At 48.2% G+C, this 143,200-nt stretch overlaps 2 protein-coding genes across 5 annotated transcripts; both read left to right on the top strand.

The window, feature by feature from the left end:
- Positions 1–53,372: 53,372 nt before the first annotated feature.
- Positions 53,373–136,274, top strand: Zfp64 (ZFP64 zinc finger protein). 4 transcript variants are annotated; one of them, XM_045156915.1, is made up of 9 exons: positions 53,373–53,538; positions 57,154–57,393; positions 69,889–70,050; positions 72,606–72,668; positions 75,455–75,706; positions 124,690–124,836; positions 127,354–127,416; positions 130,704–130,955; positions 135,084–136,274. In XM_045156915.1, the coding sequence occupies exons 1-9, from the start codon at positions 53,493–53,495 to the stop codon at positions 135,797–135,799; spliced, it is 1,941 nt and encodes a 646-aa protein (XP_045012850.1). In that variant the 5' UTR covers positions 53,373–53,492; the 3' UTR covers positions 135,800–136,274. The 4 variants fall into 4 exon arrangements, with proteins under 4 accessions (XP_045012850.1, XP_045012848.1, XP_045012849.1 ...); XM_045156913.1 differs by lacking the exons at positions 124,690–124,836; positions 127,354–127,416; positions 130,704–130,955; positions 135,084–136,274 and adding an exon at positions 87,407–88,724; XM_045156914.1 differs by lacking the exons at positions 124,690–124,836; positions 127,354–127,416; positions 130,704–130,955; positions 135,084–136,274 and adding an exon at positions 87,407–88,724 and having other exon boundaries at positions 53,478–53,538; positions 57,160–57,393.
- Positions 136,275–141,641: 5,367 nt separating this feature from the next.
- LOC101598106 (TP53-regulated inhibitor of apoptosis 1-like) lies at positions 141,642–142,000 on the top strand. Its single transcript, XM_045155859.1, has one exon. The coding sequence runs from the start codon at positions 141,642–141,644 to the stop codon at positions 141,870–141,872; it is 231 nt and encodes a 76-aa protein (XP_045011794.1). The 3' UTR covers positions 141,873–142,000.
- Positions 142,001–143,200: the final 1,200 nt, after the last annotated feature.

Here is a 143,200-nt window from a genome sequence, read left to right as displayed (position 1 = left end):
CCGTGTGGATAAAACTACACAAAGAAAGAAGTCGGCTAATTTTGCCAGAGAATGTGTTGCATAATAATCTTACCAGCATGGCCATAAGGTTTGCTAATTGCCACATCTGTTTAACAGCTGTCAGATGTTCCCCACACGCCGGCATCATATTACAACACAACACATTAGGGAGTTTTATTGTCTTCAACTCTTATTTATTTGTCATCGACATTACTACGGCTAATGACATCTATTTATGTTATACCACTAATTATTGGAGGCTTCTCTTTTTATTTTTTTTTCTAGAAGTCTCCATGCAATCCAGTTTATGCAGTTTGGGATTAAGCCTTTATTCCCTGTCCCTAACCCCTGGCTTCATGCCCCCGTCCTACCCAACAGTCTCCTCATAAAGAGGACACTGATTCTTCTCCATCCACAGTCATAAACGACCTAACGGGTTTGTAGAATCTTTTGGAAAGGAAGTTTTCAAAATGTCGTCATGCTTTTCAATGGCGCTGATGCTAAATTCTCTCCCTAAATCTCCAAGCTGAGCCCCTGGTGCTAATGATAAATGCAAGATTCATCCCTGGCTGAGTCGCTTTCATGCCAGCAGTGCCGTTCTTGCTGATTTTTTGTAATTACTGTCACATTTCACCTGAATCTTCACCACAATACATTTTTTTTTTTTAAGCACAGCAAACCACGACATCTATTAAGCCGAAAGCACAGGTTGACAAACCACAGACTGAGCAAAATACACGTGGGCTGACTTCAGATGAATTGATAGGTGTCACTGTTCTCCATTAGCCACGGAGCATGTGAATCCCATATGATGTATTATTTATCCATACTCAACGCCTTTTTGTCTCATTAATAAGCCTGTGCATGAGAGATATACGGTACTGAAGATTCGTTTGGGGCAGTACAAAATGATGCAATGTTTGCCTGCCATTACTCTGTTATTTCCCTCATTTTTCCCCCCTGCATCTTGGTATGAATTATTAAGACTGGGGCTGTTTATTTAAGAATCTAATTTTGGTGCGCGCGTCCAGCTGAACTCTGTTTTCTCCTTTGATAATGAAAGGAAAATAGTATGAGAATTTCCAACCAGGGCTCCAATTTCAGATCCGCAATGAACACTGCAATGTGTAAAGGTCACTCCGCTTTTGAACCACGCGGCGTGGACGTCTGATGAGTCTAAAATCCATTTTGGTTACGCTTCACATCATGCCAACAAATGAAAAGGGAGCTGCTTGGTTAAGTCAAACACAATTTGCATGTGCTTACAGAGCTAGATTAAAGAAGGATAGACCCAATGCAAGTCACTCTGCAGGAAATATCTTCTCCACAGTGAAGAGAAAGATCACTTCTGGGAGTGACAATGAGTGACCGTCATTAGCATCGTGATGTCCCACCCTGCCTGCCCCAGTTACCAGGCTTGGACGTCTCTGCTTTTCAAGTGTGCTAACACACATTGTTCATTTAGAATCACATGACGCCACGACCACGGGGCATAATTCGAAAGGCTTACTTAGGTAGTGCACAGAAATGAACATAAAGATAAAATTGACTTTTCTATTCTTTTTTTTTTTTTTTTGGTTTTTCAAGGTAGAGTCTCAATCTAGCCCAGTCCCTATGTAGTCCCTCAAACTCAGTGATCCTCTTACCTCTGCCTCCCGAGTGCTGTGATTAAAGGCATGCACCACCATGCCTGGCAGAGAGAGGGAAAGAGAATGGGGTTCACTAGGGCGCCTGGCCTCCACAAACAAACTCCAGACCCATGCACCACCTGGCGCATCTAGCTGTACGTGGATACTGGGGGATTGAATTCGGGTCACGTGGCTTTGCAGGCAAGCACCTTAACCGCTGAACCATCGCCAGCCCTTGTTTCGCTTTTCTAAAGATGGACTGAGGGCTAATCATTTGCTGTGAATTCAAAACAAGTAACCAACCACTGACTGGACTTGAGGCCCAGTCCAGGAGATGGATTTCATGCCTGGTACTGTAAACCTGGCCAAAGCCTATGGTCTGCACACAGGTCCTAGAGGGAAACCACAGCTGCAGTTACAATAAGCAAGACATCATGTCAAACTGCCTTCTAAATACCTGTTTGTTTCCCACAGCTTAGTACTGCTTGGTGCCTAGATCACAGAAGTTCTTTACTCCGGGGCAGTGCTTGATGCAGAGATTTTACATCGCTGGCAAAATTTCAGTGAAAGAGAAAGTTTTAGTGCTCAGCTTTAAACAGGACCTCTACGCCACCCCGTCCAAGGCTCAGGGAACCTTGAAGAAGTGGGGGCAGAAAGAATGGAAAAACAGCAGGGCGGGAAAGAGGGTTTAGAAACACCGTCTTCTGGATATGGCATGGTCCTTGCACTCACAAACTCGCAGCAGCTGAGGGGGAAGGATACAGTACACCCCAGACCTCCCAGACTACCTAATCACAGCCAACGGTCGCTGGGAGAAGGGGAGTCAGATTAATCAGTGGTATAACCACTGGTAAGCTGTCCAGTCCATGATAAATAGCCTTCCACTCACAATCACACAAGCAACCCTGAGTTAACTCAGTGGCTTTAAAAAAAAAAAAACATAAGGGGCTAGGGAGATTGCCCAGTGGTTAAGGTGCTTGCCTGCAAAGCCTAATGACCTAGATTCAATTCCTCAATACCCATGTAAAGCCAGGTGCACAAAGAGGCCCAGGCATCTGAAGTTCATTTGCAGTGGCTGGAGGTCCTGCATGTCTATTCTCTCTCTCTCTCTCTCTCTCTCTCTCTCTCTCTCTCTCTCTCTCTCTCTCCTTGCAAATAAATAAATAAATAAAAATATTTTAAAGGGGCTGGAGGGATGGCTTAGTGGTTAAGGTGCTTGCTTGCAAAGCCAAAGGACCCAGGTTCAATTCCCCAGAACCCACATTAGCCAGATGAAGAAGGGGGTGCACACCTCTGGAGTTCATTTGCAGTGGCTGGAGGCCCTGACGTGCCCACTTTCTCTCTCTCTCTTCCTCTCTCTCTCTCTCTCTCTCTCTCTCTCTCTCTCTCTCTCTCTTTCTATGTCATATAAATAAGTAAAAGTACTTTTAAATTTTTTTAATATTTTTTGTTCATTTTTATTTATTTATTTGAGAGCGACAGATAGAAAGGAAGAGAAAGAGACAGATAGAGAGAGAATGGGCAGGCCAGGGCCTCCAGCCACTGCAAACAAACTCCAGACTTGTTCACACACTTGTGCATCTGGCTAACATGGGTCCTGGGGAATCAAGCCTCGAACCAGGGTCCTTAGGCTTCACAGGCAAGCGCTTAACCGCTAAGCCATCTCTCCAGCCCTAAAAATATTTTTGAAGTATAAAAACAACATGGGGATTAATGGGGAAAAAAGGATGTCAATGGGAGGGAAGGGGAATAAGAAAAGATAATTGGGGGCAGCTGGGCATGGTGGCGCACGCCTTTAATCCCAGCACTCAGGAGGCAGAGGTAGGAGGATCGCCGAGAGTTTGAGTCCAACCCTGAAACTACATAGTGAATTCCAGGTCAGCCTGAGCCAGAGTGAGACCCTACCTCGAAAAACCAAAAAAAAAAAAAAAAAGAGAGAGAGAGAGAGAGAGAGAGAGAGAAGATAATTGGGGGATTGGGATGAAAATACATTCTATACATGTATGAAAATGTTAAAATGGGACTGGAGGGATGGCATAGCAGTTAAGGTGCTTGCCTGCAAAGCTAAAGGACCCAGGTTCAATTACCCAGGACCCATGTAAGTCAGATGCACAAGGTGGTATATTTGTCTGGAGTTCATATGCAGTGGCTGGAGGCCCTGGCATGCCCATTGTCTGTCTCTCTCTCTCTTTCTCTCTCTTTCTCAAATAAATAAATAATAAAATATTTTTAAATATTCAAATGGAAAAAACACACAACTTTTTAAAACTTAAAATAATTGTAATAAGGCCAAGCTTAGTGGGGAGCATCCTTAATCCCAGCAATCAGGAGGCCAAAGTAGGAGGATCACTGTGAGTTCAAGGCCAGCTTCAGACTACATAGTGAATTCCAGGTCAGCCTGAGCTAGAGCAAGACCTTACCTCAAAAAACAAAAGTAAAGTAACAAAACCAAAAACTCAAAGATAATTTGAAAGGTGAAAGTAAGAACTCTTTCAGATAATAGAAACAGGAAAAGGAAATGGATAATGGAACAGAAAATACTAAGAAGAAAATTAAAGATAAATAAAATGTCAAACAATAGAAGGTTTTAAAGCAACAATGATAAAAATAACAAGTAATTATTCAAGAAAATTTCTGAAAGCCAGCTTCAAGAACCTTCAGTCTTCCAAACCAATGTAACTAAAGTCCATTGTCAAGTTCTATTGTCATAATTTCAAGTCCTAAATACTTTCCAAAGAGATTCTTCTAAAGGTATAAGGAGGGCTGGGGTAGTGTCTCAGTGGTTAAAGGTACTTGCTTGCAAAACCTGTTGGCCCAGGTTCAATTCCCCAATGGTGAGTGCAACTGTCTGGAGTTTTTCTGCAAAGGCAAGAGAACCTGTGGTGCCCATGCACTCACTCTCCCTCCCCCCACTTACAAATAAACACATAAAATGTTTAAAGATATGAGCTGGAGAGATGGCTTACTGGTTAGGGCACTTGCTTGCTACGCCTAAGGGCTGGGGTTCAATTCCTCAGTACCCATCTAAGCCAGATGCACAAGTGGTGCATGCATCTGGAGTTCATTTGCAGTGACTAGAGGCCCTGACGCACCCACTCTCTTTCTTTCAATATGCTTCTCTTTCACTCTATCCCCTCTCTCTTTGAAATGAATAAATAAAATATTTTTTAAATGTTTAAAGATATAAGGATATCATTACATGTCACAGCCACCTGGAAACCAGAAGACAAGAAATACATTTATTCAAAATGTTAATGTAAAACTATTTCTTTCCAACCAAGAGTTCTATACCCAACTAGATTATGGCAACATCTCTAAATTCTAAACTCTCAGATTTCCTTTCTCTAGAAAGGGGAATTTCTTTCTCTGTCTTTCCTTCTTTCTGTTTTTCCTTTCCTTTTTTTCTCCAAAAGAAAAAAGAGAGAGTCTAGGGCTGGAGAGATGGCTCAGCAGTTAAGGTGCATACCTGGAAAGCCTAAAGACCTGGTTCGATTCCCCAGTACCCATGTAAAGCCAGTTGCACAAAGTAGCTCATGTATCTGGAGTTCATTTGCAGCAGCTGGAGGCCCTGGCATGCCCATTCTCTCTCCTCGCAAATAAAAAAAGAGAGAGTCTAGCTGGGCGTGGTGGTGCACGTCTTTAATCCCAGCATTTGGGAGGCAGAGGTAGGAGGATCACCATGAGTCCAAGACCACCCTGAGACTACATAGTGAATTCCAGGTCAGCCTGAGCTAGAGTAAGACCCTATCTTAAAAAGCCAAAAGAGAGAGATAGGAGAGAGAGAGTCTATACGAATGCAAGGAATTAAACCAGCACCAAGAGAAGGAGAGAGCCAGGCATGGTGGCGCACGCCTTTAATCCCAGCACTTGGGAGGCAGAGGTAGGAGGATCGCTGAGAGTTCAAGGCCACCCTGAGACTACATAGTGAATCCCAGGTCAGCCTGGGCTAGAGTGAGACCCTACCTCAAAAACAAATCAAACAAAAAAAAAAAAAATACTGACTATATTGGGGGCTATATAATCAAACTACCACACTAACAAATACAGTTTCTCATAGTTACAAAGGATTTCCATCTGCTTCTCCCATGAAGTTTTCTTAAATTATGCTAACCAATACTGATCTCCCTCCCAATACAGTTTTGGTCTTAAATGCCCCCAAAATCCATGTGTGGAAGGTGTGGTCCCCAGCTGATAGTTCTATAAGAAGCAGAACCTACTGAAAGGAAGTGAAGTCATTGGGGGGCATGCCCTTGAAGGGGTTACTGGGACCCAAGTCCAGCCTCATCATCCTGTCTCTCTCTTTGCTTCCCTGCCATCACGAAGTGACCAAGTTTCCTGCCACACATTTGTAGCCTTGCTACACTGCCTCAATATAGGGCAAAAGAACCAAGTGACCATAGACAGAAACTCCTGAAACCACCAAGCCAAAAAATAGGCATTTCCTAAGTTTCTTATGCCAGGTATTTTGTCACAGGGATGAGAAGCTGATCAATACACCTCCTTCCTATCCACCAATTGCTCTGTTCACGACAGGAAGACAGTGAGGCTCTTTTCATTTACCAAGTCCTACTCCTGTGTGGTGTGAATCTTAAGACATTATATGTGTATGTGTGTGTGTGTATGTGTCTGTCTGTCTGTCTGTCTGTCTGTCCGTCCTTCCCACTGGGTTGAATCTTGGCTCAGAGCAGTGAGCATTTTTTTCTGGATTCACCCATCTCTCCTGTCCAACTGGCCACTATGTAAACTCTCTTCTACCTCCTGGCTCCTCCCGCCTTCTCCACGTGCATTCCCACCCATCTCCTGGCTTTCTATCTCCCTCCTCCACAATCAGTTCTCCACTTGACCATCCCAGGGACCGTTCCAAAATGCCCAGGCAATAATGACCCTCTTCCTCCCTGGAAACATTTCAACGGTTCTCTCAATGCCAAGAGGATAAAATCCGACTTCCGGAGGGGGCTGATAAGATTGTAAAAGCCACAGAGGGAGTAGAAATACCCTGAGGCACGGTCTCCATGCCCCCCCACACCCCACTGGGACACACTGAGGCCTTTCATGACCCTACAGTGAATACCATATCCCCACTGAGGAGAGCCCCCATAACTTTTTTTTAAATCCAACTTCTGGAACGTAACAAGCAAAATTCAGCCCCGACTCCCGCATACGCCCATCTGAAACCACTTAGGGTAACTTCACACCCCCGTGGATTGGAAAATGTTGGATCCTCAGCCTGGCCTGTCCCACCCCATGTGCTCCTATCATCTGAAAAGTCCCCGCACACCCTTCTAGAGCCAGCCCAAGTGAACCCTACTTTTAGACCCTGCCACCCACCCAGCCCTGGCCTGAATCTGTGTACAACGCTTCCTGTACATCTTGCAAGCCAGAACAAGGTCATTTCTACATCCCAGCATTGAGACAGGGTCTGCCCTTGGTGGATAATAAAGACTGGGTGAAGCATTCACGACTTCTCTTCCAGAATTTTCTTCCTAGCGCTCTTGTGGGAATGATTCTCAACTGCTGCTTAGGGTACGTTGGAACATCTCCATGTTCTGCAGGAGGCTTCTATTGGTCTGGGCTACTCCACATCTCATCCCCAACATTTTGATGCTGGCACAAGAATAATGGGTACCTTTGGGAGAACCAACTCTCCTGAGATCTTAGCCAGTGGTGTGATAGAACCAGACTATACAAACTCACACCAAAGAGCCCATTGCTAAGTGATGGGGAACTTACGAATAGGCCTCTTGACATTGTGCATGTAGTTTGAAGTCATCCTTGGCGGGAATACTTACTCACGGAAACTGAAAAATGGACAATGTTATCTGCCCCACCCGAGTCCCATGTGGAGTGTTTTCCAGCTCCTCCATGATCTCAGCCCGTGTGTTTTGAAAAAGACCCATCTTCTCCACAGCACACCCAGAGTGGGCACTTAGCTCAAGCTTGTCTTGTCAATATAACACCAGCCTCCCGAGACAATAATGATTGGCTCATAAGCAGGACATTCTGTGCTGGAGAGATGGCTTAGCCATTAAGGCACTTGCCTGCAAAGCCAAAGGACCTCAGTTTGATTCCCCAGGATCCACGTAAGCCAAATGCAAAAGGCAACAAATGCATCTGGAGTTCATTTGCAGTGGCTGCAAACCCTGGTGCATCCACCCCCCCACCCCCGTCTCTCCCTCTTTATGCTAATAAATATATTAAAATAATTTTTTTTAAAAAAAAAGGACATTCTTTCTGTCTGACCATTGAGAATCTACCCTAGGACTACTTCAAAAATGTCTGAAAGGAAAGGCATCTTGGACTGAAATGGCTGTGTCTAAGAAAAATAAGTCATCCGGAGACTTCTGGAGAATCCCTTGTGAGGATGAAGAAAGACAGCAGGGAGATGGATGGGGAAAGCGAGGCAGCCTTCATTCTAGCCTGGGAGCCTGACCCTGCAATGAGTCTGCTGGTTCTCGGCTCTGGACATTCCAGTGTCCAGCGTTCTGGTGTGTGGATGTGTGGTATACGCACCCCATTGCGTGCATGTGGACACAAGGAGAATGCTGGGAGTCCTCCTCTATTGCTCCCCTACTTATTTCCCGGAAGCAGGGTCTCTCATTGAACCTGAACCTTGGCTGACCAGGAAGTCCCACGGCTCCTCCGTCTCCATTCCCCTCAGCACTAAGATCACAGCCATGTGTAACCACGCCTGGTTATTGTTGTTGTTGCTTTAACATTTTCATTTATTTATGTGAGAGATAGTAGAAGGGGCAGACAGAAAGAGAATGGGTGCCCCAGGGCCTCCAGCCGCTGCAAACAAACTCCAGATGCGTGCGCCACCATGTGCATCTGGCCTTACGTGGGACCTGGGGAATCAAACCAGGGTCCTTTGGCTTTGCAGGCAAGTGCCTTAATTGCTAAGCCATCTCTCCAGCCCCACACCTGGTTTCTTTTATATATGGGCTCTAGGGGGGTTGAACTCAGGTTCTCATGTTTGTTCAGCAAATGCTCTTACTGGCTGAGCCATCTCCTCAGTCCTGAGTGTTCTTGTTTGTTCGTTTGTTTTGTTTTTGTACTTTATGTAAGTCAACTTGGAGGTTTTGTCCCTTGTCCTGCCTGGTTTACAGCCTGCCCTCATTTTTATTTTTTTAATGTTTTCCTACAATGTGGAAGGCGCTTCCATGGGCGGTTGCCTCCCTAGAGTCAGCGACACATCCCTAGCCAGGCCCCCAACCTACACCAGGCCCTCCTACAGCTGTCCAGACTCAGCTTACCCCTCTAGGCCACAAACGGACTCTCCACCTCCCTCAACTCCAAAGGATCACCAGGAGTATAGGGGGGTAAATCAACTAAGAGGGACAGGCCACACCCCACTGAGCCGCAGCCTTTCAGCGGATGCCTGACCCAGTGACGCCTCCTGGTTTTAGGAGAAGCCCAACAAATTCCTTCTTTGGCTTAAGATACTCAGATCTGCTCTGCTTATTAGGTCACAAGAATCGCAAGGCCACCTCTCTCTGACAGTAGCAGCATGAGCCAATGGCCTGCAAGGCAGTTTGGGGTAATATAGAAATGACTTCCCTCTGGTGCTTGTGCCTATATCTATATTCTCTGTAATCAACACATCTAAAGCAATTCCATAAATATGATCCCTTAGGATGAAACTAAGGCAAATAGGGTGTTTTTTTTAATATTTTTTAATTTATTTATTTATTTATTTATTTATTTGAGAGACAGACAGAAAGAAAAAGACAGACAGAAAGTGAGTACAGACATGCCAGGGCCTCCTGCCACTGCAGACAAACTCCAGATGCATGCACGGCTTTGTGAACCTGGCTTTACATGGGTACTGGGGACTTGAACTGGGCCCCTCCGGTTTTGAAGCAAATGTCTTTAACTGCTGAACCATCCCTCCAGCAAGGCAGGTAATTTTTTTTTTATATATGTGGATTTCAATATTCAAAAACCTGCTCATCAGAGTGTATGTGTGTGTGTGTGTGTGTGCACATGTGATGTGTGTGCACGCACATGTGACGTGTGTGCTTGCATGGATACATGCTCATGCATGGGTAGAGATGCACATGTGTGCACAAGCGTGTGGAGGCCAGAGGTTGATATCAAGTGTCTTCCTCGATTGTTCTCAGTCTTAGTTGTTGAGTCAGGGTCTCGCCCTGAATCTACATTTGGCTAGACTAGCTCGCCAGTGAGCCCTGCGAATTCTCTTGTCTCCAGCTCCCCAGTGGGGGGCACTATAGGCGCACACTACCACACCCAGCATCTTGCACAGGTGCCAGGGATCAGAACTCAGGTCCTTGTGTCTGCATAGCAAACACTTTATCCACTGGGCCATCCCCCAGCCCTGCTCCTTTTTCCAGGGTTCCTGGCTGCAGCAACAGAACCTAGAATCCAATTCTGATTAGTTCAACATAAATGCAGCTTATTGGCAGGAAATTGGGAAGCCCCAAACTTGCAGAAATGCTCAAAGAGCCAGGCCAGAACAATGGGCAGAAGCCATTCGAGGAGGAGAGCAGGACGCTCCCGTTGGGACCCTGCCTCCCGCAGACACAGCCGTTGCGGTTGCCACCAGACCTCTCTGTCTCGCAGTACCGTCCACAATGCAGTGTGCTTGTATGTTTTACATTTTATGTATTTGCTTTCGTGTTTGCTTTGCACCCAGCTTTACATGAGTGCTGTGCACTCAAGCCCAGGGCAACAGGCTTTGCAATCAAGTGCCTATAACTGCCGGACCATCTCCCCAATCGTGTTGTTATTCTTTTAACTTTTAGTTCTTTATTTATTAGAGAGAGAAAAAGAGGGAGAGAGACAGAATGGATATGCCAGAGCCTCCAGCCACTGCGAACGAACACCAGATGCATGTGCCACCATGCGCATCTGGCTTATGGGAGTCCTAGGGAATTGAACCTGGGTCCTTTGGCTTTGCAGGCAAGCACCTTAACCACAAAGCCATCCCTCTGGCCCCATGTTGTTATTTTTGTTGGTTGGTTGGTTGGTTTTTTAAAAGAATATTTTTATATTTATTTGAGAGAAAGGAAGAGGCAGATAGAGAAAGAGAATGGGTGCACCAGGGCCTCCAGCCACTGAGCTCAAACTCCTGATGCATGGGCCACCTTGTGCATCTGGCTTATGTGGTACTGGGGAATCAAACCTGGGTCCTTACGCTTCACAGGCAAACACCTTACCTGCTAAGCCCTCTCTCTCTCCTCAACCCAGTTGACTGGTTTCAAGAGAAGGTCTCACATAGCCCAGGCTGGTCACAAACTCTCCATGGAGCCAAGATGACCTTAAACTTCTCATCCTCCTGCCTCTACCACCAGAATGCCGGCATTACAGGTGAAGCCCCACACCCCACACTCACCCAATTTCCTTCCCAGCTAGAGATCAAAACCCACGGCCTTGTACAAGCTAGCAAGCACTCTACCAACTGAGCTACCTCGACAACTTTCTAAATGAAGTACCGCCATGTCCTGGATGCGAAGGAGCAGAGATAAGAGAAGCCAGCTCAAGAGAGACCATGGACTCCCCAGGCGAGCTCTAAAACACGCCCCCTGGGGTCTCTGGTCCGGAACATAAACGGCTTGAGCCCCAGAGGTGCAAAAGCCCCCCGGGGGATTCTTTCATACAGTCCGGGGCCTGAGAACCGAGCTAGACCCTTCAGCTTGCATGCCAGACAACTTTCCTTGTTCAGGGAAGGTTATTGTTATCAGAAGTCCCTCCCCTGCAATCCCACATCGATCCCCTCGCTCCCTTCTTTGCACCTCTCGTGCTGGGCTGTTTTCAACCCCTTTCAATTTCGTGATTTCCTTATCTTTATACTCCCGAGACCACCTTACAAGGTTGCGTCAACAGCAACGAAATTTATCTGCCTGTCATTTTGTTTTCATTATCCATGATGGCAATCTCTCGCATAGCTGATGAGACCATATGAGTGATTGGTTTTAAAAAAAAACAAACTAAAATCCGCCCAGGCAACATTTGTCCCCAGGTATGATAGTGGGTTTGCCGGGGCGGATGCCCACGCAGGGGCTGCGGCTGATTCTGGCAGATTCACGCTGGCTCTCCAAGACCCTCCCCCTGAGACCCAGTAAGTGTGTTCTGATCTTCCACTTCTTATCACCTGTGACCCAGTGTTGTTTTCTGGAGGTTGAGGCTGGGGCCCGAGCTTTGCCTAACGAAAGCAATCATTCTAAAAGCTTGCGGAAGGACTAGACGTGCCCAGTCATTGTCAAAGTTCTTCATTGTGAACGCCAAGAGTCATTTGCTATTGTGGTTGACAGTTGGTGGCTTTTAGCTATAGCTTGTCAGGAAAAATACCAAAAAGTTTAACAGCCAACCTTCTATCTTGCTTTGGCATGAGTTCATCAACCAAGGAGGGCTGACCAGTGGAAGGCACAAGCATATTGAAATGTTTTGTCCTACAACTGCTTTGATAAGAAAGAGCACATTCCATGAGATCTACCCTCCTCGAGTGTTTTTAATTTATTTTATTTTTATTTATTTGAGAGAGGGAGAGAGCGGGAGGTAGAGAGAATGGGTGCACCAGGGCCTCTAGCCACTACAAACAAACTCCAGACATATGTGCCACCTTGTGCATCTGGTTTACATGGGATCTGGGGAATTAAACCTGAGTGCTTAGGCTTTTCAGGCAAGAGCCTTAACCTCTAAGCCATCTATCCAGTCCTTCTCCTCCTCATGTGTTTTTAAGAGTATTATACAGCCAGTGTGGTGACGCACGCCTTTCATTTCAGCACTTGGGAGGCAGAGGAAGGAGGATCACTGTGAGTTCAAGTCCACCCTGAGACTACATAGTGAATTCCAGGTCAGCCTGAGTTAGAGTGAGATTCTACCTTGAAAAACCAAAAAGAAAAAAAAAAAGGACTATAATACAGTATTACCTGCAAACATTCTGTTATACACATGGTCTCTAGAAGTCTTGGTCTTGCTTAACTGAAACTCCAGACCTGCTGAGCAGCAAACTTCCAACTCTAGCTGGCCCAGCCTCTGACAGCCAGTGTTCTACACTCATCTTCTCTGAATTTGGTTACATTATGAATTATTCAGATAGCCGGGCGTGGTGGCACACACCTTTAATCCCAGTGCTTGGGAGGCAAAGGTAGGAAGATCACTGTGAGTTCAAGGCCACCCTGAGACCACATAGTGAATTCCAGGTCAGCCTGGGCTAGAACAAGACCCTACCTCAGGAAGTGGGGGGGAAAGGCTGGGTGTGGTGGTGCATGCCTTTAATCCCAACACTCAGTGGTCAGAGGTAGGAGGACCGCTGAAAGTTCAAGGCCACCCTGATACCACATAGTGAATTCCAGGATAGCCTGGGCTAACGTGAGACCCTACTTCAAAAACCCGAAAATTTTTGAAAAATAGTACAGACCCCTTGAGGTTGTCCCCTGACCTCCACACCCAAACATGCCATGGCACACACACACACCCATGCACACACACACATATACATGCATAAATTTTAAAATAAATAAAGAAGTTGTATTGTTTTGAGTGAAATGTCCCCTGTAGGCTCATGTGCTTTGAAGACTTGGGCCCCAGCTGGTGGCAATTTGGGAAAGTTGTGGGGCCCTTGGGAAGTGGATCCTTGCAGGAGGAGGTGTGTCACTCGGTACAGGCTTTGGGGTGACATAGCCCAGCTCCAAGCTCTGTACTCAGACCATTGCCTTCCAGCTGATGGGGAGATGTGACCTGGGCTTCCGGCTCTGGCCTACTATGCTTTCCTGCCACAATGAGGCATTCCCTCAAGACTGTAAGCTGGGCTGGAGAGATGGGTTAGAAATTAAGGTGCATGCCTCTGGAGCCTAAGGACCCACGTTCGACTCTCCAGGACCCACATAAGCCAGATGCACATGGTGGCCCATGCGTCTGGAGTTCGTTTGCAGTGGCTAGAGGCCCTGGCGCACCCATTCTCACTCTGTCTCTCTCCTGCCCTCTTCTCTGACTCAAATAAATAAATAAACCTTTAAAAAAAAAAAGCCTGTCAGCTGAAATAAACCCTTCCCTCCATGGTCTGCTTCTGGTCGGGAGGACTGTCCCAGCAATGACAGAGTAACTGCTATAAGATGATTTTTATTTTGTTTTGTTTTTCAAGGAATTTACTATGTAGTCTCAGGGTGGCCTCGAACTCACGGCAATCCTCCTACCTCTGCATCTGGAGTGCTGGGATTAAAGGTATGCGCCACCATGCCAGGCTGGTAAATTGTTTCTTCAATCACACATGATTTATCTTTTTGTGATTCTGGCTTATTTCACACAGCACACTCTCCTCAAGGATCAACCATGTTGCCGGCTATGACAAGATTTCCTTCATTTTAAGGCTGAGTAATGTTCCACTGTGTGCATAGACCACATTTTGTCCATTTATATGACAATGGACATTTGGACTAGTTTCTACATCTTGGATGCGGTGAATGTTGTTATCATGAGCACAGGAGTACAACTGTTTCTTCAACGCTATGATTTCAGTTCGGTGGGATAAATCCCCAAAAATGAGATTGCCGCTTCAAACAGTATGTCGTTGGAAGCTATGTTTTACATAGTAATGACACCATGTGACCCTCGCGTTGACAGCACTCCGATTTCTCCATGTCCTCTCCAGCACCAACTATTTTTCTAGTTGTTATTGCTATGGTTATTTTTGGTTTTGTTTTTTTTAATATTTTATTTATTTACTTATTTGTTTATTTGAGAGAGAGAGAGAATGGGCACACCAGGTCCTCCAGCCACTGCAAACAAACCCCAGACACATGCGCCCCTTGTGCATCTGGCTTACGTGGGTCCTGGAGAATCGAACCGGGATCCTTCGGCTTGCAGGCAAGTGCCTTCACCACTAAACCATCTCTCCGGCCCTTGGTTTTGGTTTTAATAATCATTCTAACAGGCAGGGGACACCCTCTCCTTGGGGTTTTGATTTACATTTCTAACATAGTTATTCATGCCATTTTGATCCAGACCTCCGACACCCAACAATTCCTCAGCCACCCGAGCATGGCATTCGTGTCAATACTTTCAGTCACCACCTGCCTCACCACAGTCCAACAGTTCCCCTGCCCTCCTGCCCTCCTCGCTTCAGTTCCTCAAACCCGGAGCTTCCACGCGTCACCCTCTGCACACCAGCTGCCCAAAGCAAGCACGGCACCAGCTGTGACCATCAAAACCATCTGCAGTCAATCTCGTGTCCCAGCCATATAACAATCATCAAGTCCCAATGCCAAGGTCACACATCCTGCCTGTCCCACCCCAGCCAGTGGACCATCTCCTCTGGGTACGGAGCCCAGGCTGTGTATTGTGAATATTTCCTGGGGAGTCTAAGGGGCAGGCGGTGCTCCGACCTCGTACTGAAGCAGCCAGCTTCCTTCTCGCCACGGCTCCTCGCTGCTCTCGAATATTTGACACCCCGGCTCCTCCTAGCAACACGGACACCTGAGCAACGACTACCGGAAGCCATCCTGGCTGTTAGGTCATGCACTGTCTTGTGGAGTTTGAAATTTAATGAGGTCATGAGAATGTGAGGGAAATCAAGCATCTTTCATACACAAGTCCATAGAGAAAATGACAGAAAGGTGACCTAAGCAGAATAAGAGAAAATGAGTGCTCCTCTGTGAAGGAATGGGTAGGAGTCCATTGGACAGACTGGCCTCTGGGCCACCCATGGGCAGGAGGGTGGGGGTATGGCCAAGTCATCTGAGAGGCTCGAGAAAAGGCAGACTTCTTTGGCCCTTTGAAGTTTCTTTTACATTTTTTAGAATTTACGGTGTCAAAAAGTTGTATTGTCATTTTCACATTTACTTTTAAAAAAACAAAACTGATGGTCATCTGCATGTAATGAAATTCACCGTGTCAAAGTGTGTGTAACCCCCTAGGTGTCAGGATATCCACAGGTTGTGTAACTGTCACCACCGTCTGCTTTTAGGGTGTCTGCATCTCTCCAAAAAACCCAGGTATCCATCAGTAATCCCTTCTCCATCCTCAAACCCCGAGGCCACCGGCAACCACTGATCTACTGTGCATTGATAGATTCGCCTATGTGAGCAGCCTTTTGGGTCAAGCTCCTTAGAAAGTAAAACAAGTCCAAAACTACAGAGAAATCAAAGCCTTCTTCCCAGGAGACAATGAAACACAGTGCCTAGAAGGTAGACTTTAGGGGCTGGGGAGATGGCTCAGTCATGAGTGTCAGTATGTGGACCTACGTTTGTGTCCCAGGTACCTATGTGAAAGCTGAATGCGGTGACAGATGCCCTGGAATCCCAGCACCGGGAGGTGGAGTCAGGAGAATCCCCAGGTCCTGGAGACGCTGCTTAAACACTTAGAAAACTCACTGAAGAGGACCCGACATCTCACCACGCAAGGGAAAGGAGCATGGAATCATTCACGTGCAGAGCCCAAGGGCAGGATTAGGATTCCCTGCAGCCCGTAAGGCCCTGGAAGTCCTGAGTTCCTGTATAACATCCCCTAAGAGGTTTTAGGAGTTTGACCGGCTGCTTGAAGTTTCTAGTTTATTTATTTGAGAGACAGAGAATGGCTACGCAGCCACTGCAAACGAACTCCACAGCTGGCTTACATGGCTACTGGGGAATAGAACCTAGGTCCTTAGGCTTTCCTAGCAAGCGCCTTAACTGTTAAGTCATCTCTCCAGCACAATTTCTGGGTTTTTGTTTGTTTGTTTGTTTGTTTGTTTTTGAAAACTTGCTGGAGTGTGGAAACCTAGGAGACTTTTTAAATTAAATAGTGACAGTGGGAATTAAAATTCTCATACAAAGGCATTTTCAAGATTAAAACTAAAAAGCCAGGTGTGGTGGCACTAAGGAGGCAGAGGTAGGAACATTGTCGTGAACTCGAAGCCACCCTGAGACTACATAGTGAATTCCAGGTCAGTCTGGGCCAGAGTGAGACCCTACCTCAGAAAACCAAAACTAAAAATTTTTTAAAATATATATATATAGAGAGAGAGGTTGGGGGAGAATCCCTGGGTCTTGCTGACTACCTGGTCTAGCTGAACCAGTGAGCTACAGGATCAGTGCAAAACCCTGTCTCCAAGAATAAGGTAAAGAACAACTGATTACACAAAGTGACATGTGTGTCTGGAATTCATTTGCAGTGGCTAGAGGCCCTAGCATGTTCATTCTCTCTCTCTCTCCCTCTCTCTCTCTCTCTCTCTCTCTCTCTCTGTGTGTGTGTGTGTGTGTGTGTGTGTGTGTGTGTGTGTGTGTGTGTCTCCTCTGTCTCTCTCTGCTTATAAACAAAATGAAAAACAAAATTTTTAAGCCCTGGAGCACACCCAGTCTCTCTCTCTCTCTCTCTCTCTCTCTCATAAACAAATAAATATAATAGTTTTAGAAATGTATTTTTAATTTTTTTAAATAATTTTTTTAAAGTGTGATGGTACAAGCTCGTATTCCCAGCCCTGAGGAGGCAGAGATGGGAGAATTCCCGTGGTCTTACGGGCAAGCCAGCCTGTCTAGTCTAACCAGTGAGCTCTAGGCCAAGGAGACTGTCTCAGAAAAGGCAGATGGTACCTAAGGAACAACACAACACAAAAGGTTGTCCTTTGGCCTCTCCGCATGCACATGAACACACACGCAGCCACTGAGCCAGACATGTGCTCACCAAACTGCCCGCTGAGCACGTCTCTTAATGTTCATCCCCATGTATTAATGCTACTCTCGTTTTGGTTAGAGAAGCTTCTCTTTTCAGTTGGCAGTGACCTTGGGATGACTCAGAAGGCACCATGGTGCTGAGAAGTGACAGAGGCGTGCTCAGCACTGAAACATGTCTATCACACCTTCTAAGGGTCAGGGTCCATTGCAGAAGAGGTGACATTTAGAATGTAAGAACCAAAGAAAGGATAGGACTCCTTGTAACGTGCTCCTCCAGACACAAAATAGCCTGGATATCCATGACCTCACAGTGCCTATCACTAACTACACAAGACCATCATAATAGGAGGAAAAGATGACGACATCAAAATTAAAGAGAGACTAATTGAGAGGGGGAGGGGACATGATGGAGAGTGGAGGTGTGAAGGGAATGTGGGGGTGGAGGGAATTACCATAGTTTATTGTCTATAATTATGGAAGGTGTCAATAATAAAAAACAATTTTAAAAACTAAAATAGGGCTATAGAGGTGGCTTAGTAGTTAAGGCGCATGCCTGCAAAGCCTAAGGACCCAGGTTCAATTCTTCAGGTCCCATGTAAGCCAGATTCACATGGTGGCACATGCATCTAGAGTTTGTTTGCAGTGCCTAGGGGCCCTTAAGTGCCCATTCATTCTCTCTTTCCCTCTCTCTCTCATAAATAAATTTTTAAAAAACTAAAATAATTTTTTTTTTAAATCACAGAGCCAGCTGGGCATAGCGGCGCATGCCTTTAATAATCCCAGCACTCAGGAGGCAGAGGTAGGAGGATCATCAAGAGTTCAAGACCAGCCTGAGACTACAGAGTAAATTGCACATCATTCTGGTCTAGAGCAAGGCCCTGACACAGAAAACCAAATAATAATAATAATAATAAATAACAGAGCAAATCTCCACTCCTCTGTCCTCTAGCTGTCAGGCCTCAGGCAAGGGAAGACACAGTAGTGTTCCTTCCCCGTCCTTAGCTGCCCAGCTCGTCCACCCCCCAGTGGGCATCACGTAAGCCTCTATTTGCATCAAGGGAAAAAGGCAGGGAGTTTAGGTGACTCTCTGTGATTAGAGACAGACACACTTGAAATAAAATTACTCTTCCTCTTGTCCCCAGCCCCTTCTTCCCCTTGAAGATTGTGTGGAAACAGGAAGCTTGGATCCATGCCTGCCACCCCACGGCCAGGAGGAAGGAGCCAGGCGGAGCTCAGGCACACTAGCCGGGGAAGACAGCGGCTCTACTTCAGGTAGAAACCAGACTCCCTGGATTCGAACTGGGAACCACAGCGTCAGACTCCAGATGCACAGAGACGGGAGAACGGACCAGATATACTGAAGGAAGTGGGTATGATGGAAATAGAAGGTCAAGACATATTGACATGTTATCCCATGAGGCTGTGGCAATTGGTATCAGAGTGACAGGAACCAAGTTGGCAGCCATTCCTGGGAGCTGTGCTCTGAAGCATTCTGGGGCTGCCTTGCGGGACACTTGCTCCTCCAGTCTTCTCACTGATCCAGAATCCTCAACACCCCTCGAGTATGTTCTATCTGTCTTAAATTAACCACAGCTAGTTCCTGGGATTGCAATCAAAGCCCTCATAATTAATTGATACATATGGTTTAAATGAGCTCTCGTGTGTTAGCCACAGACCATATTAACTATGGGGACATACGTCCTCAGAGACAACCATGAACTTTTGGATGCCACCCATTTCTCTGGTGGGGGCTAACTATTCCCCACATGGCGTCTCCCCTCAGAGAGACAGCTTCTGCCAGAACCAGGTGGGGAAGTGTCAAATACTATTAAAACTTGACTGCTAATTCAAATGTTATTGTGCATGATAGGCTTGTCATGTAAAAGTGCACAATGTCGCTTAATAAAACGGATAGAACTCCCTTTGAAGATATTTTTGTCACAGAGGCACTTGATAAAACCAGTTCTCTGCCTCTTCCATGTTGTCTCAGCGACATATTTTCACAAACGAGTCCAGGGACCAACAGACATGTTGGGGAAGAAGAGGAGAATTCAGCCTTTGCCTGTCATTTGGCACAATTGGTCTGACCTCCTCCGATGGCCCAATGAAGCAATTCACGTGAGTCACTAATAAACTAATCAAAGCCAGCTTGCATCCGAGCCTTGCATGATCAAATATATAACGCACAGAAGTTACAAACCAACTAGAAACGAGCTCATTAAAAAAGACCATGTCCAAGTCTGGCATGGTGGCACACACCTTTAATCCCAGCATTCGGGAGGCAAAGGCAGGAAGATTGCCTTGAGTTCAAGGCCACCCTGAGACTACAGAGTGAATTCCAGGTCAACCTGAGCTAGAGTGAGACTCTACCTCAAAAAACAAAAACAAAATACACGTCCAAAACATCTGCTTAAGGAAGTGATTTTATCATTATTATTCTTGTCCAAATCTAGCCAGTTTGGGACCCAAGAACATTCCAGAGCCATACTCACTAACAAGATGGCGGAACTTGACTTGCCATCTTTGGATGCAACCAGCACGGAACAGAAGTGAGGAAGTGATTTCTTAGTGGAAACTCTGACCAGCCCTGGAGGGGCACTGGCCTGAGGTTAAAGCTAGGTGGTCTTGGGGTTGGGGAGAGGCTCTGTGGGTAAAGTACTTGCCGCACAGGCATGAGGACCCAAGCTTGAATCCCTAGTACCCACATAAAATGTCAGGCATGGTGGTACATACCTGAAAACCCAGCACTGGGGAGGCAGAGGTAGGAAGACCACCATGAGTTTGAGGCCACCCTGAGACTACATAGTGAATTCCAGGTTAGTCTGGACCAGAGAGAGACCCTACCTCAAAAAAAAAAGAAAGAGGGCTGGCGAGATGGCATAGCGGTTAAGCGCTTGCCTGTGAATCCTAAGGACCCCGGTTCGAGGCTCGGTTCCCCAGGTCCCACGTTAGCCAGATGCACAAGGGGGCGCACGCGTCTGGAGTTCGTTTGCAGAGGGTGGAAGCCCTGGCGCGCCCATTCTCTCTCTCCCTCTATCTGTCTTTCTCTCTGTGTCTGTCGCTCTCAAACAAATAAATAAAAAAAATTTTTAAAACATGATAAATAGCTAAGTTCTTCATACCAGGCAGCTTTACATACACACTTACACACACAAAAAAAAGAAAAAAATAAGGGGGAGAAGAGATAGAGGAAGGCTCCTGATGTTGACCTCTGGCCACTATACCCAGATGCCCACACATATACAAACATGCCCATGCACACAAACCATACACACACACACACACACACACACACACACACAAAGCCAGCTAGGTGGTCTTGGGCAAATTTCATATTCCTAGAGCTTAAGTTCTGCCTTGTAAACCAGAAGCAATGATACCAGGGTCTCTGAGTAGGAACATGCTCTTGATGGTAAGTGACAGAGAATGCAATCTGAAGTGACTACAGGAGAGACGGGGTGGGGGGGGCTAACCAACAGAAAGATTTGAAAATATTGCATCAAGTGCATCCAGATTCTGTAGTTCAGCACGATGAGAGACAAGGGGGTGCCAGGACCTCGTGTGCTGCAAATGAACTCTAGACACACGCACCGCTTTGTATGTCTACTTTTATATGGCAATGGGGAGTCAAACCCAGGCCAGAAAGTTCTGCAAACAAAGATCTTTAACTGCTGAGCCATATCCACAGCCCCTGCCATTAGGTATTTTTATAAGTCAATTTCTATTTTACTTTGAAAAATCACTCTTTTGTTTGTTTGTTTTTTGTTTTTGTTTTTCAAGGTAGGGTCTCACTCTAGCCCAGGCTGACCTGGAATTCACTATGTAGTCTCAGGGTGGCCTTGAACTCTCGGCGACACTCCTACCTCTGTCTCCCAAGTGCTGGAATTACAGGTGTGCGCTACCACACCCAGCCGAAAAATCACTCTTATAACCCCAATCCACAGAGAAAACTAATTCTTGAACTTCCATTTCAGGAGTGTGTGCACATGTGTGTATGTGTGTGTGTGTGTCTAAATATACACATTTTTAAAAACAAAAATAAAATCATGAGATAATTATGGGAGAAGGAACACTGTGCTCATGTATGTACATGACGTGGAACCCAGAGATCAATACTGGGTGTCTTCCCCAACCACTCTCCTTTTTTATCCAGACTAGCGAGACAAGGTCTCTCATGGAGCCCAGAGCTCACAGATTTGGCTAAATTAGCTGACCAGCAAGTTCTAGGGTTCCATCTGTCTCCATCTCTCTGGTGCTGGGATTTCAGACACATGCCATCATGTCTGGGTTTTTGTTTGTTTGTTTTTGTTTTTAACTTATTTGTGTGAGAGAGCGGCAGGTGAAAGAAAATGGGCGCACCAGGGCCTTTAGCCACTGCAAAGAAACTCCAGACTCATGCATCACCTTGTGCATCTGGCTTAGGTGGGTCCTGAGGAATCAAACCTGGGTCCATAGGCTTCATAGGCAAGCACCTTAACCGCTAAGCCACCTCTCCAGCCTCATGTCTACTTTTTACATGGGTCCTCATGCTTGCATTGAAAGTAGTTTACCATATGAGCCAGCTCCCCAGCCCCTAAAACAGCAGTCTTTTTTTGCTTTGTATAACCTTGGCCTTGGGTGAGCTAAGCCAAATCTGTGTGGATACACACATAAGCTTTATCCCAAGACAAAACCGTCATCACTAAGAAACACCTCCACCTGGCTGCCTTTGCAGCCATCATTCAGTTGACTCAGAACTTAGATAAGAAAAGTCAATATTACCTGATTGGGTCTTCACCCAACTCCAGCTTACACACACTGGTTGCCTATAGACATTTTCATGTAGCAATATTTTATGCACACATTTCTACATCAGTAACTAATGAATGAATACTAGTATTACCTTTGCACAATGTAAAGCATTTTACTTGTCCAAGCTTGCTGATGGGCGCATGTATGTGTTCAGTTTTTCACAAATTCAGGCAATAGTGCAATGAAGACCTGAGCCCAGACATCTCACTATCCATATCCAATTACCCCCCTAGATCAATCCCTACAAATGAAACTGCTGAACTGATGTACCCAGACGTCCAAGATTGCGGCTCTCACTGCTACACCTCCTTCCAGAAAACGTGTGCTGATGGAGCCTCGGTGCTTACCACCCCCTTGCCACCGCTCAGAAGTCCACGTGATGTAAGAATGGCATTTGGTTTTATTTGTAGCTTTGTTTCTGCTGAGGCTGCATAATTTTATATGCTTCTTACCTCCTATGAACTGCCTGAGACAATGAAATTTTAGTCCTATGGCAGGTGTCCATGGAGACATATTTTGAGTGTCAAATTCTATCACAAAAGTCTCATCCAGTCCCTATTCCCACCAGCCTGCTGATCTCCCCATCCTGATGTCAGGACACAGAGTTGGAAGCAACAGAAATCATCCCTGGAATTTAATGATATAACATGTGTACATATATACAATTGTGTGAATACATGTACATATACATACATGCATATCGACATGATATAGATATAGATTCGAGAATCTCCATAAAGGACAAAAGTCCAGGAGAGCATCCCGAAGCTCACCACAGAACAACCCATGTGAGGCGTCACTGCCCTGGAAGCTTGCACTTTTGCATTGGGGTGTGAGCTTTGAAACACCCCACAGGAGCCGCCTGTAACTTCCAAGAAACCAGAAGGGCTCCCGCGCCCCTCAGCAGTGTGGGTTCTTGCACGTGGTGCCTATGTCGTCACATGAGCACCAGTCATGAATCTGTGGGAAGAGGGTCCAGCCACGGCTGTGCGCGAGCTAGCAGGAAGGCTGGAAAGGTGACCCCCTGGCCCTCTGTGGTAGAGAATAAGGACTTACAAGAGGGAGTAACCCCCAGGCCTAGCAAAAGTATAAATGTGAAAAGGTGGAGGTTGTGCACCTTGTTAACATTGTATTTAAAATATATTGCAAACCAAAAAAAAGAAAAAGAAAAATGTTCATATTTCCAGGTGTGGTGCAGCCTTTAATCCCAGCACTTGGGAGGCAGAGGTAGGAGGATCACTGTGAGTTCAAAGCCACCCTGAGGCTACAGAGTGAGTTCCAGGTCAGCCTGGGCTATAGTGAGACCCTACCTCAAAAAAAAACAAAAATAATAATACTGACGTGGTGGCATACGCCTTTAATTCCAGCACTCGGGAGGCAGAGGTAGGAGGATCACCATGAGTTCAAGGCCACCCTGAGACTCCATAGTGAATTCCAGGTCAGCCTGGAATAGAGTGAAACTCTACCTTGAAAAACAAAATAATAATAATAATAATAACAATACATTCTAGCCTGGTGTTACCTACACAGGACCCTCATAATAGGAGAAAAAGATGATGAAATGAAAATAAAAGAGTGACTAATTGAGAAGGGGAGGGGACATGATGGAGAGAGGATTTGTGAAGGGGAAGGTGGAAGAGAGGAGGGAATTGTCATGGTTTATTGTCTATAATTTTGGAAGTAGTCAATAAAAAAGTTTTAAAAAAATAAAATAAGATACATTGTAGGGGCTGGACAGATGGCTTAGTGGTTAAAGGTGTTTGCTTGCAAAAGCTGATGGCCTGGGTTTGATTCCCCCATACCCACATACAGCCAGATGCACAAAGTGGCACATGCATCTGGAGTTGGTTTGCAGTGGCTGGAGGCCCTGCTGTACCCATTCACATCCTCTCTCTCTCTCTCTCTCTCTTTCTTCATAAATAAATAAATGATAAAGTACATTGTAGACTTGAAAGCCTCAAGTTTCCTGCAATTAGAGAAAGAAGTGTCCAAAACAGGGAACTAGGACCACCCTCCTCCATCACAATTTTTTTCACTGGGTGATCTCTGGTGTTGAGAAGTGAGAAGATTTGATCCTGAGGGTGGAGATGTTGACAGATGTGTGTGCTCATCCAGCAGTTGGAAGACCTCACTCCAGGTTCTACCGACACTCAGACATAGAGAGGTTTGACTCCTGCAGCACTGTGGGAAGTATTTAAAAAGCGAGTCCCACTTTAGTCTCTAAGTAAATAAATCACTATAGACTGTGGAAGATCCTGTGTCAGTTACAGAAAACGATACCGACTGACCTGCAGTACAATGGAGAGGTTGGCAGAAAGCACTCGATCCCAGGAGGATCAGGACAGTGGATCCACTCACAGGCTGACTGTGTGATAGGAAAGCAAGAGACCACAGGGTTTCTTTTTTCCAAAATTAACACACAGCAATTGTCTGAAGTGTCCATATTGAAGAGTGACCAGTGACTATCATAAGAATGGAAAAGGGATAAAGAGGGACTCACTTTTTAAATCTCTACTTTAAAAATCAGGGACTGAAGAGATGGCTCAGTGGCTAAAGGTCCTTGCTTGCAAAGCCTGCGGACCGATTCCCCAGGACCCATGTAAGGCTGTGCAAATGACAGGCGTAGCCAGGAGAATCCAAAGCTCATTGGCCAGACTTATTTGCAGTTTCAAGACCCTGTCTCAGGCTAGGGAGGTGGCTCCGCAGTTAAAAGCACTTGCTTGCAAACCCTGCCAATCTTGGTTTGATTCCCAAGCACCCATGTAAAGCCTGATGCACAAAGTGATGCATGTGTCTGGAGTTTGCTTGCATAGGCAGGAGGCCCTGGCATGCTCATACTTTCTCGCAAATAAATAAATAAAAATATTAAGAAAAAATTAATTGAAGTCCTATAAGCTGAGCTGGAAAGATAGCTTAGTGGTTAAGGAGTTTGCCTGCAAAGCCAAAGGACCTAGGTTCAATTCTCCAGGACCTACATACGCCAGATGCACAAGGTGGCACATGCATCTGGAGTTCAATTGCAGGGGCTGGAGGCCCTAGTGTGCCCATTCTGTCTGTCTGTCTGTCTATCTGTCTGTCTGTCTCTCTCTCTCTCTCTCTCTCTCTCACTCTCTCTGTGTGTCTCATTCTCTCTCTATCTGCCTCTTTCAAATAAATAAAAATATTTTTGTTTAAAAAAGACCTTGTCTGAAAGAAGATGAGCACAATCAACTCCTCTGTGCATCATGCATGTACATGCTCACACACACACACACACACACACACACACACACACGTACACAACAAATAAAAAAAAAAAAGAGGTCACAATCATATGATGAAGTGGGTTTTTTGTTTTGGTTTTGGTTTGGTTTGGTTTTTCAAGGTAGGGTCTCACTCTAGCCCAGGCTGATCTGGAACTCACTGTGTAGTCTCAGGGTGGCCTTGAATTCAAGGCAATCCTCCTACCTCTGCCTCCCGAGCGCTGAGATTAAAGGCCTGTACCACCAGACCTGGCCTGTTTGTATTTTCATGAGAGCATCTGTTCCTATATGTATTTATAAAAAATTTAACAGAACGATCATTTCAGGACGAAATAAGTGTTCCCAACCGCACTTAGATAAAGTCTTTCATACACGAACACCAAGATCCATTTATTAAGCCTTAAATGACTAAATTTCCCATGTCTATTATATCATTACCATATTAAACTTTAGCTTTAAACTGGAGCTGTTTAAGCAAAATGGACTACAATGAAATACAGTAGAAAAAAAAAAATCTTGATTCATGCATTTTTCTTCTCTGACAGCTGGGGGGTGCTTATCATTCAGTTTTGGGGGTGGCCTGCCTTTGGTGTGGTTTTAGAAACGACGGCATCTCATACGACACAGGCTGAAATAAGTCTGCAAAGGTGGATAAAAAGGCGAAAATGAGAACCAAAGGCAGGAAAAGTGGGTCACGGTTATCGTACAGACAATACAAGCTTAAGAATCTCGGAAAACAAGCTGAAAAGATCATTCTGGAAAGTATGTCAGATAACAAGTCACTCTGGAAAAGTGGACAGAATACCATCCTGGACCACACTGCCTCTCTTTGTCTCCACAAAAGATCTAAGGAGGTGGTGTTAATATGTACAGTGCATTTTCTTTGAGCAGTAATGTATATAGAGAAACAATAGTCGAAAGACCTATGGGATTACAATAATTTAAACTTATGTCTTGTGCTGCGTTGTGCCGTCATGCCGCGGGGACTTTATACATATTGAAAAATCCAGGGTCATGTTCTACTTCCTAAAGTGGAATTTCGCACATATAAGCTGAAAATAAAACAATGTCTGGGAGGAAATTTCATAACATGCTCGACAAGAATTGTATCAGAATTCATGGGGCGATAGTCATTTCTTTTATTATTTTTGTAAAAAGGAAAATGTTAAATACGCAACTAAATAGCGCCCTCTAGTGATCCATTGTATTTATACAAAACGCTCTAAATTTGACCCATTTCCCAAAAAATGCTCTTGAATTTACTGTGAGTAAAACAGACTATGCTTGGAATATATTCCTTTAAGTCATAGCTTCTTTGTTAAATCCATTACATTTTTCAATTTTATTCTTTTCAACTATTAAATTAAATGCAGTGGGTTAGTCTTTATAAGATCTTTTTATTCTCAAAACACGTCAAGACTTCAAACCATACTTTCCTTATTAAAATACATCCTTTGTTTAGAAATCCTTGAGTGCTAATATGACTCCGAATAAATGGGAGGTGGAGACACATTCAGTCTCCTTTAAGCACGCATCTTCCTCAGACTTCTGTGCTAAGCTGCTGATGACATATTACAGCCTCATAACCACAACAATAGTGATTGAAACTAAGTCTCTCCTCAGGTAAGTTGAAAAAAGCCAGAACTGCATATTTCAAATCATTTTTTATTTTTATTTATTTATTTTAGAGCGACAGACAGAGAGAAAAAGGGAGAGGGAGAGAGAGGATGGGAACGCCAGGACCTCCAGCCACTGCAAACGAACTCCAGATGCATGCGCCCCCTTGTGCATCTGGTTTACATGGGTCCTGGGGAATCGAGCCTTGAGCCAGTGTCCTTAGGCTTCACAGGCAAAGACTTAATCGCTAAGCCATCTCTCCAGCCCAAGAACTGCATATTTCAAGCAAGGGTGTGGCCATTTGAATGTGGAATCTCCCCGACAACCTCAGTATTTATTGTTGTTTTTTAATTTTTTTATTATGGATTTATTTGAGAGAAAGAGGCAGAGAGAGAGGCTGGGCGTGGTGGCACACGCCTTTAATCCCAGCACTCAGGAGGCAGAGGTAGGAGGATCGCCGTGAGTTCGAGGCCACCCTGAAACTCCAAAGTGAATTCCAAGTCAGCCTGAGCTAGAGTGAGACCCTACCTTGAAAAACCAATAAAAACCAGAGAGAAAGAGAGAGAATGGGCATGCCAGGGCCTCCAGTCACTGCAAATGAACTCCAGATGCATGTGCCCTCTTGTGCATTTGGCTTATGTGGGTCCTGGAGAATCAAACTGGGATCCTTTGGCTTTGTAGGCAAACACCTTAACCGCTAAGCCATCTCTCCAGCCCAGCCTCAGTGTTTGTGATAAACCCTTATACTTGATCCCTGGCTGGTAGAGCCTTTGTGGGGGGAGCCTTGCTGGAGGGGGTGTGTCCCTCCTGTTGGTCAGTGCAGGTCAACTGGTTACAGCCCAGCTCACGCAGAGGTGGGTGAAAGTGTGCTCAGCCTTCCTCCTCAAACCTGTCATACTTTCCCTGCCATGATGAAACGTCCCCTCAAAAATTCTATAAACTGAGGGACTGGAGAGGTGCTTAGCCAGTCAAGGCACTTGCCTGCTCCCAGGGTCCACATAAGCCACATGCACAAAGTGGCACATGCTGGAGTTCGTCTTCAGGGGTGAAGGCCCTGTTGCTCCAATTTTCTCTCTATCTGCCTCTCTCTCTCTCAAGTAATAAAATAAAATGTAAATTTTAAAAAATAGAAGAGAGGGCTGGAGAGATGGCTTAGCAGCTAAGGTACGAAGCCTAAGGACCCAGGTTCGATTCCCCAGTTCCTATATGTTGCAGATAGCTTCAGGTTCACTGTGATGAACGTCCAGACCAGGCACAGTTATGGAGGAAGGGATATTTATTGAAGCTTACAGATCCAGGGGAAGTTCCCTAATGGCAGAAGAAGCTGGCCTGCCTTCACAGGACCAAGCAGAGAGAGAGAGAAGCACAAGCCAAAAAGCCAAAAGCCACACAGCACAGCACACTTCAGGAACTCCAGCTAGGGACTCTTTGCCAATCTTTGGACTGAAATCTCAAACCCACCACCACACCTTAAGATCTGCCCAGTGACGCCACCTCCAGCCAGGTGGCTGCAGATGCAAACTACAAACTAATAAAATATTAAACATATTGGGGGCCATCCATTCAAATTACCACACCTCATAAGCCAGATACACAAAGTAGCACATGCTTCTGGAGTTCTCAGTGGCTGGAGGCCATGGCATGCCAATTTCTCTCTCTCTCTCTCTCTCTCTCTCTCTCTCCCTCTTTTTCCTCTTTTAACAGGATCCCCATCTCTTAAGAAATTATCTTTCCTTCAAGATCATGGTCAAGCCAAGTGGTCTGTCTTTCTCTATAGAAGCCAAAAGGAACCTCTCCCTCTATCTGTCTTTCTCTCTGTGTCTGTCGCTCTCAAATAAATAAATAAATAAATTTTTTAAAAAAAGTTTTAAAAAGAGAGGAAAAAGAGAGGGCTGGAGGGATGGCTCAACGGTTAAGGCACTTGCCTACAAAGCCTATAGACCAGGGTTTGATTCCTTGGGACCTACGTAAAGCCAGATGCACAAGGTAGCGCATGTGTGTGGAGTTCGTTTGTGTTTGCAGTGACTAGAGGCCCTGGTTCAATCTCTCTCTCTCTCTCACACACACACACACAAATAAATAAATAAAATATTTTGCAAAATGAGAGATGCTGGTGCAGGAAGGTAAATGTGACGGAAAGACCACGAGTCACACGAAGGTCAGGCACTGACATGCTCACAGCAAGCACAAAGGTGTCCTTTCCACCCTCAGCAGGGCTCAGTAGTCATGCGTGAATCACAGAGCCGGGGTGTTAAGGTAGCAATCTGGGCTCAAGATGCCTGGGCTGAACCACCAGTCAACTACTAACCAGCTAGTTACCATGACAACCCTGATCCTCAGCGACCACAAGCTCGGAAGACTGAGGGGAAGGGCTAGTAGCTCTGCACCTCCTCGGAGGACCTCAGGGACTGGTACTCGGGCAATGCACGGCCCTAGGTAGGACCCAGGTGCACCCCAGGGTGTGAGAGCTGTGTTCTGCACCTCATGTTTGAAGTACCTTCTCTGGGAGGTTGTTGCCCCCTCCCAACAAGTGTCTGAACTGTTAAGCCATCTCTCCAGCCTGTGAACTCATATATTTTTCGTTATTTTTACAAGTATATATTTATTTGCAAGCAGAGAAAAAGAGAGAGAATGGGCGCGCCAGGGCCTTGAATCACTGCAGATGAACTCCAGATGTACGCGCCACTTTGTGCACCTAGCTCTTAATTTTTTTTAATTTACATTTTGTTACTTGGGGGGGGGGTGAAAATAATTAAAACCTACCCTCAGCAACTTCTCTTTCCCTATGCTCCACTAGACAACACCTGTGGTCGTTTGAATGGACGTCCCCCAGTAGATTCCGGAGCTTGTTAAAGCATTAGTTCTCCAGCCAGCTGGCTGAGGAGGTGTCACTGTGGGTGGGTCCTGGGGTCCAGCCCTAAGGTGTATTGGGGGGGCCGATCGAGAATTCCTGCCCAAAGGTATGCAGAGTGCTTGGGCTCCGCCTGGGTTCCTGGAGTGTGCTTGCTTGTGGTGCTGGTGGTACAATTTTTCTCTGTGCATGGACCAGTGAAAGGGGCCAGCTTCTTCTGCCATGGAACGTCCCTAAATCTGTAAGCGTCAATAAATCCTGTTCTTCCCATAAACTGTAATAAAATCATTCCAGCAACCTGAAGCTGACTGTTATACCAACCATTCCCAAGAATAGCTGATTCCCAGATGTATCAGGAGAGCATTTTCTGTTAGGTTTTGTATCTCCCCCCACACACACCCCAAGACCTGCAGAGCCACTATAAGAATAAGAACTCTGAGCTTGTCCCTGGAACCCATGCTGTCTATGGAGAGCCGGGCTAGAGCTGGGACAGCAGTGACTCACACGCTTTGGAGAGGAACAAAAAGATCTTCCCTGTGGTGCTTCTCACACTGCTTTCAGGGGAGAGAGGTGTGTGTGTGTGTCCACACAGGCGTGCACAGCACAAGTGTGGTGGTCAGAGGACAACCTTCAGGGTTGGTCCTGGCCTCCCATCTCATTTCATGCCAGGTCTTCCAGTGATGCCCACTGGGCTGTGTTGGCGAGGCTGGCTGGTCCACCAGCTTCCGGGAGATGCATCTTGGGCATGCTGGGACTATAGAAGCCCATCGTGACTTCCGGCTTTTACATGAGGTCTCAGGTTCTGAACTCAGGGACTCAGGCTTGCATGGCAAGAGCTGTAGCCATTCAGCCATGTCCCCAGCCCTACTTTTCATAATTTTGTTGCTGTTGTTTTCTAGCATTATAGCAGAAAAATAGATTTAGTTGTAAAACTAGGTTTTAAGTTTCAATGTATACTAGGTGGTTCACAACTTTAACTATAGCACTTGGGAGTCTGAGGTAGGAAATCGTCATGAGTTCAAGGCCAGCCTGGGCCAGAGTGAGACCCTGACTCAAAATAAGAGAAAAAAGTTGGGTATGATGGCACATGCCTTTAATCCCAGTACTAGGGAGGCAGAGGCAGATGAATTGCCATGAGTTCGAGGCCACCCTGAGACTACATAGTGAATTCCAGGTCAGCCTTGGCTAGAGTGAAACCCTACCTTGAAAATATATGTGTGTGTGTGTGTGTGTGTGTGTGTGTGTGTGTGTGTCAGAGCATGTAGTTCAGACAAATATAAGGCCACTTAGTTGACAAAGGAAATGTTCTCGTTCAGGTTGAAAATAGAATTCATCGTGGCCTGAAGGGCTGAGAACATAAATTTTTACCATCAGCATTCACCAAATGTTGCTACTGAAACCTAGGTCATTATGCAAAAGAAAGCAAGCAGTTTCCCCAGAGAAAATACTTCAAGCGTTAGTGTAAATAACGGTGTTCTAAAGTTTAAAAAATGTAACCAAGGCTGCAAGAGTTACATACATAATGCTTGACTTTCTTTCAAAAAAGAAAAAACAGTCCATTCCAGAAAAAAAAAAAAAAAGTCCTCTCTTGGGCACAAATATAAAGGTTAAGAAATATTAGCAGATTATTTATATATGTGCTAGTTTCATTTTTCTATCATAAAAAAATCTGCTGCACAAATTACAAATCATCATCTTTCCCCTGGTGTGTGTATGGAAACACACCTGAAAGAAAAACTTGAAAATAAACAATAACATGAACATCAAAGGCCTCTCACTTCTGTGACTTGTTCAGAAAAGGGGTGAAGAATGAAAAGAAGATGAGAAGCAGAAAATTGCCAGATTTATGATATTAAGGAAACACTTATACACTCAGAAATTCATATCTGGTTATGTTGTTAACATTAAAACCAAACCGTGGTAAATCACGTTTGGGAGCTTTTTAAATGCATAATTGAAGATCTGAATAGAATCTATTACGACACCAGTTGAGTGGCCAAACGACCCAGTGTTCAGGAGGCACACCTGCCCAACGGGCGTGCCGTTTTAAGTCACACACTAGGTTATGATTGTTTCAGTGTGCCCTACACAGCTAGAGTGACAGGTAACAACAGCATTTAAGAAGCACACATCAGGTTGGAGAGATGGCTTAGTGGGTAAGTGTTTGCCTAAAAAGCCTAAGGACCCAGGTTTGATTCCCCAGTACCTACCTCCTAAGCCAGATGTACAAGCAGGTGCATGCATCTGGAGTTTATTTGCAGTGGCTAGAGGCCCTGATGTGCCCATTCTCATTCTCTCTCTCTCTCTCTCTCTCTCTCTCTCTCTCTCTTTCTCTCTCTGTGTGTGTGTGTGTGTGTGTGTGTGTCTCCTTCCCTCCCTCCCTCTTTATGTTTCTCATAAATAAATAAGATAAAGAAGCACACATCTTTATAAGTCCCATTGCCGTCTCTCATTATCTCTACATATTGAGTCTCCCTACTCTAATTGAGCGGTTATCTTGATGACACAAATCACACAGAAACACACTATTTTCCCCCAAATCTTTCCCATCATCCAAATTCCCAAGTAAAGAAAAAGTTCCTACAAAGGAATTCTCAGCCTTCTATTAATTTTGAAAGAAATGTGTGAGTTACTTCTCCAGTCCTGGGATAAACTCCCTGAAAGACGGGCTAGAGAGATGTCTCAGCAGTTGAAGGTGCTTTGCTTGTGGTAGGAGACGGAAACTGGCTCGGCAGCTTAGATAGATCCAAAAGGAAGAGCTTTCTCCTGGCTAAGTGCAGGAACTGTCCCTGGACTTGTAAGGAGAAATCTAGGTCATTACACTTTATTACTGATCAGAAACAGCAGAAGGATCTGGTCTTTCCTTATCTCTGCCCCCTAGGAAGTCCTTCTGCTCCCTACCTAGAGAATTCCAAGCTTCTTAACCCCAGACTCTTGGCATCAATCAGCCACCTATCCATGGGGCTCATAAAAACCCTGCAAACTGGTCCTCCTTACAAGGGGGGCTTCTCCAAGCTCTCTCTTGCCTCCCTGGGTGAGAGCTCCACCTTGCTTCATTCTCTTATGTTCTAGGTTTGAGCTCCCCTTCTCTTCTCCCACCTAAAGGCGTCAGCTATAATAAAGTCTTTCTGAACCGGCAAAGCATGGCGGCCTGCTAACCCTGGTTCAATTCCCAAAGTGGCACAGCATGCCTCTGGAGCTTGTTTGCATTAGCTATTCTCTCTCTCTCTCTCTCTCTCTCCCTCTTCCTCAGATAAATAGATAAACATATTTTAAACCGGGAGTGGTGGCACACGTCTTTAATCCCAGCACTTGGGAGGCAGAGGTAGGAGGATCCCTGAGAGTTCAAGGCCACCCTGAAACTACAAAGTGAATTCCAGGTTAGCCTGAGCTAGAGTGAGCCTCTACCTCAGAAAACCCAAAGAAAAAAATTAGACTGGGTATAATGGCATAGGCATTTAATCCCAGCACTTGGGAGGCAGAGGTAGGAGGATCATTGTGAGTTCGAGGCCAGCCTGGGACTACAAAGTAAGTTCCAGGTCTGCCTAGTGACAGTGAAACTCTCCTTGAAAATGCCACACCTTTAATCCCAGCACTCGGGAGACAGAGGTAGAAGGATTGCCACACTGAGACTACATAGTGAATTCCAGGTCAGCCTGAACTACAGTGAAACCCTACCTCAAAAAATAAATAAATAAATAAATACAAAAATAATTAAGGAAGATGCTCCTTTGGCTCACCTAATTTGAGGTGGCTGGTTACATCACAGTGACAGAAAACAGAGAACATGGACCAAGACCTAGGCCTGGATATAACCCATAAAGCCCTCTGCACCCCCACCCACAGTGACCCACTTCCTCCAGCTAAGCCCTGCCTCCTTGAGGTCCCGCAGCCTCCTTGAACAGCAGATGTTCAAACACATGCACCTATGGGAACATCTCACACTCAGACCATGGCAAAGAAGCAATTGGCCACTGATAAAAGAAAAAAAAAAAAAAAACATTCAATTTATCCCAAAATGCTTTGCAAATATTGTGTTAATAAAAAATAAAATAAAATAGGGCTGGAGAGATGGCTTAGCGGTTAAGCGCTTGCCTGTGAAGCCTAAGGACCCCGGTTCGAGGCTCGGTTCCCCAGGTCCCACGTTAGCCAGATGCACAAGGGGGCGCACGCATCTGGAGTTTGTTTGCAGAGGCTGGAAGCCCTGGCGTGCCCATTCTCTCTCTCCCTCTATCTGTCTTTCTCTCTGTGTCTGTCGCTCTCAAATAAATAAATAAATAAAAATTTTAAAAAAATAAAAATAAAAAATAAAATAAAATAAAATAAACAAGCTGGGCATGGTGGCACATGACTTTAGACCCAGCACTTGGGAGGCAAAGGTAGGAAAATCACCATGAGTTTGAGGCCAGTCTGAAACTACAAAGTGAGTTCCAGGTCAGCCTGGGCTAGGGCATTACCCTAAACAAGGGTACCCTAACCAAAACAAGGGCTAGAGAGATGGCTTAGCGGTTAAGCGCTTGCCTGTGAAGCCTTAAGGACCCCGGTTGGAGGCTCGATTCCCCAGGACCCACATAAACCAGATGCACAATATGGTGCATGCATCTGGAGTTTGTTTACAGTGGCTGGAGGCCCTGGAGCACCCATTCTCTCTCTCTCTCTTCCTCTCTCTGTCACTCTCAATAAATAAATAAAAATAAACAAAAATAAATTTAAAAACCCAAACCAAAAAAATAAATGAAAGCCAGCGTGGTGGTGCACGCCTTTAATCCCAGCACTCAGGAGGCAGAGGTAGGAGGATTGCTGTGAGTTCAAGGCCACCCTGAGACTCCATAGTGAATTCCAAGTTAGCCTGGGCTAGAGTGAGACCCTACCTTGAAAAACCAAAATAATAATAATAATAATAAATGAATTAATTTTTTTAAATACACATAAGGCTATTCAGTGTGTTTTTTGTAACTTTTGGGGAGTGGTGAGTTAAAGTAGGTCTCACTCTAGCCGAAGCTGACCTGTATTCCCAGGCTAACTTTGAACACTCAGCAATCCTCCCACCTCTGCCTCCTGAGTGCTGGGATTGAGGACGTGCACCACCGCACCTGGCTTCTTTAAACTTTTTATTGACAACTTTCACACATGTATATACTGTCTTCGGATCACAATCCCCTCACATTACCTTCTTTTTCCCCCTCCCCCCTCTCCACTCTACTGAACCCCTTCTTTCCAATTATTCCCTTTCCTATTTTGATGTCTTTATATTTGTCCCATTTCGCCATCCATGTCAACACCTTGATGGGCCCAATATTGTGCAGGTAACAGGTGGCCCTGTGAGGTCTTCAATGTGACAACCACAGCTCCACAGCTCTCCTCAGTGCTTCTTCTTGTTGTTATTGCTTTGTTTGTTTTGCTTTTTGTTCTTCGAGGCAGGGTCTCACTCTAGCCCAGGCTGACCTGGAATTCACTATGGAGTCTCAGGGTGGCCTCGAACTCGCGGCGATCCTCCTACCTCTGCCTCCAAAGTGGCTGGGATTAAAGGTGTGCGCCACCACGCCTGGCTTATTTATTTATTTATTTATTTATTTATTTATTTATTTATTTATTTATTTTTAAGTCTAGGTCAGTAAGCATCACCCAGGGTAAAAACCACATGTCCTTAAACATAATACTTGGACTTGGGCTGGCCTGAGATCGATAGAACAAAACCTGTGCAGAAACTGGCTGGAGGGTGGAGAGAAGGAGTGGGTGTGCGTTAATGCACATTTGGTCAGGCTGGCTCTCAGAATTGCTGGTGTCTGAATTTAGGGGTTTGTTCACTGCCTATCCTTCCCCCATGGGCTTGGGCCTGGAAACAGCAAGCTCGTGAGCTCGTTAGCTTGATAAACTGTGTTAAGGGGGCGGCGACAGTGGCCCCGCGCCAGCCTTTACGAGCCTGCGGGCACGGCCGAGGCTCCAGCCGCAGCGCTTCTGAACCCCAGCCCACCATGCGAGGGCCTCGTTTCTCGTCTTTTCCTATCAGGATGTCAGCATTGAAAGAGAGAACGTGCTTTTCCCCACTTGGTCCCCGTGATGCAGGCATGGGCTCCACGGTGGGCAGGAGGGCAGGGAGACATTCCAAGGAACCTTCGCGTTCCTGGGTCTGGGGTCTTCTTTGACGTTTCTACCCAATGATGACATAAAAATGACAAAGCCCAAAACTCGAGCGCCCTGCTTCCAAGTCCATCCCGCCTGGGCTCCTGTTTATCTATACAGCGTGCTCACCTTTGGGGTGAGGTGATGCATGGGGAAATAAATTCTGAAAGATAGCCTCTTTGCTTTCCGATACAACACATCCATCCTCCAAATAACCAGGCCACCGTGACACAGTGAACCTAAACAATCCATGATTTGTTTTAAAGGTGGTCTAGGATACAGCTACAAATTAAAGTGCACAGCAAAGACAAAAAAAAAAAAAAAGACACAATGTGTGCATCACAGCTAAGGATGAAGGTTCTTCATTTGTTTGCTGACCTGGAATTCAGTATGGAGTCTCAGGATGGCCATGAACTCACGGCGATCCTCCTACCTCTGCCTCCCGAGTGCTGGGATTAAAGGCGTGTGCCACCACGGCCAACTTGCTTGCTTAATTTTTGTTTTTAATTTAAAACATTTATTAATGCTGGGGCAAAAGAGAGATCTCCGTGTTCATTAACTGTATATTTGTGTGTGTGTGTGTGTGTGTGTGTGTGTGTGTGTGTGTGTGATGTGGGGGGTGTGTAATGTGGTGTAGGGATGGGGTGGGGTGTAGTATATGCACACAGATATGGCACTTGCCTTGGTGAGGGGTGCCCACCAATAGTGACCGGAGGGTGCCCTCTCCCATCGCTCTCCCACCCGTCCTTACATGAGCTGGACGCTCACTGATCCAAGAGTTTGCTGGGTGTTTTGAGTCCTAACAATTCTCGGGTCTCTGCTCCCCACAGGACGTGTGTGGCCCCACCCAGCTGTTTACGTGAGTCCTGAGAATGGACCACATTGCAGTCAGGTTTGCGTTGCTGGTAGAAATCACCCAGCCAAGAGTAGCTTGTGGGGGGCCGGGGGAAAGAGGTTAATTTTGGCTTATAAGTTTGAGGGGGAAGCTCCACGATGGCAGGAAAAACGATGGCATGAGCAGAGGGTGGACATCACCCCCTGGCCAACATCAGGTGGACAACAGAAACAGGAGAGTGTGCCAAACACTGGCAAGGGGGCACTGGCTATAACACCCATAAGCCTGACCCCAACAATACACTCTCTCCAGGAGATGTTAATTCACAAATCTCCATCAGCTGGGAACCTAGCATTCAGAGCACCTAACTTTATGGGAGACACCTGAATCAAACCACCTCATTCCGCCCCTGACTCCCATAAACCGGTAACTATACAGGGTGTAAAATGCAATGCGTTCGTCTAACTTTAGTTTTTAATCTATCCCAATGATGCTCACACATTCCCATAATCCAAGGTCTTTTAACTAAGTCAATAATACTAAAAAAAAAAAAAAAAAAACATAATGGCACAGAATAAACATCTACACTGCAAAAGATGGCACTGGGCATAGCAAAGAAATATTCAACCAATACAAGATTTAAAACAACCAGGGCAAACATCAAACTCTGTAGCTTCGAGTCTAACAACTCTAGTCAGTGACAAATCTCCAAGTCCGATCATTCTAACCAGCAACAAGTCTCTGGAATTCCAATTCTGCCCCTCCAGCTAGGCTACTCACAGTCCTGGAAAACTTCATCCGGGGCCAGCAGCTCCTTGGCAGCCATCTCGTGGTTCCGGCATCTCCACTGGGTCTCCAATGCAAGCCACAGTCCATCCTCATGGCTCCATGGGGTCTCTATGCAGGCATCCAGCAAACCTGCTTCACACTGCCCATGGCCGTTTCCAAAACACAAGACCTTGTTGCAAACTCAATGACCCTCTCTTTCCTGCATTTCTTATACTCCACAATACCAGATAGGGAGCCAACTTGTTCGTCCAGGGAGGAATAAAGCAGACTTTGAAGAATAGGGAACTCCTTGAGCACTCAGGACCCTTCAAAAGAGTTTACATTCTTCCTGTTGTCCCAATACAGGTTGGCTGGTCCAATCTCAAAGGTTGTAATCTCTCAGTTGCAGCGGAACAGACAGCAGCTTTGGCCTAAACATTTCTTTCTGTGTCATATCCCTCTGCTCACACCAGTTCATTTCTATGCAAGAAACTCTGCATAACTTCTCAGGACACGGGCATAACAGCAAGCTTCTCACACAAACTGCTAACCCAGTCCAAGCAAAGCTCTTTCTCACCCTCATAAACCAAACTCAAAGTCCATAGTTCTTACTGCATTCAGGTCTTTCAACTCTGACCAGAATAGTTCATCAGGCTGTATTTATAACAATGCAAGGCCTCCCTTAGACCAAGATTTCAAATTTTTCCACATTCCTCTTGAAAATCAAAATCAAATCTTGAAAAGGCCAAAGCCAGAGTCAGGGGTCTAGCAGCAACCCCACTCTCAGGACCACTTTACTATTGCAGTCAGGTTCACATTGCTGGTAGAAATCACCCAACCAGCTTATGGGATAAAGAGGTTGATTTTAGCTTACAGGCTCAAGGGGGAAGCTCCACGATGGCAGGGAAAACAACATGACCAGAGGGTGGACATCACCCCCTGACCAACATAAAGTGGTCAATAGCAACAGGAGAGTGTCCCAAACCCTGGCATGGGGAAACTGGCTATAGCACCCATAAGCCCGCCCCCAACAATACAAATACACTCCCTCCAGGAGGCGTTAATTCCCAAATCTCCATCAGCTGGGAACCTAGCATTCTGAACACCTGTGCATGGGGAACACCTGAATTGAATCACCACAGAACTCAAGCAGTCTCTTAGGCCTCCTCGGACCCTCCTACTTGTACCAGAAGTGCCCCTAACCACTGAACCATCTCTCCAGCCTTGTGCCACTATTTTTAAACAAATTGCCCCAACAACTCTACATTGGTATTACATATTATACATTGATATTTATACCACTTACCACTTAAATCAGCCATACAAACATGGTACGTACATCCACTTAACGATATTAACAACATGAGCGATTGCCCATCAGCAGGGAATGGCTAATAAGTTATATCAGCGTCACGGAGCCAGGGTGTGGCCATCACTGGAAAGTCCTCAGTTTCCTCATGCGTGCTGTGGGGCTTTACCAGGGAAGCTCAGCCTTCACGCGGATGCTCGGAGCATTCAGCATTCAGGGAGTGTCGTAGGGTTGCATGGATAAGTATTTGTAGATGTATTTCAGCATTATTTACATTTTTATGACATGAACGTATTTACTCACTCTATTATTTTAAATGATTGTTTAAAGGATCCAGAAGGGGACCAGACATGCTGTGAACAGTGACTGTGTTGGGAGAACGTGAGCAAAGGGCTCTTTCCACCTTACCTGTTCCTATACCACTTGTTTTTCTAGTTTTATTAGCTTTTTTAAATTAGCATACAAGTAATGGGTTTCATTAATCTATTTTCATACATATTTTTTTGAGACAAGCCCAGTAGAGTGGCCTTTTTTTTGTCTCCTTAGGTGAGGGTGTGTGTATGTGAGAGACACAGGGAGAACAGGCACACCAGGACCTCCCTCCGGCCACTACAGTGGAACTGGGGACGCAGGCACCCCGTTGTGTACACGCGTGACGTTACGCACTTGCATCACTTTGTGCATTTGGCATCTGTGGGACCTGGAGAGTCAGACATGGGTCCTTAGGCTTCACAGGCAAGCACCTTACCTGCTAAGTCATCTCTCCAACCCCATACTTTTATTTTTATTTTTTTTTAATTTTTAATTTATTTATTTGAGAGTGACAGACAGAGAGAGAATGGGCGCGCCAGGGCTTCCAGCCTCTGCAAACGAACTCCAGATACGTGTGCCCCCTTGTGCATCTGGCTAACGTGGGACCTGGGGAACCGAGCCTCGAACCGGGGTCCTTAGGCTTCACAGGCAAGCGCTTAACCGCTAAGCCATCTCTCCAGCCCCCCATACTTTTATTTTTGTTGAAGTCTTTCCCCACTCCCCTTCTCATCACCTGTACCCCTCTTCCGCTGGCCCCTCCCTCCTCTCACTAACCCTCTTGCAGCTTCCACATTACATATATCTATTCCCCTCTGTTTTCCTTTTTCCTTCTCCAACCCTTCCTTGGGACCTCTGTTTCCCCCTCATGGTCCCCTTTCTAGTTTTATGATGCACCACACACACATGTGCACATATACAAAAAAAAAATACCCTAGAATCTACATAGTAGAAGAACATGTGGTTGGGCTGGAGAGACGGCTAAGTAGCTAAGGTATTGGCCTGCAAAGCCTAACTACTGGGGTGTGACTCCCCAGTACCCATGTCAAGCCAGATGCATAAGGAAGTGCATGTAGTTGGAGTTCATTTGCAGCGGCTAGAGGCCCTGGTGTACCCAGTCTCTCTGTATGTCTTTCTTCTATCTCTCTCTGCTTGCAAATAAATAAAATATTTTTAATGTGGTATTTATCCTTTTGACTCCAGGGTATATGATAATCATTTCCCATTCTATCCATTTTCTTGAAAATGACAGGATTCATTTTTCTTAATAGCTTAATAAAATTCCATTGTATGCATGTGCCACCTTATCCATTCATTGTTGATGGTTCCATTTGCTCGCCTTTAAGAATAATGCAGGGCTGGAGAGATGGCTTAGTGGTTAAGCAGTTGCCTGTGAAATCTAAGGACCCCAATTCAAGGCTCGATTCCCCAGGACCCACGTTAGCCAGATGCACAAGGGGGCGCATGCATCTGGAGTTCGTTTGCAGTGGCTGGAGGCCCTGGTACACTCATTCTCTCTCTTTCTATTTGCCTCTTTCTCTCCCTGTCTGTCACTCTCAAATAAATAAATAAAAATTAAAAAAATAAAAAGAACAATGCAGCAACTACCACAAAGATGCATGCATCTCTTTAGGATGCTCACTTAAAGTCTCTTGGGCCAGGTGTGGTAGAAATGCCTTTAATCCCAGCACTCAGGAGGCAGAGGTAGGACCATCACTATGAGTTCCAGGCCAGCCTGGGACTACCGAGTAAGTTCTAGATTAGCCTGGGCGAGAGTAAGATCCTACCTCAAAAAAACAAAAACAGGGCTGGAGAGATGGCATAGCGGTTAAGCGCTTGCCTGTGAAGCCTAAGGACCCCGGTTCGAGGCTCGGTTCCCCAGGTCCCACGTTAGCCAGATGCACAAGGGGGCGCACGCGTCTGGAGTTCGTTTGCAGAGGCTGGAAGCCCTGGCGCACCCATTCTCTCTCTCTCTCCCTCTATCTGTCTTTCTCTCTGTGTCTGTCGCTCCCAAATAAATAAATAAATAAAAATTTTAAAAAGTTAAAAAAAAAACCAAAACAATCAATATTAAAGTCCCTTGGGCTTATACCTAAGCTAGGCTATACAGTAGTTCAGTTTTTAGCTTTGAGACCCTCGATACTGATTTTCACAGGGGTGACAATAGTTTGCATTCCCACAGCAGTGAGGAGCATTCTGACTGGGATGAGATGGAATCTCAAAGTGGTTTTAAGTTCCATTTCCTTAATACTGAAAGATGTTGAACACATTTTTAAAGTATTTTTATTTAATTATGAGACAGAGAGAGAAAGCGTATAGGAGTGCCAGGGCCTCTGGCCACAGCAAATGAACTCCACACAGATGAGCCACTTTGTGCAGCTGGCTTTACATGAGTACTGGAACTGAACCCAGGCCAGAAGGTTTGCAAGCAAGTGCCTTTAAACACAGCCAGCTCCCCCGCCCCAAACACATTTTACTAAAATATTTATTGGCCATTTCTGTTCCTTCTTTTGAGAGCAGTCTGTTCAGTTCATTGGCCTACTTATTGGGTAGAAGATTCTGTTGTGGGCTAGAGAAATGGAAGCCTAAGGATCCAGGTTCAATTCCCCAGGACCCACATAAGCCAACTGCACATGGTGGCGCATTCATCTGGAGTTTGTTTGCAGTAGCTTGGGGCCCTGCACCCATTCTCTCTCCCTCTCTCTCTCTCTCCCTCCCTCCCTCCCTCCCTCTTTCTCTCTCGCAAATAAATAAAAATAAAATATTTTTTAAAAGATGCAATATGAAACTGCTATGATAAAGATATGCAATGTACAAATTAAGCAAGTATGCTTCTAAGGAATAGAGGCAGTCCACTTTTTTCAAATCATTTGCAAAACTAGCAAGAACACCTTCAAAAATGTTCAGCCTAGGGATTGGCTACCATCATGAAAACAAACGATCATAAATGCTGGAGAGGATGCGGAAAAAAAGAGGAACCCTTCTACACTGTTAAGAATGCAATCTTGGGCTGGACAGATGGCTTAGCGGTTAAGCGCTTGCCTGTGAAGCCTAAGGACCCCGGTTCGAGGCTCGGTTCCCCAGGTCCCACGTTAGCCAGATGCACAAGGGGGCGCACGCGTCTGGAGTTCGTTTGCAGAGGCTGGAAGCCCTGGCGCGCCCATTCTCTCTCTCTCCCTCTATCTGTCTTTCTTTCTGTGTCTGTCGCTCTCAAATAAATAAATAAATAATTTAAAAAAAAAAAGAATGCAATCTTGTCCAGCCATTGTGGAAATCAGTGTGGAGCTTCTTGAGACAGCTAAAAAATAGATTTACCATATGACCCAGCTATAGCACTCCTAGGCATATATCCTGAGGACTCCTCTCATTGCCTTAGAGATACTTGCTCAACCATGTTTATTGCTGTCCTATTTACAATTGCTGGGAAATGGAATCAGCCTAGATGTCCCTCAACTGATGAGTGGATAATGAAGATGTGGCACATTTATACAATGGAGTTCTACTCAGCAGTAAAGAAAAATGAAGTCATGAAATTTGCAGGAAAATGGATGGATCTGGAAAGGATTATACTAATAGAGCCTGCTGAAAGTAAACTCTCAAATTACACCATTTCAAAAGAGAAGTAAACTTCACTTGCTCCAGAGGTTGAGCTTCAGCTCTAATGATGTGCTTGGCATTTTCTGCACACTTCCCCAGCGTTAATAATCACACACATTAGAAAGGAAATAGACAAACTGCTATTTTGACATAATTAATTTGACACTTCTTCATTGTTATAAAATCATTATTGTCACATACTCATTCTCTAATGTGTACGTGTCAATAAGGCAGGCCAAGGAAAGGACTTTTAAAACAGTTTCAAAAAGGAACACAATTAATTTTTATGATTGTTGCATAATCACACATTAAGTGTCAAAGTAATACATCAGAGGAATTCAAACGGCTTCATAAAACCAAAGGGAAGGAGAATTATAATTACATATATCAGAGAGTGATTGACTGTTCTTTTAACAGAATTCCTCTGCTGAAGATTAATGAACATTGGTTTTTGCCAGAATGTTCCAAAAATGAGCACTATTGTCAGGACAAGAGATAAATATGACTCTGTTTTAATAGTTATTTATTTTAACTTGTGTTAAAATAAATATTTCTAGCATATCAAGCCTACACCTAAATGAATTTTCACTACAAGTTCATATCAATAAAGTTATAACTGAGTGCATGCAAGTGCTGGATAACTGACAGTCGTTAAACCACTGTACCCATTACTTGCTCATTGCTGGGACAAAATACTCTACCAGAAGCAGTTTAAGGAAGGAAAGGGCTTATTTTCAGCTTACAATGTTGAGGGAAAACACCCATCATGGCGGGGAAGGCATGTCAGGCCTCAGCAGGAAGCCTATATCACATCTTCACATCAGCAGAAAGTGGAGAGGGTGAGCTGGGTGTGGTAGTGCACTCCTTTAATCCCAGCACTAGGGAGGCAGAGGTAGGAGGATCACCATGAGTTCAAGGCCATCCTGAGACTCCATAGTGAATTCCAGGTCAGCCTGAGCTAGAGTGGGAACCCTACTTCAGAAAAGAAAAACAAGAAAAGAAAAGAAAAGAAAAAAGAAAAAGAAAAGAAAGAAAGAGAGAGAGTAAAGAACAGAAAGAAAGAAAGTGAAGAGAGTGAGCAGAAAGTGGGGCTGGACTAGAAAACCTCAAGGCCCTCCTTCAGTGACAGGCTTCCTCCTTGCAAGGTTCTGCTTCCTAAATATTCCACAACTTGCCGGAACAGCGCCACCAACTGGAGATTAAGTATTCAAACACGTGAGTCCATGACAGACATTTGCATGGAAACCACAACTGCCATATGCCAATGGAGTCCCGTCCCATTTTCCTGCACAGACTGAGGGCTCTGACTACCAACAGCCACACATCTCAAGCTCTTATCACCTCCAGCTGTTCAAGCCAGTCTTACCTGTAAAAAGCTTTACCGTGATGTCTATTACCTGTATCCAGTGACTAAAGTGTGTGCTGGGTAACAGAAATATGAGGCCATCCGTCTGCACTATTTTAAATAATCTAGTAATTGCACATTTAAAGCAAAAATAAACAATAACAGGTAAATTTTTTGAGGTAGAGTCTCACTCTAGCCAAGGCTGACCTGGAACTCACTCTGTAGTTCCAGACTGGCCTTGAATTTACAGCAATCCTCCTACCTCTGCCTTCCCGAGTTCTGGGATCAAAGGCATGTGCCACCATGCCTGGCAGGTGAAATAATTCTGATTATGCTTATTTAACCCAACATAGTCCAAATATTATTTCAACATATAATAAGTTTTGTGATATATATTTTACATGTTGGTACCAAGTCTTCAACATCTGGTATGTGTTTCATACTTACAGCAAGTCTGACCTTGGACTTGCCCCATGCCAAGGTCTCTATGACTACATGAGTCCAGAATCTGTTATATGGAATACCACAGTCCAAATAGCTGTTCCAGGCTCAGTGAGTCCCCTCCCCACGCCTACCTGAATGTTCCCACTGAGGCCTGAATCCCTGATGGAATATTTGGCGATCTTTGGCAGGTGATTAGGGCATGAGAATGGGGCCCTTGTAAATGGGATTAGTTTCCTCATAAGAAAAGACGCAAGAAAGATGATCTTGAGTCAGGCAGGATACTGAAGCAGGAAGATTGCAGTGAATTCAAGACCTGCCTGGGCTATGTAATAATTTCAGATCCAGCCAAGGATTTGGGTAATGAAACTGCCTCAAACACTGAGAGAGAAGAGCTGGAGAGATGGCTCAGCAGTTCAAAGCACTTGCTTGAAAAACCTGTCGTCCTGGGTTAAATTCCCCAGCAGCACCCATATGCCCACTGTGTTACACACACACACACACACACACACACACACACAATAAATAACAGGAAAAGAATGAGCCACCAGCACCTTGGTTCTGGTCAGTATGTGTTTCCCATACAACGGTGACAAGTAAACAGCCTGTTTAAGGCTCTGTGGTACTTTTGTCACAGCAGCCTGAACTGACTAAGATAATGGTGGGTAGAGCCTGCCCTGCCCACAGAGCTCCTGAGGGGATTTCAGCCGCTTTCCCTGGGACTTTGTTTTAGTTAGACCCTTCTCTGGCCTCTTTCCTGGCTGGAAATCCTCAGCGTCCACTAAATTCTCCAGGATTACATCTTAACCAACCATTCGAATGGGCTTTGCCTTAGGCTCTACTGAGAAATCCAAACCCAGACAAGGCTGTAGAAAAATGCGAAAGTGAGGGCTGGAGAGATGGCTTAGTGATTAAGGCACTTGCCTGCAAAACCTAAGGACCCAGGTTCAGTTCCCCTCAGCACCTACATAAGCCAGATGCACAAGATGGCATATGCATCTAGAGTTCATTTGCAGCGGTTAGAGGCTCATGCCCATTCTCCTCTCCCTCTCTCTTTCTCTCTCTCTCTCTCTCTCTCTCTCTTTCTCTCTCTGTATCTGAAAATAAATAAATAAACTATTAAAAGAAAAATAGGGCCAGGCATGGTGGCGCACACCTTTAATCCCAGCACTTGGGAGGCAGAGGTAGGAGGATCGCCGTGAGTTCGAGGCCACCCTGAGACCACATAGTGAACTCCAGGTTAGCCTGGGCTAGAGTGAAACCCTACCTTTCTTTTGAAAGAAAGAAAAGCCCAAAAGGAACTGGGGTCTAATATCACAATGCAAGTGCTATTACAATGACATGGGGTCTTCTGGGGGTGCCGACCCTTTGACAGTGCACTTAGGAGGGAGAGTGCCCTGGCACCCCGGTTTCTGACCCGGCAGTAACAACCTGACTGCAGCTGTGAGGATGTCGAACCATAACGACGCATTCTGGTTGTGAGGAGACACAGGTTCCAAGAAGCAACTGCAATTTGCCTTGGTTTCCTCACATTTATTTTGTGTTTACCTGGTGTCAGGAGAACTTCAGGATAAAAGTGAAGACCAGGAGCCAGGTGTGGTGGCGCACACCTTTAACCCCAGCACTAGGGAAGCAGAGGTAGGAGGATGGCTGTGAGTTCAAGGCCACCCTGAGACTACATGGTGAATTCCAGGTCAGCCTGGACTAGAGGGAGAGACTCTACCTTGAAAAACCAAAAATAGCCGGGCGTGGTGGTGCACGCCTTTAATCCCAGCACTCGGGAGGCAGAGGTAGGAGGATCGCCATGAGTTCAAGGCCACCCTGAGACTACATAGTGAATTCCAGGTCAGCCTGGGCTAGAGTAAGACCCTACCTTGAAAAAACCAAAAAAAAAAAAAGAAAAAGAAAAAGAAAAACCAAAAATAAATAAATAAATAAATAAGTAAAGTGAAGACCAGCCTAGGACAACCCTTACTCAGCCGCTGGTCCAGATTGAAGACTCTCAAAACACAAAGTCAATAGACACACTGCTGGGTGTTTGAAGATCCAGCAAGTGGTAAATAATTCAGGTGGATTAATGCATAGGAAGATAGGTAAGCAAACAAACAAAAGGAAATGTTTGTAACAGCAGTGAAAACATAAAGGGCTCTGGCAAAGCAAGAGTGATCAGAACACTCTGTGGTTCAGCTATGACTGGGGTTTACCTGAGGTAAACATTGAACAGTGATCTAAATATAATTACCCTATATTCCTTTGAGGTCTGAAAAATGTGGGTAAAAGACCTTTCTTTTTGGAATAACTCTTTGAATTATGTTCCTTTAGAATGCAGATGAAAACTAAAACTAAAAAAAAAAAAAAAAAAAAAAATTTTTTTTTTTGAGGCAAAGTCAAAGGACCCTGGTTTGATTTCCCAGGACCCACATTAGCCAAGTGCACAAGATCTCCCTCTTTCTCTGTCAAATAAGTAAATAAATAAAATATTTTTAAAAAAAAAAAGAAGGAATGGGTGAGTCTGCATATGCTCTCATGTACCTATGTAATAAAGTTTTGTTCTTTTTTTTTTTTTTTTTGGTTTTTTGAGATAGGGTCTCACTCCAGTCCAGGCGGACCTGGAATTCGCTATGTAGTCTCAGGCTGGCCTCAAACTCACAGCGATCCTCCTACCTCTGCCTCCAGAGTGCCGGGATTAAAGGCGTGCGCCGCCACGCCCAGCATAAGAAAGTTTTAAAGAACACCCAGTAAACCATCAGCAGGGGTTGTTTCCTGGAAGAGACATCTGGGGTGTCAGTCGATGTGACACACTGTGACCATCCTGGGGCACTGAAAGGTAGAGGCACTCACTTTCCTCTGAATACCTTTCATGTCTGGGTATTTTCCATGCTCGGGCATTAATTATAGCAAAGAATAAAAACCAGGCCTGTGCGCGCTTGCTAGTAAGAAGCTGTCTGATGAGTATGCTGTTAACTCACAGGTGTGCCACCCTGGGTTAGGTGCCCCGTGACCCTCCTGGCCAGGGCTCAGGAAAATGACCTGTCATGTATCCATCAGCCGGTGTCCAGTGGTTCAGCTCTCATTTTAAGTTTCCTGTGTTCCCTCAATGACATGTTGGGGAAAGGATTACAGGAGGGTGCTAAGGAATGCTGAGGAACCAATTTTAGAAGGAATTCCCCTGTCCCCTTCCAAGAAGAGGATTCTGTGAAGTTAGGAGGCGCCTGCTAGTTGCCACTCAGTGCCAGGACCCCACGCCCCACCTTGTGTTCCAGCATATTAAGTGGCACCCAAGCATGTGCAGCCTCTGCCTGGCCCCTGGGAGAGACTTCGGGGCTGTCCAGGTCAGAGCCTGGGCAAAACGGCCAACTCCACATGCTTTCCTCCACTCGGGTCTAATCAGGATAAACATGCCACCCTAAAGATGTCAGTTGTGTGATGAGTGGATAATGAAGATGTGGCACATTTATACAGTGGAGTTCTACTCAGCGGTAAAGAAAAATGAAGTTATGAAATTTGCAGAAAAATGGATGGACCTGGAAAGGATTATACTAAGTGAGGTAACCCAGGCCCAGAAAGCCAAGCGCCACATGTTCTCTCTCATATGTGGATCCTAGCTACAGATGACTGGGCTTCTGTGTGAGAAGGAAAATACTTAGTAGCAGAGGCCAGTCAGTTAACAAGGAGACATAAAGGGAAGAGAAAGGAAGGGAGGAGAGTACTTAATAGGTTGGTGTTGTATATATGTAATTACAATGATTGAGATGGGGAGGTAATATGATGGAGTATGGAATTTCAAAGGGGAAGTGTCGGGGGGGAGGGAGGGAATTACCATGGGATATTTTTTTATAATCATGGAAAATGTTAATAAAAATTTTAAAAAATAAAATAAAAAGATGTCAGTTGTGGAAGACATGAGCGATGGGAGAGCTGAGAAGCCAAGGGGAATGTGCATGAGCAACAGAGCAATTGATGCCACTTAGAAGCCCTATAGCCGGGCATGGTGGCACACACCTTTAATCCCAGCATTCGAGAGGCAGAGGTAGGAGGATCACTGTAAGTTCCAGGTCACCCTGGAATTCACTACAAAGTGAGACCCTACCTTGGAAAAAAAAAAAAAAGAAGAAGCAGCTCTGTGCTCTCCCCTGGGAAGGGAGCAAGTGGGGAGACAAGAGGAGAAGGTGGGGTTGGGCTTGGTGGTGCATGACTCTAATCCCAGCACTCAGGAGGCAGAGGTAAGAGGCTCACGGAGAGTTGGAGGCCACGCCAAGGCTACAGTGTGAATGCCAGGTCAGCCTGGGTGAGAGTAAGATCTTACTTCGGAAAAACAAAAGCACAATACCAAACAGAAAGGTGGTGGTTTCAAGACCATGGGCTGGACCCACCCACTGGAGGCGAGGCACGTCCCGTGGGCCCCTGCTTATAGGTCAGCAATGGAGGAACCGCAGCAGCTGCCAGGGAGGCTGGCATCAACACTCCTGCTTCTCTGCTCTCCAGAGCCAACGGGAAGCCAGAAGCCTGGGCAGCAGAGCAAACATGGGATTCCCCAGCACACTCACCAGAACACTCACCAGAACGGAGGGAGACAACCGACTTGGGACCACACGCCAGTTGTGGTTCAACTGACCATCTAAACCTCGGGCCACAGGCTGCCCTAGGCCATTCTGAGTGCGGAGGTCGGCGGTCGTTGACGCGCTGCTAAGAACACAAAACCCTCACATGAGCCACTGTTGCTATTGCACTTTTGTTATTGTTACATACTTTTGTTTGTTTGTTTGTTTGTTTTTGTTTTATTTTGCTTTGAAGACTGGGTCTCGCTCCAGCTCAGGCTGGCCTGGAGTTCACTATGTAGTGTCAGGTTGGCCTCGAACTCATGGCGATCCTCCTACCTCTGCCTCCCAAGTGCTAGGATTAAAGGCGTGCACCACCACGCCCGGCTTATATTTTGTTTTTCTGAGGTAGTGCCTCGCTCAAGGACAGGCTGACCTAGAACTCACTATGTAGTTTCATAGTGAAACTGGCCTCGAACTCACAGCGATCCTCCCACCTCTCCACCTCCCAATGCCGGAATGAAAAGCGTGCATCACCACTCCTGGCTCTGTCTAGTTCCAATATTGCCTTTTTGTGTTTACCTAAGAGAGAGACCTGCTTTCTTGGGACAAAGGTTTGCTCTGTTAATTACTGTGCTATTTCGTTTGCTTGTCAGTATGGCCAGATACCAAACAGAAGCAACTGGAGGAAGGAAGGAAGGATTTCCTTTGGCTCACGGTTTCAGTGGGTTCTGCTCACCATGAAGGGAGGGCATGGCAGAGCCACGGTGCCATCGAGCTGGTTACACAGTGCGCATGCGCAGAGGCCAGAGGTGCATGTCACATGTGCGCCTCCAGCTCCCTCCCATGCCCTGTTCTTGAGACAGAGTCACTGAACCAGCCGCAGTCCTCAGACGGGCTGACCAGCGAGCCTCGTGATTCTTCCTTCTCCTCCCGGCGCCCACCGTGGCTGGGGTCACAGGCCTGTGTGGTCATACGGGGCTGTCTCAGTGGGTGCTGGGGTGTGAACTCAGACCTTCTCAGACATCCATGCTTGCATGACAAATGCCCTTAACCTACTGAGCCATCTCTTCAGCCCTATCATTTTATTTATTTATTAACATTATTTATATTTATTTATTTATGATGAGAGAAAGTGGCAGATAGAGAGACAATGGGTGTGTCAGGGTCTATACCCACCACAAACTAACTCCAGACATATGCGCCACCTTGTGCATCTGGCTTACATGGGTCCTGGGGCATTGAACCTGGGTCCTTTGGCTTTGCAGACAAGTGCCTTACCAGCTAAGCTGTCTCCAGCCATTTTATTTTTATTTATTTTTTTTTTAGAGATATTTGTTCATTTTTTTATTTATTTATTTGGGAGCAACAGACACAGAGAGAAAGACAGAGGGAGGGAGAGAGAATGGGTGCGCCAGGGCTGCCAGCCACTGCAGACGAACTCCAGACGCGTGCGCCCCCTTGTGCATCTGGCTAATGTGGGACCTGGGGAACCGAGCCTCCAACCAGGGTCCTTAGGCTTCACAGGCAAGCGCTTAACCGCTAAGCCATCTCTCCAGCCCGCCATTTTATTTTTTGAGATAGGGTCTCACTCAGTTACCCAGGCTGATCTTAACCTTATAATGTAGTCCATTCAAGTAGGCCTTGAATTTGCTACCTTCCTGTTCTAGCCTCCTGAGATGACAGGTCTGCCCCAGGTCCAGCTTGTAGTAAACGTCTTTAATAAGTAGAAATCCAACCTGAACTACGAGTCAACTGTGTAGTCCAGCCAGTACGGACACCAGCAACATGCCATGTTCTCATGCCCGTGTATATGGGACACGTGACTGTATGTGGCTTGCTCTCACGGGGCTGGCAGCACAGGGGGCTTGTTGACAACAGCTCGCCACAAACACGTGAGGAATGCGTGGCACTACCTGTCACCATGCAGGCTTTGAAGTCACTAGGCAACGGGGGATTTTCAGCTCCCTTTTCATCTCAGGATGCTGTTACCCATGCCACATGTCCCTGAGCCAAACAACCATGACTCTGCACTTGCCCTTGGGTGCCCTTGCCTCAGGACGGGCTCCTTTAGGTCTGTGTGGATGGACTCACGTCTCCAGGGGTCAGCAGAGTGCCTGGTGCTCTAGGAGCACTTATGGACAAAATGCCACTCGGGGAGCAGGCAACTTGTTCAGGAAGCAACAGGGCAAGGGCTGCTTGTGGTACGAGACATCTGTATGGGAGCCTACCATGCCAGGCGCTAGACCAAGTCAAAGAGGGCACATTTGTAAAGCGAAGAGATGGTCTGCTTTAACCCTTCATCTTCATGGGGATGGTGCACTGTGTGGTGCTTCTGTTTTTCCCTCCTGGCATCTGCCATCTTGGAGTAGACAATGCTTTGGCCCTGGGGCTATGACAAGTTTAGGGCAGAACAAGTAGTGTAGCCATGAAATGCCCAAATAAGAAAGAGCGTCACAAGACCCTCACCCGGGATTGCCCCCTGCCCTCTCCACCACCCGCCCCCAGCTGCAGGTCATCTCCGGAGATAACAGATCATTTAGGAAAAAGGTTAACTGGTAGGAGGCCTCCATGACGCAGCTTCCATGAGACCGCCCCCACCGTGGGCTGGTCCTTGGTGCCATGCATGAGTTTGAGTTACCCATGATCCTGTAAGTAACTCCGATAAACTCACTGGTTCACCACAATGCATCCGTACTTTGGTGCGTGGGTGGCTTGGTGCTCTGAGGTGAATAGACGTGTGTTCACATCTCCCCAGTGGAAAAGCTTCTCAAAACAAGGGACTTGGTGAAAAAAAAAAAAAAAAAAGCAGTGGGGAGGTGGAACACGGGCACCTAATAAACTACAACTGTCTGCCTTCGTTTCCAATAGGTAGAGGTATGGTAGACACGATGTTAGAAGTACTAAGTTCCGGGCTGGAGAGATGGCTTAGTGGTTAAAGTGCTTGTCTACAAAGCCAAAGGACACAGGTTCGATTCCCCAGGACCCGCGTAAAGCCAGATGCACAAGGCCATGCATGCTTCTGGAGTTCATTTGCAGTGGCTAGATACCCTGGTGCGCCTATTCTCTCCCTCTCACTCACTCTCTCTCTCTCTCTCTCTCTGCCTCTTTCTCAAATAAATAAGAGTTTTTAAAAAAATACTCTTTTTAAAGAAGTACTAAATTCTTTTTTTTTTATTTATTTATTTGAGAGCGACAGACACAGAGAGAAAGACAGATAAAGGGAGAGAGAATGGGCGCACCAGGGCTTCCAGCCTCTGCAAACGAACTCCAGACGCGTGCACCCCCTTGTGCATCTGGCTAACGTGGGACCTGAACCTCGAACCGGGGTCCTTAGGCTTCACAGGCAAGCGCTTAACCGCTAAGCCATCTCTCCAGCCCAAGAAGTACTAAATTCTAAGGAGAGAGAAAGGAGGGAGATAGGAGTGTGTCGGGGATGGCCGAGGTGAAATCAAGACCTGCACGGGTCAGAGAGAGTGGCAGGTGGATGCCAAGGGTGAGAGCAAATGTCCCGAGGTGAGGTTGGAGGGCGGGGCTGTTAGCGTCTCAAAAAAACACTGGGCTGAAGCCCCCCCACACACACACACCAGGGAAGGAGTTAAGAGCAGGAACAGAGGCGGTCCGGGGTTAGGATTAGGGACGGCGTGGTGTGCTCAAAGGCTCTGACCAGGTCCACTAACCCTGACCGCTGGGAGATGGGCCCAGAAGTCTGTTCTAACAAGCCATCGCAACCAACTTGAAAACCCCAGGCTCAGGGACCCTCTGGGGTTACCATCTACTTCTACCACCCACACCATCACCAAGCCCTGTATGCCCGAAGTGGGCGCCACCCAGCGCTCCGATTTGCTGGGGCGGTGGGGGGGGGTCATCCTCCGCACCTCCCACCCCAGGCCCGCCGCGAGATCGAGTCTCCCCACAGGCGTCCCGGGAGCCTCTGGGCGGCTGCAGAGGCCACAGGCCCCGGGGTGTGTGTGTGTGTGTGTGTGTGTGTGTGTGCGTGCGTGTGCCCGGTGTGTGTGGGTGTGTGGGTGTTTTGGGAGGAGAGGGGGGAGGTTGACAGGTGCCAGGCGCGGGGACCCGGGGAGGTCGGAGCGCCCGCGGGCTGCCCGGGTCGGGGTGCACTGCATCCCTGCTGCGCCCGCCGGGCCCGGGTCCGGGTGCGCGGGAGGGAGGCACGGCCGGGCCGCAGCCCCGGGGAGGCGCGGATGCACCGGCGGGCAGGGGCGCTCGTCCGGGGCCAGCGCCCTCTAGGCAGCGGAAGTGGCGCTGGCTTTACATCCGTCCTCGGCGAGTTGGGAGGAGGAGGAGGAGGAGGAAGGCTGGGGGGTGGGGTAGTGGTGGAAAATTAAAAAAAAAAGGAAAAAGGGAAGAAAGCAAAAGGAAATCCCAGGAAAAGTGCTCGCGCCATGTAGACGGAGCTGCGCCCCCGCACCCCGTCCCCGCCCCGGCTCCGCGGCGGCCGGCTGGGGACCGGCGCCCGGGGTGCGGCCATGAACGCGAGCCACGAGGGCGACGGCTTCCCGGGCTCGGTGCAAAGTAAGTGCCTCCGCGCGACGTGCGCGCTCCGCGGCCCGGGCCCGGGCACGTCCGCGCCCAAGCCTGCAGGCCCGGGGCCCCGAAATCGGGGTGACGGCCGCGGGCAGCGTGGCCGGAGCGAGCTGGGGACGGCGGGGGACGGATGGGGATGGTGATGGGGACCGGGACGCACCCGGCCCGGCGGTGACACCGGGGTCTTGGGGAGGGGGGAACGCCCTGCAAGCCCAGCGACACCCCGCCGGGCAGGGGGGAGACATCGCCACCTCCCCGCCCCGCCAGGCGGAGTTTGGAGCTCAGGGGAAGGAAGGAGAAGCTGGGGTGACGCGGGTGGGAAAACTTCTGCCTCGGTGGCTCTCACGTGCTACCCCGGGGATTTGGATGGGAAGGAGGCTCTCTTGAGGTCTCGCCAGCCCCATTCCCGCGCTCAGCGTGGAGATGGGAGTGGGAAACCGGGAGCCCTGGATCGCTTTCTTTTGAGTTCAGGGGCAGGGGATTCCTTTTTTTAAAAAAGGGGGGGGGGATCCTGATCGGGATAACACATCTCCAGCCTTTCCCTCCAAGCACCCGGGCTTTGTTGAGTCAAGGGTGGTCCAGGGACCGAGCGCGAACCTGCCACCCCAAGCGAGCGCGTTTAAAACCAGCTTCCTGGGACCCCGCCCTGCAGGGCTCGGGGTGGGGCAGGCAAGGTTGAGAGCCCCTGGCCAGAGGGTTTGTAAACACCTGGACGGTAGTGACACCTGCTGAACTTGTCAGCTTGTCATTGTTGACAAACGTGGAGCCATAGGGTCCCAAACTTAAGGGGTATTCCCTGCACAATTTATGAAAAGCATAGATCTCCCTAAATCCCGCCCCTTACCCCAACCCCATCCTGACTCAGTAACTCCCAGATGGGGTTTAAGTCCAGTTTTAAAAAGTATGAAATTCCCCCACTCATTCATTTTTTTAATAAAGCTTTGTTGAAACTGAAACAAACAAACAAAAAAAAAGTATGAAACTCCCAACAGGTGACATGCATTGCATTGGGGGTGTGGCTGGCCTGTCATTCACACACACACACACACACACACACACACACACACACACACACACGTGGTGTATGTACGCGTATATGCAAATACACCAGTGGAAGCCAGGGCACCCGAGGAGACAGTTGGGTGGCTCTCTTCTGTGGCTCACCCTGGGACAGTCACTCTGAACCCAGAGCCGCACTTTTCCCAGGCCACTGAGGTTCCCCACCCTCCATTTTGCACATGAGAAAACTCAAGGCTAAAAAGCACTATGTCTGTTTGTTCGTTTGTTCGAAGTAGGGTCTCCCACTAGCCCAGGCTGACCTAGAATTCACTCTGTAGACTCAGGCTGGCCTTGAACCCACAGCCATCCGAGTGCTGGGATTAAAAGGCGTGTGCGGTCACACCCAGCTCTAAAATTACCATCAGAATGCCAACCAAGGTTCAGGTCTGGTCTCTCTCACCGCTGCCCACATCGTCACCTGCTGGTAGAGCTCCTTGGTCCTGGGTCACCAGCCCTGGCCCATCATGAAGGGTTGAACCCTCAGCCTGTCTTCCCCTGGTCCCATGGGACTGCCTCAGTAGTCACAAGGCCTTCACCCCTGCTGTCCACCATTTCCCAAGGACTTCAGTTCAGAGGGCCTTCTGGGAGATATAAAAAGATATAAAAGATCCCTGCACTGAACCAGGAGGCTCTCCTTAACCAGTCTGCCAATATATATTTCCACACACAGACTTGTCTGAGTGAGACCTAGAGAAAAATAGAATTCTTAGGATTTGCACAGAGGTAGTGTTGCAGCGTTTAGCTTGGGAAAGTAGCGATCGGGTGAGCACCTCCTTGACCAAACAGCACTGTATGGTGCATGGGTCCCAAGGAGGACTATGTTCCCACCAGATGAGTAGGTGTGTAAAGATTTAGTGATAGAGCTGTACGTGACTTTATGTAATTTTTATTTACTTATTTGAGAGAGAGAGAAGCAGAGAGGGCTCGGCCGTGGTGGCACACGCCTTTAATCCCCACACTCGGGAGGCAAGGGTAAGAGGATCACTATGAGTTTGAGACTCCATAGTGAATTCCAGGTCAGCCTGGGCTAGTGAGACCCTACTTTGAAAAACCAAAAAGCAAAGAAAAACAAAGACCTTTTTGGCCGGACATGGTGGCACACATCTTTAAGCATAGTACTGGGGAGACTGAGGTAGGAGGATCACTGTGAGTTGAGGCCAGCCTAAGGCTATAGAGTGAGTTCTAGGTCAACCTGGGCTAAAGCAAGACCCTACCTGGTGTGGTGAGGGCTTTTATGGGGCCTGGAGATAGCTCTGTGTGTAAATTCCATACCTTAAAAGCATGAGGGTCTGGGTTCAATTCCCAGAACCCACATTAAAAAAAAAGTGTGGGGTGGTGGGAGACAGGTGAATCCCTAGGGCGTTCTAGCCAGTCAGTCTGGTCTGATTGGTGAGGTCTAGCCCAGGGAAAGAACTTGTCTCAAGAAAGATGGATGAAGGCTGGAGAAATGGCCTTGCAGTTAAGGCACTTGCCAGCAAAGCCTAAGAACTCACGCTCGACTCTCCAGGTCCCACATAAGCCAGATGCACAGGGACACAAGTGTGCAAGGTTGCACACGTGCACAAGGGGGCACGCGTGTCTGGAGTTCGATTGCAGTGGCTACATGCCCTGGCACGCCATTTCTCTTCCTCTCTCTCTTTCTCTCTTTCTTTCTTTCTCTCTCTCTCTCCTCTCCTCTCCTCTGTCTCTCTTTCTTTCATTAAAAAAAAAATGGATGACACCCACGGTTGTCATGTAGGCTGCCCGTGCATGCATGTACACATCCGTGCCCCAGCATCCACACAACACATGTGCGTATGCACTCACACACATGAAAACACACAACATAAATAAATAGAAGTTTTTAAAAAAATTTTTTCTTTGTTTTTTTCAAGACAAGGTCTCTCTTTTGCTCCGGGTGAACTGGAACTCATTCTGTAACCCAGGCTAGCCTCGAACTCATGGTGATCCTCTGGCTTGAGCTTCCTGAGCGCTGGGACTAATGACGAGCACTGCCACACCCAGCTTAAAAAACAAAAGTTAGTGGATGGAGAGTTGGCTTAGCAGTTAAGATGCTTGCCAGGGAAGCCTAAGGACACAGGTTCGATTCCCTAGTACCCATGTAAGACAGATGCACAAGGTGGCGCATGCATCTGGAGTTTGTTAGCAGTGTCTAGAGGCCCTGACTTGCCCATTCTCTCTATCTGCCTCTTTCTCTCAAATAAACAAAATAGTTTTTAAAAATTTTTTAGAGAGAAGCTGGGCATGGTGGTGGACGCTTTTAATCCCAGCACTCGGGAGGCAGAGGTAGGAGGGTTGTGAGTTCGAGGCTACCCTGAGACTACAGTCCAGGTCAGCCTGGGTTCTTCAGTGGTGCCCGTAGGGAACACTGAATCCGGGTATACTGTTTCTGGGACAGAATTTGGATTCTGTTTCCAAGAAAGAAGAGAGTTGTGGGGCCAGCCATGTATGCCAGCCTGCCTTTCCTCCTGCTATGAAACTGGTTGATGTTGAGTTGAAAGGTGTCTGGAGTTAAATCTGTGGTTTCCTCTTTGTCCCGTGGAGTTCCAGGAGGCACCACGGTGCTGGTGGAGCTGACCCCGGACATCCACATCTGCGGCATCTGTAAGCAGCAGTTCAACAACCTGGACGCCTTCGTGGCCCACAAGCAAAGCGGCTGCCAGCTGACCAGTACACCCGGGGCAGCCCCCAGCACGGTCCAGTTCGTGTCGGAGGAGACGGTGCCCACCGCGCAGACTCAAACCACCACGCGGACCATAACTTCTGAGACGCAGACAATAACAGGTGTGACCACAGGTGTGGTAGGGGGACAGGGGCTAGAGGCTGCACAGGACACAAGTTCCTGGAACTTGTTAGAGGGATCATGCCGGGGCCCAGCCCCTTGATTGTCATTTTAATGTTATTTATTCATTTATGAGGCAGAGAGAGTGTGCCAGGAAGGGAAAATGGGTGCATCCATGTGGCCCGTGAGCCCATGGGGGAGAACAAATATGATCGTGCAAAAATGAAAATGGATCTAGAGAAGAAAGAGAAGGTGCAGTCCAGAAGAGCTGCAGAGGCAGGAAAGATAGAGCTTCTATGGGGGGCAGGGGCACCCCTGTTCTCAGCCCAGGCCAGGTTGAAAAGAAGGGAGGCTTACCGGAACAGAAACCTGGAGGTTCAGGAGAGATCAGCAACCAGCAAGGAGGCCTTGCCCACCTGGTAAGGATCTATATGTAACGTTATTGTAGCGGGTCTTACCTTCAGGCTGTGGTGAGCCTCAGAGAGGGCTGATGGGTCCTGGCTAGGGACTGGCTCAAAAGAGATCAGCCAAGGAGGCAAGTTCTGGGACGGGACTGAGCTCAACCCACCACAGTGCCCGGATTGGGATTGAGTTCTAGGAAAGGGGACTTCCCTCCCAGGAGGGGCTCAGGTGGTTTATAGAAAAACAGATCTAGTTGAGATTACAAAGGCAGACTTAAAGACATTTCTGCTGCTTTTAGGGCCCAGTCACCCCAAACTCCCTGACAAAGCTACCTGACGCCCTCTCATTTTCCAAGTTTTTTTTTTTTTTTTTTTTTTTTTTTTTTTTTTTTTTTGAGGTAGGGTCTCACTCCAGCCCAGGCTGACCTGGAATTCACTATGGAGTCTCAGGGTGGCCTTGAACTCATGGTGATCCTCCTACCTCTGCCTCCCGAATGCTGGGATTAAAGACGTGCGCCACCACGCCCGGCTCATTTTCCAAGTTTTTAAGAAGTTGTTGTCTAAACAAAATGCATCAAGGAGCCTGACTAAGGCCACAAGCTTCTAGCTTCTTCTCACTGAATACTTAAGAACATCAGGCTCAATTTCCACCTTAGCAATCATGCATTCCTGTGATGTTTAAAGTTGCTAGCAGAATTTCATGTGGTTTTTTTTTTAATTCATCCAAAAGAATGTTTCTGGTAGCCTGGTGTAGAGGCATGCACCTTTAATCCCATCACTCAGGAGGCAGAAGTAGAAGGTTCACTGTGAGTTTGAGGCCACCCTGAGACTCCATAGTGAATTCCAGGTCAGCCTGGGCTATAGCGAGACCCTACCTTAAAAAAAAAAAAAAAAAAAAAAAAGAATGTTTCTGGAGAGCTTTTAAGCCATTGAAATACAAAAAGCCAATCACCTCACAAAATATTGTCTATGAGCTTTCTCTGGGGTTATCTTCATTCTCATCTGCAAGATAATAGCCAAGAAAGTATAGAAAGGAGAAGTCACCTTGGAGATGCCCTGCTGTGGCCAGTTAGTCACCTGGACAGGGTGAATCTGCGTGTGGGGAAGAGGCATGGCCAAGTCCCGCTCCCTCCCCCAGACACAAGAACCTAGGCCAGGCCAGGGACCTGTGCGCCTTCCCGGAGCAAGTTCCAGTCACTCTGCAAACCTACCTGTGCAGGATAGAGTGCTTCGGGGCACATACTCTGCCCGAAGCCACTGCACCTTCCTGTCCCCTGTGCCTTTGTGGGTACTGTCCCCCTGCACAAAATGCCTTTCACTGCTTTGCCTGCCTGACACCAACCACCTCTACCTGAGGGACCTTGGGTGACACACAAAATCTAGCTGCTTAGTGCCTCCAAGCCCTGAAGCGAATTTAATTCTTATGCATATAACCCAGGCTCAGCCTAAGACTATTTCCTCAAAGAGCCCTTGTACATGCTAGCTAACACTCACAACTAGGTCACTTCCCCATAATTAAGTGATCATGGGAGGAGCCAAGTCAAGGTCTGTCCCAAGTCTGCCCTGGGAGCACGGAGGTTAAGGCTGTCTGGCTCTCCTGCTAGAATGGCCCCGAGCCCGAGCCTGAGCCTTCCTGACTTTTTTTTTTATGTGAGCAGCCACCCAGATATCCCTTCCCTGAGAAGCTGATCCCTATTGACCTTCTAGCTCTGTGCTCAAAAATGTTCATGCCCATGGGCAGGAGAGATAGCTCAGTCGTTAAAGACACATACTTGCAAAGCCCGACAGCCCAAGTTTAATTCTCCAGTACCCACATAAAGCCAGATGCACAAAGATACAAAGGGTACTTGTGTCTGAAGTTCGTTACAGTAGCTGGAGGCTGTGACATCAATTCCTGTTCCCTCCTTCTTCCTCCCTCCCCTCCCCCTCCCCTGCCTCCCTCCCTCCCCCCCTTCATAAATTAATTAAAAATACTTTTTTAGCTGGGTGTGGTGGCACACATCTTTTATCCCAGCACTCGGGAGGCAGAGGTAGGAGGATTGCCATGAGTTTGAGGCCACTTTGAGAATACAGAGCGAATTCCGGGCCAGCCTGGACTACAGCGAGACCCCCAACCTTGGAAAAAAAATTTTTTTTTTTTTGCCTGTTCGTCTCCTGTCAGCTTTCCCCAGCCTATGCCATCTTGCCATGCAAGTTCAAACCTTGCTCTGCACCCTCAGGCCAGGCTTGTAGTTCTCTCTGTGCCCTGCTCAGGGACGTGTACCCTAGACACTGCTGAGGGCAACCCACGCTCCACAGACCACAGGACCTGTGACCAGTCTGTCACCGACTATAACACTGCCTCTCCAGCTAAGCATTGCCACCCGTGGGAAGAGGGGACGGGACCTAATCTGATCATCCCTGGGCTATGAGGATTCTGTCCTGGCCCACGTGGACGGCTGGGATGACCACTGGGAGCTGAAAGCGGGTGGTGACCGGATGGAGCACTGCCCGGCGCTTTGTCCTCCCCTGGCTCTGCCACGCCTGCCAGCCATCTGCCAGACAGAGGCCTGCTGTCCCCCGTTAGCCTTTTCTCTGGGCTCAGTACCACCCCCTCCCAATTTTGGCTTCTGTGTCCCATTAGCTGGAAGTTCCGAGACCTGCCTGGGGACCAGGGCTCCCCCTGGGAGCTTGTTAAGCACACCAGTAGCCGAGCTCCACCTCTGATGCAGCTGGGTAACAAGCTCCCTGGGGACCCAGGTCTCAGAGTCAGTCACTGCCCAAGGCCAGGGTCCTACCTTGTCAGAGCAGTGACTCTCCGTGACTCCGGATGACTCTATCCAGGCATCTGGCCAACTGTGCCCGGACCTTGCCTCACACAGCTTCCGTAAGAGTTCACTCCTTAGCAGCCTGGGGCTGTGCTGTTCCTTGGTATGCAGGCCTGGGCATGGAACCCAGGCCCTTGTACGTGCCCGAGCCCCGAGTGCCACACTCAGGCCCCTGACACCAATCCTTAAGAACCGTAGGGCCATGGGGAATAACATGAACCCCTACTCGGTCTTCTGAAAGTGAGGACAAAAATAGGGGAGCTGGGCAGGGTAGCCCACGCCTGTAATCCCAGCCCTCGGGAGGCAGAGGCAGAGGTAGCTGGATTTCTGAGTTGGAGGCCAGCCTGATCTAGATAGATGGTGAGTTCTAGGCTAGCCAGAGCAACACAGACAGACTCTGTCTCAAAGAGAGAAAAATAGGCAACAAGGTTTGTGATGTTAGTTAAAAGTGGGGGGTGGGGCTGGGGGAATGGCTTAGCAGTTGAGGCGTTTGCCTGTGAAGACTAAGGACACAGGCTCGATTCCCCAGGGCCCACATAAGCCAGATGCACAAGGGGCCACATGCATCTGGAGTTCGTTTACAGTGGCTAGAGGCCCTGGCATGCCCATTCACTCTTTCTCTCTGCTTCTTCCTCTCTTTCTCTCAAATACAGAAATAAATTTTTTTTTTAATTATTTATTTATTTATTTGAGAGTGACAGACACACAGAGTGAAAGACAGATAGAGGGAGTGAGAGAGAATGGGCGCGCCAGGGCTTCCAGCCTCTGCAAACGAACTCCAGACGCGTGCGCCCCCTTGTGCATCTGGCTAACGTGGGACCTGGGGAACCGAGCCTCGAACCGGGGTCCTTAGGCTTCACAGGCAAGCGCTTAACCGCTAAGCCATCTCTCCAGCCCAAGAAATAATTTTTTAAAGTGGGAGGGGGTTGATTCCCCAGAACTCATGTAAGCCAGATACACATGGTGGCATATGCATCTGGAGTTCCTTTGCAATGACTAGGGGCCCTGGCATGCCCATTCTCCTTCTCTGTCTCTTTCATAAATAAATAGAGAAAAAATTTTTTTAATCTGGAAAAAAAGAGTGAAAGAGCTGGGATGTAGCTCAGTGGTCGAGTACTTACCTTGCATGCATGAGTTCAATACTCAGTAACTATATAAAGTAAACCACAGCAAATGGTTGAATGATACCCTGGTGACAGCCTCCAGCAAGCATTCTTGTATTTGCCACACCATCTGATAAGCTGCAAACTCAGAGTGAGCTCTTCCCAGTTGTGTTCTATAAGGTCTCCTCCGTGCTGTGTTAAAATGATTCGGGAGAGATGGCTTAGCGGATAAGGCACTTGCCTACAAAGCCAGAGGACCCAGGTTTGATTCCTCAGGACCCATGTAAGCCAGATGCATAAGGTGGTGCATGTGTCTGGAGTTTGTTTACAGTGCTGAAGGTCATTTTCCCTCTCTCTCTCCCCCTCTCTCCCTCCCTGTGCCTTTCTCTCTCTCAAATAAATAAGAATAAAATATATTTTATAAAATGACGTAGGAGGCAGAGGTGGGAGGATCACCATGAGTTCAAGGCCACCCTGAGACTACATAGTGAATTCCAGGTCAGCCTGGGCTAGAGTGAGACCCTACCTCAAAAAAAGTTTTTGAAAATTAACAAAAGATTCTCCCATTTGCATGTTCCAGGTTGTTGACTGGAAGGAATGAGCACTGTGGAGGGCATGTAGCATGGTACTAGGCCTCAGTCCCACTGCAGGTTCTGGAAGGCAGCCTTGAGGACCAATCAGTGCTGGGCTGGGCTGGGCTCCTTGAGCTATAACAGCTGTCTCTGGGTAGGAGGAGAGGACTTAGCCCTGTGGCATACAGGCCTGCCTATGATAAGTGTAGCCTTCAAGCTGCAAAGAATGAACAATGCTTGAGACTCAACCAGGATCTCCCAGGACGGAGGCCTAAGTGAGACCAGCTGTATCACAAGCCCATTGGACGTGGGGAGGAAAATGGCTAGAAGGGTCATTTCCTGTTGGCTTGGAGGTGGGGATGTGCAGGGCAGGATCTGGAAACTGAGGCACCCATGAATGACACAGGGTGAAGCTGTGTGTAAGGGCCCAGGCTTTTGCCTTGACCTTGGTTCAGAAAGTAAGAGAGCCGGGCGTGGTGGCACACCTCTTTAATCCCAACACTTGGGAGGCAGAGGTAGGAGGATCGCTGTGAGTTTGAGGCCAGCCTGAGACTGCAGAGTGAATTCCAGGTCAGCCCGGGCTACAGTGAGACCCTACCTTGAAAAAAAAAAAATGGCACCATGAACAGTTACACCAGATGTCTTATCTCTCAGCCAAGGCAATGGCCAGCCAGATTCAAGGTAGGGTTTTATGCCCGGCATGGTGGCACATACCTTTCATCCCAGTGCTCGGGAGGCAGAGGTAGGAAGATTGTGGTGAGTTTGAGGCCACCCTGAGACTACATAGTGAATTCCAGGGCAGCTTGGGCCAGAGTGAGACTCTACCTCGAAAAACCCAAAAAAGAACAACGGTAAGGTCTTTGAATCTTGCTGTACTTGGCAATGGGCTTTATCTGTTGATTTACGCCTTGTGGCCACCAGATGGCTCCTTTGGCTTCAGATACCAGAACTTGGCCACGTCCACAGAAGGGGAAAGGGGCAGGGTGTCTTTCAACTCAGAAACTCCACATCCCAATGGCCAGTACAGGGGCATATGTAAATCCCAATTCTGGGTAGCCAGAAACCTGAAAGATGGCCCCATCAGGGGATTCCCAAGCCAGGTTCCCCTTTGCAGAGCCTCAGTTCTGCCAGATCCCCATTAAGTGGACTTGAGGTTCTGGACAACTGGTGTGCAAGAGGATTGTCTGGGAAACAGCCAGAGGACGGTGCAGATGCTCAGTGGATGAAGTGTGCTCACCCACGTCAAAGCTGAGCGTGGCAGCATGTGCCCATGACCCCAGTGCTGGGGAGTCCCTGAGGCTCTCTGCTTAGCCTTAACCGAATCCATGAGCTCTGGGTTCAGCAAGAGACCCTGTGTCAAAAAATAGAGAGGGGGGGCTGGAGAGATGGTTTAGTTGTTAAGCGCTTGCCTGTGAAGCCTAAGGACCCCGGTTCGAGGCTCAATTCCCCAGGACCCATGTTAGCCAGATGCACAAGGGGGCGCACGCGTCTGGAATTCGTCTGCAGTGGCTGGAGGCTCTGGCGCGCCCATTCTCTCTCTCTCTCTCTCTCTCTCTGCCTCTTTGTCGCTCTCAAATAAATAAAAATAAACCAAAAAAATTTAAAAAAAAAAAAATAGAGAGGGGGCCGGGCGTGGTGGCACACGCCTTTAATCCCAGCACTCAGAAAGCAGAGGTAGGAGGATCACCATGAGTTCGAGGCCACCCTGAGACTCCATAGTGAATTCCAGGTCAGCCTGAGCTAGAGTGAGACCCTAACCTCAAAAAAGACAGAGAGAGAGAGAGGAGGGGGCCAGACATGGTGGCTCAGGCCTCTAATCCCAGCACTGGGGAGGCAGAAGTAAGAGGATCATGGAGAATTCAAGGCCACCCTGAGACTACACAGTTAATTCCAGGTCAGCCTGGGCTAGCAGGACATCCTACCTCAGGAAAAAAATAATAATAATAATAGAGAGGGTTGGAGAGACTGCTCAGTGTCAATGATGCTTGCTTACAAGGCTTGACAGCCTGGGTCTGATTCCCCAGTGCCCCTGTAAAGACAGATGCACAAAGCACTTTCATCTAGAGTTTGTTTGCAGAGGCTGGAGGCCCTGGCGTGCCATTCTCATTCTCCCAGATCTCTGCGTTGGAGTCCCTTGAGAACCACTGGACCCAGGGAAAGGGGACGTGAAGTCCACAACAGTTTTAAGTACCAAATAGCTCTGAGGAATAGATCCATGGACACAGGGACTATGAAGGAAAATGGGATGTGGAAGGAATCTCATCTGATGGCATTTCTGTTGCTGTATAGGCTTTGTTTCGGTTTTGTTTCTTTGCTTGTTATTTTGAGGCAAGGGCTCACTGTGTAACCTAGGCTGGCCTTGAACTCACTGCAGTCCTTCTACCTTAGCCTCCTGTGTGCTAGGACTGACTGTTCATGTGAGCCACCATGCCCGGCTGGGGAATGCCCAGTATAAGCAGCCCCTGCGGCTACAGTGTAAGCCAGTTGAGGGGTCAGGATGCAGCGCATGGCAAAGAAAGCCACTGAATCAGAAGCTAGAGTGTATTGGGGCTTCCCACACCCTCCGAGCATAATGGGGGTGGAAGGAGCCCAGCCACCACGTGGGAGCATACTAGAGGGCAAGGCTGTGCCCCCACCCACCCACCTTTTTGCTTGTTTTTTATTTATTTATTTATTTATTTGAGAAAGACAGAGAGAGAAAGAGGCAAATAGAGAGAGAATGGGCACTGCAGGGCCTCCAGCCGCTGCAAACAAACTCCAGACGTGTGCGCCCCCTCGTGCATGTGGCTTACGTGGATCCGGGGGAATCAAGCCTCTAACTGGGGTCCTTAAGCTTCATGGGCAAGCGCTTAACCGCTAAGCCATCTCCCCAGCCTCCACCCACGTTTTTTGAAGCGGGGTCTCTCACTGGCCTGGAACTCCCTGATTCTACTTCCACAATGCTGGGCTTACGAACACGCACCCCCATGCCCAGCTTATTCTATATGGGCTCTGAGGGTCCACTCAGGTCCTGACGCTTGCAAGGTAAGCACTTTACTGCCTGAGCCATCTCCCCGGCCTGAGAAATGGATTGTTTTAAATTACTTATTTATATGTGGGCATGCCGTGGAGTACATGTGGGATCAGAGAACTTCAGAGTGATGGTCTTCCCCCTCTACCTTCTGTGAGACAGGCTCTCTTACTGTTTCATGGCTAGAAAGTCCAGTCCAGCTGGCCCATGACCTCCAGGATTCTCATGGTTCCTTCCCCCCCTCCCTCATTTGTGGTAGGCACATCAGGATCACAGACATGTGCACCACTTTGTGCCCAGAGTTATGTGGGTGCTGGGAACTGAGTTTGGGGCTGCATGCTGGCAGAGCAAGTGCCTTTAACTGCTGAGCCAGCTGCCAATCCCCTTAATGGATTTCCTTTTTTTTTCAGGTGGGGGCACAATCTAGATGTAGCCCAGAATGACCTAGAATTCACTATGTAGTCTCAGGGTGGCCTCGAACTCACAACGATCCCTCTTACCTCGGCCTCCTGGAGTACTGAAAACAAAGTCAGGCTCACCAGGGCCTCCAGCTGCTGCCCACGAACACCAGATGCATGCACCAGTTTGTGCATCTGGCCTTTTGTGGATCCTTGGGAACTGAACTCTGGTCATTAAGGCTTTACACTTAAGCACCTTAACTGCTGAGCCATCTTTCCAGCCTGGAATTTTCTTTCCTTTTAAATTGAAGAAGAAAAGGTGTAGCAGTTACCTTCTTGTTGCTGGAGCAAAACATGTGACCAGAAGCAGCTCATGGAGGAGAAGAATTTATCTCTGCTTATACTTTCATGAGGAAGTTTCATCATGGAGGGAAAAGTCTGGCAAGAGCAGATACCACATCCTGTCACTTCATCTGGGGGGAAGCAGAAAGAGTGAGCTGGTTAGGGCTAGAGAAGTGGCTTAATGGTTAAAGGCGTTTGCCTACACAGCCAAAGGTCCTGGGTTTGATTCTCCAGGACCCACATAAGGAGATGCACATGGTGGCGCATGCATCCGGAGTTTGTTTCCACTGGCTGGAGGCCCGGGAACACCCATTTTCTCCCTCTCTCTCTATCTCAAATAATTTTCTTTTTTTTTAGAGTGAGCTAGTTAGCCCTGGCAAGTGGGACTGGGTTATAAAATCCCAAGGCCTGTCCCAGTGCCTCCCGGAGCGTGGTCAGGGAGTGAAGTCCTGAGACTGATGACACCATCAGGGAGGCCCCAGGAAGCCAGCTCTCTGGCTGCTGCTTGGCTGCTGCTCAGTTCCAGGTCCCTCAACAGAAACCATGAGTGGAATAATCATGCTTTCGTGCTTGTTTGGTTTTCCTTTTTTCTTTTTTTTTTTTTAATATATTTTATTCATTTATTTGAGAGAGAGAGGATGGGCGCACCATGGCATCCAGTCACTGCAAACAAACTCCAGACACAAGCGCCCCCTTGTGTATCTGGCTTACGTGGGTCCTGGAGAATCAAATTGGGATCCTTTGGATTTGCAGGCAAACGCCTTAACTGTCCTTAACCATCCCTCCAATCCCCTGTTTTTTTTTTTTTTTGTTTTTTTTTTTGTTTTTTTTTTCTTTTCTGGCACTCACTCTGTAATTCCAGGCTGGCCTTGAATTCATGATGATCCTCCTACCTCTGCCGCAGGAGTGCTGAGGGCAGGCACCGCCATGAGGCTGTCCCATAGGCAAACTGCTGTATGTCCAGTGCCTAGAACAAACAGGGCCTGGACTCGCCACACTGGACATGTGCTGACCCCTAAACAAAAACGAGAGCCACCCTAGCTTCCACGCCTGATCCCTGACCTCACAGCCGCCCCAGGAGGAAGGAAGGAAAAGTGTCCCTCTTCCTCAGTGCCACCCAGGCTCTTGAGCAAACCCTTCCTGGCCTGGGAACCGCTTTGGGACAACGCGCAGACTACAGAATGTCCCCTGAGGTGGTCTCACCCACGATGCCTCTGCCTCCCCAAGACAACAGAAAAACACAGGCACCAAATGCAAAGATACACCACTGAGACTGCGTCCAACCTTGACCTCCGCGTGACACAACAGCGTACGGATGGGAAGAAAGATGAACCAGCGGGGAAGCTGAGAAGAATGTCTCTTGGTCAGAGCTCTCTACGGGAGCGGAGCTGATAGAACAATTATAGATTGCAGTCCAATATTTATTGGATCGGCTTGTACCGTCTAGGCTGGGCAGTCCAACAGTGGCTGGCTGCAGGCTGGAGAGTCGGGAAAGCCAGCAGCTGCTCAGTCTACGAGGCCGGATGTCTGGGGCTGGAGGAGTCGTGGAGAGGCTCCGATCTGCCATCTGTGCTGGAGGTGGATGGGCCACATTCAGGGTCAGTGGAGAAGCCTAAACACGGGGTCGATGCCTCCCCAGCAAGAAGCGAAGGCGGGCAGCAGAAACAGCCCTGTTCCCGTCGCTGCTGGACAGCCTCCTGCTCGGTAGTCTTCTCCCCTCAGTAACCTTTTGTGGTGGTCTGATTCAGGTGTCCCCCAAAAACTTAGGCGTTCTGAATGCTAGGTTCCCAGCTGATGAAGATTTGGGAATTAACACCTCCTGGAGGCTGTGTATTGTTGGGGGCGGGCTTATGGGTGTTACAGCCAGTGTCCCCATGCCAGTGCTTGGCACACTCTGCTGCTGCTATGGTCTACCTTATGTTGGCTAGGAGGTGATGTCCACCCTCTGCTCATGCCCTTGTTTTCCCCTGCCATCATGGAGCTGCCCCTCGAGCCTGTAAGCCAAAATACACCCTTTCTTTCCCCACAAGTTGCTCTTGGTCAAGTGTTTGCTGGCAGCAGTGCCAACCTGACTGCAGCACCCTTCCTGGAAGAAACCCTGCAAAGACAGGGGAGAAGGAAGTGGAGTCCGCGGTCACTAAGGACATTCCAATAGGAGCCAGCTGGGCTGACTGAGGCATCACAGAGGCTTGGCCTGCAAACAGGGAATGTCGCTTTGCCAGAACCTTCCATCTGACTTTAAACCAACACCACTAAGTTTGCCACCACACACACACACACATTGGAGAGTGAGAAAGAGGCAGATAGAGAAAATGGGTGCTCCAGGGCCTCCAGCCACTGCAAACGAACTCTAGATGCAGGTGCTACCCTGTGCATTCTGGTTTATGTGGTTCCTGGGGAATCGAGCCTGGGTCCTTTGGCTTCGAAGGCAAATGCCTTAACCACTAAGCCATCTCTCCAGCCCTTAAATTTAATTTTTTTTTTTTGGTCTTTTTTTTTTCTTGTTGCCTCAAAAGTTAGATTAGAATTCCAGGTTGTATGTTGCACAGTCATACTGGCAACTGGTCATTAAACTAGCTTTGCTCAGACGCCTCGCTGCTGGTGCTTCAGTGGTCCGCTAGGACTCTGGTACAGCCAAGCAAAGTGTGAGTGCACCTGCCTCCTGTTACCAGAACTAGCTGCTATAAATTACAGGGAAATTGGGCTGGAGAGATGGCTTAGCGGTTAGGCGCTCGCCTGTGAAGCCTAAGTACCCCAGTTCGAGGCTTGGTTCCCCAGGTCCCACGTTAGCCAGATGCACAAGGGGGCACACGCGTCTGGAGTTCGTTTGCAGAGGCTGGAAGCCCTGGCGTGCCCATTCTCTCTCTCTCTCCCTCTATCTGTCTTTCTCTCTATGTCTGTCACTCTCAAATAAATAAATAAATATACTTTAAAAAAAAAAGAAGTCTAAAGTGAGCTGGGTGTGGTGGTGCACGCCTTTAATCCCAGCACTTGGGAGACAGAGGTAGGTGGATCACTGTGAGTTCGAGGCCACCCTGAGACTACAAAGTGAGGTCCAGGTCAGCCTGAACTAGAGTGAGACTCTACCTCGAAAACCCCAAAAAAAAGTGTGCTGGAGAGATGGTTCAGCGGTTAAGACGCTTGCTTGCAAAGCCTAATGACCCAAGTTTGATTTCCCAGTACCCATGTACTGCCAGGCACGATGCATCTGGAGTATGTCTGTTGTGATTAGAGGCCCTGGCATGCCTATATTCATTCTCTCTCTCTCTCTCTTTGTCTCAAATGAATAAAATATTTTTTAGAAAGAGGCTGGAGATGTGGCTTAGCAGTTAAGGCACTTGCCTGTGAAGCCTAAGGACCCACGTAAGCGAGATACACAAGGTGGCACAAGCGTCTGGAGTTCATTTGCAGTGGCTGGATGCCCTGGAGCACCCATTCTCTCCCTCTCTCCCTCTCTCTCTCGTGTGCACACACTTTCAATTAAAAAAGAAGTCATCTAAAGCCAGGAGTAGTAGCACACATTTTCATCCCCGTGCTTGGGAGGCTGAGGCAGAAAGATCAGAAATTTGATGGCAGCCTGAGCTACATGAGACCCTGTGTGGTGGGGGAAACAATGGTCTAAATTTGGTGTTTCCGAGCTCTGGTCAGCACCTGCTTGTCCTGCTTTCCCCCTCGTGGCTACAGAATGGCTGCTACGGATCCAAGCATCACTTCCTCACTCCATCGTGTCCAGGGGGAAGCAGTCGGGCACAGGGCAGCAGGAAAACCCCCCACAGATGTCCCACCCTAGTGTCCTGTGTCAGCTGGGGCTACCTGATTACTCTTAAGTGCCTTATGAAAATTCACAAGTACCAAACCTTGCAGTTTCAGCTCCGGAATTTGTGTTTGAACATGGCTACCAGACTTACCTGCCCACGGAAAGCAACGAAAGTCAGACGGCCACTGTCATCTCTCTCCCTGCCAAGTCACGCACCAAAAAGCCCGCGACCCCGCCAGCTCAGAAGAGACTCACTTGCTGCTATCCAGGTAAAAGCCTCTGTGTGCTGTTTGTGAGAAGGTGTCACAGCAGCCAAGCCCGGGGTCTGTCTGTGTTGGGAAATCTTTTTTTGTTGGTTTAATTTCAAGGGTGGGGGACAGGGGCTCACTCTATAGCTCAGGTTGGCTTGGCACTCAACTAGCCCAGGCTGACCTCAAAACTCAAGATTCCCCATAGCCTCCCAAACATGGGATTGCAGGTGTGAGCCACCACATCCAACTTCCTTGTGAATTTTATTTATTTGAGAGAGAGAGAGAGGCAGGTCGCTGGAGAAAAGGAGTGAGCCAGGGCCTCAAGCCACTGTAAACAAACTCCAGATGCATGCATACTGGGCATGTTCTCCCTGCAGGCCAGGCTGGCCTAGAACTCTCTCTGTAACCAAGGCTAGCCTCAAAGCAGTCCTCATACATCAGCCTCCTGATTGCTGGGATTAGAGGTGTATGCCACCACACCTGGCTTCTTAAGAATTCTTGGCTTGCCTGTGAAGCCTAAGGACCCCGGTTCGAGGCTCAGTTCCCCAGGTCCCACTTTAGCCAGATGCACAAGGGGGCGCACGCATCTGGAGTTCGTTTGCAGAGGCTGGAAGCCCTGGCGCGCCCATTCTCTCTCTCTCCCTCTATCTGTCTTTCTCTCTGTGTCTGTAGCTCTCAAATAAATAAATAATTAATTTAAAAAAAAAAGAATTCTTGGCAAAAGGGGCTGGAGAGATAGCTTAGTGGTTAAGTGCTTGCCTGTGCAGCCTAAGGACCCTGGTGTGAGGCTCAATTCCCCAGGACCCATGTAAGCCAGATACACAAGGTGGTGCATGCATCTGGAGTTCGTTGGCAGTGGCTGGAGGCCCTGTCGCACCCATTTCCTCCCTCCCTCTCTCTCTCTCTCTCTCTTTGTCTGTCTGTCTGTCGCTCTCAAATAGATAAATAAAAATATACTAAAAAAAAAAAGAATTCTTGACAAAAGTACATGGATACACTCCAAACTGCCCATCTTAGAATTCAGGCCCCACTGTTCCGACGCTTGTCAACCTCTCTGCCTGGGCCCCTGGCCACTCTAGGCTCTAACAGTCAAAGCCACTGGCCTTTCAAGATGGAACATGTGAGAATTTCACATTGCTGCTGGGTGGCTGGGTGTGTGTGTGTGTGTGTGTGTGTGTGTGTATGTGTGTGTGTTTCTTCCTTTCTGTGTACGATAGGTTAAGAAGCTATCCATAGCCTGTGAGATGGCTCAGCAGTTAAGGTGCTTACCTGAAAAACCAAAGGACCCAGGTTCAATTCCCCAGCACCCACATAAAGCCAGATGTACAAAATGGCACATGCATTTGGAGTTTGTTTGCAGTAGTTGAAGGCCCTGGCATGTCCATTTTCTCTCTCTCTTCTCTTTTTTCTTTTCCTCTCTCTGCTTGCAAACTAAAACAAAAAAAAAAAAAAAAAGGAATACATCCATTTGTCTTTCCTATTAAAAATTTTTCGTTTGGAAATAGTTTTAATGTACAGAAAAATTATAAAACTACTGCCTTCCAAGCCGGGCATGGTGGTGCACACCTTTAATCCCAGCACTCAGGAGGCAGAGGTAGGAGGATCGCCATGAGTTCGAGGTCACCCTGAGAGTACATAGTGAATTCCAGGTCAGCCTGGGCCAACGTGAGACCCTACCTCAAAAAACAAAAACAAAATTACTATCCTCACCCCCCCCAAAAAAAAATCCTTGTATACTTTTCACTTAGATTTGTCAATGTTAACATTTTCCTAGATTTAGTTTTCCTCCTTTCTAGATACGTATTTTCTCTCCACACCACTTGAGTAAATTTCAGAAACTGTGTGCCTTCACCCTAACACTTCAGCACCTCTGGAGTACTTCCTAGAAGCAAGGCCATCATCAAAACCAGGAAACTGATGTGATACTTGCTGCCATCGCTCAGCAGGCCTTCCTTAGATTGCACCCTAGGCTGGCCCAGGTCCCCTCCTTCAAAGGAAAGTCACCTCCCCTTCCTGGCCCAGACTCCCACGTGGCCCCTCACTGCCCTTGGTCATTAGGTGTCATTGGTTTCCTCTGAGCATTTGTCATTCATGACCTTGTCAGTTTTTGAAAAGCACGGGTCATTCTGTAAACTGCATCTACGTGGGTCTGTCCGTTGTCTCGGAAATAAGTGTGGATGACGCTGGAGAGATGGCTTGTAGGTTAAGGCACTTGCCGGCAAAGCCAAAGGACCCAGGTTTGATTTCCCAGGACCCATGTAAGCCAGATGCACAAGGTGGCGCATGCATCTGGAATTTCTTTGCAGCAGATGGAGGCTCTGTCTCACCCATTCTCTCCCCCACCCCTCTCTCAAATAAATAAATAAAAATTTAAAAAACCGACATCAGTGCTGAGGATTGAATGCAGAGCCCTATGGGTGTGTAGGCTGAGGATGAGTCGAAGCAATGCTGTGGAGGGCACATGACATCCGTCTATGTCTGCACTGCTCCGTCAGCCTCTGTCACGTGCCGAGGGAAGTGTCTGCCAGCTTGCTGCTTGCCTCTCTAAATTCCTGCTTCCTTGGCTTTTTCAGGTTGCCAATTCAAGACTGCCTACGGCATGAAAGACATGGAGCGTCACCTGAAAATCCACACGGGTAGGTAATGGATCCTTACCCAGTGTGCCCAAAACACCAGCCCCAGGGCACAAGCTGGGGACCCAGAGACACTGTGCACATGACAGGGCTGCAGACCTCACAGAGCTCTGGGAACACAGATTAAGTGAGATTAAAATGCTATTTGTGGGCTGGGGAGATGGCTCAGCGGTTAAGGCGCTTGCCTATAAAACTAATGACCTGAGTTCAGTTCCCTAGTGCCCAAGTGAAGTCAGATGCACGAAGGGGCGCGTGCATCTGGAGTTCATTTGTGGTGACTGTAGGCCCTGGTGTGCCCATTCTCTCTTCTGTCTCTCTCTGCTTGTGAATAAATAATTAAGTTAATTAAATTCTAAAAGAAAATGAAAAAAAAATACTATTTTTACATGCTTTTTGGGAGAAAATGTCCAAAGCAATGAAACCCCAGCAATGGCCATTGGGAATGTGAACTGCTACCACCCATCTTGAACACTGGTTTGTCAGAATTTTACATATGTAGGGGCTGGGGAGATGGCTTAGCAGTTAAAGGCATTTCGCTTGCTTGCAAAGCTTGATGGCTCAGGTTCAATTTCCCCAAATGCTCGCGCAAAGCCAGTTGGGCATTCATTTGCAGGCAAGAGATCCTAGTGCACCCACACATAAATATTTAATTAATGTTTTTTAAAGATTGAATGCATGTATTCTCATCTGGAGATGAGCCCATAGGGGTGTGGGTGTGTGTGTGTGTGTGTGTGTGTGTGTGTGTGCGTGTGTCTGTGTGTGTCATGAGTTAGGAGAGGAGCAAAGGGAAGGTGTAGTAACGCTTTTCAATACTGGGATTTGAACCCAGGGCCTTGTCCGTGTTAGACAAACACTCTGTGTGAGCCGCCAGCTCTGGGTTTTGGAGACAGGGTCCCACTGTGGAGTACTTCTTCCCAGTACTTCAGTGAGTTTTGAGTGCCCCCAATAGTTCCCGTCATCTGAAAAGAGATGCCGCTGAAAGTCACCAGTCTTGCGTCTACTGTGTAATAGTCTAATTTTTTTTTTTTTTTTGCTTACTTATATAAGGCCTAAGAGAGACACGTAAATTTCCCTTCTCTTATTAAGTCACTACACACATCTCTGTGTGGTAACGTGTACGTATCTGCGTCACTCTTTTTCGTGGCCAAGTAGGGAATGGATTCAGTAACCTCTGGCACATCCATGCGGTAAAATACTTCAACCTTAAAATCACGTTGTAGGGGACTGGGGAGATGGCTTAACGGTTAAGGCGCTTGCCTGTGAAGCCAGAGGACCCAGGTTCAGTTCCTCAGGACCCACATAAGCCAGATGTAAAAAGGGGGTGCATGTATTTGCAATGGCTAGAGGCTGTGGCATGTACGTTTTCTGTCTCCTCTGTATCTCTTTCTCATTCTACTTGCAATTAAATAAATAAAAACAAAAACTTAAAAAAAAAAACAAATATGTAGGGGCTAGGAGATAGCACAGTGGCTAAAAGCTCTTGATTGTAAAACCTGCCGACCTGAGTTCAAATCCCTAGCACCTACGTAAAGCCAGATGCACAGAGTGGTGCATGCATCTGGAGTTTGTTTGTAGCAACAAGAGGCCCTGGCACACCATTCTCATTCTCTTTCTTCCCCCCACCTCCCTCCCTCTCCCTCTCCCTCTCCCTCTCCCTCTCCCTCCCTCCCTGTCTCTCTCTCTCTCTCTCTCTCTCTCTCTCTCTCTCGGAAATTTTTTTTTGGGGGGGGGTTGAGGTAGGTTCTCACTCTGGCCCTGACCTGGAATTCACTATGGAGTCTCAGGGTGGCCTCGAACTCATGGCGATCCTCCTACCTCTGCCTCCCGAGTGCTGGGATTAAAGGCGTGCGTCACCATGCCCCGCTTTGAAATAAATTTTTTAAAATCATGTAGTTATTTAATTATGTAAGAAAGATAAACATTGGTGCTGAAGAGATGGCTCAGAGGTTAAGGTGTGTGCCTGCAAAGTCTGAGGACCCTGATTTAATTCCCCAGTACCCACGTAAAGCCAGATGCACAAAGTAGCACATGCATCTGGAGTTTGCTTATAGCAGCTGGAGACCCTGGTGCATTCATTCTCTGTGTCTCTCTCTTCCTCTCTCTCTCTCTCTCTCTCTGCTTGCAAATATATATCTGGCTTCCTTGTGGGGTTTTGAAGCATCCTTTGTGGTGGCATGTTGCCCTTTGCCTAAACTGGAGGCACCGCTATACCACCACCTGAATAGGGACTTGAACCCTGAACTCTCAAATTAAAAGTCTGATGCTTGCTGAGCGTGGTGGCACACACCTTTAATGCCAGCACTCGGGAGGCAGAGGTAGGAGGATTGCCATGAGTTCAAGGTCATCCTGAGACTACAGAGTGATTTCCAGGTCAGCCTGAGCTAGAGTGAGACCCTACCTCAGGAAACCAAAAAAAAAAAAAATAAAAAAAATAAATAAGGGCTGGAGAGATGGCTTAGCTGTTAAGCGCTTGCCTGTGAAGCCTAAGGACCCCGGTTCGAGGCTCGGTTCCCCAGGTCCCACGTTAGCCAGATGCACAAGGGGGCGCACGCATCTGGAGTTCGTTTGCAGAGGCTGGAAGCCCTGGCGCTCCCATTCTCTCTCTCTCCCTCTATCTGTCTTTCTCTCTGTGTCTGTCGCTCTCAAATAAATAAATAAATAATTTAAATAAATAAATAAATAAAAGCCTAATGCGCTACAGCTGAGCTGTCCAGGCTCTGTCCTTTTCCTAAGGTGGCAGGGATATAAGCCGTTTCTGGTTGAGTCATGTTTCTCTTCTGCGTGTGCAGGCGACAAGCCACACAAGTGCGAGGTCTGCGGCAAGTGCTTCAGCCGGAAGGACAAGCTGAAGACCCACGTGCGCTGCCACACGGGCGTGAAACCTTACAAGTGCAAGACGTGTGACTACGCAGCCGCCGACAGCAGCAGCCTCAACAAGCACCTGCGGATCCACTCGGACGAGCGGCCCTTCAAGTGCCAGCTGTGCCCGTACGCCAGCCGCAACTCCAGCCAGCTCACCGTGCACCTGCGCTCCCACACCGGTGAGTCCCACGGAGGGCGCCGCGGCCTCTCCTCAACCCCAGTGGCCGGGTCGGGGTGCAAGGAAGGAGCCGGGGGGGCACGTGGCTCGGTTGGCAGGGTGCTTGCCTAGCATGCACACTGCCCTAGGTTCGATCCCCCACACTTCACGAAGAGGCTGTGATGGTGCCCATCTGTCATCCCAGCCCTTCGGAGGTAGAGGCTGGAAGATCAGAAGTTCAATGTCATCTTCATCCACATAGTGAATTTGAAGGCAGCCTGAGTGCATGAGACGCTGTCTCAAAACAAAAAGAAATTAGTTTAAGGAACTTGGGTGGCTCATCCTCCCTTTGTTTTTATTTTAGCTTTTCATCTGTCCTGAAAAGTTCATACTAAAGTTAGGGTCATCATCAAATTAATAACTTTCTGTATATTTTTATGTATCTGTATAGCCAAACTCATTTACTAGTAAGGTGGCCGTGGTGGTGCATGCCTTTAATCCCTGCATACAGAGTCAGAGGGAGGAGGATCACAGTTTGAGGCCACCCTGACTGAGACTACATAGTGAATTCTGTTGTTCAGCCTGGGCTAGAGTGAGACCGTACCTGGATAAAATAAAACAAACAAACAAAAAACAGATAGCTCATCTACTAGTTCTATATTTAACTGAGGTTATATATTCCATGACATAGAGATACGAGCCATGCATCTTTAATAAAAATCTACATGATGGTCAGATAAGAACTGGGGAGAGGAACTGGAGAGATGGCTTAGCGTTTATGCCGCTTGCCTGCAAAGCCTAAGGACCCAGGTTCAATTCCCCAGGTCCCACAGAAGACAGATGCACAAGGTGGTACATGCATCTGGAGTTCGTTTGCAGTGGCTAGAGGCCTTGATGCACCCATTCACTCTTTTTTCTCTCTTTACCTCTTTCTCTCTCAAAATAAAAAAAAATAAATAAAATATTTTTTAAAAAAAGAACTGGGGAGATGAATCAGTGGGGAAGAGCATTTGCTGTAGCACCTGAGTCTGATCCCAGTACCCACAGGAAAGTCTAGGCGTGGCCATGCACACCCAACACCAGCACTGAGAAGGGAACAAAGAACTGCTCGGCCACTAACTGGAAAAGAGTGGTCCAGGGTCAGTGATGGCTTCGCTCTCAGGGAAGTAAGGTGGAAGAGAGGTAGAGATGGACACTCAGTATCTTCCTCTGCCCTTCACATGAGTGCTTCCAGGAGGCACGTGTCTGCACACAAGTGCATGTGCCATACACACACGTACCACACATGCCCCAAATAATAGTTTTAAAAGTATACTTTCACTAGCTTGGAACAACTAGGTCAAAAACACAACAGTAAGCACTGTGGCTGTACCTCAGAGGTAGAGCACTTGCATGTGACTCAAATGATAGATGTTTTATTTATTTTTGGCAAATGTATCAGCTAGCTCTGGATACAGCGGTGCTGCGTAACAACCACCACCTGCTCTCAGTGGTGGATTAACAATCAGTGCTCACCTACTTCAGGTCAGCAGGGGGTTCTTGTTGATGTTAGCTTAGCTAAACGTTCTAAGTGGGGAAGGCTGGGTGCCTTCTCACCTTGGCTGGGGAGCTGTTGAATGGAGGGGTTATGGGCTGTGTACTGTGTTTGGCCGGGGTGATGGAGCTGTGCTTCGTGCATCTTTGATCTTGTTCCCGGGACCGTGGCCTGGCCTTCTCGGGGTCACAGCAGAGACACACAAACTCGACATATGAGCTCACACCAAGCCTCAGATCGTTTTAAGTCTGCAAGTGACACAGGGTGGGGCCTGGTGACAGAGATGGGACTGAGCTCACACATGGGATGGGTCACCACTGGGTTATATGTGAATGTCAAGGACATGAGGAGGGTGAAGAATTGGGGCCACTCATGTGAATGATCACAGCCTACCTTTGTCCCCACGTTTGTCACAAAATGTCTCTCTGTCACGCCAAATTCATTCACACCCTTCCCAAGGCCCCCATCGATCTCATCCCATCCAAGACTGGGCTTTCGGGGGCCAGGATTGCTTGACCCGTCAAGTCAGGGAGCACCTTCCAGCCAGTGACAGCTGAAGCGAAGAGACAAGCAGTTGGGTCCCCACACCCGGCATACCCTGGTGAAATGGACAGTGATGATAATCCTGCTCTTCGAAAGGAAGGGATGATGGGTGGACTTGCTGTCACTGGTATAGAACAGTTCTGAAATCCCTCTTGGCACATCTTCCCAGGTCCCCTTGGTCAAGGGTAGGGGAACCTTCTTAAAAAAAAAAAAAAAATTAGCCAAGTGTGATGGCGCACACCTTTAATCCCAGCACTTGGGGGGCAGAGGTAGAAGGATTGCCATGAGTTTGAGGCCACCCTGAGACTCCATAGTGAATTCCAGGTCAGCCTGGGCTAGAGTGAGACCCTACCTCGAAAAACCAAAAAAAAAATAAATAAATAAATATATATATATATATATATATATCGGACTGGAGGGATGGCTTAAAAGTTAAGGTGTTTGCCTGCAAAGCCAAAGGATTCAGGTTTGATTCCCCAGGACCCACATTAGCCAGATGCACAAGGGGGCGCAAGCATCTGGAGTCTGGAGTCTGTTTGCAGTGGCTGCAGGCCGTTTGCAGTGGCTGGAGGCCCTGGCGCACCCATTCTCTCTCTCCCTCTCTCCCTCTTTCTCTGTCAAATAAATAAATAAAAACATTTTTAAAAAAAATTACCGCCAGGCATGGAGGTGCATGCCTTTAATCCAAGCACTGTGGAGGCAGAAGTAGGAGGGGGAAAAAAAAGTTTTTATTTGTGGGTATGAGTGTGGGTGAGTGTGTGAGTTTGTGCTAGGGTCTCTTGCGGTGCAATGGAATGGCTGTCTGGCTTTATGTGAGTGGCTGAGGAATTGTGCTTGGGCTGACAGGCTTGAGAAGTGATCACCTTCGAGGGCTGAGCCGTCTTCCCAGGCTGGAGAAGAACTGGGAATCTCCTGCGTATCCATATGCCAAACATCACACAGTCTTTTCGGAGCCTCGCCTCTCTTTCTAGGCACAGCTGTACTTCCTTCCTTCCTCTTAACGTTCACTGGGTGCTGGCCGTCCTTTGGGCCACCTGAGAGAGCCTTCTGGTGGCACCAACTTAGCTCCTTTGCAGGTTTGAACAATATCTATTCATTGATTGATTGACTGGTTGACTGACTGATTTAAAGAGAGTATAGCTGTGCCAGGGCCTCTTGCCGATGCAGATGAACTCCAGATATGCGTGCCACTTTGAGCGTACAGCTTTGTATGGGTACTGGGGAACTGAACCTGGGCAGACAGGCTTTGCAAGCAAGTACCTTTAACCACTCCCCAACCCTACTATGGGCAGGATCTTCTGTCAGGACCTCTCACTCATTTCTCGTTTGGTCCTCGCCTGGAGATCAGTTCCCTGGACGTACTTTTCAGACTCTTTACCTCCAGACCAGTCTTTATTTATTTATTTATTTGAGAGTGACAGGCAAAGAGAGAAAGAGGCAGATGGAGAGAGAGAGAGAGAAAGAGGGAATGGGTATGCCAGGGCCTCCAACCACTGCAAATGAACTCCAGATGCATGCGCCACCTTGTGCATCTGGCTTACATGGGTCCTGCAGAATTGAACCTTGAACCGGGGTCCTTAGGCTTCACAGGCAAGCACTTAACTGCTAAGCCATCTCTCCAGCCCCAGACTAGTCTTTGAAAAGCTAACCAGAGATTATGGGTGGAGACAAGGAACTTTCTCCAGAAATCCTTTTTTTTTTTTTTTTTTTTAACATTTGAAGGACTAGCTACTTCCTCAGAACATTTTTTTTTTTCTGACTTAGTTATTAATCAGAAAGAGAGAGAATGGGCACACTAGGGCCTCTAGCCACTGCAAATGAATTGCCACCTTGTGCATCTGGCTTACGTGGGACCTGGAGAATTGAACCTGGGTCCTTAGGCTTTGCAGGCGAGCGCTTTAACCACTAAGCCATCTCTCCAGCCCTCCCCCTTTTTTGGAGTGTGTGTGTAATGTGGTGGGGTGTATGCATGTGCCCACCTGCAGCAGGGTTTTGTCACTTGCAGAGGCCCCAGGGGAATGTTGTCTTCCTTCATGACTTTTTCTCCTGTTCCTACTTAAGCAGTCTTTTACTGATCCGAGAACATGCCAGTGAGGTTCCCCCCTCCATCCACAAGGCCTGGTGATTCTCCAGTCTCTGCCCCCCCGCACAGGTGCAGGGTTCAGATATGTGTGGCCAAGCCCAGCTGTTTATGTAGGTCCTAGGAATCAAATCTGGGCACATCTCGGGCCCTGGGGCTTGCACGGGAACTGCTCTTAACTGCTGAGCCATCTCAAGTCGTGAACATCCTGTATTCGTGCTGTGGCAGAAACACCTGCTAGACCCAACTTCAAGCGGGAAGGGTTTACTGGCGCCCACAGCCCGTGCTGGTGGGGAAGGAGTGTGAGGAAGCGGACAGAGGTGAATACGCCAGCACCCAAACGGTGCCACCCACAGTTAGGGTGGGTCTCCCCATCATTTAACCTAATCTAGAAAAAATCCTTTACAGACATTCCCAGAAATTTGTTTCCTTGGTCATTCGACACCGTTTTAGGTTGACAACCAGAGAAATTAACCCTTATTAAGCACTGCTTGGGGAATACTAAGTTCGAGGTAGCGTCTTGCTCTAGCCCAGGCTGAACCTGGAGTTCACTTTGTATTCTCAGGGTGGCCTTGAACTCACAGCGATCCTCCTGCCTCTGCCTCCCGAGTGCTGGGATTAAAGGTGTGTGCCACCACGCCGGGCCTCCAGTTCTTTTTTTTTTTTTTTTTAATAAATTGTTTTATTTATTTGAAAGTGACAGACAGACAGAGAGAGAAAGAGGCAGAGAAAGAGAGAGAGAATGGGTGTGCCAGGGCCTCCAGCCACTGCAAATGAACTCCTGATGCGTGCGCCCCCTTGTGCATCTGGCTAACGTGGGCCCTGGGGAACGGAGCCTCGAACCAGAGTCCTTAGGCTTCACAGGCAAGCGCTTAACCGCTAAGCCATCTCTCCAGCCCTCTAGTTCTTTTTAAAGAATTTTTCTTCCATTGCCTAATGGTGTGGACCTTGTTAACCACTCTCACCGCTCTGCCTAGAATTTCTCTGCTCACTCAAATGCATTTTCCCCCTTGTCAGCAATAGTAAGTTACAGTCTGGCCAATGTTTGCTGCCTGTTGTTCGCTAGTAAATGCTGTTTGCTGGGTCCGGGCATCGAACTCAGTCAGCAGGCATGCAGCCATGAGTTCCAGCACCATCCCACAGAACCTGGGCATGCCGGTAATCCAAGCACTTGGGGAAGGTTGTCCTCAATGACATGACAACTCCAAGGCCAGCCTCGACAGCATGAAACCCTCCTGCCAAAAATAATAATAAGGAAAGAAAAATCAGTTGTCATTTATTGCAGCTTATTTCCCAAAACCAATGCTGAATATTTAGGTTCTCTGTCTCGGCAGTTTCCCGTGTCCAGGTCCAGATGTGGGTATTACAGTTGTCACAAAAAAGCCGGCTGTGGTGTTGCATGCCTTTAATCGGAAGGCAGAGATAGGAGGAGTGCCGTGAGTTTGAGACCAGCCTGGGCTAGAGTGAGACCCTGACTCAAAAAAGAAAAATAATGGAACCTTTGTGAATACCACAATAGACTTCTGTTCACACCTGTGATCAACTGAGGATAATCCCTTGCCTTGACGAACATCACTCAGCCAGGACTGGGGTGATGGCCTTGTGAACTTGGTGTCTGTCTTCCTTCTCCTGGAACGGCGTGCTAGACCAGGAGTCACCTTCGTAATGATGGCCAAGACAAAAGCAAGAAAGCCCCAAAGACAGAGGCATTTCAAGGCATGTGTCAAGGCCTGACTCCTGTGATCCCAGCACTTGGGAGGTGGAGGCAGGAGAATCAAAAGTTCAAGGTCATCCTCAGCTACATTGCCAGCTTGAGATACAAACGTCCCTGTTTCACACACACACACACACACACACACACACAGATTCCTGTCAGCTTTCAAACGACATTACCTTTAATCCCAGCACTCGGGAGGCAGAGGTAGGAGGATTGCTGTGAGTTTGAGGCCAGCCTGAGACTTCATAATGAATTCCAGGTCAGACTGGGCTAGAGCAAGACCCTACATTGGGGGAAAAAAAAAGTTTTGGCGCTGGAGAGATGGCTTAGCAGTTAAGGTACTTGCCTCTGAAGCCTAAGTACCCAGTTTCGATCCCCCAATACCCACAGAAGCACATGGTAGTATGTGGGTCTGGAGTTCATTTGCAGTGACTAGAGGCCCTGGTGTATCCATTCTCTTTCTCCTTCTCTCTAGTGAATAAATAAATAAAATTAAAAAGTATATATATATATATATTAAAAGAGTTCATGGGCTGGAGAGATGTCTTAGTAGTTAAGGTGATTGCCTGCAAAGCCTAAGGACCCAGGTTCAATTCCCCAGAATCCATGTAAGCCAGATGCACATGGTGGTGCATGCATCTAGAGTTCACCTGCAGTGGCTGGAGGCCCTGGTGTGCCCATTCTCCCCCACCCATAAATAAACAAGTGAAAACAAATTTTAAAAGGAGCTCAGGGGCTGGAGAGATGGCTCAACAGTTAAGGTACTTGCTTGCAAAGCCTAACGACCCAGGTTTGACTCCCCCAGTACCCACATAAATCCAGGTGCACAAAGTGGCACATGCATCTGGAGTTTTTTTTGCAGCAGCCAGAGGCCCAGGTACATCCTGTCTGTCTCTCTTCTCTGTTTTCCCTCTACTTGCAAATAAATCAATAATTTAAAAAAAAAAAAAAGTGTTTAAAGCCAGCCTGGGCTGTATACCGAGACCCAATCTCACAAATACAGCAACAAAGAAATGGTTTTATTTTGACTTACATGAATTGCCTTAACCACTTACAGAAGAAGCATCTTTGCACTGGTGTGGAAAAGGTGTGTCCTCTCAAAACTGAACCATGCGCCGTCCATGCCTTGTCTCCGTGGAATGTTCATTTCCTCTTCTTTGTACCTGTGACACTTGTAAAAGCTTAAGCTCATAAAATTCCATTTTTATCTTCTGGTTAACACGTTGTCCTGTGTCACCATTCATTTTAGTAGCCACCTGAACTCAAGAAAGATTTCAGCTTAGACTGGGCATGGTGGTGCACACCTTTAATCCCAGCACTCAGGAGGCAGAGGTAGGAGGATCATTGTGAATTCGAGGTCACCCTGAGACTCCATAGTGAATTCCAGGTCAGCCTGGGCTAGAGTGAGACCCTACCTTGAAACCCCTCTCCTCCCCCCCAAAAAAATGATTTCAGTTTAGGGTTGGAGAGATGGCTTAGTGGTTAAGGCATTTGCCTCAGACAACTAAGGACCCAGGTTCGATTCTCCAGGACCCACGAAAACCAGATAAACATCTGGAGTTGTTTGCAGTGGGTAGAGGCCCTTGCACCCCCGTTCTCTCTATCTCTCTCAAATAAATGATTTTTTTTAATTTTTTTAAAGAAAAAAGGATGTCAAGAAACATCGCTTTCATATCAGAAAATGCTGTAGAGCCTGACGTGGTGGCGCCCATCTTTAACCCCAGCACTTGGGAGGCAGAGGTAGGAGGATCACCATGAGTTTGAGGCCACCCTGAGACAACATAGTGAATTCCAGGTCAGCCTGAGTTAGAGTGAGACCCTACCTTCATAAACTAAGTATAAACAAATAAATGAAAGTGCTGTAGACTTCTGCAGCTTAGCCGTGGATTTGGTTGTCTGACTTTTTTTCCCCTCTAGTGTTCACCTCTGGTGAGTGCTTAAAGGAAAGCATTAATGACTGTCGCCACAGCTCAGGCAGATGCATGTGAACTTGTCACCAGGAGAAGTCAAGGGTGTTTTCAATAGCAGTTGCTGCAGCTGGATGCAGCCTCTTCTGCCGTAGAAGCTACTAGAGTTATGAGACCCACTAGATTACTTAACCCTGAGGTACACAAATTACCACATTACAATGTTGTGTTTTTTCCTTGGAATTTTAAAAAATATTTTATTATTTATTTATTTGACAGAAAAAAAGGAAGAGAGAGAAGAATGGGTGCACCAGGGCCTCCAGCCACTGCAAACGAACTCCAGACACGTGCGCCCCCTTGTGCATCTGGCTAACATGGGTCCTGGGGAATCAAACCTAGGTCCTTTGGCTTTGCTGGCAAATGCCTTAACTGCCAAGCCATCCCTCCAGCCCTTGGAATGGTTTTAATAGCCATTTCAATAGAATTAGTTTCTTTTGTATTCTTGTCTTTTATTTTATTTTCTGTATTTACAGCTTTATTATAATATTTTATTTATTTTTCAAATATTTATTTATTTATTGTGAGCCAGAGAAAGAGGCAGAGAGAGAGAGAGAGTGGGTGCTCCAGGGCCTCCAGCCACTGCAAATGGACTCCAGACACATGTATGTCACCTTGTGCACATGGCTTTATGTGGGTTCTGGGGAATCAAACCTGGGTCCTTAGGCTTTGCAGACAAGCGCCTTAACCACTAAGTCATCTCTCCAGCCCTAAATCTTCCTGCATTCCCCAGGGTTCTCTGCGGAAGGGGCTGCTGCAGAGATGGGTCAGCAGATAAGAACACTTCCTGTTCAAGCATGGGGACCCGAGTTTGATGGTCACACCCCGGAAAGAGCCAGGAGTGGGGCGGAGACAGACAATCCCTGGGGCTCCCTGGTCAGCCAGTCTAACTAGGAAAGGCTGGAGGTAGCAGTCAGTTACTGGGGGAAGCAGTGCCTCTGGGCATGATGTCCGAACCCCCACTTCCACAGAATTCCCTGAGCCTTGGTGGGTGTGCTTTAGGTCACAACCCCACTGAGGAGGGAATGGAGGTAGGGAAAAGATGGTGCTGAAAGGTGACGTATCCATGCAAAGTATGGTTTTTTTCTTTTCTTTTTTTTTTTTTTTTTCGGTTTATCGAGGTACAGTCTCACTCTAGCTCAGGCTGACCTGGTATTCACTATGGAACCTCAGGGTGGCCTTGAAATCACGGCACTCCTCCTACCTCTGCCTCTATTTCCCGAGCACTGGAATTAAAGATGTGCACCCGCTCGCCTGGCTCAAAGTATGTTCTTAATTTAAAAAAAAAAAAAAATCAAAGGGTGCAGAGATGGCTTAGCACTTGCTTTCAAAGCCAAAGGACCCAAGTTTGATTTCCCAGGACCCACGTAAACCAGATACACAAGGTGGCGCATGTGCCTGGAGTCCGTTTAAAGTCGGGCTGGAGAGATGTCTTAGTGGTTAAGGCACATGCCTGCGAAGCCTAAGGACCCACCCCAGTTTAACTCCCCAGGACCCACATAAGCCAGGTGCACAAGGGGGGTGCATGCATCTGGAGTTCCTTTGTAGTGGCTGGAGGCCCTGGCTCGCCCATTCTCTCTCTCTTTCTCTCTCTCAAATAAATAAATAAATAAATAAAATACATTAAAAAAAGGGGGGGGCTGGAGAGATGGTTTAGCGGTTAAGCGCTTGCCTGTGAAGCCTAAGGACCCCGGTTCGAGGCTCGGTTCCCCAGGTCCCACGTTAGCCAGATGCACAAGGGGGCGCACGCGTCTGGAGTTCGTTTGCAGAGGCTGGAAGCCCTGGCGCGCCCATTCTCTCTCTCTCTCCTCTATCTGTCTTTCTCTGTGTGTCTGTCTCTCTCAAATAAATAAATAAATAAATAAATAAAAATTATTAAAAAAAAAGTCTGGAAGCTTCAGGTGCAAGGAAGGCTTCCGTTGTCTTCACAAAACTGCCACAAGGGGGCGATGTCATGCAAAAAAGTGAAGAATTAAATTGAAGGCAAAAAAAATAAAAATTACTGAAAAGAAGCCAGGTAGACCCTTTCTTTGCCTTTGATGGCTATAGAGACTGTCAAAGGAGCTCACTTTTCCACTGTGTGTGAAAACATGCCAGTGCAGACAGATGGGCTGACCTAGCATTGGCTAAGCCCGGTTCAATACCCGGTGGGGGAGAAGGGAGGCAGAACAGGGAGAAGCCAGTGGGTAGGGTTTGGCACACAAGCTGGCTGGATCCTCTCACTTCTTTTAATTTTTTAATTAATTTATTTATTTGTTTATTACAAAGAGAGAGACAAGGATACACCAGGGCCTCTTGCCACTACAAACGAACTGCAGATGCATGCGCCATCATGTGCATGTGGGTACTGGGGAATCAAACCTGGGACCTTAGTCTTTGCAGGCAAACGTCTTAACCACGAAGCCATCTCTCCCGACGCAGCCTCGCACTTCTTGCTCCGGAGTTTAACGTGTATGATCTTAATGGCACTTAATCATATAAACGAGAGTTTAGGTTTCTTGATTTCCTGGATGCCTGTTAAATTGCTGCCTCTGACTGGATGTGTTAAGCAGCTCCTGATCATGTCGTATACCGAAAAGGTGGAATTGTAAACACAGTGTCTGGGGTGGGCTGGGAAAGCAAGCCTGGGTTCCAGGGACAGCCATGACCGGCTTTGGGATTGTACATACACATTAAGACCAATTATCATTGTAGCCCCACTTTGTGGGGGGTCTTGCCGGCGTCATACAGACCCATCGTGGGGCATGCTCAGAGCCGTGCCTTCTGTTCCAGGAGCCATCGAAGACTCCTACTGCTGTTACTTGCTTAAACAGCACTGGGGGGGAGGGGCAACAATTTGTGTGAATTCCCCGTGTCTTCACTAATTTGGACTTGGCGCTCAGTGAGTAAATAAATCTGGAATATCACGTCGTCGCTTCATATGTTTGCATTCTCACTTTCTCTGCTCGTCTTTCACCAAAGATAGGAATTTTTAAAGAAAAAAAAAAATCAAACAGCTGGACACTGTAACTTTCCAAGTAGAGAACACAGCCGGAGATGTGGGGTAAATAAATATTGCACAACAAACATCTCTATTAACAAATTCTCCATGAACTGTATGCTGATGTTTCAATCGTGGTGTTTAAAAAAAAAAAAAAAATGCTCCAGGGGGGCTGGAGAGACGGTTTAGCATTTAAGGTGCTTGCCTGAAAAGCCAAAGGACCCAGGTTGGATTCCCAGGACCCATGTAATCCAGATAGATGCACAAGGTGGCGCACGCATCCGGAGTCCGTGTGCAGTGGCTGGAGGCCCAGGCGCGCCCATATTCATTCTCTCTCTCTCTTTCTCCCCATCTTTCTCTCCAATAAATGAATTTTTTTAAAAAGTTAAATTCTCCAGTAAGTGCAGCGAGATGCTGACCCCTTTGGAAGTGTTCTTTGGAATCTGATGGGACAAGTAACTCCACTGAAATCACGGAATGTGCAGCTGTTGAGCCACTGCCTAGCAAAATGGGTGCGTTGAGGATACGAACGATCGCTCAGCTGTCTTAAAGACTGTACGAAGGGCATAGTTTTCAAATCTTACCTGGAAAAATTGAGTCGTTCTTTTCCACCTCCCAATTTGCTTCTGGGTTTCCTAAGGGTGGTGGTGTGCCTAAGCACATGGTGGTCCAGACTTAGGTTTGGGGACAGGAGGGAAGCCCTTTTCCTTCTCCCTCCCAGGGGCTGCTGGCCGCTGCAATTGAGAGCTGGCCCTCCGCCTGCGCCCGCCACCGCTTCCCCCGGTACAAGCGGTTTTCTCGTGTGAGCTTCTGGGGGTCGGGGTGGGGTGGGGTGGGGTGGGTGGGGAACCCCACTGTGTTTGTTGCCTGCCTGTTCTTATGGAAACTCACCTTGTGTTGACAGGGGACGCCCCCTTCCAGTGCTGGCTCTGTAGCGCCAAGTTCAAAATCAGCTCGGATTTAAAGAGACACATGCGGGTGCACTCGGGGGAGAAGCCTTTCAAGTGCGAGTTCTGCAACGTCCGCTGCACCATGAAGGGGAACCTGAAGTCGCACATCCGCATCAAGCACAGCGGCGACAGCTTCAAGTGCCCGCACTGCGACTTCCTGGGTGACAGCAGGGCCGCCCTGCGCAAGCACGGCCGCGCGCACCAGTCCCAGCACCCCGAGAAGTGCCCCGAGTGCAGCTACTCCTGCGCCAGCAAGGCGGCGCTGCGCGTGCACGCGCGCACCCACTGCGCCGAGCGCCCCTTCAAGTGCGCCCACTGCGCCTTCGACACCAAGCAGCCCAGCAACCTCAGCAAGCACGTGAGCAAGTTCCACGGCGACGCCGTCAAGGCCGAGGCCCCGGTCAGGAAGCTCCTCCCGGGCCGGCAGAGCAGCCGGCAGGTGGCCAAGCTGGAGGCCAAGAAGACCTTCCACTGTGACATCTGCGACGCCTCGTTCATGCGGGAGGACTCGCTGCGCAGCCACAAGAGACAGCACAGCGAGTTCGGGGAGCACAAGGGCCCCGACGTGACCGCCACCGTCCTGCAGCTGCACCTGGACCCCGGCAAGCAGCCCGCCGCGCCCCTCGCCGCCGTGGGCCATCTCCAGGTCCCCCTCCAGACCAGCCAGGTCTCGCAGTTCAGCGAAGGGAGGGTCAAGATCATCGTGGGCCACCAGGTACCCCAGGCCAACACCATCGTGCAGGCAGCTGCCACGGCGGTCAACATCGTGCCGCCAGCCCTGGTGGCCCAGACCCCGGAGGAGCTCCCGGGAAACAGCCGGCTGCAGATCCTACGCCAGGTCAGTCTGATCGCCCCTCCTCAGCCCTCGGGATGTCCCAGCGAGGCAGGTGCCCTGGGCCAGCCGGCTGTCCTGCTAACCACTCACGGCCAGAGCGACGGGGCCACCTTGCAGCAGACCCTCATCCCCACGACCCCGGCTGGCAACCAGGAAAGCGCTGGCAACCAGACGTTCATTGCCAACTCGGGCGTCACGTGCTCAGACTTCGAAGGTCTTAATGCCTTGATCCAGGAGGGGACAGCTGAAGTGACAGTGGTAAGCGATGGGGGCCAGAGCATCGCAGTGGCCACCACGGCCCCGCCTATGTTCTCCTCGCAGCAGGAGCTGCCCAAGCAGACGTATTCCATCATCCACGGAGCCGCGCATCCGGCTCTGCTCTGTCCAGCCGATTCCATACCAGATTAGCGCTTGGAATATCGCGGGGGGGGGGGGGGGGGGGGGGCGGGGGAGAAACCAAGAATGGGATTCTGTAAGGGGTCTTCTCTTCATGTTAAGGATTAAGAGCACCCCCCCCCCGTAATAAATTGCATTTTATACCGCTTACTGTCATTTTGTAACACTGTAACAGTCTTGAGACCGTCTGAACCCCCCCTCGAGCTGTTGTAGAATCTTAAATGTCTCCAAGGTGATTCCAATTAGGACTCGGAATTAAGTGCGTTAAAACAGTGAATACAATTGTTTGTTTCCAGCTTGGTTTTTCAACTCCAATAAAGAGCTTCCTTTTGTTTTTGTTTTTGTTTTTTCCATCTCATTCAATTTGTAGAGTAGATGCCCCTTCCCAGACACTCTTAAACCCTTCTGTAAAATACGAACGATTTGGGATACTCATATGTCCCTGCATTATTTTTTTCAAGGTAGGGTCTCTTTCTCTAGCCCAGGCTGACTTGGAATCCACTATGTAGTCTCAGGGTGGCCTTGAACCCACAGTGATCCTCCTCCTACCTCTGCCTCCCAAGTGCTGGGATTAACGGCGTGTGCCACCATGCCCTGCCTTAATACCATTTCTGTACAATATTAATTACGTGGATGCTTGAAATGAAATGTTTAGTGCTGAGGAGCAAAAGAAAAAAAAGGAATGGTTGCAGAATGCGTCTTGATACCTGGTTGAAATATACAGAGGTTATTAATGCTTTGTTATAGAGTCAAGATACACTTCATTTGGGAATGGAAGGATATGAATCCATAAATGAAGAGAGCATCAAGCATCAGAGGTTTTTGGTCTTAGGAATTGCAGACATCTTCCCTCCTCTACGTTTTACTTCGGTTATAGTCAGCATTTAAAGAGATCCATCCAGGCTATGTTTAGTGTTGATTTTTATTCGTGTGTGTGTGTGTATGTGTGACTGGGTACATTTATGTCAAAGGATATGTGTGGCAGGATAGCATTTTGTTTGTTTGTTTGTTTTCTTTTTTCGGTCTTGGTTTTTTCAAAGTAGGGTCATGCTCTAGCCCAGGCTGACCTGGAATTCACTATGTAGTCTCAGGCTAGCTTCCAATTTACAGCCATCCTCCTACCTCAGCCTCCCAAGTGCTGGGATTAAAGGTGTGTACCACCATGCCCAGTTCCTCCCCCCCTTTTCTTTTGGTTTTCCGAGGAAAGGTCTCACCCTGACCCAGGCTGGCCTTGAACTCACACCGATCCTCCTACCTCTGCCTCCCCAGTGCTAGGATTAAAGGCGTGCGCCACCACACCCTGCAGAGGACAACTGTTGGCCTCATCCTGTCCTCTGTTCCACCTAATTTGAGGCAGGGATTCTCTGGATCTCACCGTGCTGTTGTTTTTGCCATATTTGCTGAAGGGTCCCAGAAAATTCTGTTTCCACTTCTCATCTTGCCCTTTGCTTGCTGGGATTACAGAAACTCACCATAGCTTCTAGCTTTTTGCATGGGGCATGAAGATCAAATTCAGGTACCCACACTTAAGTAGAAAACACCTTAGCCACTGAGCCACCTCTCCAGCCCTTTTGTTTTTGAGACAGGGTCTCATTTTGTAGTCTAGGCTGGCCTCAAACTCAAGATCCTGCCTGAGCGTCGTCAATGCTAGGACCACAGGCTGCTGCCGTGTCTTCCGTCCAGCTATCCGTTCAAACCAAAGGCTTCATGAAGATTCTGGCTCTTTATTTTTATGTTTTTATCATTTATTTTTATTGTTTTGTTCTGTTTTTCAAGGTAAAATCTCTCTCTAGCCCAAGCTGGCCTCCAGCTCACAAGAGTTCCTCCTACCTCTGCCTCCCAAGTGCTGGGATTAAAGGTGTGCACCACCACACTTGGCAGACTATGGTATTTCTGGAAATAGGATGCAAGTTCCAACTGAGATGGTGGCAGGGTATTCTAGGATGTCATAGTTTGCATGTTCATCTCTGTGAAACCGTACACCGAGCGGTTTGGAAAATAAGCACCTATGGTGTCTCAGCACAAGGTGTGCTCAGGGAAGGGAAACTGCAACGTTTCCACTTTAAATGAAAATGCTATTTGGTCAGTAGGTGGCGCCAGAGAGCAAGACAGCATGGCCGTGATTAGACCTTGAGAGTCCCGAATGGTCTGATTTAAATTCATTCATTCACCACCATTACCCACTGTTTTGGTCTTGGTTACTCATAATCAAATATAGTCCAAAAATACTAAATGGGAAATTCCAGGCTGGGGCCATAGCTCAGTGACTGAGTACTTGCCCAGCATGTGTGAGGCCCTGGGTTTAATCCCCAGTACCACAGGACAAAGAGGGCTGGAGAGTTAGCTTAGTGGTTAAGGTGCTTGGCTGCAAAGCCTAAGCACCCAGGTTCAATTCCCCAGGACCCACATAAGTAAGATGCACAAGGTGGTGCATGCATCTGGAGTTTGTTTGCAGTGGCTAGAGACCCTGGTGCCCTTATTTTCTTTCTCTCACTCACTCGCTTAAATAAATAAAATGTTAAAAAAAAAAAAGTTAAAACAATAAGAAAAGGAAATGCCAGACTGAAATGACTTTATCACAGTATATTGTTCCAGTTGTTTTATTATCATTATTATCAATCTTACTGTGCCTAGCTTATAAATTAAACTTTACTGTAAACCAGGTGTGGTGGCACACGTCTTTGATCACAGCACTTGGGAGGCAGAGGTAGGAGGATTGCCATGAGTTCAAGGCCATCCTGAGACTACATAGTGAATTCCAGGACCCTACCTTTAAAAAAAAAAAAAAAAAAAAAAAAAAAAAAAAAACACTACTGTAGCTAGGTGTGTCTAAGGAAAATAGTATTATAGGGTACAAACATCCAAGGAATGCCTTGGAACTTGTTCCCTAAAGGGTTTGGCAAGGGTTGCTGTATTTCTTGTACCTCTTTAGAAAGCTACAGACGATTACATTTTACCTGGAAAACTTGTATTATTGTGAACCTGTACCTTATGATAACATCTACCCTCCCCCCCCCGCCACATGTCCTTTTTTTATGAACTTCTAATAGATCTTTCCTGGTTATGAATGTAGTGACTATTCAAGACAATAAATATGATAAATAGAATATTAAGGAAAAAAGATTGAAATTGTTAACCCTATGACCCAGGTGTAAATGCTAATCATGTTGGTGGACGTCATTCCAGTCTTTACTGGACATATGTAGCTTTTTACACTAGTTAAAAGTTGGGACTAGGCTGGAGAGATGGCTTAGCAGTTAAGGTGTTTGCTTGCAAAGCCAAAGGACCCAGGTTCAAGTCCCCAGGACCCATGTACGCCAGATGCACTGGGGGGGTGCACACATCTGGAATCCATTTGCATTGGCTGGAGGTCCTGGCATGCCCTTTCTCCCTCTCTCTCCCTCTTTCTCTCTCCCTGCCTATTTCTCTCCCCCCCCCACTCAAATAAATAAATACAATAAATTAAAAATATAAGTTGGGGCTGAGTGGATCATAATAGCCCCCACTTTAATACTCTGTGTGTCTCTTTATATCTTTACATCTCCACAAGTACACGTGTGTGCACACATCTTCACCCTCCTCCCCCACCCCTCTCTGTTTTGCCTTTGAGTTAGGGTCTGGTAAACTTGCTATATAGCAGATGATGGCCTTGAATTCCTGATCTTCCTGCCTCCACCTCCCAAAGGCTATGATTGCAGGCATGAGCCACCACATCCAGCTTCTTTTTTCTTTTACAAACAACAGCAAAATTTCTTCCTTGGGACAAACGATGTATAAAATTGAACATGAATTGAGCCAACAGCCTCTGGCCCCTCCCTAACCTAAATCACCCCAAAATAATGTTAGCTCTATGTTCCTATGACTACTCCTAGACTCAGAAGTCAGCTGGGCATGGTGGCACACGCCTTTAATCCCAGCATTCTGGAGACAGAGGTAGGTAGGAGGATCGCCATGAGTTCAAGGTCACCCTGAGACTACACAGTGAATTCTAGGTCAGCCTGGGCTAGAGTGAGACCCTGCCTTGGGGGCGGCGGTGGGGGTGGAAGGGAAGCATAGGAAAGGTTTTTCCTGCTATTATTGTATCTCTCCAATCTCTCAGGCACATTTCTCTGAGTTATTATTTTATCTGTTAATAGCCCTGTGGGTCAACACAGCTAGCCATATTTGTTTTTTGTGGTTTTTTTCCAGACAAAGATCTTAGTGTGAACATGCCATGTTTTTCTCTAGCATCATGGATGGGTATACAGGTTATTTGGGGAACCTTGTTTCTTTTGTTGTTCTTTTTGTTGTCACTACAGACTGCCACCGGCAGTGTCACGCAGAGCCCTTCCAAGTTGCTTCCACCCCCCGCCACCAAGATGAGACGCCCCAAAGAGAGGTCCGGTGTCTTGCACTTGGCACAGACTCAGTAATTCTCATGACAGTCTTACCTGAGGTGTGGAAGCAGGCGTGGTGGCGCACGCCTTTAATCCCAGCACTTGGTAGGCAGAGGTAGGAGGATCGCCGTGAGTTTGAGGCCACCCTGAGACTCCATAGTTAATTCCAGGTCAGCCTGAGTTAGAGTGAGACCTGGAAAACCAAAAATAAATAAATAAATAAAATATTTATATGTTGCAGGCATAAGCAAAACTACTTTTAAAAATATTTGTTTATTTATGAGACAGAGGGAGAATATGGGCGCCAGGGACTCCTGCTACTGAAAATGAACAGCACACACATGTGCCACTTTGTGCATCTGACTTTATGTGGTACTGGGGAATCGAACCCAGGCCTTAAGGCTTTTCAAGCAAGTGCCTTTAACCACTGAGCTATCTCTACAGCCCCTCCCTGCAGATTTTTGTTTCAGATTTTTTTAAATTTTTTAAATTTTTGTTTATTTATTTGAGAGTGACGGACAGAGAAAGAGGTACATAGATAGATAGAGAATGGATGCACCAGGGCCTCCAGCCACTGCAAACAAACACCACATGTATGTGCCACCTTGTACATCTGGCGTACGTCGGTGCTGGGGAATCGAGCCTGGGTCCTTAGGCTTCACAGGCATGTGCCTTAACCACTAAGCCATCTCTCCAGCCCTGTTGTTTCAGTTTTTGAGGCAGGATTTCACACTAGCCCTGGCTGACCTGGAGCTCACTGTGTAGACCAGACTGGCCTTGAACTCACGGTGACCCTCCTACCTCAGCCTCCCAAATGCTGGGATTCAAGGCATGCGCCACCACGCCCAGCCTTTTGCTCATTTTTATGAACACTGACATGGTTGTAGTATTTGGTATCAGAGGAAAGTATTTATTTCCTCTAAAGCTTTCATTTTATGACTCCATTTGAGTTTGCTATTCTAATCTTCTAAACCAGAGTCACTCTCTCCCTTTTTTTCTCTGTCACTGTTGTTTTTCCTGTGCTCCCCAAGAGCTTCTTTCTGGAAATTTCTCCTGTCTCACCTCCCATCTCTCCACCTGTTGCAGTTAGCTCCAGGTTACTGGAACAGAATACCCAACCAAAAAGAGCTTGTGGGAGGAAAAGGTTGATTTTGGCTTACAGACTTGAAGGGAAGCTCCATGATGACAGAGGAAAATGTGGTGGGTGCAGAGGGTGGACATCACCTCCTGGCCAAACTCAGGTGGACAACAGCAGCGACAGAGTGCGCAGGGAAGCTGGCTGTAACACCCACAGTCACACCCCAACAACACATCTCCTCCAGCAAGGATGTAATTCCCAAATGGCCATCAGCTGGGGGTCAAGCATTTAGAGCACATGAGTTTATGAGGGACACTTGAATCAAACCACCACGCCACCATATTGTCCAGCTTTTCATATGGGCTCTGGGGAACACACACAGGTACTTAGACTCAAACAGTGAGCTCCTTTTGTACTGGCCCTTTGCCTCAACTGGAATGTCTATCAAGTGTTTCTGTACCTTCAAGCTACTTTTTTGTTATTATTATTTTTTAATGAGAGAGAGAGAGAATTGGTACACCAGGGCCTCTAGCCATTGCAATCAAACTCCAGATGCATGAGCCACCGTATGCACATCCATCACTTTGTATGTCTGGTTTATATGGGTTCTGGGGAGTCAAACCTGGGTCCTTAAGCTTCGCAGGCAAGTGCCTTAACTGCTAAACCATCTCTCCAGCTCCTGCTTTTTTTTTTTTCAAGGTAGGATTTCACTCTAGTCCAGGCTGACCTGGAACTCACTATGTAGTCTTAGGGTGGCCACGAACTCACCGTGATCCTCCTACCTCTGCCTCCCGAGTGCTGGGATTAAAGGTGTGCACCACCACGCCCGCCACAAGCCCCTGCTCTCTTATTGTTTTATTTCAGGCCATTTTATTACATTTTACCATGTATTGCTTGTGGCATGTGATTGTGGAGGTTGTATGCTCTTTGCCAAATTTACCTTTTATTCCTATAAGGCTTTTGGTCTTAACCTGTGCTTTTATATCATATTAATAGTCTTTATTATTATTATTATTATTATTATTATTATTTGATTTTCTTTTCTTTTTTTAAATTTATTTACTTTTTTTAAATAAATAATAATAATAAATAAATAAATAAATAATTTTAAAGTATCTTTTAGCCAGGCATGGTGGCGCACACCATTAATCCCAGCATTCAGGAGGCAGAGATAGGAGAAATGCCATGAGTTTGAAACCACCCTGAGACTACATAGTGAATTCCAGGTCAGCCTGGCCTAGAGAGAGACCCTACCTTAAAAAAACAAAAAAAGAAAAAGAAAGAAAGTTGGAAACAACATATTCATCAGGGCGTTCTGGAGGAACAGAACCAGTAGAATGAATATGTATTACAAAGGGAGTCTATTAGATTGGCGGACAGGATACGGGCTGGGCAGTCCAGCAGAGTGGTCTATACACTGGTGAGCTGAGAACCCAGTGGCTGCTCAGTCCACGAGGCTGACACCTCAGCACTCCCAATCCAGCACTGAAGGCCTGGAGGACTGCTGGAGAGCCGCTGCTCTTCAGTCCTTGATGGTTGGCTGAAGAAGCTGGGTTTGTGTCTGTGAAGGCTGATAGCATCTGGGTAGATCCACTCACCAGCAAGTAACGTGGGCATCCCCGCCCTACAGAAAGCACTGTGTTCTCCTGGAAATTCTTTTATGACTGATCCACGTCCGTCTCCCTCCATCAGCCCATCCTGGAAACCCTTTTACAGATCCTCACAAGCATGTCTCTTACTTGATTCCTAATCTGATCAAGTTGACAACAGATGGGCTGGAGAGATGACTTAGCAGTTAAGATGCTTGCCTACAAAGCCTAAGGACCCAGGTTCAATTCCCCAGTACCCATGAGAGCCAGATGCACAAGGTGGCACATACATCTGGAGTTCGTTTGCAGTGGCTGGGGGCCAGGTACGCCAATTAAAAAAAAAAGTTGACAACAGAAGCCTAAAGACCCAGGTTCAATTCTGCAGGTCCCAAGTAAGACAGTTGCACATGGTGGCACATGTGTCTGGAGTTTGTTTGCAGTGCCTGTTGGCCCTGGCGCACCCATTCTCTCTCTCTCCCTCTGTCTCAAATAAATAAATAAAATAGATTGTTTAATACTATACCTTAAAATATTAAAAAATAAATATACATATATATTAAAAAGAAAAAAACCCAGTCTTGTTTGAAATGCATCTCGGGTCCCTGGCGGGGAATAATGACAGTCATAAGACTGAGCCCAGCGTTGGCTCAGGTGGCCAAGGAAAGATGGCTGAGCTGGGAGGCCCCGCAGGAAAGAAGGGGTTCGTATAAGGAAACGGTTCTCTCCACGTGTCTCATGCATTTCATCTTTATGTGCCTCTCCAGTTCCTTCTGTTCCATCTAGACCTTTCTTTCCTCTCATTCCTGTTTCTGCCTGCTGGCTCAGGTCATGAGATCCCTCTCTTCTCCCAGGTCTGGTCTTCCCTAGGATCCTGTCTTGGTTTGGTTGGCAAGTTTGGACTGGTTTGTTTGATTGGTTAGTTTTTTGGTTTTTTGAGGTAGGATCTCACTCTAGCCCAGGCTGATCTGGAATTCCCTGTGTAGTCTCAGGGTAGCCTCGAACTCATGGTGATCCTCCTGCCTCTGCCTCCCCAGTGCTGGGATTGAAGATATGAGCCACCACGCCTGGCTTGTTTTTTGTTTTTTTTTTTTTTAATATATTTTGTTCATTATTTATTTATTTATTTGAGAGCGACAGACACAGAGAGAAAGACAGATAGGGGGAGAGAAAGAGAGAATGGGCGCGCCAGGGCTTCCAGCCTCTGCAAACGAACTCCAGACGCATGCGCCCCCTTGTGCATCTGGCTAACGTGGGACCTGGGGAACCAAGCCTCGAACTGGGGTCCTTAGGCTTCACAGGCAAGTGCTTAACCGCTAAGCCACCTCTCCAGCCCTTGTTGTTATTTTTTTAAGGCAGGGTTTCACTCTAGCCCAGGCTGACCTGGAGCTCACTCTGTAGTCTCAGCTGGCCTGAACTAACAACAGTGATCCTCCTACCTCTGCCTCTGGAGTGCTGGGATTAAAGACCTGTGCCACCACACCCGGCTTTTTGTTGTTGTTTTCAACCAAACTGTGGTAGTTTGAATGTATGTTCCGCAGTAGACTCAGTTGTTTGGTTAAAGCTTCTCTCCAGCTGCTGGGCTGGAAGAAGTGGCATTGGGGTCGGATCTGATTCCAAGTCAAAGGCGTGCAGAGTGGTTTGAGCTCGGCCCAGCTCCCTGCTCTTGGCTCCCAGTTTCGTGCTTCTCTGCTTGGATCTGCAGAGTGGGCCAGCTTCTTCCACAAATCAGTGGGATTTTCCCTGCATCTGTAAGCTTGATATGAATCCCATTCCTTCCATCTCTTGTGTCTGTTCGGAAGTTCATCCCAGAGGCGCAGAGCTGACTAATAACAAAGTCTCTGTGTAGCCCAGGGTGAACCTTGAACTCCCAACTCTCCCGCCTCCACCTCTCAGGCAGAGACGACAGACCCTGGTTTCCTCGTCAGTACGCAGAGTGGTGTTTAGAGGCTTGGAGCTGGTTGCTTGTGATCCGCGGTCCCAAGGAGCTGGCCGCATGCTCTCTCCGTGCAAGAGCTGTGCGTCCTGCCCCCCAGACCCCCCAAACATGTATCGCACACACAGTAGGTACATAGTAAGGAGGAGCTAAATGCCCGTGGTGATTTTGTAACGAGGGAGGCTGGTATCAACCATCTCACAGTGTGCCAACACAGGCTCCAGGCCCGTTTGTGTTCCATCACTGGGTTCTCACAGCGGCACAAGTACTGTTGAGGGTCAGGTTTGCATTTCTGCCAGAAAGTTCTTGACCAAGAGCAGCTTGCAGGGGAGGGGTGGGGGGGAAGGGTTCATTTTAGCTTACAGACTCGCGGGGAAGCTCCATGAAGGCAAAGGAAAACAGCGGCACGAGCAGAGGGTGGACATCACCCCCTGGCCAACATCAGGTGGATAACAGGAACAGGAGAGTGTGCCAAACAAACACTGGCAAGGGGAAACTGGCTATAACACCCATAAGCCTGCCCACAACAGTACACCGCCTCCAGGAAGCGTTAATTCCCAAATCTCCATCAGCTGGGAACCTAGCATTCAGAACACCTGAGTGTATGGGGGACACCTGAGCCACACCCCATACACTCAGGTGTTCTGAATGGTAGGTTCCATTGCTCAGAGTTGGAAAACGGTGACCAATGCCGCCCCCTAGTGGTGGAGTGCCAAACGTGAACGAGGCAAATCTCACAACTCTTCCCCTCCCTGGCTGGGTCTTCCTAACAAGCCAGTACCCAAAGCAGATCCGGGTTGGGGCGTCAGGCCCAGCGCTTTAGATAAGAATGGACGGAATCGTCAGTCTCCTTACACTAGCCGTGTGAGTCTGTTTCCACTGTTGCATATATCTACAGTAGACTGAATTGTTGGGTTTTGGAACTTTTTATCCAGGGGAGGGTGGGTTTTGTTTGTTTGTTTGTTTTGTTATCTGTCTGTTATTGTTTAAGACAAGGCTTTAGCCCAGGCTGACCATGAACCTGCCACAATCCTGCGTCTGCCTCCCAAGTGCATGCAGCACATTTGCTGTCTTAAGGGATTTTTATTGGTTGGTTGGTTGGTTTGCAAATAGAGACAATGGATGCACCAGGGCCTCCAGCCACTATGTGGGTACTGGGTAATCGAACCCCGGTCTTTAGGCTTTGCAGCCCATCTCTCCAGCCCCCTAGGCACTTTTAAACCAGGGTCCCAGTGCCTGCAGAGGCCCTGCCAGTGAGGAAGGTGTGGAGGGTCCGCAGTGCACACAAAGGTGGCCTGGTTGCCAGGCATGGTGACAAGCAACCTTACTAGATGCGTAATTCTTGGTGTTTTCTCCGCCGTGGCGAGTCTCAGGGGTTCCACGTTGCGGCTTCTTGTTTCTGTTTCACTGACCACCTCCCCCCCCTCCCCCGTCATCCTGGACACACCTCCTGGCATCTGCTTACTGAGGACTTGGGCTCAGTGCAGTGGGCGCCGAGAAAACAAAGCCGGTGTGCTCAGTCCTCGGACGTAAGCAGTGACCAAACCCCTGGGCAGAACCAATTTGGAAAGAGAGAGAACGAGCCCTTGGGTGCGTGGTTTCCCGGGTGTGGACCATCGTGGGAGCCGCACTGTTTCTGGGCCTGTTGGGGGGGGCGGGGTGAAGCATGGTGGCCACAGGCTCCGGAGTGCTGGGATCACAGGTGCACCCCCACACCCGTCCTTCATTACACCCTCTAACCCTGGGAGGCCAGGGGCTGGGCGTGTGCACACGCAGGGAACCAGAAGGGGCAGCCAAGGCTTGTATAGCACCAAGACCTGTGTGGCCTCTTAATGTCTTTTAATCTTTCAGTGTGTGCGCGTCAGCATGTGTACATGTTATGGTGCCTATGGGGGGGGGGGTCAGAGGTCAAGTTCAGGCGTCTGTCCTTGCCTTCCACCTTGATGAGGCAAGGTGGCTCCGTGTTCAGCACTGCCTGCACCCGGCTGGCTGACCCAGGGGCTTTAGGGTTCTCCTGTCCCCACCTCCCGTGTCACCGAGTGTGTCACCGCTGACACACTCACTTCCTCATGCTTGGACAAGTGCTTTACCCACTGAACCACCTCATACATATGTATGTGTGTGTGTGTGTGTGTGTGTGCATGAGAGAGAGAATGGGCATGCATAGGCCTTTCTGCCACTGCAAACGAACCTCGGACACATGTGCCACTTTATGCATCTGGCTTTACATGTGTGCCAGGGAATCGAACCCTAGCCAGCAGACTTTGCAAGCAAGCATCTTTAACCGCTGAACAGCTTCCCCAGGCCCCTAGCCCTCCTGCCTTTTTTTTTTTTTTTTAAGACAGAATTTCATGTAGCCAGACCGGACTTGACCCTTTTAACTAGCCAAGGATGGCCTTGAACTTCTGACCTTCCTGCCTGCATACTTCCCCCCCCCCCCCCCCCCCCGCCCCGTGCTACAGTGACAGGCATGAACCACCATACCCAGTCTTTACATGCTGGGAATCAAACTTGGCATATGCCAGACAAGCCGGCGCCCAGCTGAGCTGCATCCCCAGCCCAGCCAGTTTCTTTCTAATTTAAAAAGTAACATGTGGGTGAGAATGCAAGCAGATAAAGCCACTGTGGTAAGTCGTTTTGCAGCACCTGGGAACGTCGGGTGTCAGCATATGCCCTCGCCAGCCCATCCTGTGCCTACTTGGGCATGAGAATCACCTGGGGACCTTGTTAAAAGCAGATTCTGGCATTTCTGAAAGCTTAATGGACAGAAGAATCACCTGGGAGCTTGTTAAACACAGAGCCCGGACACAGAGAAACTTGCCCACGTGAGCCACCGGAAAACCTGCGCAGGAATGCGCCTAGAAGCTCCGTCCTCCTAATCACCGACCCCAAGACCTCCCTTCCTCGGGGGAAGGTGTGTGCACTGGTGTGCTCACATAATGGGCTATGCCAGAGTGAAAACAAGCAGGCTGCAGCTGCCTGTGGCAATGTGTTAAATCACAAAGGCTTCCAGAGGCCAGGGAAGGAAAGAAATAAGAGGAGCAAGACTATGCAGTGTATTATTCAGGGAGCAGAATTTATTTATTATTATTTTGTTTTGTTTTTCAAGGTAGGGTTTTGCTCTAGCTCAGGCTGATCTCGACTTCACTATGTAGTCTCAGGGTGGCCTCAAACTCACAGTGATCCTCCTATTTCTGCCTCCAAGAGTGCTGGGATTAAAGGCGTGCACCACCATGCCTGGCTTCAGAATATTCTTTAAATATTTTATTTATTTGCAAGGAGAAAGAGAGAAAGAAAGAGAGAGAGAGACAGAGATGGGGCAGGGTAGGCGAGAGAATGGGCATGCCAGGGCCTCCAACTACTGCAAATGAACTCCAGATACATATGCCACTTTGTGCGTCTGGCTTTTACGTGGATACTGGGGCATAAACCTGGGGCATTAGGCACTGCACGGAAGCCCCTGAACCACCGAGCCATCTCTCCAGCCCCAGGGGGCACAAATGTTAATAATAGTTACAAAAAACACAGCAGCAGAGGAAGAGGAGAACAGAGGGTGGAGAAGATGACAGCTTCTGTGGACCCAGGAATGCTCCACACCCCAAGTCAGTAGTGTTTGAGCAGTGTTCACCTTATCCCTTAAATTGCCAAATTATCTTTTTTGAAGTAGGGTTTCACTCTAGTCCAGGCTGACCTGCAATTTACTATGTAGTCTCAGGGTGGCCTCGAACTCACCATGGTCCTCCTACCTCTGCCTCCCAAGTGCTGGGATTAAAGGTGTGCACCACCACACCCGGTTTTTTTACACATCCTTGTATGCGTGCATGTAGGTCAAATCTTTATTTTTAAAAATATTTATTTATTGCTGGGCATGGTGACACACGTCTTTAATCCCAGCACTTGGAAGGCAGAGGTAAAAGGATCACCATGACTTTAAGGCCACTCTAAAATGGAATGAATTTCAGGTCAGCCTGGGATAGACTGAGACCCTACCTCAAAAGACCAAAATAAAAAAAAATAAATTTTAAAAAATACATATATGTGTGTGAGAGAGAGAGAGAGAATATGGGCATGGCGGGGCCTCTAGTTACTACAAATTCCACATGCATGCATCACCTTCTGCATCTGGCTTTACGTGAGGAATCAAACCTGGTTTTTTAGGCTTTGCAGGCAAATGCCTTAGCCACTGAGCCATTTCTCCAGCCCAGATCCTTTTTTTTATTTTTGTTTTCTCTGATGCTTTTTTTTTTTTTTCAAGCCAAGCATTCTACCGACTGAACAACGTCTCCAGTCCCTCTTTGTTTAGACAGGATCTCATAAAACGCAGGCTGTCCTCAAATTCCCTATACTAACCAAGGATAACCTTGAACTTTTGGTCCTTCTGCCCTATGTCCCAGCCTCCCAGTGCTGGGAGCATAGGTGTGAGCCACCATTCTCAGTTTATGCAGTATCAGGGAATCAAACCTGGGGCTTCATACATCCGCCACTCTACCTAGACAAGCACTGTACCAAATGAGCTACCTCCCAAATTTAAAGGACTTAAAAGGCTGTAAAAAGATATATAGCAAGATGTCAGTCACGCAACCTCAACTTCATTGAACGTATTTCTGTCCTTGTCCCCAGGGACAACTGACAATCCCAGATCTCTGCTTTCCTCTGCATTCACAAGTTTGTGTCTGTAAACATATTTGTTTAAGATTTATTTATTTATTAGAGACACAGAGAGGGAGTGAGTGAGAGAGACAATGGGAGTGCCATTTTTTTTAATTTACCTTCTTCTTTATTTTTATTTATTTATTTATTTTGGTTTTCCGAGATAGGGTTCCACTCTAGTCCAGGCTGACCTGGAATTCACTATGTAGTTTCAGGGTGGCCTCGAACTCACAATGATGCTCCTACTTCTGCCTCCCGAGTGCTGGGATTAAAGGCGTGTGCCACACACACCTGGCAATTTGCCGCCTTCTTCTTCTTTTTTTAAATATTTGAGAGAGAGAGAGAGAGAGAGTGTGTGTGAGAGTGAGAGAGAGAAAAAATGGGCATGTCAGGACCTCCAGCCACTTCAGACAAACTCCAGACACATGTGCCACCCTGTACATCTGGTTTACATGGGTCCTGAGGAATCAAACCTGAGACCTAGGCTTCCCAGGCAAACGCCTTAACTGCTAAGCCATGTCTCCAGCGCCGTGTATGAGATTTTGTGCGTGTTGACAAAAGATTGGCCGTCACACTGAGCACTTGGGCTGTTTATCTAGTCACTCGTCGATGGCAGTGGTGTTGGACAGCCACACTTGTACGTCCCCTCTTGTGTGCACGTGTAGATGTCTTTCTGGGGGAGAAAAAGATGGAAAAGAAAATTGCGTATCACTGGAAAGATAATTTGTAATGTGTCCTTTTGGGTGAAAAGATGTAAAATGAATTATTTGCCCCAAAGCTAGGATGGCCCCCACAGCTCAATGAATGACTCATTCAAGTTCAGTTTAATAAGCCAAATGAGTTTTATTAGAGATTACAGATCATAGACCTCACTGCTCCTTAGAGCCACCCCGGCTTTCCAAGCTCGCATTTCACATGGCTCCAAGAATGCAGAATTGGAGCAAACCTGGATTCAAGTGTGACCTCGGGTTGAAGCAGCAGAGGTGACCACAGGCTCAGGCCACATAAGCCACAGTCAAACCAGACTCTGGGAAAGATGCATGCTTTCTGTGTGTTCTGCCCACACCCTTGTGGGGGTTCTGCTGGTCTCAGCAAACACTCCCTGCCTGTGGGAAGGTGAGGCCAGCATTTAAATTGTGACTTGCTGCAAAATGGAGGTACTTGGGCTGGAGAGATGGCTTAATGGTTAAAGGCGCTTGCTTGCAAAGCCTGTTGGCCTGCGTTCAATTCCCAGTACTCATGTGAAGCCAGATGTACAAAGTGGTGCAGGCATCTAGAGTTCATTTGCAGTGGCAAGAGGCCCTGGCATGCCCATACTCACTCTCTCTCTCTCTCTCTCTCTCTCTCTCTCTCTCTCTCTCTCTCTCTCTGCCCCTCATTGTCTCAAATGAATAAACATATTTGCTGGGCATGGTGGCACACATCTTTAATCCCAGCACTCTGAAGGCAGAGGTAGGAAGATCACTGTGAGTTCATGGCTAGCCTGGGACTACATAGAGAATTCCAGGTCACCCTGGGCTAGAGTGAGACCCTACCTTGAAAAATCAAAAATTTAAAAAAAAAAAAAAAAAAGTTCAAAGAGCTCTGGCCAGGTGAGGAGCTGGAGTGGTCAAGAGCCCATGTGGAGAGTAAGGGTTAAAGTAAGTTCCCCCAATTGGGCCAGGCCCAGGGGGAACTCACCAGCTGCTGAAGTTCATAAGAGGTCAGGCAGCTCAGAGAGTGTGCCTTCTTGCAAACTTTTTTATAATCTTATGGTGGTGGGCCACTACCTTCCAGGTCAGATGAGTCAGAGGGCTGTCTCAAAAAGAGGTTAGCCAAGTTCTGGGGTCTAAGCTTAACCAACCACAATGTTAGGATTCGAGTTAAATGCTAAGAGAGACCTCCCTCCTAGGAGGGCCCCAGGTTGGTTGTGGAAAAGCAGGTCTAAGGAACCAGGCAAGACTGAAGACATCATGGGGCTGGAGAGATGGCTCAGGGGTTAAGTTGCTTGCCTGTAAAGCCTAACAACCTGGGTTTGAATCCCCAGTACCCACATAAATCCAGATGCAAAAAGTGGCACATGTGTCTGCCAGGCATGGTGGCGCACGCCTTTAATCCCAGCACTTGGGAGGCAGAGGCAAATGGGTCACCGTGAGTTCAAGGCCACCCTGAGATTACATAATGAATTCCAGGTCAGCCTGGGCTAGAGTGAGACCCTACCTCAAAAAAACAAAAAAAGGGGGGGGGGGGCACATGTGTCTGGAGTTCATTTGCAGAGGCTGGAGTCCCTGGACACCCATTTTCTGTTTGTCTGTCTTCTCTTGCTCTCTGCTTGCAAATAAGTAAATATTATTAAAAGAGAGAGAGAGAGAGAGAGAGAGAGAGAGAGAGAGAGAGATGAGAAGTGAGATCATCCTTTGATTTCTAGCAAGTACAGACTGACCAGCCTTTTTTACTTCCAGGGGTCACCCTAACTGCCTAAAAGAGCTACCTGACACCCCTTCAATGGCTTAGCACTCAAAAATCTAAGGACCCAGGTTTCATTCCTCAGTACACACATAAGCCAGATGAATAGAGTGGCCCACTGTTTGGCGTTCATTTGCAGTGGCTGGAGGCCCCGCCCCGTCCTCTCTCAATAGAAATAAAAATAAAAATAAAGCTGAGCCATCTCCCAGTCCCAGAGTCCTTGGCTTAACAAAGGGTTGGAGGGGGCTGGAGTTCCTCAGGTTCCTCAGAATCCATATAAGCCAGGTACACATGATGGTACATGCATCTGGAGTTGGTTTGCAGGGTCTAGAGGCCCTGGCACATCCATTTTCTCTCTCTCAAATAATTGATAAGAATAGGGCTGGAGAGATGGCTTAGCGGTTAAGGCACTTGCCTGTGAAGCCTAAGGACCCAGGTTCGATTCCACAGTACCCACATAAACCAGACAGACAAGGTGGTGCCTGCATCTGGAGTTCAGTTGCCGTGTCTAGCTGCCCTGGGGCACCCATCCTCTCTATATATATCTGGGTCTTTCTCTTTCTCTCTCAAATAAATAAATTACTTTTTAAAAAGGATTTTATTTAAAAAAATTAAAAGCTGGGCGTGGTGGTGCATGCCTTCAATCCCAACACACAGGAGGCAGAGGTGGGAGGATCGCTGTGAGTTCAAGACCAGTCTAGGACTAGAGAGTGAGTATAAGGTCAGCCTGGCCTAGAATGAGACCCTACCTTAAAAAAAGAAAAAAGTGCCATCTAGTCCTTTTCAGATGCCCCTACTGCCACACAGTAACTCCATCTCACCTCTGCATGCCGTTCTGTAATGTTGCTTTTGCTTTTGTTTGGTTGACGTTCACGGGGAGCCAGGGCCTTGCACATGCTTAGCAACTGCTCTCGCTCCGCTCCGAGACACACCCCCTGCCCTCCAGGCCCGTGTGGTCTCACTCCCAGTTGGTATGGGGTATCCATCGGTTGGTTTCTGTTCCGACCCTCAGTCTGCTCTGTGGGGGCCTGTCTCTGTCTCCAGTGCCCAGAATGAACGGAGGCAGGCAATCGTGGAGGCTGAAAAATGTTTTATCAGATGAACTAATAAATGAATTTCTGGCAAAGGTCGTGATGAAGAAATAAGACCTGCTCCCGTTTGACTTTACAAAGGAGTCCTTTGTACCTAGATAAACACGGATTGTTCGTTGCTCAGTTCACAGTGGAGAGCGGCCGTGGGAATGGGAGATGTCAGTGATTGATGATGGCTCTGAGGAACAAGACCCAGGCAGGTGCACTCCCTGAGGGGCCTACAGGACAATCCCAGCCAGGCGAGCTTACAACCACTGGGGGCTGCATCCTCACCTCTCTTTTTATTTTTTTGCTTTTTGAGGTAGGGTCTCACTCTAGCCCAGGCTGACATGGAATTCACGATGTAGTCTCGGGCTAACCTTGAAGCCACAATGATCCTCCTACCTCTGCCTCCCAAGTGCTGGGATTAAAGACATTGTGCCTCCACACCTGGCAGAAAGAGTGAGAATGGGCACACCAAGGCCTCCCGCCACTGCAAATAAACTCCAGATGTATGTGCCGCTTTGTGCCCCTGACTTTGCATGGGTACTGGGGAATCAAACGCAGGTCGTTAGGCTTTTCAGAAAACCACCTGAACCCCTGAGCCATCTCTTCAGCCTCTCTCTTTTTCTTTTAATTTTTAGAGAGAGAGAGAATTGGCACACCAGGGCCTCAGCCACTGAAACTGAACTCCAGACACTTGCGCCACCTAGTGGGCATCTGCAACCTTGCACTTGCCTCACCTTTGTGCATCTGGCTAATGTGGGATCTGGAGAGTAGAACATGGGTCTTTAGGCTTCACAGGCAAGCGCATTCACCACTAAGCCATCTCTGCAGCCCTTCAGCCTCTCTTTTCACTTTTTATTTTGAGACAGGGTCTCACTAAATTGACCAGGCTAGCCTTGAACTCACTTTGTAACCAAAGCAGGCTTTGAACTTAGCAATCCTCCCACCTCACCCTCCCAGTTAGCTGAGATGATAGGCCATATCATGGACTTTATTTTGTTATTGTTGTTCACTTTTGCTTATTTATTTGAGAGTGACAGAGGGAGAAAGAGGCAGATAGAGAATGGGCGCACCAGGGCCTCCAACCACTGTAAACGAACTCCAGACGCGGGCGCCCCTTCATGCATCTGGCTAACGTGGGTCCTGGGGAATCAAGCCTCGAACCAGGGTCCTCAGGCTTCACAGGCAAGCGTTTAACCGCTAAGCCATCTCTCCAGCCCCCTATCATGTACTTTTATCTTGTACTTTCTCTTAAAGTCCTAGGGCTAGGAGATGGCCTAACAGGTAAAGTGCTTGCCAGGCAAGCATGAGGACCCAAGTTTGGATCCCCAGCACCCAAATAAGATGTCGGTCATAGGGACATGTGCCTGTGATTCCCAGCATTGGGAAAGCAGGTAGACGATCCTGGGCTCGCTGGCCAGCTTGTCTAGCCAAACTGGTGACCTTTAGATCCAGTGAGTGACTGTCTCGAAATAAAGAAGTGGGGCTTAGCAGTTAAGTCACTTGCCTGCAAAGCCAAAGGATCTCAGTTCGATTCTTCAGGATCCATGTGAACCAGATGCACAAGGAGGCGCATGCATCTAGAGTTCATTTGCAATGGCTGGAGGCCCTGGCGTGCCCATTCTCTCTCTGTCTCTGTCTCTCTCTCTCTCTGTGCCTCTTTCTCTCAAATAAATAAATAAAAATAAAAAATAGAGAAGTGATGTAAAGCCAGATGCACAAAGTGGCACATGCATCTAGTTTGTTTGCAGTGGGTAGAGGCCCTGGCACACCCATTCTTTGTCTCTCATTCTCTCTCAAATAAGTATTTTAAAAAGTAGCCAGTTGTGGTAGTTTGATTCAGACGTCCCCCATAAATTTAGGTGTTTTTGATGCTAGGTTATCCAGCTGATGGCAATTGTTAATTAAAGCCTCCTGGAGGTGGTGTATTGTTGGGGGCAGGATTATGGGTGTTATAGCCAGTTTCCCCATGACAGTATTTGGCACACTCTCCTGTCCCTGTTGTCCACCTGATGTTGATCAGGGGGTGATGTCCAACCTTTGCTCATGCCATCATGTCCCTGCCATCGTGGAGTTTCCCCCTCGAGCCTATAAGCCAAAATAAACCTCTTTTTCCCGCAAGCTGCTCTGGGTTGGGTGATTTCCACCAGCAATGTGAACCTGACTGCAACAGTAAAGTGGTACCGAGGAGTGGGATTGCTGCTAGACCCCTGACTATGTGGCTTTGGCCTTTTAGAGCTGATTTTCAAGAGGAATGTGGGAGGATTTGAAACCTTGGCCTAAGAGATGCCTTGCAGTGCTGTAAGTACAGTTTGATGGACTATTCTGGTCAGAGGTGAAACACCTGAATGCAGTAAGAACTATGGACTGTGAGGTTTGGCTTATGAGGGTGAGAAAGAGCTTTGCTTGGACTGGGCTAGCAGTTTGTGTGAGAAGCTTGCTGTTATGCCCGTGTCCTGAGAAGTTGTGCAGGGCTGCTTTGTGTAGAAATGAAGTGATGTGATATGGCACAAAAAGAAAAGTCTTTGGGTGAACTGCTGCCTGTTCAGCTACAATTGAGAGGTTACAACCTTTGAGATTGGGCCAACTGACCTGCACTGGGGCAACAGGAAGAATGTAGACTTTTTTGAAGGGGCCTGAGTGCTCAAGGAGTGTCCTGTTCTTCAACATCTGCTTTATTCCCCTCCCACCCCCATTAACAAACTGGCACCCTACCTGGTATTGTGGAGTATAAGAAATGCAGGAAAGAGAGGGTCACATTGAGTTTGCAACATGGTGTTGTGTTTTGGAAACGGCCATGGGCAGTGTGAAGCAGGTTTGCTGGCTGCCTGCATGGAGACCCCATGGGGCCATGAGGATGAACCGTGGCTTGCAGTGGAGACCCAGTGGAGATGCCGGGACCATGAGATGGCTGCCGAGGAGCTGCCGGCCCCGGTGAAGTTTCCCAGGACTGTGAGTAGCCTAGCTGGAGGGGCGGAATTGGAATGCCAGAGACTAATTGCTGGTTACAATTATCGAACATGGAGATTTGTCACTGGCTAGACTTGTTGGACTTGAAGCTACAGAGTTTAATGTTTGCCCTGGTTGTTTTAAATTTTGTATCGGTTGAATGTTTCTTAGCTATGCCCAATGTCATCTTTTGCAGTGTGAATGTTTATTCTGTGCCATTATGGGTTTTGGGGGGGACTTTTTGGTATTATGGCTCAGTTAAAAGACCTTAGATTATGAGGATGTATGAGCATCATTGGGATTGATAAAAACTATAGGGACTTTTAAAGTTGGACTGAATGCATTATGTTTTATATCATGTATGGATATCAGTTTATGGGGGCCAGGGGCAGAATGTGGTAGTTTGATTCAGGTGTCCCCCATAAACTTAGGTGTTCTGGATGCTAGGCTCCCCAGCTGACAGCAATTGGAAAGTAAAGCCGCCTGCAGGCAGTGCATTGTTGGGGTGGGCTTATGGGTGTTACAGCCACTTTCCCCATGATAGTGTTTGGCACACTTTCCTCCCTGTTGTCCACCTGATGTTGGCCAGGGGGTGATGTCCACCCTCTGCTCATGCCATCATTTTCCCTGCCATCGTGGAGCTTCCCCTCGAGCCTATAAGCCAAAATAAATCTCTTTTTCCCACAAGCTGCTCTTGGTTGGGTGATTTCCACCAGCAATGCGAACCTGACTGCAGCACCAGTCACCGTGGTGCACACCTTTAATCCCAGCACTTGGGAGGCAGAGGTAGGAGGATCACTGCAAGCAGAGAGAGAGAGAGAGAGGGAGGGAGGGAGAGATAGGATGGATGTGCCAGGGCTTCTTGCTGTCACAGGTGAACTCCATATGCATGTGTCACTTCATGCCTCTGGCTTTACATGGGGACTGGGGAGTTGAACCTAGGCCAGCAGGCTTTGTAAGCAATGCCTTTAACCACTATTTTTCCAACCTTAAACTTTACTTACTTAATATATGGATTAAAGCTGGTATGAAAGTGAGAAGTCTGAAACTAAGAGAAATTGAGTAACATCACTCCTTGCTGGTTTGCTTCAAGTTTATTTCCAGGTAAAATGGAGTATCTTGGCCACTTAAGTGGAATGGCCAATTATAGCTGAGTGATAGCTATTATTATAGATAACTATAACGCTTACCCTGTCATTATAAATAATTGTTGACCCTTCAGTACAGCCAGTAACAGACACCACTCAGTGCGCTCTCTATACCAAGGCCCGTCCTTCGTAACGACTAGCTCTGCAAATGTTGTCATTGCATTAATGAAGAAATAGGGCACAGAGAGCAGCTTTCAAAAGATCCCACAAGGGCTGGAGAGATGGTTAAGGCATTTGCCTACAAAGCCTAAGGACCCAGATTCCATTCCCCAGTACACACGTAAGCCAGATGCACAAGGTGGCACATGCATCTGCAGTTTGTCTGTGGCAGCAAGAGATCCTGGCACACACATTCATTCTCTCTCTCTCTCTCTCTCTCTCTCTCTCTCTCACACACACACACACACACACACACACACGCACACACACACACAAATAAACTGCCTCTTTGTCTCTCTCAAATAAATTAAAGAGAGAGAGAGGGAGAGATCCCACAAAGCTGGATGTGATGGTGCACACCTTTAATCCCAGCACTCAGGAGGCAGAGGTAGGAGGATCACTGTGAGTTCGAAGCCAGCCTGGGACCACAGAGTGACTTCCAGCCTAGCCTGGGCATAAACAACAGCGACAAATCACACAGCGGGGACCTGAGCACCCAGATGGGTCTTGCTCGCTGTGGTAATGAACCCAAGACACGGTAAGCACATACTCTACCACTGAGCTACACCCCCAGCCCCGAACAACCAGGGCTGCTACTTGAGCCGGTTCCAGCCTTGGTTCCCACGTCATAGTGCCTCTGGAATTGTGGGGGGCATGTGCAGAGGCCACAGGAAGGTTATCGGGTGTCCACCTCCATCCCTCTCCTGCCGTTTTCCATATTTAGGGCCCTTCACTGAGCCTGGGGCTATATGACACCCTTATCTGGGCTCAAAGATCACATCTAGCTAAATTAATTCAGGTCTAACCAAGGAGGCCCAGCAGTCCAGTCGCTGTGCCTCTCAGGGCTAGGGTTAGACCAACACGACCATGCCTTGCCTTCTACATGATCTCTGGGGGTCACATTCAGGCCCGATGCTCAGTTGTTCTTACCCCGCGGAGCCATCTCCCAGACAGCCCCCCACCCCCCCACACACACCGGCAGGGTCTTCTGTTTGTTTGTTTATGTGTGTGGGTGTTCGGGGTCTCTCACCCCTACAAACACACACCAGATGCGTGTGCTACTTTGTGCGTCTGGCTTTATGTGGGAAATTGAACCCGTGCTGGCAGGCTTTGCAAGCACACAGCTTTGATCACTAAGCTGCTGCCCAGCCCTCCCCCTCAGGTCTTTGTACTGTTTCGTACAGAGGTGTAGAGGGACACGGAGATGTTTCGTAATTCAGAAACTTGCCATTGATTTCTTGGCAAAAATACTTGCATTATAAAAACTACAGGGCCGATTGGGCTTCTGTGTGAGAATGAAAATACTTAGTAGAGGCCAGTAAGTTAAAAAGGAGACATAAAGGGAAGAGAAAGGAAGGGAGGAGGGTACTTAATAGGTTGATATTGTATATATGTAAGTACAATGATTGAGATGGGAAGGTAATGTGATGGAGAATGGAATTTCAAAGGGGAAAGCGTGGGGGGTGGGGAGGGAGGGAATTACCATGGGATTTTATTTTTATAATCATGGAAAATGCAAATAAAAATTTAAATTAAAAAAAAGGAAAAAAAATAAAAATAAAAATTACAGGGCCGGGCATGGTGGCTTACGCCCTCAATCCCAGCACACGGGAGGCAGAGGTAGGAGGATTGCCATGAGTTCGAGACCACCCTGAGACTACAGAGTGAGTTCCAGGTCAGTTTGAGCTTGAGTGAAACCCTACCTCGAAAATCAAAACAAAACAAAAGCTATAGATTTTCACCATTTGACTTCGACAAAATGATCATTTAAGTGAAAATATAATGGCTTTCTTTGGGAAAGAAGAGGGCTTCCTGAAAATCATTTGTAAATCTTAGGACAGGGCTGCAGAGATGGCCTAGTGGTCATGGCACTTGCTTGCAAAGCCTAGGAACTGATAGCCAGACGCAGTGACTCAAGCCTGCAATGTCGCACATGCACACAAGAGGGCACATGTGTCTGCAGTTCATTCAGTGCAGGCTGAAGGTCCTGGCACGCCCATTTTTTCTCCCCCTCTCAAAATAAAAAATTTTTTTTTTCATTTTTTCGAGGTAGGGTCTCACTCTAGCCCAGGCTGACCTGGAATTCACTATGTAGTCTCAGGGTGGCCTCGAACTCACGGAGATCCTCCTACCTCTGCCTCCTGAGTGCTGGGATTAAAAGGTGTGCGCCGCCACGCCCGGCTAAAAAATAAAAATAATTTTTAAAAATGGGCTGGAAAGATGGCTTAGCAGTTAAGGCACTTGCCAGCAAAGCCAAAGGACCCAGGTTCAGTTCCCCAGTATCCACGTAAAAGAGGCAAAAAGTAGCATATGCATCTACAGTGGCTAGAGGCCCAGGCGTGCCTATTCTCTTTCTATATCCACCTCTTTCTCTCTTAAATAAATTAATCAAATAATTTTAGAAGAAAGAAAGAAAATCTCAGGATAAAAAGGTGATGCAAGCTGGGCATGGCGGCGCACACCTTTAATTCCAGCACTCAGGAAGCAAAGGTAGGAGGATCACTGTGAGTTCGAGGCCACCCTGAGACTACATAGTGAATTCCAGGTCAGCCTGGGCTACAGCGAGACCCTACTTTGAAAACAAAACAAAACAAAACAAAAAAGGTGATAGAACCATCAAAAATGAGAAAGTGGCTAGTTTTGAGCAGAACCAGTCTATGAAGAAAGCACTTTGAAATGCACACTTGGCCCAGATTCCCTTGTTATGTGATACCCTTGCTGAAAGCAATGTGGAGTCCTTACCTGTAAAGCCCCTCCCTCTGCATGTTTAAACTCAGCAACAGAATGTTCTGGTGTCCTTGAATGTCAGCTCCAGAAAACAAGCTTCCGTGGGTATGAACTCCCTTTGTTAGAGTGACAAGCGCTCTTCAGGTGAATTTGCAAAAGCCCTAGGTAATTAGCAGCAAAGAGAAAACACATCCCCTGGCTTTCAGCAAGAGAAGAGTTGACGTGTGCAACGCTGCAAAAAGGGCTTGGAAGAGGACCCTGGTGGCCTGTGTCGCCCCTGATATGTAGCTTCCATTCCACGCTGTGTGTCCTGTTAGCTTATGTCACCCCCAGTTTTTCAGCTGTGAGCCTTGAAATCAAGTCATTAGAACCAAGCATGAGCTGGGCGTGGTGGCGCACGCCTTCAATCTCAGCACTCGGGTGGCAGAGGTAGGAAGATCGTTGTGAGTTTGAGGCCAGCCTGAGACTACATAGTGAGTGAGACCCTACCTCAAAAACAAACAAACATACATGAGGCTGGAGAGATAGCTCAGCAGTTAAGGCACTTGCTTGCAAAACCTAAATACCCAGGTTCAAAACCTCAGTACCCACATAAAGCCAGTAATGTATACATCTGGAATCATTTGCAGTGGCTAGAGGTCCTGGCATGCCCATTTTTTCTCTCTCTTGCAAATAAATAATTTAAAAAAATAGAAAAAACAAGCTGAGTGTGGTGGTGCACACCTTTAATCCCAGCACTCAGGAGGCAGGGGTAGGAGGATCACTGTGAGTTCGAGGCCAGCCTGAGACTACATAGTGAATTCCAGGTCAGCCTGGGCTAGAGCGAGACCCTACCTTGAAAATGCAAGGGGGTTAAAAAAAAAGAAGAAAAAAAGTATAATTCCTGGGAGAAGATTATTTATGTATTTAAGACAGAGTCTCAATCTGTAACCAGGCTGGCTTGGAATTTATTTTGCAGCCCCCAATGGCCTGGAACCCCTGGTGACTCTCTTATGCCAGCTTCCTGAATGGGTACTAGGATTACAGGAGCCATACCTGGCCATCTACATGCAAAATAAAGTTGTTATTTTATTTTTTGGTTTTTCTTTTTCTTATATTTTATTTATTTTTGTTTGTTTATTTTTATTTATTTGAGAGCGACAGAGAGAGAAAGAGGCAGAGAGCGAGAGAGAGAGAATGGGCATGCTTCCAGCCACTGCAAACAAACTCCAGATGTATGCGCCCCCTTGTGCATCTGGCTAACATGGGTCCTGGGGAATCGAGCCTCGAACTCAGGTTCTTAGGCTTCACAGGCAAGCGCTTAACTGCTAAACCATCTCTCCAGCCCCTATTTTTTGGTTTTTCAAGGTAGGGTCTCATTCAGGCCCAGGATGACCTGAAATTCATTATGTAGTCTCAAGGTGGTCTTGAGCACACAGTGATCCTCCTACTTCTGCCTCCTGAGTGCTGGGATTAAAGGCATGTGCCACCACACCCAGCAGAAGTTATTTTTTTAAATACTATTTATTGGCATGTTTACAAATATTGCAATGTAAAATACCACTCTAGTGTATATGTGCTGTTGACTCAAGCACTGAAAGATTTTTTCTGGGTTTTTTGTTGTTGTTGTTGTTGTTTATAAGGAGAATATGAGCGAGAAAGAATTGGTGTGCCAGGGCCTCCAGCCACTGAAATCAAACCCCAGACATGTGTGCCATCTTGTGCACATGTGTGACCTTGTACACTTCTGTCATCTTGTGCATCTGACTTACGTGGGTTCTGGAGAGTTGAACATGGGTCCTTAAGCTTTGTAGGCAAGTGCCTTAATGGCTAAGCTATCTCTCCTACCCTTGAGCACTGGAGTTATTTTTGTTGATTTGTTTGCTCATTTCATTGTTTCATCTTCAAATTTGAGACCACCATGGTGTGAAGCTCTTCTTTTTATTATTATTTATTTGATAGAAAAAGAAGCAGAGAGAGACAGAAAGAGAGAAAATGGGCACCCCAGGGCCTTCAGCCACTGTGAACAAACCCCAGATGCATGCGCCCCCTTGTGTGCACATGCAATACTGCATGCTTGCATTACTGTGTGTCTGGCTTATGTGGGACCTGGAGATTCAAACATGAGTTCTTAGGCTTCATAGGCAAGTGCCCTAACCACTAAGCCATCTCTCCAGCTCCTTCTTTTCTTTCCTTTTTTTTTTTTTTTTTTTAATTAAAAGCAGGCTCTCATTCTAACACTGGCTTATCTGGAAAATTCATTCTATAGCCCAGACTGGCCTTGAACTCAACAACCATCTCCCTAAGTCAGCCTCCCAAGTAATGGCATTATAGACATAAGCCGCCACTCCCAGCTTCTGAAGTTCTTTAAAATTAAAGTGGTGGGCTAGGGTCAGCTCAGTGGTGCAGTGTCTGTCACAGCAGAGACTGGGTTCAGTCCCAGCACTGAATTCAGTGTGCTGGCACATGCCCATGACCCTAACACTCACGAGGTGGAGGCAGGAGGATCAGAAGGTTAAGGCCCTTCTGGCTAGCCAAGCTACATGAGACTACCTCAAAAAAATTTTTAAGTTTCTTTTCTTCTTTTTTAAATTATTTATTTATGAGAGAAAGAGAGAGACTGAATGGGTGTGCCAGGGCCTCTAGCCACTGCAAAGGAATTCCAGACACATGCGCTGGCACGGGCATCTGGCTTTCATGGGTTCTGGGGAATCGAATCTGGGTCCTTAGGCTGTGCAGGCAAGCACCCTGACCACTAAGCCATCTCTCTAGCCCTCAAAAAAAGTTTTGTAACATGGAGCTTGGTGGCTTATGGTTGTAATCCCATCAGTTTGGAGGCTGAGGTAGGTAGATTGAGTAAATTCAAGGCCAGCCTAGGCTACAGAGTAAGTTCCAGGTCAACATGGGTTATAGTGAGACCCTGCCCTCAAAACTTTTATAATTAGCCAGGCATGGTGGCGCATGCCTTTAATCCCAACACTGGGGAGGCAGAGGTAGGAGGATTGCCGTGAGTTTGAGGCCACCCTGAGACTCCATAGTGAATTCCAGGTCAGCGTGAGCTAGAGTAAAACCCTACTACGAAAAACCACAAAAAAACTTTTATACTTAAATTTTTCAAACTAGTATATGACTGGATATAGGTACCATAAATCTTGCTAATGAGAATGGGCAAGGAATGAGGCAATTAGGATGGTTATTAAATGAGGGGCAGGAGAAGGGACAGAGTTGCTGGTTGTGGTTAAGGGAGTGGATGTTTTAGCAGGAAGCGCTTCTTGGGGCTGACTATGACACAATAAACCAAGGAGCAAAGAAGTAACTAGACTAACAATGTGTTCCAAGCCACAGGCATTGAGTAAGCCTTTGCGTGCACCTGAGCTGAAGTCCCACCTATACGTGCAGACACATGTATGCCACATAGACATGCATACCACCTATACAGATGACATATACATACATACATACCACATATACAGACTACATATACATACGCATGTACTGCATAGAATACACACCACACTGGCAGTATTAAGCGGTAGCAAGTGCCTCCCTCTACCCTCCGCATATCCCTCTTTCAGGTTTCCCAGAGGCCATCACGGTCCCCAGTTTATCTGGGATCCTGACACATGCTCAAAAGACTCCACAAACCAGGGCTGTCCTATCTTTTCAAAAATGTCTCTCCTTATACATGTTCCCAAAGAAAAGTTGGACTTTTTTTTTTAAGTTATATCTCAGAAATTTAGCCTTGCTGGGGGTGGTGGCGCACGCCTTTAATCCCAGCCCTCGGGAGGCAGAGGTAGGAAAATCGCTGAGAGTTTGAGGCCACCCCGAGACTGTATTAGTGACTGCCAGGTCAGCCTGAGCTAAGAGTGAGAGTCTACCTTGAACCACAGCCCCCCCCTCCAAAAAAAAGAAAAGAAATTTAGCATGGAGTGATTTCACCCAGCATTACACATGCACCCCTAGGTCCGTGCTTAATTTGAAAATCAGACAAGTTTGAGGAAAACCAGGCCAGCTTGTGAGAAATGCAAATACTCGCCCCTCACAGACCCTGCCCCGGGGTTTGCCAACTGCCAGCTCACCCGAGGTTAGGCTCCAGCTGGTCAACTCCGGCCGGGACTCGTCACGTGTGCCGTGATTTACAGAGTCCCGGGCCCAGGAGGCGCAGCTGAGCAGGGCTGCGTCTCTGGAACAAGGGCCCCAACGGGCATCTTCAGGTTCGGGCGAGTTTGGGGCTCAGCCCCGTCTTAAGTAACTCCCCAGAGTGAAGAAAGTAAACACCTTAGGGGGACGTAGGTGGCCTTCCAGCTCCCGGTTGCTGTTGGATGTCGTTCACAGGGCGCAAAGAGGATCACCCCCCCACACACACCTCTTCTCATCAAGGCCCCAGCTAGTCTGAGCATGAAAGCCAATTAGCCTAAACCTAACCCCCCCCCCCAAGCGCCCAAGTCACCTGCTGGGCGAGGCACTCGCCCTCGCGGGCCCCAAAGCTTTCTCCTGTGTGGTCCTAGACCCAGAGTCCCTGCCAGGGCCAGAGGCGTGTGGCGAAAGGTACAAATTCCCAAGGGCGTGGTGGCGCACGCCTAAAATCTCAGCACTCCCCGGAGGCTGAGGGTAGGAGGATAGTTGTGAGTTCGAGACCAACCTGGGCTGGAGTGAGATCCTCTCCCCCGCCCCGCCCCCCACACATACATACACGAAATGTGCAAGTTCCTAACTTCTGAGTCCAGAACTTTCAGAATCTACTTTTTGGTGTGTTGTGTCCCCCCCCCCCCCCCCACTCCCAGGCTGTGTGGTCTCAGGCTGCGATCCCCATTCCTGTCTTCCCGGGTGCGCCAGCACGCCCGGCCACTTTGGTTGTTGGTGGTGGTTATTTTGTTAACCGAAGCTCACCCCGCAAGCTGGGGGCATCCTAGTCGGCTTTAAATTTGAAGTTAGAGAACCGGGGCGGAGGAGGGCGCGGAGGTCGTGCATCACAGCATCCCCAGGAGCGTGGGGTGTGGAGGGGGGAGGGATAGAGCCAGGCCCGGGGGTCCCAGCCTCGAACCAATTAAGCCGGAGTCGCGCGGCGCGGCGTGGCGCACCCGCCCCACTCCCGGGAGCTCGTTAGGAATACCGACTCTCGGGCCGCACCCCGGCAAGCCAGAATCTGCATTTTAACGAGCCAACCTCGGGTGACTGGCGCGCATTAAAAGTTGGAGGCGAGCCGCGCTTCTGAAATTTTAATGAGCCAAAACCGAGTCACCTGGGATCTCGTTAAGATGCAGCCACGGCGGTTTCTTCCTCCAACTTGAGCGTGCATGCGCAGCACCTCGGGGATCCTTGTTAAAAAAAATAATAATAATAATGCAGATTCTGCTGCGGCGGCGGCGGCGGCGGCGGGGCCCGGGGATGGAGAGCTGGGGCGCTGCGCGCGGGCGTCCCCGGGATCCCCGAGGTCTTGGCCGCGAGCCAGGCCGCCGTCAAGCACGCGTGATAAATCGTCCCGGGGAGCCCGGGGGCCCGGGACATGCGCGTTCGTTCGGGCCGTGGTAAGGAGAGGGTGGGGTGGTGGGATTCCCGAAGTCCCGGAATCCGCCGTGCGAAGCGAGCCACTCGCCGGGGACCCGCCCCGCCCGGAGCCGCGTCCACGCGCCATGTCGCGGCGCAAGCAGGCCAAGCCCCAGCACCGGGACTCCGGGGAGCCGGGTGAGCAGCGCCGTGGACACCTCACCTTGCGTGGGGGGGGGGTGTGGAGGGGCTAGAGGTGATGGCTCCGATGCCCGTCCGCTCCCGGTCCCCGGACACCAACCTTTGAAGGTGCGGGGTGTGAGCAGGCTGGGTGGGATGGCGAGAGGACTCACACCTGGGCGCATGAGTTACGCCCCAGCCTTTGTGAACGACGGCCCCGGGGTGAAGGACGGGCGACCCTCCACTCGGCGTGGGTGATGCGTCCATTCGCTCTTGTCTCACTGGAGGGAGGCTCGGGGACGCCACCCTACCCCCTGCGGGTCGGTTTTCAGGGTTGGTGCGCGCGCCCACATCTTGGGCACCCGCGCCAGGGGACATTCGGGCACCTGCGCCCTGGGAGTGACATCGAAGAGATACCCTAGTTTCTACGGGGTGCCAGACCTCGGGCTTGGTGCTAGGGAGGGACGCAGAAGGGATCAAGGACCGGATCGCCAGTGGTCTTGGATCTTAAGGTCCATTTGTGGAGGAGGACACTTGAAACTGGTGGTGAGCGTTCCAGCTGAATAAGAACCAGGAGCTTTGAAGCCGGGCGTGGTGGCGCACTCCTTTAATGCCCGCCCTTGGGAGGCAGAGGTAGGAGGACCGCCGGGAGTTCTAGGTTAGCCTGGGCTAGAATAAGACCCCCACACACACCTCGAAAAACCAAAACAAAACAAAAAACCAGGAGCTTTGGAGAGTTTGGTGGCGGGGGAGGGGAGGAACATTTCCAACGTGTGATGTAGCTCACCTAGGGGACCTGAGGATGTGTGACGGGGAGAGCCGGCAGGGGGAGGAGGATGGTTCTGGACAGAAGGAACCGCGCCTCCGAAGCTCCGCGGGGGGCCCCGGCATCTTTCACTGAGTGACCGGGATGGCTGAACCCTGCAAGCTCACCTTCGCTACTACATGGACTTTGGCGAAATAGGAATATGGTTGCGACTTGCAGAGATATCCACATACACACAGCCTAGCATGGGATGCTGGGGGGGGGGGGATGAGGGGAGCCCCCTAGAGGCTCCAGATTCCTCGGTCCCCCCTCTGGCGCGCGCACACGCACACACACACACACACACACACACACACACACACCAATCCCCCAACCCCCCCCCCCCCCCCCGTCGGAATCCCAGAGGTCAGGTTGCGGCTCCGCCTAGCTAAGGCGCTTCCCTGTTGATAATCTTTGGCTCTTTATTTCTCTGCAGCCTGGGGGAGGGTAGAGGACTTTTAACTGGACTTTCTCCTCTTCTGCCCTGAACTCCAACTGGCCCGTGAAGGGGCGGTAACCGGTGCGCTCCTCATCTCATAGCTCATCTCCCCAGGAAACAGGGGAGTAGTGTCATGCCGGTTCTTCTAAATACTTTCTATTCTAAAAATCAAGTAAGGCTTCCTGTAACTGAAAGTACCTGGTGGACAGTGTTTGGAGACTAGAAGGGCTTGAGTAGGTTAGAACTCTAGTAGGACCCTCCAGGGCTCGCTGGGTGCGCCTCAGCATCGACCTGGCAAAGCGGAGGCTCTGGGGGTGTTAACCTTGGCCGGTAAGTGGCTGCTAGTAAGAAAGAGAGAGAGAGAGAGAGAGAGAGGAGAGAGAGAGAGGGAGGGAGGGAGGGAGGGAGGGAAGGAAGGAAGGAAGGAAAGATGGATGGATGGAAAGATGGATGGATGGAAAGATAGATTGCTGCCAAGCCTGGTGGCTCTCACCTTTAATCCCAGGCAGAGGTAGGAGGATCGCAGTGAGTTAGGGGCCACCCTGAGACTGCATAGGAATTCCAGATCAGTCTGGGCTAGAGTTAAACCCTACCTGGAAAAACCAAAAAAGCAGGAAGAGAAAGAACAAAATAATAAAACAATCCTCCTACCTCTGCCTCCCAAGTGCTGGGATTAAAGGTGTGCGCCACCATGCCCGGCTGCTCAGTTCACTTTTGATCCCTTTAAACAGCCTGGTGTTGCCGGACATAAGGGGAGTGCTGCGTTCTGGGGTTCCTCTCCCATCACCCAGTGTGCATCTTTGCTCCAGTCACTGCTTCTGAAAACTGAACACACAGTCTGGAGACAGATGTGTTTAATCCATGACTTAGGCTTGTGACACCAAGCAGGAGGAGCCTTTCTATGTTTTCAAGGTTGAGTCCCTCTCAACTGCAGGTGGCCTTGAACTTGGGGCGCTTTGAAAGGAAAATACGGTGAGAACAGTGTATGTAATCGGTAGGCTTCCCATCGCCACCAGTAAATCAACAGAGGGGCGGGAAAGCAACTGGACATTGGACATGTAGGTATGTCACTGCGCTGACCTGGAGAGCCACCCACACTTGCAGCCACACAGCTGTGCCATTCTTAGCAGAGGGTGGGCTTCCCCCCATCTCGGTTCCTAGATGACCGCAGGCGGAAGGCCCCTCGCACCTGACCGCGGACGCTCCACCTCGGTCGCTGGGAGATGCTGCTCTTGCGTTTCCACTGGAAACGGGCATTTTCCACATCCAGGAACCGCGTAGCTCTCATGCATGCAGGGCAGTGGATGAAACTGATACAGGTTCTTGCACATATAGTCATGAATGTGGCCTTCACCTAAGGTCATGAGATAGTGGCCATAATCCCCATTCTGCAGATGTGGGAGTTGAGGAACATGGCACTGACTAGCTTGCTCAGGGTCACCCAGCTAAAATGACCGAACAGGGATTTGTAGCTCACTGGCTAGTCCCGCCTCCCCTTTGGTTTCAGGCTAACTTGGCTATCGTGGAATTAAGATCTCTCCTGAGTTTACTGGTGTTTTTTTTAAGTGCGTGTGTGTTTGTGTTTTGAGGTAGGGTCTCACTCTAACCAAGACTGGACCGAGGCTGGTCTAGAATTCACTAGGTAGTCTCGAACTCAGGACGATCCTCCCACCTCTGCCTCCAAAATGCTGGGATTAAAGGCGTGACCACCATGCCCAGTCTAAATTAGTTTGTTTATTTATTTAAAAGAAAGGAAGGATGGGCACGCAAGGGCCTCCAGCCATTGCAAACAAGCTCCAGATGCATGTGCCATCTAGTGCATTTGGTTTACGTGGATCTTTAGGTTTTGCAGGCAAGCACCTTAACCACTAAGCTATCTGTCCTGCCCAATGTTTTTATTATTATCATTATTTTGGGGGGGGCTTGAGGTAGGGTCTCGCTGTAGCCTAGGCTGACCTAGAATTTGCTCGTATTCTCAGGGTGGCCTCAAACTCATGGCAATCCTCCTACCTCTGCCTCCTGAGTGCTAGGATTAAAGGCGTACGCCACTACACCCAAAGTGCTGGACTATAGATGTGTGCTGTGTCACCACACCAGTTTTTTGTTTTAATATATTTTACTTATTTGAGAGAAAAAGAGGCAGAGGGGGTGAGGGGGAGAATGGGCGCGCCAGGGCTCCCAGCCACTGCAAACAAACTCCAGACATGTGCGCCCCCTTGTGCATCTGGCTAACCTGGGTCCTAGAGAATCGAACGGGGATCCTTTGGCTTTACAGGCAGATGCCCTAACCACTAAACCATCTCTCCAGCCCTGTTTTGTTTTTCTGTTTTTAATATGTGCGTGTGTGTATGTATATGAAGGCCTGAGGTTGACATAAGGTGTCTTCCTCAGTTAATGTCACTTTAGTCATTGAGACAGAATCTGTCACTAAACCTACAGCTCACCAATTCTGCTAGTCCAGCTGGTTCCAGGGGTTCCCCATCTGCTCCTCCCTGTTCCCCACCTCCTGAGCACCGGGATACAGGCAACCGTCCCTGCCCAACACTCACTTAGTGCCGTGGATCAGAAGTCAGGTACCCATACTGGTGTGGCAAGCACTTTACCCATTGAGGAGCCTTCTCTCCCCAACCCTAGTTTTCTCTGTTAATATGTGAATCGCTCATTCGAGCGAGGTCATCTGTCTCAGTGTGGGTTCTACCCAGCTGGAAATTTCCAGCCCTGCCCCCTGAGCACCTGTGAGCCAGCCAGCTTTCATCTTTTCTCACCAAGCAGGAATTCTCAGGTGTGATTCCCTAAACCAGCAATGTCAGCAGCAAATTGGAACTTGTGAGCAATGAAAAATGGCCAGGGCTCCTGTAGACGTGCTCAATGGGGACTCAAGACCTGGGTTACACAGGACAGCCTCTTGGTGACTCTGCTATTCCATCATGGGAGACCAGCTGGCTGTGAGCTGTTTCTTGATATTTTTTGTTTTTCCTTTTTTGGTGGTTTGCAGAAATTTATCTATTCCTTTTGAGGGGGATTTTTGTTTTGTTTTGTTTTTTTGAGGCAGGGTCTCACTCTAGCCCAGGCTGACCTGGAATTCATTATGGAGTCTCAGGGTGGCCTCAAACTCACAGCAATCCTCTTACCTCTGCCTCCCGAGTGCTGGGATTAAAGGCGTGCACCACCACACCCAGTTTATTGAGGGGGATTTTTTGTTGTTGTTGTTTTGAGGCAGGGTCACTCTAACCCAAGCTTACCTAGAAGTCACTCACTCTGTAGCCCAGCTTGCTCTGGGATTCATGGTGACCCTCCTACCTCAACCTCCCCAGAACCGAACCGGGATTATAGGTATGACCCACCACACTCAGCTTGCAGAAATGTATTAAAGTGGAAAAGATGCTACTTAATCTTTTACCCCCCGAGCGTCCACCAGCTGTGTTTGGGTCTCCGGCTGTGGCTTTGCACTGTCATGAAAGACCTGGAAGTCCTCTGGACACACATGTGCTCCTCCTAACAGGAATTCCTATGGAATTTTGTTGTTGTTGTTTTCCCCAAGGTAGAGTCAAACTCTAGCCCAGGCTGACCCAGAACTCAGTCCGTAGCTCCAGGGTGACCTTGAACTCATAGCCATCCTCCTTACTCTGCTTCTGGAGTACTGGGATTAATAGGTATGCACCACCAAGCCCAGCATGAATTCCTTTTGTTGTTGTTGTTTTGTTTTGTTTTTCAAGGTAGGGTCTCACTGTAGCCCAGGCTGACCGGGAATTTACTATGTAGTCTCAGAGTGGCCTCCAGCTCACGGTGATCCTCCTACCTCTGCCTCCCAGGTGCTGGGATTAAAGGTGTGCACCACCACACCTGGCTCTGGATTCCCTTTGGCGGCAGGAGCTGGTCATGACCCTCCTTTGTATACCAGGCTGGCATTGAACCCACGATCCTCCTGTCTCAGCCATCCTGAGTGCGGGGATATTAGAGGGTGTGTACCACGATGCCTCACCCCATGTGAAAGTTTAATTTTAATTTACTGATGGCGCTGCTGCCTCTTTGTGCCTTTATTATAAAGGTCCAAATTGCTACCAATAAGCCATCCGTGATAAAATGGTGTAACTGGTCACTTGAGCAGAAGCATGAAAAACTTCCTTAAAATGCCAAATGTCATTAACTCCTCAGTGCTTCTCAGACCCTCTGGGGTATCATGAACAAGCAGAGCACAGCCTGTTTTGTTGGCCTGGGCTGGACCCAAGTATCTGCATTCCTACCCAGCTGGTGAGGGTCCTGCTGGGGGAGCCACCCTCAAAGGAGCCAAGCTTGGGAGTCAGAAGATCAGATCTGTTGGTCGTGGCAGCACACACCTTTAATCTCAGCATTGGAAGACTGAAGTAGGATCGCTGTGAGCTCAAGACCATCCTGAGACTCCATAGTGAATCCCAGGTCAACCTGGGCTAGAGTGAGACCCTACCTTGAAAAACCAAAAAAAAAAAAAAGAGGGGTGCTGGAGAGATGGCTTAGTAAACCATATGCATAAGGTGGTGCATGTGCCTGGAATTTGTTTGCAGTGGCTGGAGGCCCTAGTGCACCCATTCTCTCTCTCTCTTTATCTGCCCCTTTCTGTCTTCTTCTATCAAATAAAAAAACAATAATAATAATTTTTTAAAGGATCAGATCTGCCCCACTCTCTCTACCCTGTGTCTTTGGGTCTGGGGCGAGGCCTAGGAGAGACATGCACCCCAAGTTTGCCATGGCTGTGATTCCAGTGATGTGAGGAAGGGGCTCACTAGAGTGGGTGTGGGGCTCATATTGATAATGCGAGCACTCTGGAGGCAGAGAACAAGAGGATCATTGGATGTTCAGGGCCATCCTGCTCAATGTTGTGAGCTCCAACCTTTCTCACAGCAAACAAGAAGTCCACACTGGTATCTCTGCACCGCATGAGGCGTGCCCGCTCTGGGGACCCATGACTCCCAGGGCTTTGCTGAGTCCCTGTGTCCATGTCCCTTTCAGCTTCTGAGCTAGATAACGACGTCAAGTCACCTGACCTCTCTGCAGAAGAAGGTGCTGCTCCGAGAGCCCCCGCCGCCGCCCCCCCCTCGGAATCCAAGGAGCCAGCAGCCACCCTGGGAGAAAGGACTTTCAACTGCTGCTATCCAGGTACGGGGTGCACGTGACCCCAGAGCCCCTCTTCTGTTCCCGGCGCATGGATGCAGGCTCTGGGAGTTCCCCGCGTGCGTCCCCACGTGACTCTCCAAACCTGCAAAGCATGTGTGGTTCAGGGCAGCTGTGACTGCAGCCTAACTCAAAACCACAAACGTGCGGACCAGAGAGATGGCTCAGTGGTTAAGGGCGCTTGCTGGCAAGGCCTGATGGCTTGAGTCCCAGTTCCTAGAGACACAGGAAGTCAAATGCAGAGTGGCGCATGCACCTAGAGTTTGCTACAGTGGCCAGTGGCCCTATGGCGCCTATTTCTCTCTCCCCTTGCTTGCTGATAAAAATATTGTGAGATTCTGTTTTTCTGGGTTGGTTTTTTTTGTTTTTTTTTTTTTTTTTTTTTTGATTTTCAAGGTAGGATCTCACTCTAGCTCAAGCCGACCCGGAATTCTCTATGTAGCCTCAGGGTGGCCTTGAACTCACAGTGATCCTCCTACCTCTGCCTCCCAAGTATTAGAATTAAAGGCGTGCCACCACCTCTCCTGGCCTTTTTGTATTTTGAGATAGGGTATCACTGGGTGGCCTGGAACTCAATATATAGCCCAGGCTGATCTTGCACTTGCAGTGATCCTCCTGCCTCCACTTGGAATTACAGGTATGTACACCCATACCTAATTTTATCTTATTTAATTAATTTATTTATTAATATTTTTAGGTAGGGTCTCAGTCTAGCCCAGGCTGACCTGGAATTCACTGTGTAGTCTCAGGGTGGCCTTGAACTCACCGCAGTCCTCCTACCTCTGCCTCCTGAGTGCTGGGATTAAAGGCATGCGCCACCACACCCGGCTTTCCCTCTCTTTTTGATCCAGGGAGTCAAACCCAGGGCCTTGTACATTGCTCGGTAGATGCCCTGCCGGTAGCTATGGCCACAGCTCCCTCCTCTACCTGTTTTTCTTTTTCTTTTCCAATAGGGTCTCACTGTAGCCCAGGTTGGCCTTGAATTCATGGTGATCCACCTACCTTAGTGCCCTGAGTGCTGAGACTAAAGATGTGTGCCACCACACCAGGCCTTACCTCTACCTTTTCTTTTTTTTTTTTAATTTTTACTCATTTATTTATTTATTTTCATGGTAGGGTCTCACTCTAGCCCAGGCTGACCTGGAATTCACTATGTAGACTCAGGGTGGCCTTGAACTCATGGCGATCCTCCTACCTCTGCCTCCCAAGTGGTGGGATTAAAGGTGTGCACCACCACAGCCAGCTGAGATTCTTTTTGTAACTTGATTACAGTTTTCCTGTGTGCGTGCACACGTGCGTGTGTGTATCTGTGTATGACGGTATATGCGCAGACGTGCTCGCCCATAAGTGTGTTTAGAAGCCACAGGTTGATATCAGGCAACTTCATCCGTCACTCTCCGCTTGATTTCTTTGAGGTAAAGTCTCTCGCTGAACCTAGAGCCCCCCAGTTTGGCTGGATCAGCTGGCCAGCAACCCATGGGGATCCTTTCTCTACACCCCATGCTGGGATGACAGGCACATGCCACCACACCTGACTTTTACCTGAGTGCTGGGGATTCAAACTCAAGCCTCTAGGCTGTGTCACAAGCACTTTGCCTACTGAGCCACCTCCCCAGCCCTGGCTGGCACTGTTCTCCAGCGTGAATTTCACAGCTAACGATGTCATATTGCCACGTCAAAGGATTGGCACGTCTGTCAGAACATCAGATGCCCAGCCACTTGCGGGTCGAGTTTGCACTTGCCCCTTCACTTACGGCGGGATCATATTGCAGTAAAGCCACGGTGAGGCTGAGGAGACAGCCCAGTGGTGTGGGTACTTGCTTGCAAAGCCTGATGGCCCAGGTTCAATTCCCAGTACCCACATAAAGCCAGATGCACAAAGTGGTGCATGCATCTGGAGTTCATTTGCAGTGGCGAGAGGCCCTAGCGTGCCAATTTTCTCTCTCCACCCCCGTCTCTGTCTCTCTCTGTCTCATAAACAAATATTATGAGTTTATACTTCATTTGAGTTGAAAACATCAAAGGCAAGAATACATGGGGCCGAGGCTCAATGGTGGAGTGTTTGCCTCGCATACACAGAGCCCCGGGTTCAACCCACAGCACTGCCAATGGCAAAAAACAAAATTCACTTAATGCCCTTGGCTAAGATAGAGAAAATGGGCACACGAGGGACTCATTGTAAATGAACCCCAGAGGCATATGCCACTTGGTGCATCTGGCTTTATGTGGGTACTGGGGAATTGAACCCAGACCGGGAGGCTTTGCAAGCAAGAGCCATCACTCCAGCCTAACTCTGTTTTATGGCAGTGTTGAGTATGTCATGTAACTTGTACGGTTGTTAAATCCTGAGCTGACTGTGGAAAACGGGATGATTTCATGGGTACGCGTGACTGCATAGGTACACTCCCACACCACCATGAAGTCAGTGAAAATCACAAGTTGAACCTTTGTAATTCAGGGACTGCGTGTACTTTAAAGAACATTTTCTTCCTTTCCCTCTAGGGTGTCACTTCAAAACCGTCCATGGCATGAAGGATTTGGACCGCCATCTGAGAACCCACACGGGTAGGTATCCATTCAGTTAACCGTTGCATGAAAACGCAAGGGATAGATGGACTTGAACTAAGTGTTGCATACCTGGAAGGGAAGGAGACGCTTTGTTGTCCTTGGAACACTGGAACGGGAAGTGGAGCAAGCAGTGAGGGTGCCTGCGGGAATCTTAGAGGGCAATGACGGGGCTGGAGAGATGATTTAGCAGCTAAGCGTTTGCCTGTGAAGCCTAAAGACCCCTTTTCGAGGCTTGATTCCCCAGGACCCACATTAGCCAGATGCACAAGGGGGCGCATGCATCTGGAGTTTGCTGGCAGTGGCTGGAGGCCCTGATGTGCCCATTTGTTCTTTATTTCTTTCTCTCTCTGTCGCTCTCAAATAAATAAATAAAATAAAAATTTAAAAAAAGAGGGCTGGAGAGATGGCTTAGCGGTTAAGCGCTTGCCTGTGAAGCCTAAAGATCCCGGTTCGAGGCTCAGTTCCCCAAGTCCCACGTTAGCCAGATGCACAAGGGGGCGCACGCGTCTGGAGTTCATTTGCAGTGGCTGGAGGCCCTGGTGTGCCCATTCTCTCTCTCTCTCTCTCTCTCAAATAAGTAAATAATAAAAAATTCAAAATAAAAACAAATAAATAAAAATCTTCTAAATAGAAAAAAAAATGGTAGGGCTGGAGAGATGGCCTAATGGTTAAGGTGCTTGCCTACAAAACCAAAGGACCAAGATTCAATGCCCCAGGACCCACCTCAGCCAGTGGCACATGAGTCTGGAGTTCTTTTGCAGTGGCCAGAGGCCCTAATGCATCCATTCTCTGTCTCTCTTCCTGTCTCTGCATAGAGACAGAGAGAGAGATGCCTCTTACTCAAATAAATAAAAATAAAATAACTATAAACCCAGCCCAGCATTCGCCTTTAGGGACAGCACTCCTCAGAGGAGGATGTCTGTTGAGTTTGAGGCCAGCCTGGGACTACAGAGTGAGTGCCAGGCCAGCCTGGGCTAGAGTGAGACCTTACTGGGCAAAAGAAACAAGATGAAACGCAAAAGAGTCTATGCCCTATTCTTGCCTGTCTGGGTAAGAGCATTGGTTTGTTTAACCCTAGAGTGTGGCTGAAATATAATCAGGTTGTTTCCTTTTTGTTAGGTTCAGAATTTAGAAAACCTCTGAGACAGTTTCTTTTGGGGCCCAAAGTTTTTTGTTTTTTTTTTTTTTCTCCAAAGTTTTATTAATACCAACAAGGGGGTGGCTGGGTTCAGAGCAAAGAAAGTGGGGAGGAAGGAGGAGGGTGAGGGTCTTACACTGGGTTGTATGGGGTGTCTGCTGGACGTGGGGTGGGCGTCCCACTGGAGCCTTACTGTCCCAGATCTCCTTGGAGTGGGCTTTGATCTCTTGTTTGGGGTCTGTGCTGCTAGCTTCTAGGGCGGGCCTGTTTCCTCCCACTCTGGTCCTGAAGGGCCTAGGAATTCCATAATAGAGGGTGTTGATTCTGGGAATCCCAACTTAGCCTGAATTTACTTAGGAGGAGGAGGAGCTGAAACAACTCTTTGAAACCTCAATTTCCATAATGGAAGATAGCTTCCTCCGGGAGCCCAGCCAGAAGCTGGGGGGGGTGGCAGGAGGGGCTCCGGAAATCTTCACACTTTCCCAGTACGATTTGAGCTCGGTTACCTCTGGGTCCCTGGCAGCTGGTCTCCTTCTCTGAATTTCTTCAGTGGGAAGCAGAAGTGAGGCCTGACCCAGCGTAGGACTTTAGTTCACCAGCGTATCCAGAGGGGTGAGGGCTGGTTTCCAGGAGGGCGGCTACGACCCATTTCACCCACAGAACTCCAGCATTGAGAACCCAGCGATCTGGACACCTGAGGATCTACCCCAAAGGGCAGGAGGCTGTAGGACCCAAGACCAGTTTTGACTGGTGAGGGCGGGTCATGTCCTGCTGTGAGAGAGGGAGGGTCTGGCCTCACCTCTGCAGATAATGCCACCAGAATGGTGGGGGTCAGGAAGTGTGAGGATTGCAAGGCCGGGATGAGGAAGAGGAGGAGGCTGCCAACATGGCCCCTGCAAGAGACTAACTGTCCTGGCGGGAAGTGGAGCGATCATCCTCAGCAGGACAGTACTACTGCCACCTAGTGGATGGAGGCGACATCGGCTTCCCAAATCCCACAATGCCCTGTTGTCCTGCAACCCTGAATTAATGAGTGAACCCCAAGTGCTCATAGTACCAAGGTTGACCTGGAGAGGAAGTCAAGGCAATGGCATTTTTCTCGCATGTTATAAAGCATGCTGGGCACACGGAGAGAGTGAGGGCCTGGCCCTTGAGTCCGTAGATGTGACTTAAGCTACCTCCCTGGGTCCAAGGCGACGGATCTTGGAATCTCTTTAAGGGAAAGTGAGAGAGGTGCTAGGCAGGGCAGGGAGCAGGCAGCCCCAGCACTTGGGAGGCAAAGGAGGGTTAGGAGTTCAAGGTCATCCTCAGCTATGCAGCGAGGCCAGCCCAGACTCCATGAGATCCTGTTTTGGTTTTGTTTGTATTTTTAAAATATTTTTTGTTTATTTCAGTTAAGGCATTTGCCTACAAAGCCAAAGGACCTCTGTTCAATTCCCCAGGACCCATGTAAGCCAGATGCACAAGGGGGCACATGCGTCAGGAGTTCATTTGCAATGGTAGTAAAGTTAAAAAAAAAAAAAGAAAAGAAAAGAAATTTATGGTTGGACTGGAAATATGGCTTAGCAGTTAAGATGCTTGCCTGCAAAGCCACATGACCCAGGTTCAACTCCCCAGTACCCACTTAAGCCAGATGTACAAAGTAGCACATGCATCTGGAGTTAATTTGCTGCAGCTGGAGGCCCTGGTGTGCCCAATCTCTCTCTCTCTCTCTCTCTTAAATAAATACAAACAGGGTTTAGCCTTTGATTTTCTTTAATCAGATCTATTTCTTTCTGTTGTTGTTGTTTTTCGAGGTGTGGGGTCTCACACTAGCCTAGGCTGGCCTCAAACTCCTGGCAATCCTCTGGCCTCAGCCTCAGAGTGCTGAGATTAAAGGCATGCACCACCATGCCTGGATCAATTTTTTTTTTTTTTTTTCATTTGCAAGCAGAGAGGGGGGTGGTGTGGAGAGAATGAGAATGGGTGTGCCAGGGCCTCGTGCCACTGCAAATGAACTCTGAACACGTGTGCCACTTTTGACCTGGGTACTGGGGAATCACACCTGGGCCGTCAGGCTTTGCAAGCAAGCGCCTCTCACCACCGACCTTCTCTCCTGGCCCTTCAGTCTGAGTTTTACACCATGCGTCACCTCCTGTGTTTGAAGGTGACAAGCCGCACAAGTGTGGGTTCTGCGACAAGCGCTTCAGCCGGAAGGACAACCTGACCATGCACGTGCGCTGCCACACGAGCGTGAAACCCCACAAGTGTCACCTGTGTGACTACGCGGCCGCCGACAGCAGCAGCCTCAAGAAGCACCTGCGGGTCCACTCGGACGAGCGGCCGTACAGGTGCCAGCTGTGCCCGTACGCCAGCCGCAACTCCAGCCAGCTCACCGTGCACCTGCGCTCCCACACGGGTGAGTCCCGCCCCCGGGGAGCGGCTGCCTCCCACCGTTGGAGCTAGAAGTGAAGGGATCTGGAGCCGGCCGTGATGCGGCCCGTGGAGGTTTCCTCCGTCCAGACGACCGCTGTTGGGGCGAAGGGGTCTGATGGCCGGGCTCGCTGGCCTGACCACACAGAACCCAGGTAGGGGTGGGCAAACTGGCGTAGCTGCCCAGCACCAAATCTGTGTCTCAGATTAAACTAAGTTTGTCAGTGCCTCGATTTATACCTTCTCGGCTGCCTTGGCTTCATTCAGACATACAGCAAAGTCAGTTAAAGGTGATTAGAGCCGCCTTTGATCCCCGCACCTGGGAGGCAGAGGTAGGGAGATCAACAGGAGTTCGAGGCCACCCTGAGACTACAGAGTGGATTCCAGGTCAGCCTGGGATACAGTGAACACCCTACCTTGAAAAATCAAAAAATTAAATTAAATTAAAATGTGATTATAAAACACAAACACCTAGTTCTAGTTTTCCCTTCCCTTCTTAGTGGAATCTCACAGAAATAATGACAGCTAGGTAGGATCAGCCCGTTGTAGCACCCTCCAGACAATGGAGATCAAGCCACTCCTGGTGATGGAAGACAGCAAGCTGATGGAAATGTGTTACCTTTAAAATTCTGTAAAGAAGGGCTGGAGGGATGGGTTAGCAGTTAAGGCATTTGCCTGCAAAGCCAAAGGACCCAGGTTTGATTCCCCAGGACCCATGTTAGCCAGATGCACAAGGGGGCACACACGTCTGGAGTTCGTTTACAGTGGCTGGAGGCCCTGGCACGCTCTCTCTCTCTCTCTCTCTCTCTCTCTCTCTCTCTCTCTCTCTCTGTCTTCCTCCCTCCCTTCATCCCTCTTTCTCTGTCAAATAAATAAGTAAATAATAAATTTAAATTCTGTAAAGAAGGTTGGGGGTGTAGCTCAGTGGATAATCAAGTGTTCATCTAAGCAAGCTCAAGGCCCCGGGTTCTGACCCCAGCACTGAACACTTGTAATCCCAGCACTCAGGCAGTGGAGGAAGAAGGATCCAAAGTTCAGAATTATCCTCAGCTACATAGCAAGGTCAAGGCCAATATAAGATACATGAGATCCTGTCTTTAAAGTTCTAATGAATTATTTAATGTAAATTGAGGGAAGAGAGAGCCAGGGCTCCATTCTCCAGTACCCATGTAAAGCCAGACACAGTGGCACATGCATCTAAAGTTCATTTGCAGTGGCTAGAGGCACTGGTATGCCCATACGCACACACACACTCTCTCTCTTTTAAACAAGTGCATATTTTTAAATGGAGCAAAGAAAGCAGTATGCCAGTGGACAGGTGGAGGCAGCCATAGAGTAAGGAGCCAGGCTTTCCAGCAGATGTCAAGTGCCACGCGAGTACTGACTGTGAAACTGGCATGAAGATGGCTGAGGAAACCACAGCATGTGTGACCCAGGCTTAAGCCACTCTTTCCCCTCTTCCTAAATGCAGCCAACTAAATATGATGAGGCTCGCCGAGTTCGAGGCCACCCTGACACCACACAGTGAATTCCAGATCAGCCTGAGCTAGAGTTAGATCCTACCTCAAAAAACCAAAAAAGAAAAAAAGACAGCATAAAGATGATGAGGCATTTGTAAGAATGAGGAGGCTGGGCGTGGAGGTGCACGCCTCTAATCCCAGCACTAGGGAAGCAGAGGTAGGAGGATCACCGTGAGTTTGATGCCACCCTGAGACTACATAGTGAGCTTCGGGTCAGTCTGGGCCAGAGCAAGATCCACCTCGATAAAAAAAACAAAACAAAAAAAGAATGGCATGAAATATGCCATGTCTAAACACAAAGCGTTCCAGAGAGTACTTGAGCAGCAGGCAAAAAGTTTTGTGGTGATGTGTGTGAGGAGGCTAATCCCAGCACTCGGGAGGCAGAGGTGGGAGGATCGCCGTGAGTTCGAGGCCACCCTGAGACTACACAGTGAATTCCAGGTCAGCCTGAGCCAGAGTGAGACCCTACCTTGAAAAACAAAAAACAAGGGTGGGGGGGTGGCCTGGGAATGCCTCTCACCCTGATGGACTGAGGTGTGAGGGTGATACTGGGGGGGAGGTGCTCATGGGCAAAGCACTTGCCATATAAGCATGAAGACCTTGGTCCTCCATGCCCCCCCCCACATAAAAACTGGGCATAGCAGCTCACGCTTATAATGCCAGCACTGGGGAGTCAGAGACAGGCAGATCCCTAGGGCTTGCTGGCTAGCTAGTCTAGCTGAATGGGTGAGCTCCAGGTTCAGCGAGAGACCCTGTCACACACACAAAAAAAGTTGACATTCACCTCTGGCTTGCACATATACAAACACACATGCACACAAAAAACGAACCCTAGCCAGGCGTGGTGGCGCCCACCTTCAATCCCAGCCCTCGGTAGGCAGAGGTAGTTGGATCACCATGAGTTCGAGGCCACCCTGAGACTACATAGTGAATTCCAGGTCAGCCTAGGCTAGACCAAGATGCTACCTCAAACAACTAAAAAATAAAAATAAAAAATAGGGCTGGAGAGATGGCTTAGCGGTTAAGTGCTTGCCTGTGAAGCCTAAGGACCCCGGTTCGAGGCTCGGTTCCCCAGGTCCCACGTTAGCCAGATGCACAAGGGGGCGCACGCGTCTGGAGTTCGTTTGCACAGGCTGGAAGCCCTGGCGCGCCCATTCTCTCTCTCTCCCTCTATCTGTCTTTCTCTCTGTGTCTGTCGCTCTCAAATAAATAAATAAAATTTAAAAAAATAAATAAATAAATAAAATAAAATAAAAAATAACACTAGAAAGCAGGGCTCATTGCCACCAGCATACACCTGGCATGAAGGATGGGTAAATGGTCCTGACCTTCCTTATATTCAGCTGATAATGACTAAAGTAACTGCCTCCAGACCTCCAAAGTGACTGAAAAGTCTTGAGAAAGGCCATCAGAGAAAGGATTCTTAAGCAAACCCTAGAAAGCCATGATTTTTTCATTATTGGTCCTATAGTCTTGTGCCACATCCTTGTGTTAATTTTTTTTTTTTTTTATTCACTGGTTTTTTGAGGCAGGGTCTCACTCTAGCTCAGGCTGACCTAGAATTCACTGTGTAGTCTCAGGGTGGCCTCGAACTCACAGTGATCCTCCTGCCTCTACCTCCCGAGTGCTGGGATTAAAGGTGTGAGCCACCACGCCCAGCCTTGTGTTAATTTTTTGTTTTGTTTTGTTTTTTCAGGGTAGGGTTTCACTCTAGTCCATGCTGACCTGGAATTCACTTGCTGACCTAGAATTCACCCTTGCGTGTTAATTTTATAAATAAACCCCAATCTGAATTTATAAAGCCCAGAAGCTTTAGTAACACGATGTACATCAGTTAAATACAATAGCAAGCATGTCCCGGCATGGTGCCCCAAGCCTTCAATGTCCGCATTGGAGAGGCTGAGGTAGGAGAATCACTATGAGTTCGAGGCCAGCCTGGGGCCACAGAATAAATTCCTAGTCAGCCTGGGCTGGAGCGAGAGCCTGCTTCAAAACAAACAAACAAACAACAAAATTGGCCAAGCATGGTGGTACACTCTTTTAATCCCGGAACTTGGGAAGCTGAGGAGGTTGGAGGACCACCTTGAGTTCAAGGCCAGCCTAAAACTACATACTGAATTCCAGGCCATCCTGGGCTAAAACAGGCCCCTACCTCAAAAAAAAGGGGGGGAGGGGGGCTGGAAAGGAAAAAATAGTAAGTATGTCTATAAAGTTTTGTTTTATCTGGAAAACTGCTACATAGCTTACTTTGTATGTCTTCCATGTCCAATTCTGGGTCGCCAATTATCAGATGTGAGTTAGGCTTGGAACTCAAGTGTCTTTCAGCTGTGGACTTGGGGTCATGATGCTTGAATTTCAGCCCCCCCCCCCCGTTAACTGACCTCTCTGAGTTCCCGTTGCCCCATCCGTAAAGTGAGGTGATGGTTGCTATGAGGACTGTTGCCAGGGCCACATGTGAATGTTACCGTCTGCAAGTTACAAGTAGAGTCGCCTGGTCGCAGCTGGCCAGGTGTGTCACGCACCTTCACGGAGGGAGGGGCCCGGGTGGTCGCCTGCCAGGCTCTAATGGAGACACGCCTTCCTCCCGTTGCTAGGGGACACGCCCTTCCAGTGCTGGCTCTGTAGCGCCAAGTTCAAAATCAGCTCGGACTTGAAGAGACACATGATCGTGCACTCGGGCGAGAAGCCGTTCAAGTGCGAGTTCTGCGACGTCCGCTGCACCATGAAGGCGAACCTGAAGTCGCACGTGCGCATCAAGCACACCTTCAAGTGCCCGCACTGCGCCTTCCAGGGCCGCAACCGGGCCGAGCTCCTGGAGCACAGCCGCCTGCACCAGGCCGAGCACCCGGAGAAGTGTCCCCAGTGCAGCTACTCCTGCGCCAGCGCCGCCGCCCTGCGCGTGCACAGCCGCGTGCACTGCCAGGACCGGCCCTTCAAGTGCGGCTTCTGCAGCTTCGACACGAAGCGGCCCAGCAGCCTGGCCAAGCACGTGGACAAGGCGCACAAGGGGGAGGCCAAGACGGAGAACAGGGCCCCCCGGGGCCGGGAAGGGCCCAAGGAGGCGGGTGGCTCCCAGCACGTGGCCAAGATCGTGACCCACCGGGCGTTCCGCTGTGACATTTGCGGGGCCTCCTTCGTCAGGGACGACTCCCTGAGGTGCCACCGCAAGCAGCACAGTGACCAGGGTGACGGCAAGAACTCAAGCCTGGTCACCTTTCCCCCGGAAAGCGGTGCCTCTCCGGGACAGCCCAGCCCCCTGGTCTCTGTGGGGCAGCTCGAAGGTGCCCAGGAGCCCAGCCTCGACCTCTAAGGGCAGCCACGGCGGGTTCTCGGGGACCCAGTGAGGACACAAGGGCAACTTTGGCCCTCCTGCAGCTGCCAACCCCCGTTTCCCCCGCCACCCGTCCCCCAGGTCCTTGGTGGCATTTGGCGGACGTGTGAAGGGAGCAGACACCAGAGGAATGCCATGGTGCGACTCGTCCACAAGCCTGGCTCCTCAAAGGCGGGCACTGGGCTGTGCGCCACGGAAAGCTTTTCCACGGGGACCGTTGGTGCTCGGATGGATCTGTTGATGCTGGAGTTGCTGAACTAGTTGGCAAGTTAGAACCCTAAAGCTAAACTGATCTGTATAGCAGGTCAGGGTCTGTGTGTGGTGGGGGGTGTCTGGGGTACCAGGGAAAAGTTCTATTTCTTCACCTGGGTAGTGGTGGGTATAGTATGTTCACCTTATATAATTGTGTGGTTTCTCTTCTCTTTTACAATTAAAAAAAAAAAAGACAAACACATCGGTAGAGGGGTGTAGGTCGATTTTCTCTACGTTCCTGCAAAGGCAGACTGCTGGAGGAGGCTTTCCATCTTCCCCCTCTACCCCATCCACTAAGTGGTTTATATAAATCTTGGGATTTCTCACCAATCCTGCAATGAAGCAAAGTGCAGTTTGGCCTGAAGGTGGCGCCAGAGATCAAACTAACCGTGATGCAGCCAGCGAGGGTGCGTCCTAAAATTGGAAGTGAATGTTGGAAACAAAAGTCTAAGGCCACTGAGCCCTGGGCCTGGTTCTGGGATATGCGTGGTGAGTGAGACAGCTGAGACCAGTGTCTTTCGCATCATGCAGAGCCCGTGGGACCTGTGCACTGCACACGAGTGGAAGTCTAACCTTCTGAACACTCTTTACCTAACCGAAGCCTTGAGGTTCTGGGATCCCAGTGAGTATAGCTCCCTTGCCAAGTTTGTACGCTCTACTGTTCATCAAATACTGTCCTTGTTTAATATAAATTCTTGTGTGAGCCGAGCAAGGTGATGCACACTTGTAATCCCAGAATTTGGAAGGCAAAGGCAGGAGGATCGGGAGTTCAAGGCCAGCCTGGGCTACATGAATTCTTGTGTTAACAAAACACACACATACATACCTTTAGGGGCTGGAGAGACGGCTTAGTGGCTAAATGCTTGCCTGTGAAGCCTAAGGACCCCTGTTCGAGGCTTGATTCCCCAGGACCCACGTTAGCCAGATGCACAAGGGGGCACACGCGTCTGGAGTTCATTTGCAGTGGCTGGAGGCTCTGGTGCGCCCATTCTCTCCCTCGTTCTCTCTCTCCCTCTTTCTCTGTCTGTTGCTCTCAAATAAATAAATAAAAATTAAACACACACACACACACACACACACACACACACCTTTAATCCCGGCACTCAGGAGGCTGAGGTAGGAGGGTCACTGTGAGTTCCGGGTCAGTCTAGGCTACAGTGAGAACCTACATTGAGTGAGTGAGTGAGTGAGTGGGTGGGTGGGTGGGCGGGGGGGGGGGGGAACAGTGTGACCTCATTAAGCTACACAGGGATGCTTTTGAAATGGACACTAAATAGATCTATTGTTCTTGGTAAACTCGAAAAAAGAGCTATGGTGACAAAGTGTTATAGACTGAATACTGGGGAATAGTTCCCTTAGAAAAAGTAAGAAGAGGGCTGAGAGATGGCTTAATGGTTTAAACACCTTCCTGCAAGGCCTAAAGACCCAGATTTGATTCCCTAGAACCCATGCAAGCCAGAGCTAGAGAGATGGCTTAGCTGTTAAGGCACTTGCCTGCAAATCCAAAGGACCCATGTTCGATTCCCCAGGACCCATGTTAGCCAGATACACAATGGGGCACACGCATCTGGAGTTCGTTTGCAGTGGCTGGAGGCCCTGTCGTGCCCATTCTCTCTCTCTTTCTCTCCCCCTCTTTCTCTGACAAATAAATAAAAATAAAATATATTTAAAAAAAAATAAGAGGAGCCAGGCATAGTGGTACATGTCTTTAATCCCAGCACTTGGGAGGCAGTGTATTGCAGTCAGGTTCACATTACTGGCAGAAATCACCTGACCCAGAGCAGCTTGTGGGGGGAAAAAAAGGTTTATTTTGGCTTACAGTCTCGAGGGAAAGATCCACGATGGCAGGGGAAAACGATGGCATGAGCAGAGGGTGGACATCACCCCCTGGCCAATATAAGGTGGACCATAGCAACAGAAGAGTGTGCCAAACACTGGCATGAGAAAGCCAGCTATAACACCCATAAGCCCACCCCCAACAATACATTGCCTCCAGGACGCTTTAATTTCCAATTGCCATCAGCTGGGGAACCTAGCATCCAGAACACTTAAGTTTATGGGAGACACCTGAATCAAATCACCAAACTCCACCATGGCCCCCATAAACTGATAACCATACATGATGTAAAATACAATGTATTCATCCAACTTTAAAAGTCCCTATAGTTTTTGTTTTGTTTTGTTTTGCCCGGCATGGTGGCGCACGCCTTTAATCCCAGCATTTGGGAGGCAGAGGTAGGAGGATCACTGTGAGTTCAAGGCCACCCTGAGACTCCATAGTGAATTCTAGGTCAGCCTGGGCTACAGTGAGACCCTACCTCAAAAGACAAAACAAACAAAAACAAGTCCCCATAGTTTTTTTTTAAATCAATTTTAATGGTGTCCATACTTCTCCATAGTCTTAAGATCTTTTAACTATAATACCAAAAAATCCCCCCCAAACCTATAATGGCACAGAATAAACATTCACACTGCAAAAGTTTGCGTTGGGCAGAGCAAAGAAATACTCAGGCAATACATGATTTAAACAGGGCAAACACCAAACTCTGTAGCTCCAAGTCTAACAACTCTGACCAGTGACAAATCTCCTAGTCCGATAATTCTAACCAGCCACAAGTCTCTGGTATCCCAATTCCACCCCTCAAGTGAGGCTAAAACTTCATCAGGGCCAGCAGCTCTCCTTGGCAGCCATCTCGTGGTCCCGGCATCTCCACTGGGTCTCCATTGCAACCCATAGTCCATCCTCCCAGCTGTATTTGGTCCCCATGCAGGCATCCAGCAAACCCGCTTCACACTGCCCATGGCCATTTTCAAAACACAAGACCACGTTGCAAACTCAATGACCCTCTCTTTCCTGTATTTCATGTAGGGTGCCAGTTTGTTAATCCAGGGAGTAGTAAAGCAGACTTTGACGAACAGGACACTCCTTGAGCACTCAGTCCCCTTCCAAAGAGTCTACATTCTTCCTGTTGCCCCAGTGCAGGTCAGCTGGCCCAATCTTAAAGGTTGTAATCTCTTAATTGCAACTGAACAGGCAGCAGTTCACCCAAAGATTTTTCTTTCTGTGCCATATCCCGCTGCTCATACCAGTTCATTTCTGCGCAAAGCAACCCTGCACAGCTTCTCAGGACACAGGAATAAACAGCAAGCTTTTCATTAAAATTGCCTCTAGTCCAGTGCAAGCAAAGCTCTTTCTCACCCTCATATGCCAAACCTCACATAGTTCTTACTGCATTCAGGTCTTTCAACTCTGACCAGAATAGTCCATCAAGCTGTACTTACAGCACTGCAAGGCATCTCTTAGGCCAAGGTTTCAAATCTTTCCACATTCCTCTTGAAAATCAGCTCCCAAAGGCCAAAGCCACCTAGTCAGGTACCTAGCAGCAATCCCACTCCTTGGTACCACATTACTATTGCAGTCAGGTTCACATTGCTCATAGAAATCGCCCAACCAAGAGCAGCTTGTGGGGAAATAAAAGGGGGGGGGTATTTTCCCTTACAGGCTCGGGGTTCAAGAAGCTCCATGATGGCAGGGGAAAACGATGGCATAAGCAGAGAGTAGACACCACCCCCTGGCCAACATAAGGTGGACCATCGCAACAGGACAGTAGGTCAAACACTAGAATGGGGAAATTGGCCATAACACCCATAAGCCCGCCCCCAACAATTCACTGCCCCCAGGAAGCTTTAATTTCCAAGTGCCATCAGCTGGGAACCTAACGCCCAGGACACCTAAATTTATAGGGGACACCTGAATCAAACCACCACACAGAAGAAGGATCACTGTGAGTCTGAGGCCAGCCTGAGTTTACATAGTGAATTCCAGATCAGCCTGGGCTAGAGTGAAACCCTACCTCAAAAAAAAAAATTTTTTTTAATAAAAAATTAAAAAAGGAGGGGTGAGGGATTGCTCAGCAATAGAGCTCTAGCTTAACTTCACCAGTGAGGGCCTGGGGGCATTACTCAATATTAGTATGCCTGTCTAGAATCCCCCACTGAGGTGCTGAGGGTGTGGCTCAGTGGTTGAGCCCCCCTGCCTAGCGTGAACTAGCAAGAGGTAGGTGTCGTAAACAAGCCCGATGATTCCATTAAAGTTCTGCAGCAGACACTGTGTACTGTTGACAGTCACATAAGAAGAAAAGATGAGCCAGGCGTGGTGGCGCACGCCTTTAATCCCAGCAGAGGTAGGAGAATCACCATGAGTTCAAGGCCCCCCTGAGAATACATAGTGAATTCCAGGTCAGCATGAACTAAAGTGAGACCCTACCTTGAAAAACCAAAAGAAAAAAGTGTGTGTGTGCGGGGGGGGGGGGGGGGATGGCTTAGCAGTTAAGGCACTTGCCTGTAAAACCTAAGGACCTAGGTTCGATTCTCCAGAAGACTGTTGGCCTTTTGAGTGGGCACTCATAGATTGAAATCACCCCGTGTCAGTCTGCTGTTACAGCTCCACAGATAAACAGGGAAGATATCAGCCATGTTAAAGGCAGTATTGGTCAACAGCCACGACTCCAAGGGCCTTAGTCCTAGCCTAGTATCAGCCAGCAGGTTTGGATTCCCAGTGAAGCAGAGGGGAGCAGGTTCATTGCCAGTATTCAGTATTTTAGACACTGTGGGGCTCTAAAGTCTTTTCTGCTACCATTTAGTTCTGCAGTTTTAACACAAAAGCAAGCAAAGATGACAAGAAAAAGAATGAACATGTCAGTTCCATAAAACTTCATAAGAGCGGCTGGCCGGCCAGGTGCAGCCCACAGCCCAGCCCCCCAGGACAGCCCCTCGATTTAGATGGACAGGAGTGACTTAGGGCGCAGTAAAAGAGGCCAGACTCTGGCACAGCCAGGAATAGGATTTCCACAGGCTTAGAGTGTCACTCAGAACACAGCTGACTTAGAAAGGATGGTTTAAAAACATATTAATCATTCTGGGGCTGGAGGGATGGCATAACAGTTAAAGCCCTTGCCTGTGAATCCTAAGGACCCAGGATCAATTCCCCAGTACCCACATAAGCCAGCTGCGCAAAAGCGGCACATGCATTTGGAGTTGGTTTGCAGTGGCTGGAGGCCCTAATGCACCCATTTTTTTCTCTCTCTCTGCTTGCAAATATATATATATATACATACACATATATTGGGGGCTAGAGAGATGGCTTAGCTGTTAAGGCACTTGCCTGGAAAGCCTGAGAACCCAAGTTCAACTCTCCAGATCCCACATAAGCCAGATGCATAAAGGTAAGGCAAGCACATGGTCACACATGTCAACTAGGTGACACAAGCATCTGGAATTCAATTGCAGTGGCTGAGGCCCTGGTGTGCCAATTCTCTTTTTCTCTCTCTCTCTCTCTCTCTCTCTCTCTCTCCCTTATTCTCTCGCACTAAAAAAGAAAAGGCCAATATGTTGGGCTTGCCTCAAAAAACAAATAAAAATACATATTAATCAAGCCAGACCTGGAGGTGCACACCGTTTAGCCCAGCACTCAGGAGGCAGAGGTAGGAGGATCATGAGTTTGAGGACAACTTGGGCTACATAGAGACTCTGTCTCAAAAGAAAAAGTGGGGAGGCCTTCGCCCTCGCCATGAACAGCTTTGGGGAGGCTTGCACGGACATGAAGCACAAGTACGACCAGTGTTTCTGTCGCTGGTTTGCTGAGAAGTTCCTGAAAGGGGACGGCTCTGGGGACCCGTGCACCGACCTCTTCAAGGGCTACCAGCAGTGTGTTCAGAAAGCAATAAAGGAGAAAAAGGTTCCTATTGAAGGACTGGAGTTCATGGGCCATGGCAAAGATAAGCCTGAAAACTCTTCTTGACCTTGAAGATGGATTCCTCACATTAGAAACAGAAACGACTCTGGATTTTGTCAACAAAGGTTTGGGATTTTTGTTTCTGCCTTCTGGATTGTCCAAAATTCTTCTAAAAGATGATGAACTGTCACTCTTACTTTGAGATGATTTCTCACTTGCAGAAACGTGCTAAAACTGAACAATTTCTTGGGATTATGGTTGCAATACATGGTCTGTAAGCAGCTTTAAACACGCCTTGTATGTAAGTAATGGTGAACTGGTCAGGGTGATCTTGATTTTTGCTGCAAAGGACCTTAGGTACACTCTACGGGGGTCATTGTCCATGAGAGCAGTCGGTTAGGACCTCTTTTTCCTCTCAGGGAGCTAATGCTCTTAAAAGGGGCCCAGGCCCTACGGTTCCAATCAACGGGGAGCACGGTTTTATTTTTATGTGGTAATAGTTGATTGCTGGTGGCCTGTGTTAGTGAAGGGGAGGAAGCTTTTAACAGTGCCTGCCTTAACCCAAGTTGGATGACCAACTCAGCGTTCACAGCATGGCTCACACTTACCATGCTTGGCTGCCAGTGAAGAAGCACCTTCATTACAAAGACCTGTTGCTGCCAGTTTTCAACCCAAGCTAATCTGCACCTCATTGAAAAGGAAAAATGCTGCCTCTGGTCAAATGCAGATGTGGGAAAGGTGCTTGCTTTTATCTGCCTACTGTGCCCTATATAATATCTGTAATCATGAAAATGAAATAAATTGTAACATTAGTTTAAAAAAAAAAGTGAGGCTGGGACATAGCTCAGTCGGCAGAAGGTTTGCCTCGCACGCACAAAGCCTGGGTTCATTCCCCAGCAGGGCGTGAACCAGCCGTGACGGCGCCCACCTGCAATCCAGTGTTTCGAAGGTGGTGGCAGAAGTTCAAGATCATTCCCAGCCACGTAGGGAGTTCTAGGGCAGCCTGGGCTACATGTGAGGCCGGCTCACCCGGGGCACCCAGCCTGTCCCCGGCCTTGTCTAGATAAAGGCGCTGGAGGACAGAGAGGAAGACATGGGCCTTACCCACACACACCTGGTTCCAGTTCTGACCTGGAATCTCCCCAAGTTTGTCTCTACCTACAGCCCTTCAGCTATTCTTCTTCTTTTTTTTTTTTTTCTCTTTTTTTCGAGGTAGGGTCTCACTCTAGCCCAGGCTGGCCTGGAATTCACTCTGTAGTCTCAGGGTGGCCTCGAACTCATGGCGATCCTCCTACCTCTGCCTCCCGAGTGCTGGGATTAAAGGCGTGCACCACCACGCCCGGCATCTCTCTTCTAAATATCTCTCTCCCCTCCTATTCTGCAGGTCTTGTGTA

The sequence above is a fragment of the Jaculus jaculus genome, chromosome 8 (assembly GCF_020740685.1).
Source record: "Jaculus jaculus isolate mJacJac1 chromosome 8, mJacJac1.mat.Y.cur, whole genome shotgun sequence".
Taxonomy (NCBI): domain Eukaryota; kingdom Metazoa; phylum Chordata; class Mammalia; order Rodentia; family Dipodidae; genus Jaculus; species Jaculus jaculus.
Note: the sequence above shows the minus strand (reverse complement) of the source record. Positions and strands in the feature narration are given on the sequence as shown.

Bases quoted from the DNA above. Each gene is read 5' to 3' on its own strand.
- Zfp64 (XM_045156913.1), top strand. From the start codon at position 53,493: ATGAACGCGAGCCACGAGGGCGACGGCTTCCCGGGCTCGGTGCAAA. The intron at 53,539-57,153 runs GTAAGTGCCTCC...TGTCCCGTGGAG, and splicing joins CTTCCCGGGCTCGGTGCAAA to TTCCAGGAGGCACCACGGTG. The intron at 70,051-72,605 runs GTAAAAGCCTCT...TGGCTTTTTCAG, and splicing joins ACTCACTTGCTGCTATCCAG to GTTGCCAATTCAAGACTGCC.
- LOC101598106 (XM_045155859.1), top strand. From the start codon at position 141,642: ATGAACAGCTTTGGGGAGGCTTGCACGGACATGAAGCACAAGTACGAC.